At 44.8% G+C, this 144179-nt stretch overlaps 3 protein-coding genes and 1 pseudogene across 3 annotated transcripts; 3 read left to right on the top strand and 1 right to left on the bottom strand.

Annotated features, from left to right (window-relative positions):
* The first annotated feature begins 10092 nt into the window (after positions 1–10092).
* On the top strand, positions 10093–43065 carry LOC120841163 (enteropeptidase-like). Its single transcript, XM_040212021.1, has 7 exons — positions 10093–10141; positions 13965–14190; positions 30186–30396; positions 30473–30602; positions 35713–35718; positions 38897–39144; positions 42799–43065. The coding sequence occupies exons 1-7, from the start codon at positions 10093–10095 to the stop codon at positions 43063–43065; spliced, it is 1137 nt and encodes a 378-aa protein (XP_040067955.1).
* A 1113-nt stretch (positions 43066–44178) lies between these two features.
* On the top strand, positions 44179–44769 carry LOC120841162 (annotated as a pseudogene).
* A 2523-nt stretch (positions 44770–47292) lies between these two features.
* Positions 47293–72808, top strand: LOC115328056. The gene is made up of 2 exons (XM_040212020.1): positions 47293–47396; positions 72221–72808. The coding sequence occupies exons 1-2, from the start codon at positions 47293–47295 to the stop codon at positions 72741–72743; spliced, it is 627 nt and encodes a 208-aa protein (XP_040067954.1). The 3' UTR covers positions 72744–72808.
* A 225-nt stretch (positions 72809–73033) lies between these two features.
* On the bottom strand, positions 73034–107575 carry LOC120841180 (enteropeptidase-like). Its single transcript, XM_040212042.1, has 6 exons — positions 107527–107575; positions 103357–103582; positions 84458–84668; positions 84249–84378; positions 76940–77187; positions 73034–73300 (listed from the first exon to the last, which is right to left on the bottom strand). Exons 1-6 carry the CDS (start codon positions 107573–107575, stop codon positions 73034–73036), a joined length of 1131 nt encoding a protein of 376 aa, XP_040067976.1.
* Between the last annotated feature and the right edge of the window lie 36604 nt (positions 107576–144179).

Consider the following 144179-nt stretch of genomic DNA (forward strand, 5'->3'; position numbering starts at 1 on the left):
ATATGCGTCATTCTGAAGCGCGATGCAATCCTCTAAGGTCGATATTTTTTTGTAAAGTTTTATATCATCAGCGTACTGCATAAATGAAGAATTTAATATAACTCGAGAGACATCATTTAAAAAAATATTAAAAAGGAGGGGGCCCAAGACAGATCTCTGAGGCACTCCAGAGCTTGCCTTGTACAAGAGCGAGGTAGTATTGTTGACGCGGACGTAGGCTTGCCTATCAGACAAATAGCTTTTTAACAAAATTGTATACCGAACCACATACTCCATACGAAGAAAGCTTGTATAAGAGGATGTTGTGGTTGACTACGTTGAATGCCTTACTCAGGTCGAAATAAAAAACTTCAAGCTGACCTCTATTACAAACTACTTCAGAGGTAGCAGACATAAAAGATACGAGGTAGGTGGATGTCGATCTGCCGGACATGAAACCATGCTGATTAGGATTGACTATACTACGAAACTTGAAGGAGAGGAATTGATGGATTACCATTTCAAAGAGTTTGGAAAACGAAGAGAGAAGAGAAATCGGTCTGTAATTAAGAACATCACCATTATTCCAGATTTCAGGACCGGAACAACCACTGCCAGTTTCCAGTCGTCAGGGAATATCCCTGACGTCAAGGAATTATTGAAAATTGTGCACAGTATGGGCGTAAGTAATTCATGATAAGCCTTAAAAATTGCAGCGGGTATCCCTTCATGACCTGCAGGCAATGTGGGTTTCATTTTCTTAATACATAGCCTAACACATTCCTCATCGACAACCACAGAACCTAATGAGTCCCCAAAAACGTCCGTGTGAGGCAAAATAGATGAGGAGCAGTTATTATTATTAATGTAAACCGACGCAAAGTGATCCGCAAACAACTCAGACATGCCCTTCGCACTGTCGCTATGCTGAATCAAGACAATTTCGGACTCAATATTCTTCTCCAAGCGCGATTTAGCGTATCTCCAAAATTTCTTGGGATGTTTAACAAGATCTGATTCTATCGAGTCAGAATGCGCCTGGCGATCACGGTTTAAAAATTTTCTTACATCGCTTTCCGCAAATTTTAAATTCAACTTCCCACTATGGAAGACCACGTTTCTTAAACCTCCTGTGCAAAAAATTTTTCCGTTTTAAAAGCGTTCTGATTTCAAGAGAGAACCAGATAGGGAAGCGAGATTTCTTAGACGTTTTAAGAGGGATATATATGTTTATAGCCTCCTGAACAACAGTTGTGAGGAGATATACTTGGCCGTTGATATCAGACGACTCCAGGACAGAAGCCCAGCCAACACCCGAAAGATGGTGATACATTCCAGTGTAGTCCAATAATATTAGTAATAATAATAATAATAATAATAATAATAATAATAATAATAATACTTTTTTATTTAATGTGTCCAAAAACAACCACGTGGGTCTTCAGATTGGAACCCACAAGACAAAAAGAAGCACACCATACGCAAAGCTTAAAATGTACAAAATAGCATGACTAAAAATAAATCGCACACTTCACCTGGGATCCCTGGTGTCTGCTGGGAGAGCTTTCGCTGTACGCGTTCCGAGCTGAGGTGCGCTGACGCCTCCCTCGTGGGCCTAGAGGTAACCGAACGCGATCCAAATAGAATTCACGCCGTAGCGTGTGCATGCTCATATTTTGGTATACCGCTCCGGCGCTATGATTTTTCAGCCACAAAACAGTCTGCCCATTCATGACCTCGAAGCAGTGCAGCGCTGATGAAATTCATGGCATTTCTTAAATTGTTGTCGCACATCTGTGTCGGTCACAAGAGAAATAAAATTCGAGGTGATTTTACACGGTGTAAATTACATTGTTTTGCTGTCCTAGCTCTTCAGTCAAAGCGTTGGTTTTTATTTAAAAACAAATGAAACGTTGGATTCGCCAGATTCGCCAGATTCGCCAGATTCGCCAATATGCTTGCATACTCGGCGATCGCGACTCAGCAACCTCAACCGCATACTCATATGAAATGAGGAACAGTAGCAACTGCGTGTCAGTCACGCCAAAACCCGAATTGAAACCAAGACCAAGAAAGTCTGCAGTAGTTGGCGAATTACACAAACGTCAGTTCTTCCTGCATCCCCCTGATATCTTTCTCGTCATTTCCACAGAGAGACGTACACGAGTTTAGCCCATCATATTTGTGACGTTTTAGAAGTGAAGAGTTCTCGTGCGCAGCTTCGATCGGCGTTCAAGTTGCTTGAGCAACCGCGTGCTTTAAAGGAAAACAGCTTCGCGGATGCCCCATTTTGCGACCCGGACGACCCCTATCAGCCAGAAATTTCTGTCACCCTTCTAAGCTGTGAAAACCTGGTGAGCGCGACTCCGAACCACTTAATGTGCATTGGGAGTTTGCCGAACGCTTTTGAAAGTTATGACCTATTTGTCTGTTAAGGATCCTTACCCGTTTTGTATTATCTTCCGCTGTTAGAACTAGGAAATACCAGGTCTCGTAGCCCGCTCGGATTGGGCGGCAAACCAATGAAGAAAGCGTGCGTCAAGCAGCTCGCTACGCGGGTCGTTCGACGTTCTTGGACGATTACTTCCGTAGAGGCAACTTCGAAAAGTATTCGTGGCTATGTTCCCAGTCTTCTAAAAAAAAGAGCAGTTGGGTCCAGCGTGAAGGACGGAACAAACATTTCCGTTTTTTTATTGCTTTAATGCCGAAAACAAACATCTTGTTTCAAGACGATCTCTAAAATACGCCGGATTCCGTCCCGTCGTCGTGAAGTGAATGTTGTCGACAATGTATATTGTATATTGTCATAAAGAAACAGGCGATGAAACAAAGATTATGGTGGCGAAATCTACCACCCATGAGATAGGGTAAAGCTAATACAGCCACTATCATCTATCTATGGCAGACAGCGTTCTGGCAGTTGTGGTGGCAGCCAGTCACAAAAATAGCCGTTTGTCATATTTCGTGCTTGATTGAAACATCTCAACGAAACATAATTTTGAAACCCAACGTGCAGGGTAGCCTGATCTTTGAGGACCTGGCAAAAGCTTTACAAAATCACTGCACCGCGGAAAACCTGCACAGCTCGGAACGAAAGTCGCTTTGGGAGGTGGTGGGGAGCACACACGCATTTGCGTATATCCCGCCCCTCTTATGTCTTATGGCAATAATTCTCCTTCGGCAAAGGGGTCCCCCGTCATCAATAGGCCCTGAAGAATTCACTTTGTTTAAATGAATTTTGTTTAGAACGTGGCAGGTGAATATACGGTATAAAAATATAAAAATCACTCATGGGCACATCGGCACACAAGTTTCTGGAGAGACCCCGGTGAATATATACAGTCGCGAGAACTCCGCGAATAATCGCGAGCACATCCACGGTATCTCTTGATCCGTATCCAAGCGTTCGGGAGCATAACACTTCACCACCAACGAAATGACACCACCACCTGCCAACAATGTCGAACCGCGGAGGGCCCTATTCCCGTTAAGGCGTCTGCTTTCGATGCTATCTCCGCTGCTTTCCTCCGGTTCTGCGCTTTCGTAAAACTTTCGCCGGGTCCTCAAAGATAAGGCTACCGTTGACGCTGGGTTTCAATAATCTGCTTCGTCGAACAACTTCAATCAATCACGAAATATCAACCACGGTATTGGGGAGGAGGACAGACCGTGACGCCCCAAGCGTTTAACTTTACAACTACACGGATGGGGGCAACAAATACAATGACTCAGCGCTCGGCCGACATAACCGAACGCGGCGTCAGCGTTCGGCTGGAGTTCGTGTTCTCCGGTGAGGGGGAGGAGGGGCTCTTTTGCTTTCACTGCGACCTGCATAAACAATGCAGCATGCACGGTCTCAGCTCCGCACAAAAGCCGAAGTGGGTCAAGCTGGCACTCTCTGAGGATAGATCCGGCATTTAACGTAGCTTCGGCGATTGTTAGCATTTTTTACATTAAACTGTGCTCCGCGCTCTATTGTAGAATATGACACGGACATGCCCATAAGGCCTGCCGGCATGTGCACAGGCCTTGCGTTGAGTAAACACCGGGCGTGGGGAAAACAAAGGAGTCAGAGCGCCCCCTATAGTTCGATCTCCTGCCCAATAGTCTACAGGAACCGCGGCTATTTGTATGGCACCCTGCTGCCACAACGCTGTCCGCCACATTGCTATAATGTCTACACCGAATATAACTCTACCAAAATGATGACCGACCATGGTCGCATTCTCGTCCATAGGCGGAGCTGGTTAAACGCCATCTAGCAAATAGATATAGAGATCAGTGGGTCGCGGCAGAGCCGTATATGTAGAGAGTTTGGTCAATGGGAGGCACGGGCAGAGCCAGGGCGTGCGGTAGACTCGGAAAGAGGGCTTGGCATGCTCTCTTGACCAACCAGAAGCCGAAAAGAATCCCCTCGCGGTGGTAGCGAGAAACAGTTCTGATCAAAGGTCTATGTTCGTATATGGTTTTAATAGGCGCGTAAGAGTGAAGTGTAGTAACTCTTTGTGGTTGAAAATAAGGTGCACGGGTTGTTTTGATCATGATCATGCAAAAACATGTAAGAAACGAATGGACCGCTCAACTCTGTATTGCGCGGACAGGGTGTGACCGCTCGGACGGCAGATTCCCGGGCCTCGGCGCTTGGCGTACGGATTATGTCGATCGTTCCGCTAGTTGCACTCTTCCACCATAATTTTGGATGAGCGTGATTGAAACATCACGTGTACCATATTTTGAGCCATCGAAAGTTACTTCAATGCAGTTATGTTGCATTGAAGCAATGCAATGTTTCTCGGGACCACCGCCAGGGTTTTATTTCCGGCTTCTGGTTGGTCCAATTCGAATTTCTGAAGACGCCCTGGAACACGCCCAGCCCGCTTTCGGCCAATGGCGCCTCCGCATTTGGCTCCTATACTTCCCAACGAATGGCCAAACTCTCTACATATACGGCTCTGGGTCGCGGCAGAGCCGTGAATAGTGGGAGTTTGGTCAATGGGAGCCGTGGGCAGAGCCAGGGCATTCACCAGACTCGGAAGAGGGCTTGGAATACCCTCTTGACCAACCCGAAGCCGAAAAGAATCCTCTAGTGGTGGTAGCGAGAAACAGTTCTGATCCAAAGGTATATGTTCGTAAATGGTTTTTATAAGCGCGTAAGAGTGAAGTGTACACTCTATAACCGGTCTCTCATAAAAAACGCTGTCCCTCTGATTTTAGAGGGGACAACAATGCTTTCAGAGGGACAGCTCTTTTTAAGAGGGAAATTGAAAAATAAAATAGCAACATCTAGAGGGACACCAACATATTAAGACAGACCAAGGAAACCGTTTCGTTGGTCCCTCTGAACAGGAAAGACCGACAGAAAGATTCACGCGTCCCCCTTCATATTAAGAGGGGACTGGTCCCTCTTACTGGACCAATGTAGTTCGGTCAGGAGGAGAGGGGCAGGCGCACTAATCCACGGCAAAGAGTTCGGACGGTGCTAAGGCTTCGCGGAAATTCACGGAGAGCTGGAAACGGTCGTTGCCGGAGGGTCGCAAGCGTCATGCTGCTCGTTTGACTTCCTTCGGGTGAGTGATCCTGTCATATTGACGCTTTTGTTTTGGCTGCATTGCGGGTGGGAATAACGAGCCATCAATATTTTCACGCTGGCTGTGAGATGTACGAGCTCTGCATGTAGAGTAAGAGTTTTCAGCTGTAGTCCGCGGACGCGGTCGCTTCCTGGATCTGCTCGTTCAGCTAAGGACAAAGCGTCGATAATCGTTTGCCCTGCCGTGAGCCGCAGGGCTGTCTTTCGCACAAAACACTTTTAGCGGGTTTGCCCCAATGTGTGCGCGTCTGTCTTAGGCTGGTGATATCAGACCATTTTCTGCCCGACGCTTTTGTCTACTTTTTAATTTCGGACGCGCGTTCGTTCTTCTCCCAGCTCGAGCTGCTAGCTTTGGCACTGCTACGCCGGCATTTCATTACCGGCAATTTCCTTGTATTTTATCCGTGAGCGTACACTGTCGGCATCGAATACTACAAAGGATGGCATCACCCTCCCTCAGGCAAAGCCAGCGTAAAGGCACCCTAGCTGGAGCAATCAGTGTTTGTAAGCTTGGCTCGCCGATTTCTTTCTCGGTGTGCACTCTAAATGCTTGAGGTTGACCGCCCGAGAGCGTTGATGTTGGCGATTTTGCGTTCGTTTGCTTTCAGAGTTCATTACAGCAATTTACACTGCAACGTTATGTTGTAGACATCGTTAGCGTTACAGTGATTTTGAACTTCTTTCTCAAGTGGGAGGCGAGCAAAAACCCATAATGTGTGTGTATGTATGTGAAAAAGGGGGGGGGGGGTGTAGACAAGCTTCTAATTCAAACCCCACAAAAATTTTTTTTTTTTTTTTTTTTTTTTTTTTTTTGCGCGTTGCGTCGGCGTCGTGGCGTCTGCGGAAAAAGGGGAAGGGTGCCGCGATGGCCCCCGAGTACTTTTTTTTTTTTTTCCGTACTTTTTTGTTTGTTATATTTTGACGGTCGCGCCAGCAAAGCTACCGGCTTTTTCTTTTTTCTTTTTCGGCGCCGATCATGTTTTTGTATTTGGAGATTTTATTTATGAATTTTATTATGCTCTTTGTTTTCTGTAGCTGGTTGAATATCTTTTTTTCTGTGTGGTACATCTGCGAAAAATATATAAACAGAAGTTTGCTTTTTCTTCTTTTTTTTTTTTTTTCTTAGGCGCTTCAGCGCTAGGTTGAGTATGGGCGTTAAATGACTGACCGTTAAAAATATTGTTTTCAGAGTGAGGCAATGGCAACAAACGTCGACATGAAGGGAATCAGACGGGGGTTCTGCTCGGATTTCTCGTGTACAGAGCTTTACCGGGACCCTCTGCACGGTGGAACGCACCACCCTGAGTGATGAGTCTACTGCGGTCCACAGTGAACTCGGTAATTATGAACTTTTTGTATTCTGGTATATAGGTAGGCTTGTATTCTGGTATGTAGGTAGGCTCTATTTACGTTCCGTTGGCATATGCGTTGCTTCTGAAAATAAGAATAAATGAATGACTTCTGCCGAAATGTCAACAGAAATATTTTTTTTATTTGATTATGTTGCTTTTTAAAACATGCATTAGATCTCTTCTGCAGCTTCGAGCCGCAAATGCAATCCCTGCTTTCCAAAGCACGTGCGACTTCTAATGTTCATCTAATTCTAAATGCGCTTTCGTTTTGTCTTGGTAATACAAAAACGATTCGCGTAAATTACTTAAAACAGCAGTCTATTCTCGTACCAAATATTAATAGTAGCAGAAGTTACGTCATAAGCTAATGTCACTCGCTATTTCATCGTATACAGATTGGGCTCCGAATCTTTGAACTGTTTGCACTTTAATTTCGCATTTGTTTCCTACCGCCTGCTTGAAAACAGGTGAAAGCGCTTCATTACCTTCGTTCTAATTCCAACTCTCTGTATATAAAGGAAAACAATGTGGTCTTTCATTCAACTAAAGGTGGATGCACAGCTTCGGTTCCATAACACGATCGTCACCATGCTGAAGAAACTGGAGGAGGTAAAAGGAGCCTTCTGCGGAGACAACCCAACAACATTCTTGAACATAAAGACCATTCTCCGGTCTCGATTGGCCAGAAGTCCTCTCATCGCCTATGGTATGTGAAAAAGCGAATGCAAAAATAGAAATGTAAGTTTGACGATGACGTTTTTTTTTTGTTTTTTTTTCAGCAATTGTTGCTTGCAGGACGATTTTATCCCCGACGAAAAAGTTCTAGGACCCAAGACTTTCTTCGGTTCGGAGAAACGGATCGTTTCTGGGAACTGGTCAGTGAAACTCTCCGCTAGCACGACTATGGAGGGGGCACCAGTCATGTGCTTATGGGTGTATTACATAACGGGACTCTCCTACCCTGTGGCATGTGGACAAACCCTTGGACTCCTCTAAATTCTGCTCGTTGAAAATAAAGTCTTTCGGTTCAGTTTATGTCGGAGAAGCTCAGAAAATTGCTTATGGCCGTTCGAAAACCACAGGAATTCCGAGCTTCTGCTGACGACAGGAGACGCCGAATACTTCGTTTTTAATGCTATGAAGTAGGTAACTACGCTCCAAAAAAAAGCACAGGAATCTACTTTCTCGAACAGCACTTGGAAAGTCAATCACCGTAACTCACGGAAGCAGCTCAGCGAATCGCGATGCCGAAACATAAGATTAGACAAAAAAAAAACCAGTCTGAGTTGTGACATTAAGCAATGCAAAACGTCACGCTTGTTGTGGTTAGTGTCGCAACTCATTTTTTTGGTATGATCTTATGTTTCGGCATCTACATTCGCTGAGCTGCCCCCGAGAGTAATGGTGATTGCCTTTCCAAGTGTTGTGCGGGAAAGTAGACGCACGGGCTTTTTTTAGAATGTACTTATTTTTTGTGTTATCCGCTAAAAAAAAAAAAAAAATTTTTCAGCACGATTGTATTGTTATTGTTTATGATAGGCAAAAGGAATCACTTTGCAGCACGAACTATTTTATGTGATTGTTTCCAAGAAACGCCAATTTCTGGCGTCGTTCTAACGTCGTTGTTATCCGTAAAAGCTACCAGAACATCGTTATAAAATTACTATTTTGATAAAGACATTTCAAAATATTTTCTTGTGTCATGGCAAATAAAACACGTGTTTACTCTTAAAGATTGTTACTGTTTTATGTAACACATTTATTCCGCATATCAAACATAATATACATATCAAATTTGACTTCTGTTACGCAGCACAGAATAACTTTGGTTAAACAATATCAGCGATAGTGCGAGAACTGCATCACTGCAGTTTAGCATGTCAGCTGACAGTCCAAACACGAAGGAGCAGAAATTCTACGATACAATAAAAGAGATAACCTAAAGTCGGGGTCACGCTGCTTATACATCATACGAAATACATTCTGCAGACATGTTCCGGAACGAGTCACCGCGACATCCGTGCTTTGTATGCCACGTGACAAAGCAACCTCTTGATTCGGTTGCCTCGTGGCGTACGAGGCTCGGATGCCGCGGCGACTCGTTCCGGAACATGTCTGCAGAATGTATTTTGTATGATGTATAAGCAGCGTGACCCCAACTTAAGGGGGACTATACCCCTGCATTTTAAGCGGGCCACCGTCCCTCCAAATTTAAGGGGGAAAATATCTAAGAAAATGTCCCTCTTACCAAGAGACTCTGACCTCAAATTTAAGGGAGACGCCGTATCGCCTACTTTAAGAGGGCTGGTGTCTTACTTAATTAAGAGGGAGAATCTCCATGTAATATTAAGAGGTCTGTCGCCCGCCTTAAAGTTAAGTGGGAAAAAATCGAAGAAATGTCCCTCTTACTAAGTGGGACAGGGCTTAGAGTGTAGTAAATGTTCCTGGTTGAAAATTGGGTGCACGTGTTGTTTCGATCATAATCATGCAGAAAGATGTAAGAAACGAATGCGTCGCTCAACTCTGTTTTGCTCGGACAGAGTGTGACCGCTCGGATGGCAGATTCCCGGCCCTCGGCGCTTGGCGTAAGGATTATGTCGATCGTTCCGCTAGTCGCACTCTTCCACCCTCATTTGGGATGAGGGTGATCGAAACATCACGTGTACCATAGTTTCAGTCACCGAAAATTACTCCGATGCACTTCTCAGGTTTGTTTCTCGCGACCACCGCCAGGGTATTATTTCCGGCTACTGGTTGGTCACATTCGAATTTCTGAAGACGCCCAGGAACACGCTCGGCGGCTTTCGGCCAATGGCGCCTCCTCATTTGTGTCGTATACTTCCCAACGAATGGCCAAACACTCTCCATATACGGCTCTCGGACGCGGTGGCTCAGGCACAGATGATAGTGGTAGTTTGCGTTGATTGGCTCTCTGCCATCTGCTCGGGATGGGCGAGTTCTGCCGTCAGCGCTAGTTCGGACGTATGCCAGATGTCAAGAGCTTCTTATAAAAAAACAGAGGCCCACTCGCGAGAGGCTTTTTATTATCTGTATAACTGAACGTAACGGTAGCCAGGGTTTTTTCTCATTCATCTATAGCTTAGATATAATAAATAACCTGGTTTAAGCGCTCAAAAACGAAAGCGGTGTGTTATCGTCTTGTAGGTAGGGAATATGAGCTCACGCCAACTCGGTTTCATGCTTTTGGTCAGCACACCTTTCGGTAAGTAAACATTACCTCTCACGATCAATGACCAAAACAATCTAATTCCTCAAAAATATAAACAGAATTTAGAATTGCGAAAAAATAAGAAATGATTACCCGGGGGCCTTAGTTCGTAAACTTTGAGCAAAATGTACCTAGAATATTTTTTGAGTAATTAAACCTCCCCCAAAGTCAGAAAGATTCAGAATGTTCCACCAATAATTCAAGGGTCTCTTTCGATGAGTCACTTGCTAATATCTACAACATGCAAAGTACAATCGCTATCCGGTAATCCCTAAGTCGCAAGACTGAAAATATTACCTTTTGCTAGATTTTACATTTAGCCCCAACCCAGCCAACGCTACGACCCGATGGAGCCAGGCGTGCTGTGCCAAATGTGCATGGTCATGGCTCTCATCGTTTTCGTGTGTTTGAAATCACCGGCTCAACCAAATCACGCCAAAAAGTAAGCGCAGGACGCGCCCACTTCAGCGTGCGTGAATTTTTTAGACGATGAAGATGGAAGCGATGCGTTACGGAATGAGAAATCTGCTTCGAGCAGAATAGATGTTCTGGAAAACAAGGTTTGCGGCAAATGTGCTGTATTGAAAAGAAAAGAAAAACAAACAAACAAACATTACGTGTAGTTTTAGCACAAAGCTAAGTTCAAAGCGAAAAGGTCTAAGGGTTGTTCCTTTCATATTTGTGCTTGCCCATCGACATTTGAGTTCGCAACCAACTTCCGTGTTGTTCAATAAAATGTGTGCGCTTAAACCTGAAGTTGGCTGCCTAGCAAATGCTTAGCTGCGAAATTACAGGATATACATTTGTGTATCCTGTAATGAGATCCTCCACCTGCTCCACCTGCAGTGCAGAGTAAAAGAAAAGGCGCAGAAAATTAAAAAAAAATATTCTTTCGACATTCGTACACAAACGCAGAAAGACATAATTCTAAACGTATCTTCGTTATGAGTTTCCCCTTCTTCGCTTTAATTGGTATATTCTGCACATTGCTCATTAAGTGAATGTGCAGTTTGAGTATCAGTTGCAAAGCGTAAATAATTGGGTGTTGAAAATTTGACATCAAGTTCTCGGATAACCGTTAGCGTTAATATTAATGCAAAGTTCCTTCTCGTATACGGATACTGCGTTGAACAAAACGACTGAATTGCTAAATACATGTAAAATTAGTGAGGAATGTCAGATATAAAAATTATATTTGTAATGTTTCCCTCATCAATACAGTTAGGCGCTAAAATCCTGGAATGGTATGCAGTGTTGTTTTTGCAATCATTAAGTGATCTTAAATTCAAAGACTTTGGGCAAACATGTTCTATATTTTAAGTGGGACCAGGTATTGACTAAAATTCTATCCCAATTACTCGTTATCATTTTATCATTAATTATATGATTACGCTGTTGCGTTGACGTCTATGTATATTTCCAAAAAAAGTATAAAAACTAATTTCTACGAAATTACTGTGAGAGGGCAGGCGAGCTTTTGTATGTTCACCACTGCCCTAGACTTCTTATAGACGCAAAGCTAGGTGACTTTGTCTCTACTGCGGTGGTTTGTACTAACCGTTTCAACTCGAGCACCGGCTTTCGGTGGTATTTCGTCTACATTCGAACAGTTCATTGAAATTTCAAATAAACGAAAAATAAAAGACGTGCTTAACACCACATGAAAACGAGAGGTGAAATAAAATAACATGAAATAACCAAAGAAATAAGAAACTGCAATGTCAATCACAAACACCGAACAATAGCGCGTAAACACGCTCTGCGTTTATGACTTTATCCGTAATATCAATGTAAATAAAGCATATTTTTTTCTGCCGATAACACGCAGGTCGACTGAGCACGTACACAATTAAAAGGAGGGGCAACCTTGAGAATAATTTCCGCGTTTCTCGGGTTATGGAAGCCACACCTCTGTGCACTCATATCCGAACGGTTTATGAAGCGGACCTGCCCACAGACAATGAGACAGCAGGTGCCATGCCTAAATCAAGTTTTAATTATTCCATAATTATTCCAGGACTTCTTCGCCTACATTCTCTAATTCTGTTTTATAATTGAGATCCGTGGGAAGTGAACTAAACTTATGGCAGCTAGGTTTCCCAGGGGAAGTCGTTTGTGTAGGTGGTGAAGGGCCCCTAGAGGGATCACCGCAGAATTAGATTTTTACTGAGAAAGATCTGAGCGAGAGGACCATATTTTCGTTAATATTAAAAAAAATATAACTTCATCACTTTCTTCTCAGCTTGTCAACGATTTGCAAAAATAGTTAGTTTACATCTCGAAATTGGTTCGTGTTCTATTCAAGACAGCGCATATTGAAAGTAATTTGAGTGCAGCTCAAAATGCGTTTCGAGTTTGCATCCTGTACAACTCAGATTTGTGACGCCCGAGTTTCACCAGAGCAACAAACAGCGACAGGCCTCAATTTAGAGTCTTTCGCGATTTGACAGGCTTTGTAGAATGGATGTGGCTATGCTCAATAACGAGCACCATGCACGCGAGGGTGTCTTTGGCAGGCTTGCAATCACTCGTGCTTACTTCGCGAGCACCGAACGACTAAACACCTGCCAAAGGTACCACCGTGAGCATCCTATCTGTGTTTGAGACTTGTCGCTCTCTTTTGTTTCTGGTTTTCGCTCTAGTGGGGCTCGGGCATAAGTGAGACGTACAACGCTCTTACATTAATTTGAACACAATCACAGCTCTGAAACAGTGTGCTCATTTGTACCACATTTATTTATTGTGGCCTTTGTTATGGGCCCCTAAAAACAAAACGCTGAAAAGAAAAAAAAAATATTGAGAGTGCCTAGATGGGCACGTATTACAAAGTAATGTTTCCACGAAGAAAATAGCGTACTTAGAAAGGTTTCAGGAATAGAATACGCACTTGATAACACAGTGTGACCAAACTCTTTTTGTCCACATCTGCACTTCCTTACAGGGCTTTTGAAAAGAAAAAGAAAATGTTTAACAGTCTGGTTCGGACACGCGTGACGATAAATAAACTTTATGAAAAAAATATTTTAGAGCCATATTGGCGGAGAGAGATTTATTTAGAATTCTGCGCGCGAAGTCCATGACGTCACGAGTAATTCCAGAATGACCATCTCGGTCATGAAGGCGAAGCCGATCCACCTCTCCTCCACGCGCCCCAAATGCCGCGAGAAAAAAAAAGTGGAAAGGAGGTGACTGCCGACACAACCGCACCTAGCGCCGTCAATATTACTCTAAAATATCTTTTTTCGCGTAAAATAATTTTTTGACACGCATGTCCCCTCCAATATGTTAATTTGTTTCTTTCTTTTCAGGGGCTTTTTAAAATAATCTCCTATGAGATATTAATTAATGGTGATACCGCGACCAAAATCTTTCTCTACTGTAAGATGTTCTTCGTTTATTTCAGAAAACTATAACTTGCTTAAGATTTTGCTGAAGAAAATAATCTCATTCATGATTTATCGCTCTTATCTCTGTCTATTTGTTAAATCTCTGCAAGCCGCACCTAGATACGTAAATTTTATAATATAAATATATGTAACAGGAAGGATTTAATCAAAATGTGACTATAGTTCTCAAGAAAGTGATGTCAACCTTTTGGGTGAGTCTCGTGACATTGTTCGGAATTATTTCGTTTAGTCGAAGTTGAATCATTTGATTATTCCTGCACAGCTGAATTTCTTTCCAAACAGTGTAAGTGAAGTGATCCACCTCAGCCCAACAAACTGTCACAAACTATTTTTAAGTAGTTATTAATGATAATCAAAACCGCCTTGATCTCCTCATATAAACACGCTTATCTTCTACTTGCCATTTACAGCAGGTGTATACTCCAGACACACAGACAAAGAGAAAGATGATTTAAAGAAGATATGTGGACGACGAGGAGTGCCCGATACCGTTTCTGAGCGAATTATTAATGGTACCGAAGCGACTCCGGGCTCCTGGCCGTGGATGGTGGGGCTCTATACTGCAGAAGACGAATTCGGTTGTGGTGGCGTTTTAATAAGCAGCCAGTTTGTTTTAACTGCTGCCCATTGCTATTGGTATGCATACATTTACTCCATATTCTTTTTGTCCAAAACAAGAACTAAGTTTCGAGAGCCCCCGTTGAGTTCCGGGATTTGACATTGGTTTACGTGTGTTTATAAAAGTCGAACTGTTCACGAAGTATGGTAATGTCAATAACCGTTAGCGGGAACATAAGTGCGCGTGTTCTCTGGCACTACCAGAACACCCTACCAGTCCATCATACAAACTAAGCATCATTACACCGTTGTTTGTGTAAATGGCTTGTCCTATAACTAACACCCCTAATGGTTTAGCAAAACGCCCTAAGAAAAGGACATTATTCCTAACACCCCTAAAGGACGGCGTTATTCCACTGTACACCTTTTTATTAGGGTGTTACGACTGCGCAGTACGCCCTTTAGGTTAGGTGTACCACCGCCAGAAATCAAAGTAAAAAAGGGGCGCGATGACCAACGCCCATAAAATAGGGTGTAATAACCCAAAAAAGTGCACGAAGAAATGTGCGCAAATGAGTTGAAACATGCTGGTTCACTTTTTATTTTTCAATCAAGGTTCTTTCAGGTTTCACCAAAATCTTTATATACAATTGCAAGCAGGAATTTGGCCGCAGTCATGAATCCGTTTGCGCGGGCAAGTGGGCGCAATTACAAGCTTGTCAAAGGGAAAAGCTAAGTTCACGCGCACGTCATCAAGCTTGGCGAAGGCGAGACTGAAAGAAATAGTTCCCTTTTATCCTCGCAATTTCACCACGACCAAGACGCTTCTGAACCAGTGGCGCGCGTCCGTGCGTGTAAGGTCATGAGCATTCCAACCGAATATCGTTTCATAACCACTTTAAATTGTAAAACCGAAGGCCCCAGTTAAATCTCCAGCTTTACTTTTCGTGTGGCATTTATCCTTTATAACACTGGTGACGTAAGCCAAACTGACAGGCTTACGAACACGGAACAAACAAGAGTTGCTTGGGACGCGGGCGGCAGTTCACGCTTGTAAACAGTAAAATGGTCTATTGAGAGGGAAGCAGGACTACTATCACATGCATGCTTTCAGACTACTTACAAATAAAACTGCGGTCTTATGTAATCCGTGATAGATGGATAATCCGATTCGGCCAGCACAGAACAATCCACAAACCCAATGTCGAGGATGAAGGTTCACATTCAACGGAACTCTCGGAGTCGCCGATGAGCAGCTCTCTGGTGTGATATGTGCGTAATCCGATTCGGGCAGGACAGAACAATCCACAAACACAATGTTGAGGATGAAGGCGGTCGTTCACAATCAACGGAAGCCTCGCGGCCGCCGATGAGCAGCTCTTTGTCGAAACGCGTCGAACAAGCACAGCACAATAATTCCATGGACTCGAACAAAATAAATGACCAATACCGAAAAGTTGGCATGGATGTATTCCGGCCGTTCACGACGAAAACTCACGGCCGCGACTGCAATGCACCAAAAACAGAACACTGACGGACGCTTTTTAGAAACCGGACCTACGTTGCCCCTACAACTCACCATAACTTGGCATACGGCAAAGACTACAGCCCCACTAGTCCATCAGCGCGTTAGAGCGAGTCACGTGACAAATTTTTGTCCAAGCGTTTTTGTCCTACGGAGAGCGGTCACAGGTTTCGCGCCACCCCTCTGATTTGCTATAAGCGGCATTCGCATTTGCTCACAGTCACGCGAAGACTCAAAATAAGGTGTGGAGGCTTATAGGAGGACCAGGTCAAAGGGGGTTGGACAAAGCAGCTAACCTCCCTACGCTTCTTTGTATTGCCACCTGCACTGCCCATGGGGAGGTCGCGAAATCAGACTCGTAAGGACTTGCTTTGCGTAGTACAACCTTGAGCGTCTCAAACTGCCACACATGTAGAAGTGCATGCTCTGGTGCGAACCGCTAGATCACGAAATAAAGACAAAAAACAAATTTAAGCGCCGTCGAAGCACGGGTCGCAGCTAAGACGCTGAGAGCATGAAACAATAAGAGACGCGGTTTCACGCGTACTAGAAAAAGAACTGAAAAAAAAAGAAAAAAAGAAGAATGTTGCGTCATGTTGCAAGCCTCTTTAGAAGAGGGGTTAACAGCTCCGCACAACCTGGACAACTTGTCCGGAGAATAAAACGTCCACTTTGCACCTGCCCGCAATGCATTTTAGGATGTGGGCCAAGCCGTGTATATTGAGAATGAGAACCAACTTTCTTCTTTCATTTGTTGACCTCTTCTTCACTTGTCACTGCCATTGACATCTTTGAGCAGAGACTCGGCGACCGCTGTTAACACGTGGGAGGGGAATCCAGCATCTGAGAGGTGTTCACTTTTCCTGTCAAAGCTATTTTGGATTTGTGATAACAAGACCTCCGCAGCGCATAAGTATAGCAAGTCCTCGCAATTGGCCGCTTAACAATGTTTGAGTGAGCGGACTCGAAGGGCAACAGCGGCTTTCCAGCACGCGGTTCATAGCCCCCACAAACATGGCCTGGACAAATAGTTAAGATCAAATCCAAGAATCGGAAGAATCCTGCCTCATGCACCTCATGAGTCAAAACAAGTGGCGAAAGACAATCACTAAAAATGCCTAAAACTTGAGCCATTGCCGAAAGAAAGGACAAGGCATCAGCATCTAAGAAAACCAGAAAATCGTCTATACATACCGGAAGACATTTGCCACCTAATATATTCTCAGCTGAATTTAGCGCTCGTGCCATCGCTCTTACTAATTCATACAACGACAAGGGTTGCACACAAGTGTTGCTTTGATAAACCTCGATACCTTAAAGCCAATAAACTACTGGAAGTCGTTGCTGACAAGCTCGCATTCATCCCACCCTATTCCATCAACCTAACCCGTGGCCGACCATGGTGAAGTGGTAAATTATGTAGAAGAGAAATTTCAACTGCCCTTTTTGCCCATTTTGGGCAATCTCTATGGAGCACAGGAATCAATGTCACAAAAGCACCCCCACCTCTCCTTCCTCTAAAACAAAGATATGATGCCCCAAACTAAAAACCAAAACTGTGGCTCTTGACGCGACCTAAAAGAACAATGACATGTTATCCTGAATGAACCTTGACGATGTAATCCGAAAGACTGCTGTTTACAATGGTCCGAGATTAGAAAGTTGACTGTGGTGGCCTTTTCCCAGGACCATTGATCATGTGTGCTGATCAAGCCTAATTGTAAGATACGTTTTATTTTGCGTGGGGGCACTGACATATTTATGTTTGGTATTTAACGGAAATAAATCCGAATTGACCTAAAATTTACTGGCGGGAGTTTTTCGTAATTTTTCGGATTTATCCTAAAGCTCAGTACCCTAGTTGATATTGGCGATGTAAACATATCGTTTCGAAGATATTTTGCCGCATTTTATTTTATGACACTTTGAATGTTATGAAAAAAGGCCCAAACGGAGTAAAAGCCGTATTTGCTTACAGAAAGCTTCAAACGAGAGTGTCAAATAAATACTGCTTTAGTAGGTCTATATATTCTACTAAATTATCCAGCGTGTTTTGTCACGCATTTACAAGTGTTCTTAAAGAAGCAGATTCGTTCAAAACGTCCCAAAATGTTTATATTCACCCGTTATATTAAGCAACACGCCAATATATAAAAAAAAAATGATCTCTGCTCGTAGTAAGGGAAGCAAGGCATAATTTAAAAAGTATTTTCATATATTACTTCTGACTGTTTATTTATTTATTTATTTATTTCAACACCTTTAAAGACACACAGAAATACAGAAGGGAGTGGGGGAAAAGCAAAAGTACGAAAAATAGAATTCAACACATATTAGTTAACATAATAGTTTTCAATGGCAGACTTGAATGCAGGAGCGCCTGTGATTGTGGCGATGGAGGTGGGCAGGTGGTTCCAGTCATTAGTAGTTCTTGGGATAAAAAAAATCAAAAAAGAGCTTCGTGTGACTGAAAGGAACGTTGACTTTATGGTGATGATCATTTCGATGGGATACATACGATGGTTCAGAAAAAAGCTCTTCACTTATATGATGGTTGTGATGATAAATTTTGTAAAATAATGCCAAACGAGATAATTTTCTACGCAATGAAAGATTCGGAAGATGTAAAGTTAGTTTCTTGGATGATACACTGGAAAAACGTGAGACATTAGACAAAATAAAACGTACGCCACGATTTTGTACTGATTCAATTTGAATAATTAGATTAATGTAGATTAATTAATTAAATAATTAGTTAATTAATTAAATAATTAAAAAGAATTAAATATTTTTTAATCAAATAATTAATTACGAATTAATTTCTAAAAAAACGGAAAAAGTGAACATAGAGAAAAAAAATCATTTATAAAAAATAGAAATCATAAGGTAGGTCTAAAGATTTATCCTCAGGGGTAACAGACGCTTTATACACGCGCCAGATTACAGTCGCCATTGCTGACCTTTCCTTGTCTTAACGAGATGTCGAGCCGCTGAAACCTTCGTTGACAAGCCTCCGCAAGGGCGCATTCTAGGAGAAGGACACAGTAGAATATAAAATGTCATTTACCTCACCTGCTATTGCAATGATGAAGTGAAGTAAACGGAGAAAGGGGAAAGAAAAAGCGAAAGACGTTTACAAATTTCTGTAATTCGAAATTAAAGCGCAGCTCTTGAGGAGGAGGAAATGAGGGTACGCCCCTCCTTTTCGTGCACGTCCTCTCCTTCTCCTACCCTCCTCTTCTTCATAACTCCCCCTTCCGTCCTCCTGTGCTGCTCGTCCTCTTCTTTTCTCCTCCTTTTCTCCTCCTCTCATCCTCCCCCTCTCCCCTTCTCCTCCACCTCTCCTCTTCCCTCCTTCACCTCCCTACCCTCCCCTCCTCCCTCTGCGTACCTTCCCTTTTCCTCCTCCGTACCCTCCCCTCCACCTACAGTTCCCCGCTAAATCTGTTTGGAAAATAAAAGCCACGAGACATCAACACCAATTCAATTTCCCGCTAAATTTAGTGAGACAGTGAGGCCGACGGCGACGGCGACGCCGACAGCGATGGCACTTAAAGCGGAAACGGGCGCCTATGAGCTGCGTTCTTGAATTGAAGGTAGGTAATGGCGGTGCCCATGAACAGCTGCTGCAAATGGTCTATAAATAGACAAGAATTCACGCAACAAACGAACAAATATAGCAAAAAAATTTTAAAGCGATTTGTTTTAATATAGTGTCTTGCTAGAATTGAATATATTGAAAATCGTCACTTTTCAAAACGAAAACAAAAAAAAATGGTTCGTCTAAAAATTTATTTGAGCCTAATGTAGCTTGAAACTCGGAGAACGAACGAGCAAAGTTTGAATGAAATATTATCTTCTAAACGCGGTAATATATATATATATATATATATATATATATATATATATATATATATATATATATATATATACTTTTTGTAACATTGCCCCAGTGCAATCCCATTGCGCCTAGTCTCTCAAATGCCCTTAGTCATAAGACGCATGACTCAAGATGGTCTTCTTGAACAAAAAATATCTTTAATAAAATAAACTTGGATTGAGCGCGTTGGTAATAAATTCAAAAATATACGAAAGAGTCAGACGAAGAGGACGGACACGACAAACATCTTTCGGACAAACATCGAAAGATGTTTGTCCTATTCGTCCTCTTCGTCTGACTCTTTCGTATATTGTTGAATTTAATAAAATCTTTCTGAAAGCGAAATGCAACTCTAATTCTCGAGAGCTTTTATTTTGCCCAATTTCAGATGAATCGAATATTAATATAAAAATAACTATTTAATTTTGATAAAAGTATAGGAGGATAAGGTAAAAGGTGTCTAGAAAAGCCCCATCCTCTTCAGGGTTGGCTCTGTGATTTTGCCTATTAAACTTACAAAGTTATAAACAAAATGGCCGAAAACATAACTTGAGACTCCTGGGCAAGGCAGTACCCGTTTCCAAGGATGAACGAAAGCTTCCTGAAAACTCCATTCACACAAAATAGCGGAGAGGGTGTTAAATGGTACAAAATAAACGCAAGGGGCATTATTGCTACGTGGTATCGTCATCTAATTTCTACATCTGACTCGATGGTCATGGACAAGCAAAGAACGGCAGGGAGGAGCTTCCGTTGTGCCACCTCCAGCTTCCTAGCCCCGATGCGCGTAGGCGTCACGTGCACCTCGACCACGCGTGCCAAAGCACGGCGGAAGTCGGGTGTTTGAAAGGAAACGCCCCACTGTTTTCATTACGTCAGTTACGATAGGGCTGTCCGCCTCTACAGGGTGTCACAAAAAGAAATTACACTTTCTTTTTTACCGCAAACATAAACTAGGCATCGCCGAACGCTCATTCTCCGCCCAAAGGTAGCGATAGAGGTCGCTACCAGATGCCAAAGTTTCAGTGCGATCCGATATCTTCAAAAGTTATAAGTGATTTTCTGAAAATTTCAGTGGGAAAATGGCGGCCGATGGATTTTTGAATACATGGGGCTCTATGGGCACCAGAAACCGAAAACGGGAGAAATGGGCTCCATTTTCCCATTGAAATTTTTAGAAAATCACTTATAACTTTTGAATAAGGTATCGGATCGGGCTGAAACTTTGGCATCTGGTTGTGACTTCTAGCGCTACCTTTGGGCGGAACATGCGCGTTCGGCGATGCCTAGTTTTTTTTCGAAGAAAAGGAGAATATGTAATTTCTTTCTTGTGGTACCCTGAAGTTTCGCCGTGCATACACAGCGCGACTCCTCCCCCTGGGGAGGCGCGCCGAAACAAGTTAAGGGCACGCTGAGCAGACGACGCTGGAGTCTGGTGCTCTTCTCGTGCTGGACTGGCGCTTCGTAATGTATACCGAAGGCAAAAGGGCAGGGGTGTATTTGGTATTGTTGCGTGCAGTGTTATGCCACAGCGTCGTATTAAACAAAAATATGTGTCCGCCGAAAACTGTTATTCGTTTCCTGGGAAGCGATTCAAGAATGATCGCCAGGAGCATGGATCGCGAGCTGTGTTGCGGAATGGGCACCCCCATTCCATTCCAATTCCATTCCGAAGAATTAGAGTTTTCGATAATTCCATTCTTTTCAACTCCTCGGAATCGGGACACTGGGCCCATTCCCACTCCTGGAATGGCTGAATCGTTCCATTCCATTCCTCTAATTCCTAAACGTTAAAACTGTCAATTGACAGCTGCATTACGTTGCAGGGTTGGGCATAAATATTCAAAAATGTATTTGGAAATGCAAATGCTGGGATAAATGAAAATAGCTGCTAAGATACTGATACTCAAGTCTCAAAATATATATGTAAAAATGTATCACGATACCCATCGGAAATACGTTTTAAAAAAGAGGCAAGAAGTCTTTGGAAATGCAAATACAAGAATACATTTTAGGGAGGGCAGAAATATAAATACTGATAATGCAATACACTTTTGAAATTTTTCAGACACCAACTGAGATGAGACCAGGGATGGGCAAAATACGTGCAAATATGCATCGAAATACAAATACAAAATACTTCGTCAAAAATGTATTTAATTACGAATCTAATTACATTTCCAAAAGAGCATTTAAGTACAAGATACAAATACAACCAAATGTATTTGCACTCCTCCAAATAATTTTCCAAATACATTCCTCAAAATTTGCGTTTGCGGCTTTAGGGCACCTGCAACGGGTGCCCTAAAGCACCCGTTGCAGGTGCCTTTTGCATCGCACACTCGGGAGTTAGTGTGCGAGGCTCTAGTAACGTAATCGAAATATAATCACAAAAAAAATGTAATCAGCTTGAACGTAATAGGTGAAAAAAGTACAGAGCTTCAAGCAGCTTTTTTTGTCGATTACATTTTGGTATACACCAACAAAGAACCTAGACGACCAAGACGCGCAGCACTAGCTAGAGAATTTTTTATTGTTGCAACTCGCACCAGTTACCAAACATCTCGACGACCCGCGCATTTAGAATGTTCCAGGCAAAAATATGGATGGAAATCAGGCTGGAAAGCATCCCAAGTTGTCACAGGCACTTATTTAGCCAGTCGGCCTGTGACTTGCCCTGGACTAGCACCGTAATCACAAAGTCACAAAACGCTTGTGCTTGATTGAGAGACACTGCTTTCGGTGCAGAACGTAGTTTTCTTCCTGCTCTGGACAGTGCCTTTAAAATAAAGATGAGGAGAAAAAGAAAAAAGCCCCATGGCCGAAAACAGGATGGAGACTATATCTTACAACCACGTGCATAGAAACAACAATTGTAACTTTGGCAATAACATTTATTTAACGTAATAGAGGCAAGTGCAACATTAAAGTGGAGATATTCTCAGTACAGTGTAATTTTGGTGCGTGCTAATCTGTGAAGTTTTGACTAGTACGACTTCAGCGGCAGAAGCTCTCGAACAACGTGTTGCTAAGGCGACCCCTGTTGGTGCACAGAATAATGCTGCCAAGGGAAAATACGCTCTCTACGGGGGCAGGCGAACATAAGTTCGCATTGTACCTTAGAAAGACGCGCTTCACAGCAGGGACACGTCTTAGGATGAGCAAAATGAGTCGTGACAATAAATTTGAGGGATGTATTTTCGCCCACAAAGGTGTATTTATTTATAATTGTATTTGAATACCCGCGTTTTAGTATTTAAATACACACGTCAAATACATTACCGAATTTGTAATTAAATACAAATGCAAAATACACGAATTATTTGAAATACGTATTTCAAATACTTGAATTTGGATAAAACTAAGTTTAAAGTGGAACTTTTTTTTTTTTTTTTTTGGTTCCGAAATTATTTTTCCGCATGCTTGGCACTTCGCCTTGAAGGTAGTGGTTCCGGACGAAGAGTCCTCAATGGGTTTCAGAAACGTTCCATCAAGGATTGACCGCGGTCCTTTCCCTGGCATCCTGTCTGACTGACCAGTGATGCGAAAAGACTTCGACCTCTAAATAAATTCCCTCAAAACATCACCACTTCCCTGTCCAATAAGGACATCCCCTGTCAGCACTGATCACATGACGTCACGGTGGGATGAACTATACTCGGCGACAACTTTTCGTGGCAATGCAGTGGAAAGTGCGTCCCGCGTCCCCTCTCCCATTTTGAGTGTACGCAGGCCTTCCTCCTCCCTATTTCCGGGGAGAGGAGGAGAGCCTGCGTAAACTCAAAATGGGAGAGGGAACGCGGGACGTACCTTCCACTGCATTGCCAAGAAAAGTTGTCGCCGAGTATAGTATTCTTGAGTCTGTAGGTGTTGCCTTGAACATGAAACTTTACCCACGCTGCTGTATGAAAGGACAAAACGTACTTTCGTTGTAGGTCACCTCGTTGAAGACCATGCAGGTAGTTGCACTTGGAATTTTTGCGAAAAGCGGACCACCTGAAGCATCCTGAAGCACAAGTCTTATCTTCTGTTACGGTTGAAAAATAGATACGGTGGCATCCCTGTTGTCACGGTCCTCCCTGCCGACTCTCCGCCTCTAACGCATGAATAGCAGTCTTCAAGTTTCGCTTAGCATCATTCAAACAGAGAGCTCGCGGATTTCGACCTGAGATGGCCGGCACAGGTGCGAGCTCTCCGAGAAACAGCGCGCTCGAGACGAGTCGCACGTGTACAAAGTCTGGGTCCGCACAGCGAGGCCACGTCTGGCCTCCTTCCTGGGTATCGGATCACCAGAGCAGCGGGTCACGTTCACGTCGGCTACACCGACGTCGGCGTACCCTTGAGCCGTGCAATATTACAGGCCCAGACGCATTCGGATACGTGTTGAACTTCACTGGTGAAAGGCACCACCGCCACCCCCCCCCCCCTCCCCCCTGCTTTGACGCTTGTTTTTTTGTATTGCATTTGTTTTTGCGCATAAGTCTGTTAGGGCCTTACGCGGGTTCGCAGTTTCCTGCTCGTTTTATTTCTGAACAACCGACTCCCTAACTGGCTCGGTAAAGCTAAACGTAAAAAAAATAATAATAATAAAAAAAAATGTAAAGAACTCGGTTTCATTCCATTCCCATTCCATTCCGGGCAGAAGGCACCTAATTCCATTCCCATTGCATTCCCCTCAACGTTGCCGCCATTCCATTCCCATTCCATTCCGGGGTCCCGAGAATGCGGAATGATTCCGGAATCATTCCAACTCCGGAGTGGTAACTCCGCAGCAATGGCGGACGGCAGGGTGGATTATTGTTTCCCAAGCTTGTCGCCTGCTTCAGTAGTGCCTCTACGATTGTTCACATTGGCTGCCGACAATAGAAATGTGAATGTGCAGTTACCATTTTTCAACAACTTAAACCTTGAGAACCAATCTCTCTTTGCTTACTTGCTAATTTAATTTTGTTGCCCGATGCTTATATGAGAAAGCGAGTAAGTGACAAAAGACGCAACAGGTAAAATGAGTCAGATAATCGTATTCCGTATTGTGCACTAATTTGATCGAATATTTAGGAAAGAAATTCATATTGACGGCTAGCCGTTCTCTATTTTCATATTATTAAAATGACTAAGTTGACCTACAACTGAGATAGTTACTTTCCAAGGAGCTCTAGAAATAGTCACTATACTTATTTCCACCCAAAGGAAAAGGTAATGTTTGCGCATTGATCATATGCCGCGCGAAGTAGTTCTTAAAATAATTTGCTGGTTGTGAAGAAAAGGGTACTTTTGGCTTTTGAAACAAGATAACAGATATATCATTTAAAGTGTACCTGCATATATGTTAATTCTCCACATAAATGGGGACATTAGTAATGCTCTGCGAAGAGTCGGACTTTCTTACTACGGTTCTTGATGTAGAAACGAGTGCAGTTGCGCAATTAGAGCGTGTTGGAAATGTCAGATATGTGAAAGAAAGGCAACAAGAAGGAGACCAGGGACCGGATACGTCAGAAACTAAAATACCCCAAAATAATGGCTTAAATTTAAAGTAATTACATGTTTCTAAGATACAAAGAAGTAAAAGTGACGTGATTTTCCTGAGGCAGGGGTGTAGTATGTTTACTAACGTTGTTGAGACACTTTAGACGGCCAAAAAAAATCGCTCCCTCAACATATCGCGCTCCAATTGATTACAGAGGGGCAAAAAAGGGATAAAAGTTTACAGTTGGCAAAAAATAAAGAACTTATCTGGTTGAAAAGAAGAAAACAAAACAGATACCTTTTTTTGTGCAATCTACGCCGCTACTTCTTAGGCGATGCACGCGTAGGAATAGGTGCTGCCGTCAGATGGCGCACGCTGCTTCAGGGACGGCCGGACGATTGGTGTTATGATAGTAGACCAGCCCGCAAAAGAACCGGAATCGGCCGACGCTCCCTCGACGTGGCGTAAGCCATCTCTTCGCAGCACTTATCCCTAGACCTGCATCGTGTTCGAAGTTTCGGCGTAGATTGCCCAGAACAGGCATCTATCTTTTTTTTCTTCTTTTGAACGAGGTGACTGCATTCCTTTAGTTTGAGAGCGCAGTTCTTAGGCGACCGTTTCCGGCTTGACCGGTGTCACCATCGGCGTCGTCGTCGCCGTCGGCGAAACCCGCGTTACATTATGGGACTTTTCCCGTAATGACATCACACGTGGCGTCACGTGTGACTTCACGAGGGTCATGTGCGACGTCAGTCGTGGCGTCACCGTGCGTTGCATTATGGGTGAATTCCCCCACTAACTTTAGCGGAAATCTTCACGCGCTAAATTTAGCACAAACAATTCCCCACTAAATCTAACGAAACAAACTCCCCCCTAAATTTAGCGGAAAATATTTCCCGCTAAATTTCGCGAACAAAAATTGGCCGCTCAGTTTAGTGGGGAAATGTTTCCCCGCTAAATTAGCGGGACATTCAGCGCGAAAATTTCCCGCTAAACGGGAGGGGAGCAGGCGAGGAGGAGGGAAGGGTGCGGAGGAGGGGCATAACCCCCTCTCCGTACCTTCTCCTCCTCCGCCTCGAGAGCTGAGCCCTTATTCGGGGTAACAGGGGATTGTAAACCTCTTTTATTTTTATTTTTTTTTTACTGTTAACATCCTCCTCCTTTTTGTACCTCGGTATTAAATTGCAGCGTGAGATATTGAGAAGCCTGTTTTGCTGCCAGAGTAAAGGGCCTTTAAATAGTTTACACACAGTACATATGCCAAGTAACTGCGCATACACAGAAACAAAAACAACCACACAAAAGAAAAAAAATCTTATTTGTAGACACCCGCAACAATGTTCAAATTTATCATCCTGGGCCAAGGTCAAATTAAAAAAAAAAAGCTACAGTATTGGCGCAGATGTAAGTCGACCGGCGATCCCTCTTTTTAATAAAAAAAAGTAAAAGAGGGTTGCTGCCGCACGTTAGTGAATCACGATTCAACCGCTTTGACGGCTGCCGTGCATGTGCGAAAACCCAAGGTGTCGCGGCGTCTAGTAAAAGCTAATCATTTTGTTATTCGACCCGTTCAAAATGCCTGCTAGCAGATGAGCGGTGGCCCATTTCGCGACCCGCTTTGGCTTTAGAGCGGTAGGTTTAAAAAGCTCGTGTCGCAGAAAATCCGGTCTCTGTGGGACCCGAAAATCGGGAACGGTCAATTAGCAATTCAATCGCCTCAAAGAAAAAAATAAGATTGAATAATTTCAGGCAGAGCGGGATCAAACCACGACACGTCGGATGTGAGCCAGACACATATCAACTATGCGTTTTTCTTTTTTTACTTTTTGTGAAAGAAGTTTGTTTTTGGTACATACCAGTCAGATGGCCAAGTCATTGGTTGCAGACAATACTTAGGCATGCGCACAAATAAAAGAAACCACGAAATCTTTCGACCACACAAAGAGAAACACATCAAAACACTTTGACCCACCCGTATTCTAACATATCTTGGGCCAGGAAGCTTTTCGTTGAGGGCCACGACGATTTTTTTTAATTGCTGCTTTGTATTGATCCAGGCTTTGTTGACATCATATGGTGCTGTGCTAACTGCGCACAGTGTTCACTCTGCTCTCTCCCGAAACAGCTGCCACGCGGTTTTCCGCACACCCGCTGCCGTCTCATGCAGTGTCCGGCCACAGCGCCGTGGAGAGGCATCGCAACCAACGACCTAAACTCCGCTCTCAATTCCTCAGCAAACTACTAAAACTTGAGAGATTCCCAGCTTGGCTCAACGTTACATTAGAAAATATAGCGAAAATCAGTCCAGGAACAGAAGGCACCGTTCCAGTCCAGAAATACACGAGGGAGGGTCTTTTGCTCACCACAGAAACTGCAGCTGGTTCCGATCGGAAGGTACACGCCCTTGTTTTCCAACCAAGCGTTTACTGGCAGGGTTGCTTTGTGAAACCAGATAAAGAAGATTTTGGTTTTTGAGGAGACAGGGGGGATGCGCAATCGCAGAAGGACATCTTTTCCTCCGGATGATTCGGAACCGTTTCTGTAAAAAAAAGCTGGACATATGCTGCTGATTGTGTCCCTAGAATGTTTTCTTCTTCACTTGCTGGAGATACTCCCACGAGTGCCTTGACTCAAAGCATTCGATCCATATCGAAATTTCATTCTATAATCGTAGGCACTTAACTGCTTTTGGTTGCTCCGATATGCAAACCACCCACTGGCTATGGTGCGCGCCCCCAGGGCTCTGGAATGGCCACCGCGTAATTGTATTATTCCTTTAGTTTAGAGTCCCGAACAAAAAGAAAGGAAAGTGTGCTCCTCGTTTTTTTCCCTTCGTGACTGCCAAACAAACGTTGCGAAGAGCCGATGTTCCTTCAACACTGTGATGGCGTCGATTGGGATACCCTAGGCCGCGTACATCAAACCAGGAAAGGGAACAGCGTTGCACACAAAGCTTCGCTGGATAAGAACAACTCGTCTTGTGCGCCATGGTAGGAGCGACGCTCTCATCTTCTGAAGTTTGACCGACCATGTTTTACGTCTCGGGTGCGTCAACGTGAGCGGTATGCCAAGGTGCTTTCACAGCGAGGGCGACCACTTGATCCCTAACACGCTTGAAGGCGTGCAGGCCCACTTACCCATCCACGTACTTGTAGATTTGTCTAGATTAAGAGGAGCTTTTATACGAAACAAAATGCTTAAATTATGTCCATTGCCCTCAAAAGCTCCTTCTTTTCAGAAAATATAACGAAAACATTATCCGCGAACGCTCTGAGTTTCAGGTGTTTAGTTCGCAGTTGAAGCCCTCTGATTCCTTCATGATTTGGATAGCCTTGCACAGTGGCTGTAAGTAGAGCACAAATTGCAGTTGGTACAACGGGCACCTCTTTCCGACTGACAATTGCTACACATTTTTTTTTTTGTTTTCTCTTACTAATATTTTGGTAAATATACTATTGTAGCACAAGCATACCCAATCAAAAGGAACGTTGCCTACGTTGATGCGTTTTAGGATCTCGAACAAGAATTCATGGTCCACTCAATCGAAAGCACAACAAAGGTCAATTTGAAGGACTACCAGAGGCGTGTTGAACGCTTTGCTGATCTACCTCCAATGTTGTTTGCAAAAGTTTATATATATATATATATATATATATATATATATATATATATATATATATATATATATATATCTAACACATTTTAATGAAGTGCTTCAAATATTGATTTGGATAACATGAAACGCTTCAGCTCCCAAAGTACGGACCTTGAGGAAGGCACATTTGAATAATGGCGACCTGAACATGTGCGTGAAAATCAATACCGGAGTGGATAACATTAACAAATCATACTATATTTTGCACATTTTTTAAAATACATTTGTGGCGACGGTGATCAGGTAAAAATGTAAGATGCGAAAAATTAGATTCAAAGCCAGACGACCATTTCAGACGCAAATGCTAGACGCAAAAGCGTTTTTGGGGGCGCGTTGGGGTGGAAGAAATTTTTACATATTGGTTTAAAGAAAAAAAAAAGAAAACTCAAATTTAGAGTAATTTGTTCGATGTAGGTGAGTTAAGCGACCAGGGGGACATAATGTTCGAGGCTAAGCATCACGAAAAGTTTAGTAATCAACTAAAATATGTCAAATAAATTTGTAAATATTGAAAAGAAACATATAGTTCCAATGAGAAGCTTGCTGAGCGTCATCAAAAACATCAAGTCATTAAATGTGAGCAAGATTGAGAGCACCTGAGAAACGCGGTGGTTCGCTAAAGTTACAGCCCGTGTAACAGGCGCAACGCTATCCGCGACACAAAGCACGTGTTTTCAGTCCTTCACGGAACAGCTTCGTGCTTTCACCACCACGCGACCAACGATCCCGTTGCATAGACTTTAATTGGCGCGAGACCGTCAATGGGTAGACTCGAATATGGAACGCTAGGCGCCGTTTGTTCAGTTGGAGTCGCGAATAGTAGCGCGAAAACGAGGGTATATATAACGACAACGTCGCGCACCTAATTCACACCCGCGCTTTCCACGGACTCCAAATCCTTCTGAAATTTGATGAAGAAATGGTTCTCGATGACGCTCAGCAAGTTTATAATTGAAACCATATGTTTATTTTCACTAATTATTAAGTTCGTTCGCAAATTGTATTTAATTTTTTTTTTTTACATGTCGTAAGGATTGGTCTGATATGTTTGTCTCCCTGGTCGTTCGACTCACGTGGAAAAACTGCGTCAGTGCGGTTTTCACTGCATGCTTTAAGCAAAACTCTGAATAATAAAAGCAATAACAGTTTAAATATGCGATGTGACCGCAACTTTTATTAGCGATAATGATTGCCGTTTTGTTGGAAGTTTCTGTATTAATATCAATTGATTAATGATTCCTCCGAGAGTAACTGACCCCCTAAAAACACAATTTCTACGTGTGAGGAGTTTAGTTGTTATCAACGTACTGCCGCAGTTTTTTCCTCCGTCTCGGTATATTACTATAGTACATGTTTCTTCTATTCTGTAGTTATCAGGAGTGAAATATATGTCGTCGTAAACTCACTAACCGTTTCTTTTTTTTTTTTTTTTTATACGGCATTTGAAATGGTGGAGGCATTTTGTGTTTTGACATTGACTTCAGCAATTCAACATCAAATACATATTTTTGCCATTCTTCTTCCATTTTCCCAATGCTTCAAGGAACAAGGACACTCCAGGCTATCTTTCAGTTCGCCTGGGAAGTACGAAAAGAACCAATTCTACTGTACATTGTCAACGAAACACAGGCAAAGATGTCCATCTGGAAAGAAGTGACGCAACAGTCATCCATGAGGATCTGGAAGATCAGGTCATTTGCATGGAAGTGGAACACGTCTGTGTACCCCTTCAGGACAACTGTACCCTTATTATGGTATGTATTCTTGTTAAAAAAAAAACAAAAAAAAACTGAATTTGTATTTGTTTAAGCTAACTCATTTATTTTACAGAAAGACTTTGCACTATTGAAATTAAAAGAAGCGGTCAATTTTACAAGGTATATTCAGCCCATCTGCCTTCCTGAACACTGCGAAGAACCGCCATCAAATGCCAGTGGTGTGGGCTGGGGCCGAGTTTTTCGTAAGTGATATTTTCGCCTCATACTGTTCTACATGTCAATTATCGTAAACAAATCAGAAAGAAAGACACATATATAAGAAAATATAAAATTCAAGCATCTCAATAAAACAGTTTCCTGCGGCACGCGTCCGATTCCTGTCATTGAGAGGCCGCGGATGCTTAAATGCTAACCAAATGGAACCAAATGCGGGCGATTCCATATGGTTCGTTAAACAATTTCTTTGCAACGGCGTGCAGCACATGCTAGTTTTTGAAATATCTGATACAAAGCCGATGTTTTTTACATGTTAGCGTTTATTGATCGGGAATGTGGATAGAGCCATTTTGAAAAATAGGAACTAGCAATAAAACAAAGAATATCCTTATTGGCACATACACTATATCTATCAGCCCGCTCTCGGCTGATAAGAAAGTCAGTCCGACACTGCTGGCTTCGTGAACGCAACAACAACCAAGGTTTATTTGGCATCGTTTATATAGCCGAAAACAGGGGGGCGGTACCGTCGGCATGACTCAGTGCTATAAATGACATAGCATAAGCAGCATGATCAGATTGGCATGCAGTACGATATCAGCATGATACACTATATTAGTTCTTTCATGGATGTGTGTAATATCGAGTGAATATTTTATATTAGGTATATTCCAAACCAATCAAATGAAATGCCTCTCACACAATATTTCAAGAGACACGGAAGCACAGTCGTGCATATCATGATAAAGGCTATGAATGTCATTGACTAACCTTACTCTTAACACAGACGTCGCCGACAAAGTTTGTAAACAGATAATTGACCAAAATTTAACCTTTTTGTATGAAATTTACGTGAATGATCATATAGTCAGTGCGAAATTCAGCATCAAGAAAGTTAACATTGACGCGATTCTGGGTCCCCGAGTACAGGACGTTTATCGCAGCACAACTCGCAGTTTCAAAGGTGTTCGCCGTGTGTTTGATACGTAACTAAATTATTTCTGCAGCTAGAGCAATCAAATGAATGCAGATTGCCAAAACAACTTAATATCACGTGTTTTTGTTATTTAGTATATTCTTTGGAAAGAATTAGTGATGCACGATTAAGTATGACAATGGACCTTTTTTTCAGCAGTGAGCGCCGTCTGCGGAGTACTCTTCAAACTCCAAATGAAGGGCACCCCAACTTGCCTCTGCCCGTCAAATTACATTGGCATCGTGCCGTTGTATTGATCTTCGTTCGCGTTTGTCCCCCAAACTAGCGTATATTTAAACAAAAATAATAAAAAAAAGACGAAATGAGCGCAAAAATCGCTACTGGATGTGTTGGTCGACCGGAACTTTGCCCTGCAAAAATTGCGACAGCTGGAAGCAAGGCCAGGGAGGGGGTGTACGCATGTGCAGATTACTTTTAAAAAGGTCCACTGTATCAATGTTGTGTTTAAAACCTTGTTTCGTAGCTGAGGTTTTCAATGATTATATTGTATCCGAAGTACGTGCCGGCCGGACATCCGTACAACATAAATTGTTTCAAAGCGGTAGCCTTATAGGCTCAATACCACTTGACGCCTCGTAACGGGTGTCGCTGAAGTGCTCGTGGTTGAGGCGATGGTGGCTGAAGCTTGAGGTCTGGTCGGCTGAGCTCCAGTCATGCTAACTTCGGTCACGTGTTCTCGTAAGCGTCGGTCGCTTAAGCTGAAGTGACTTGATGTCCTCGACGTTATTATAGAGGTTGTCCTTCAGGTCGCCCTTGAGGAAGTTATAGAAGTTGTCTTAGACGTCGTCCTAAACGTCTCCTCTTGACGTCGTGCTCAGTGCATGTACGGGATATCAAAAACCACGATTCCATTACCGTACAACCTATTTTCTTAATTGTTTTCACTAATAATGCTCCTGGAAAGCTGCCACATCTCATCACGTTTGGTAGAATGAAACAAAACTGCATCCGTTTTGCAACAGAGAATGTCTTTATGGGCTGGATGTCATGAAATTGTGTAACACTTTCAACCCTTTCAAACGACAATTCACCATGGAGCTAACCGCAAACCATGCGACCTTTAATACAACGTCTTTTTTTCGGCGCCGCATGTAGGAGATCAAAAAAAGCACAAGCAAGTGAACTGTATGCCTTGCCGCTAACCCGCGTCAGCAGTAGGACGCGATTGTCCGCGGCAAGGGATGCTTAATTAAGCATACTTGGTTAGGCATACTTTGCCTTCAGGCGACATGCGAGACGAGTTTTACCTAGTCAAACATACACAGTCCGCATTCAACCGTCGGCACAGTCACATCTTGTCCAGCATACTTATGCCTCAGTATACAGTCGCTGGCGAATCATCCAGCATACTTGGTTGCCAGGCCGTCGCCGGCGAGTCACATTAAGTACAAAATACGTCGTCCACAGACGACCTTCGGCTGCTTGTCATACTTAACCCAGCATTCTCAGCCCGCATGCGACCTTTGTACCAAATACCGTGGAAGCCAATACTGGCAACTCCCGCGGAAAACGGGCGAAAAGTGATTGCAGCGCCCCTGGCGAGCTCGGAGTCTCCGCTAGCAGACAAATTCTCCGAAATGCATTGGTTTCGCCTATCTCCGTGCGAGGTGACCAACGAAAAAAATTTGTCACGGACATTCGCTGCTTTGAAAGTTAAAAAATAAGTGCCAGCTCATGAGTGAAGGACATTCTCTTCGCGTGGGAAAGATGTTACAGCTTTCTGGGTGCAATTTCGGAGTTCTACCAAAGAAAACATTCTGTCACAACTTATGTAAGCCAAGCAAAACACGAATGTATGCCTTCGCGCTGTTTCGTGAAAAAGGGAAATGTACAAACATTTCAGAACATAGCTTCGTTTCAACTTTATTGTTCTTATCAGTCAATTCCTTTTGTCGTTGCAATTCCCATTTCTCATGAATGTCTTGCTTATAACCGTTTCGTCGAACAGGCGAGCTGGCTAATCCCGTTAAGATCGTCTCCGGATGAAGAAGCAGAAGTCAATTTCGAACCACGTACGTTACGGCGATGTCAGTATGCTCCGAAAGAAGGCGTTGTGCATATGCAAATCTGACGCAATTATAGATTAACAAAGCGGAGTTACGAAAAAAGCAGACTTCTCGCGCTTGCAAAGAAAGAAGGGGAGAGCGTCGTAGCCCCGCGAAAAAAGATGATTTCAGTCACGTTATTTACAGTGCACAAATTCCGATTGTTAGCGCGGGGACGACCAACATCCTCTACTTCGCTGCTTCTTTACGTCTACGATAAAGGCCGACACCCGTTGAACCGTCTCCACTCTTTTTATTTTTGAGGCGACGCCACTCTGCCGCGTTATTTCTTCCTCCTGCTTATATGTTGCTGTGTATATTTTTTGTTTGCTTTTTTTTGCCCGACGTGTAAACAATTGCGTATCCTTGCTTTGTTTGGCTTAGTTTTTACTCCCTTTCCTTCGCTTCGGCGCTTACTACCCCCGGTTCGTCTGCGCTGGGCCCGGGCATTTTGAGGGCCGTCTGCAACTTTGCTGTTGTTGTTGTTGTTTTCTTCCACTGTCGTCTCCGATAACCTCCTATTTTCGACTTCGATTGAGTTTCTAATCCAAAATCGTCATACGTGCTTTTTGATATTTATTAAATATATTAAGAAGTGTAAGCTAGCTCGTTACCCATTTTTATTCGAATTTTATTTGTGTACTCCGGCTGGCACGTCTGCTACGGGTCATCGTTTGTTGATCAACCGGCCGCAATCAAGAACAAGTTTGTGCGATGTGGTGCCTACCATTGCAAGAACAAGTTTGTGCGATGTGGTGTAAAATCTTCCTTCTGCTTCCTACGTCAACCTACGGACACCTACGTCAACAAGTACTTGAATGCACTTTTAAACTGCTTCGTGAAGCGAGCGAACGAACAACCCGCCAAAGTCACTGAAAAAATAAATTTGAAAGCAAAAAAAGGTTACTCACTGCTAGCACATATAGAAGATTGCTGCCTGCGACCAAAACATTTCTGCGACTCTGTTTAACCGGGCAGTGTGAGCTGCACTACGTTATTTATTTCCCCTGTTTTGTTTTTAGTTCGTACCTACGCCGCGAAAGCAAATAAAGAAATGTACAACAAGGAGCTGAAAAAAAAAAGGGTCGCTTTCTTCTTTTCTCATTAGTTTCGTTTGTTACTTCCGCTTTGTTTGTCGTGAACTCAACACCGGTGGCGACCACCAGCTACTCATTTGCTGCTTTCCATTTTTCTTTCTTTTTTTCTATAAGCGCCGCAAGATCGTCGTCGTTGAAATAGTTTTTTGCTAGCTTCTTTCTTTTATTCGCCGTTGTTCGCTTCTCTTTCCCGTTTCTTCTTATTTTCGTCGGGAATGGCGACACCATTTTTTCTGCAAAGTTCGGTAAGTGTTTGCACGTTCATTTTTATCCTTACTTTTTATTTTGTTTTTACGCTCCAGCAGCTCGTGCGCTTGCTCTGGTAATATTAACATGTCGTTTTTGCATGTTCTAACGATTACGACGTAGTTCGAGTAGCTAAACGCCTTTTTTCCGCTTCCCAGACGCGTTTCAAACGCGTGTGATCCCCCGAGAGGCGTTTGAGACCGCTAAATAAACTGCTCTATCTTTGTCTATGCGCGCGTTGTCAATTCGATTGTCATTGCAGTTGCGATCAGTGGATTGCGCTTTGCAAGCGAACTGACCGTAATAAATTGTTTCTGCTGTTAGGGTGACGATACGGGGCTTGTAAAGCTCGAGGACGTCGCGGAGCCTATACTTTTCCATTGCGACGACTGCTTCCGTAGACTCCGAGTCCGCTAGAGGCGCGACTGTCACGTTCGCCGCCGCTCCTATGTGTTTTCGGAGGAGTTTCCAGTATTGGCGAAGCTATACTGTATTTGGTTGTACCGCGGGCGACAGCCGGAGGTGGGTCATACCTAGTCCAGAGTACTTCGTTCACCGGCGACCGTCGGCAGAGAACAATACTAAGTACATAATACTTATTCCACAGGTGACTGTCGGCGGGTAGTCATACCTTGTCCAGCATACTTAGTCTGCAAGCAAGCTTTTTTGGCCACACAAACTTAGTTTAGCGAACGTAGTATGTAAGCAGCCGTCGGAGGCAAGTTAACTTGGTCCAGCATGATAGCCGCAGAAGACTGTTCGTGGCGATTAATTTCTTGTCCATCATACCTAGTCCGTAACCTGAGGTCGCCGGTATGTTATACGTAGTCCGCCGCACTGAGTCTACGGACGATCGTCGGCGGTGACGCATGCGTAGTAAACCAAAATTATTTCGCAGGCAACCGTTGGAGGCAAGTCATGCTTAGTCCGGCATACATAGTCCCTGGGTGACAGGCGGCGCCCGTAGCTGGTTCCTCTATAAAACCTATACCTCCTTATGTGTAATTACGGCACCACGGGTGAAAGATGAAAGGTGAGGGCGAAAGGTAGCTGCTGCAAGGTCATAATTCTAGTATTACCTGAGACCGCGATGATGACACAAAACAACAGGGAGATGGAAACACAGCTCACATTTTATTGCCACAGAATCCCTTTAAAAGGGCCTTGCGACAATTTTCAGACTTTGCCAATTAACTGCGGTAATTATTCTGCGTCACCTATGGAACGAAAAGCAGTAAACCGTATTTTCTTGCGAGCGCTAGTCCTAATTAAAAAAAAATGGAACAAGTCAAAACAAAACAAAACAAGGTCAAAGTGCCGGTCTACTCTGAACTTCGACTTTCGAGTAACGTACTCTGGGGGTTCGCGTAGTTTCCCCTTGGGTCCTCTCTTCAGAGACAAGCCGCTTCCTCCGCGATTGTCGACTTTTAAAGGATTAGCATCGTCGAAGGTCGATGCGAGCGATCGACACAAAGGACGGTTCGTCACGGGGCTGACGGCGAGTGTAGCAGCGGAGGGAGACAGGTTTTGTTGACTTCCGCGTATCACCCAGAGACGGTAGTCATTTTAGTTCCCGTAACCCCGACAGGCGGCTGCAGATCGGAAATAATTCGTTTTTTGCTTTGCCATTATGCAGCAGAATAGCATTTTTTCAAGGGAAGGTGACACGCTTTCGGTCACTTGGGCTTGCATAAACAATATAAAAAATTTCAAACTGCCAATTATTGCAATATTAAAATCATTGCACTACTCGTTTAAATCAGGGTTGAACTAGACAGGACAAAGGGGAAACAGGGGAAAAGGGGAAAAATCGCAAATTATATACTCTCAGGGGTAAAACATACAGTGCGAACACCAAGTATATCTGTCAGTTTGAGGTCAAAGAGATGGTGAAGCTAGGTGCTCGAAACGATAGTTCACTGTTCGAACAAGCACATAAGAAAGAGTCTACTTCAACGCCGTGTATTCGGAAAATACACGCATTTACACAAAAACGTAAAATTTGGAACCAAAAAACAACACACACACTAAAACGACACAATTTTATTACAAAGATTCTCCCCCCCCCCCTCCCCTTACACAGAAGTTAGTGGTCAAGAGATATTTTCTACACGGCCTCCAAACATAGGGACGACTTATCTACTGCGGTTCCATGGTTTCTTTTAACAATTGACTCTTTTAAGACAAGTTTGTGGTCATTTTCGTCTGTTAAAATCACAGAAGACGTCAAATTTCATTCACATTGGTATAGAATTGTTATTTTTTTGGGCGTACTTTGAAACCTCCAAATACGGATCCTTATTGTGGACGGAAATGACGTCTATGTTGGGTCACACGATCATTGCCGCTGCGCTTTGTCTGACTAATATAGCACGAACGACATTCAGATGCGATTTTGTAGACAACCCCGAAGCACGAGAAATTTTTTTTCTTTGTGTTTTCTTCTTTTTTTAAGGCCGCCATATTGGGCCGGAGTGAACGGAGTCAATTTTTTTAAGGTATAGTCTAGGCTAAATTCCGTACGAGGCCCAAATTCAGCGAGATTTGAGGTTATGGGGTACTCAAAGAAAAAAAACCGGGAAGACCTCATGATTTTCTTGCCAGGAATGTTTTTAGCCTTCTTTTTCGGAGAAAACTATGTAGCAGAACTGCTTGGACAGAAGCTTTTGAGGGTATTTTATTTTCTTGAGACGGCTGAACAGATTTTGAATAGATTCCGCTAGAGAGTGAGCACAGGATTTTTGGACTGCGTTACTTATCAGATTGCGAACCAGACCCCACTTGGCAGTTTTTGAATGGCAGCTGGTGTGAAGGAAAGGATTGGTTTTGCCGACGCCTGCACGGTTGTGAGGTGACCTCTTTTGTATGTGTTTGTTCGGACTGTGAACTATGGGTTCGACAATCTAGCTTCACCATCTTTTTTGAGCTCAATATGTTTGATACAGATCGTGTTCGTACCGTGTGTTTTGTGTTTGAGAGTTTGCCATTGGCGAGTTTTTTTCCTTTTCCTGTGGCTTCCCTTTCGCTTTTCTTGTTCAGAGAGTCCATATGTAAATACATTCTATAGCAATAAATTTTAGCTTTGCTTGAGGCATCTTTTCTTCTTCTTGCCGTGTTTTATGCCTTCACCCCAGCCTCGCTTAATTATACAATTATGAAACGTACCGTATCAAGAGATAGCAGAGCGTGAAATCGTGTCAGAATTAAGGGGAAATAGGAATTGATAGAGTATTTGGCGCTATCAACCTTTTCCCTCGTGATTACCTTCAGTTGCCGAAAGCGGATACTTACAATTTAAGAGTACTAAAGATTCATGGCCCTACACCGGCCCATTAAAAAACAGAAGCCAAGAAAAACTTATCATTAACCCGTGCATGTATGGAGCTCTACACATGAAGAAGTTTAAACCTTTCTTAACAATTCTGATCAATCCGAAGATCACAGGTGTATGTTGAGTGCGCAGTGCATCCGAAACCAGCCAAAGCTCCCCGCAACCAGCAGAGAAATTCATGGCGCACGCATGACTCTCGTTAGACACATTCTGTGTTTACCGGGTTTTCTCAGAATAATCAAGGCAATTTTAACTCTGTTTTTGACTAAACTTATTATTCAGAAAACTAAAAGCCTAAACATATTCGTTCTACTATTTTTCTTTAAATGCCCGTTTGTATTTCATACATTTTTTTACGAACCTGTAACTCTTTCGTAAACAATATATTATTTTGAATGGCTAAACCTATATATACCAATCCCATTTTTTTACAAATGTATCGTTTTATTTTTTCATTTTGGGTACACACGTTAAGTTATATGAACCTCCGCGTTATAAATATTAAACGATTGCAAATCGGATATAGGCCACCCAAAGAACGGTGAAAAATTCTCCATCGATGCACATTCCAAATAAGAATCTTACGATTTACAATTTTCTTCAGATTATTATGAAATCGATGAATCATCAAACGAAACAGATGAAGACGTCAACGATTCCGTGGATTATGAAAGCTTAGCGGAAGAAACGAAAGATGCGTCATCATCGGAGCTGGAGCGCGTTTTGGTATATTTTGAACCAGAAACCTTGATGAAAAGAAATATATCCTTAATTACTAACGAACAGTGTGAACAACAACTTGTTACACCTGTTCCAAACTACATCCTATGCTCTAACGGCGGACTATGTGGGGTAAGTATGATTTATTGTATCATTGCAATAAACTGCAAAACAAAATTAAATGACTCCTCGTACCATGAGACGCGCATGCATTTGAAAATAAATTGAACTATGTCTTTTTTGCCTGAATAAATCTAAAAAAAAAACATTTACCTGCATGTTTTACGTAAAATATTCAAGAGCCCGACTCAACTCGGAAACACGACATATTGGTTCAGTTTCCCGCTGAAAGAAAGTTTGTTAATGGGAACTTGGGATTAAAAAAGAGGCATCGCAACTTGTGTTAAAACTCTTTGAAATTGTATTGAACTGATCCCTTCTAAAACAAGCTGAAAACGCTATGGTTGTTTTCGTACTTTTATTCAGTAGATGTTCTCCAAAATGTCAACATTGTGACATTCCTGGCACCAGACTTCGAGAATGTATCAAGTGTAAAGAAATCTAAATAATTGCTCAGAGCTCATCTTGCGTTACAGCTGCAGGCCAAAACGGTTGCAGTCCTTATTGCAGACTATTATTAAAGCATAGAATAAAAACGTCCCATAAAAAAAAAAAACACACGCAAAAAGAAAAACATGGGTTATCGGCCCAGATAAATGAAGTCTGCATCGCAGAAAGCTGGAACTCAGTGAGAACATGACGCAAGTTGTGCGATAATGCATGATCATAAAGCAGGACGTTACTTGCATAAAATACTTGCCGGAAATGAACAACAAATAGGGGCTGACGTCCACCTAAGCTTAATAATTATAAAAACGCAAAAATTAACATCTGAGATGCCTGTATTATTAGTTTTAGTATTAAATAAATAAACTTGTCAGCAAAAAAAAGTAAAAAAAACAGCAAATATTGCTTTATTTGATGGGGAAAACAGCTCAGAAAACACAGACTACGAAGAGGAACATACACGAAACGACCCTGCTGTATGTTGTGTATGTTTCTCTTCGTAGTCTGTGTTTTCTGAGTTGTGTTCCCCATCATGGTATAACTTCAACAGACTGACCCAATTTACCGCCTTATTATTGTTTTACTTGTTGACGATTCTTAAATAAATTCAACAAACGCCCGCCGTGCCATTTGCTTGAATTTACAAATATTTGGCTTTGGTTAGCGTCGGCTCACAAACAAATTTAATTTTTCTCTCGTTTTTTTTGATGAAGGTAATGCTATCTCAAATTTTCGCTTTCACTCATTAGCACTCACGTTGCATTGTAATAAAGTTTCAACTTTCGTCGATGCGTAGTTTATTTGCACAACCCCAAAAACCGGGAGCCGCTTTTGTCAATTAAACCCGGTAGAATAGCGATACAAGTCCTATAGAGCGAGGGTGAGCGCCCTTAGCTGTCGATTGTTTCCTATACATATTGGCAAGAAGAAACCAAGCAGAAACTTACAACATGTTTGACGCGAACGTAAATGATAAATGTAAGCAAGGCTGTGCCTCTGAATTCAGCCTTCGACAACGTTTGAGTGAAGTATTCCCGATCGGGTGTTGCAACCACTAGAGCTGGCCAAAGCGTACATTTTTGAACGTCGAAACAAAAAAACGAATATATTTTTTTTTAAAACTCCTCAAATATAAAGCGTTATCAATGGAGACCCTTTCGTGTGCCTTTATCAAGGCGAACGAAAATTTACTGTACATTAGCAGATGGGGCAGAAGTCGAGAGAGCATTATATATGTTGTTTGATTTCGATAAAAATATACTTGTCTTAAAAATAGAACGAGAGTCGAACGAGTGCTGTCTTCCCCATATGATTGTCAGGCTTGGCGTGCATCAGATAAGGGAGAAACCGTGACGGCAAATTAGCTAATTCACTAAAATCTAATATTTCACTTATAATCATTTGTTTTATGGATGTTGCAATCGCAGTATCGGCGGCAAGTAATATAGGAGGCCACACAAATTTAAAGGATATTGCGAAAAGACTTTCTTTTCGCAATTTTTTAGGCGTCGATCAATCTTGCATTTCGCTGCGTGTTTATTTTTTTTTTTTTAGTGGGGGGGGGGGGGAAGGGGGGATGAAAGGGCAGTTTTGAATCTGCGTGAAAAAAAAAAAACGCCGCAAACGTCCACAATGACGCTTCGGAGAATTTACGTGTTCATCTCAGTCACGTCGTTACTAGTTCAGCAGCACATCCACGATGAATGCGCCGTCGACACAGTGCCGTAAGACTGACATTACTGAAGAGACAAGAGACAGCGTCACTCTTCTAGGCGGCATTGCGAGAAGGGCTTCGGCGCTCTATAAAAGCTCAAAAAAAGCAAACTGAAAAAACGATCAGTAGACTACTCACAAACCCTTTCTTTTTTTTAAATGCTTAAATTGGTAATGACTCTAAGAGGTATTCCAGTAAAGATTGCAATCGTTACATGCTTTGTAAAACCGCTTCTTAAAAGTTCGACCTATACTGGTTAATTAGCCGCCTTATTGCGACGTTTATTTCATCCTATGTCCACTGAGCTTGACAAGTTAAAGCCCAAGACAACAGCCGTGTAACTCTCGCCTTTTTAAGAAAATCTGTTCAAGTAAAATTTTAGCACCCCGTGGAAGAAAACAGGAATTCTCCAGAGTTCAGTCAGAGAAGCCACTGCGCGCATTCTCACGTGCTTCCCCCTGCTCTGAGAGGTTGTCGGATAGCACTCGCGAAAAAGGATTCTGTTGTCTTTTTGAACCATTGGTAAAAACAGCAATGACTCGCACTCAGGAGTAGAATTGTGGTCCTTTTAAGCCTCTCCTGAAGGGTTCGAGAAACTGAAAGTCAGATGGTGACATGTCCGGAATGTAATCTGGATAGAGGAAATCTCTCACCCTATCTCAGCAAATGCATCCAGTACAATGGTCGCAACATGATCAACAGCGTTATCGTGTAGCAAAACCATACCAGAAGAGAGCGTGAAGCGTCTCTTATTCCCAATGTCTCTATGCAGCGTACGCAACGGGCTCCTAAATATGCATGATTTTCAAGTAAGGCACTTTCAAATTTCCCAGAAAAAGCCCTTCATGATCAGGCTCACCTTAAACGGACACCACATTGCACCTACCATGTTGTCAATGGCGTCCACTATAAACCAGAAGGGCTTGAGAAGTTGAATGATATCTCTCTTGTGCTTCTGTCTGTACTCATCGCGATAAGTTCAACCTCATCGGTCTCCTCGTTCGCCTGTGTACGTGACGCGACATAAACAGGTTTTATTTATTCACGTCTTAGAAATAATTTATTATACTTCTATTTGAATTTTATAAAAGGGTAGAGAGTACGTTGGAACTGTTTTATAGTGGTAATGCCGTATACCCCAGAAAGCATGCTATTCGGTATCACCACTCTTTTTAAAAAATATACATTTGATGTACAATCTTTTTCGCATACAGAATACAAATTGTTGTCCCCGAGCGAAAATGTTGACGTAGGGTGACAACCGTTTTTACTTTAGCAACTGTTTTTTTTTTTTTTTCACCACAACGTATTGGCCAAAAACGTATACATATATTGCAAAAAAACAAATGTTACGAAAAAGTGAAGGCAGTTAGTATGGCGTGAGACACCAACTTGCTGCCCTGAATCAGCTGTAGGAATTTGTTCCGATGATATCCCCGCTTTATTTGTATAAGTTTTCTGAAAATTGTTCAATAATACACCGTTTTTTTTTTTTTTTTTTTCAGGGAGACAGTGGAGGACCTTTGATGTACGAAAAAGATGGGCAATGGTTTCTTGCTGCTATTAATGCTGTAGGTGATGAGTGCTTTCACCCTCTTGGGCCATCACATCATATTAGGGTGTCACACCTTATTGACAGGTTTATTTTACCCCTCATGCAGCAATATCAGGATTCGGAATCACCGAAACATAACTTATGTATGAAGGACGAGGCTCGAAAGAAATGTGTAACTGCATTCTTTCACTCTTACAACGTGTCAATGATTCCGTAGTAGACGACAAATGTAGTGAAATAAATCGTTAACAGGTTATCATATACTCTTGTCATGTATCTTCAATTCACTTCTAAAAATGAACCTTTTAAGCAAGCGTTTGGGAACAAATTGACACTAGTCCTGATTACAACACTAAACGTCAAAGTTTACTCAAGGGTTGTTGTTGATATTGTTGGAACGTTCTTTATTGCCCTGTTATATATAATATATGGATATGTATACCATACACACATATAATGCACCATTGTCGTCTGCATCGGTGTGGGCCTAAGGATCCGCCATTGCCGTCACGGCGGTTTGGGTCCCAGCGCCTTTGGCTGCTGCAAAGTCATCCGCCGGGGCCGTCGTCGTCGTCAACGAACTCCGCCAGCTTTGTCCACACCAGGGAGACGATCGCCTTGTCACGACTGGTGGGCAGAATCCAATCGACGTACGTCGCCGGACGGATCTCGTCTGGGAGTTCCTTCAGTTTTGTTTTCCGAAGGCGAGCGTGGCGCTTGCACTTCCAGACAACAAGGGCAGCCGTCGCGGTCCTGCGGCACCGGCGACACGCCCCCCCCGTGGGAGTCGTCGCTGAAGAACTTATGGCGCAGTGCCGGGGAGAGGACAGTGTTGGTCGCGAGGCGACGGACGAGGGTCTTAGTGCTCCTCGGTAGGTCATTCGGCATCGGAAGAACGGGACGCAACCGCTCGTCCGGGCGTTCCTCCCGTTCCTCACGTAGGTGCCGCAGGGTTCTCCGCCTTCGCTGTTTAGCGCTTTCCTTGACGGCAAACGGGTCGGCCGGACCGGCTGCCTCGTCGGCTGAGTTGTGGAATGCATTCGGCGCGGAAGGCATCTGGCGAGCTGCTGCTCGCGCCTCGCTTTGGGCCCACTCGTTGCCGTCGCTGCCCGCAAGGGCAGCACAGAGGAAATAGTAGCTTGGATGTTGAGGTTGTTTCGAAGTTCTAGGAACGCGGCGAGAGACTCGCCGACTATTCCCGTATAGGTTGAGGGGTTCCCGCACGCTCGTCTGCAAGTTTCGTACGCGCGGGTCGAGTCGGTGAACAGTAGGAGCGATGTCTGCTGGTGCGAAAATTTGAAGAACCCACTGAGATGCTCGGGGGAGTGCCATGAGTTGCGCTTGCAAAGTTTCGAAATCTTCAGTGGTCCAAAGTGGAGCCGCGTTCGGAATGCCATGGGCGGTGTCGACACACGCGACAGCCTGGACGTGCTTGGGGGTTCTGTCCTCTCCTTCGCCGTCGTCGCCGGCAGTCGACAGCAAAGTTTCCGCCATGTCAGTGTAGATTATGGCGTGCGTAGGTGGTGATTTGTGCGCGACGCTACGTGTGTGGGCCTTGGCAAAGCGTTTGCGTCGCTCCGTTCTGCTCGGTGGAGGTCCCACGTTTCGGGGGAGGGGTTTTCCTTCGGTAAGCGTGACCGGGGCGACCCCCGGAGGATGCGAGCGCGCGTCTGCCGGGCGGGCGTCCAGACTGGGAGACACGCGGAGCTTTTCCAATATAGAAACCCCAGCTGTCGAGCTGCTGAGGCGGTCTCTCTAAGCGAGGTGCGCCTGTTCGGCGAGTTCCAGCAGGAGGTTCATGCCGCAGTGTGCGTGCAGCTCCCAGAGGGGCGTGTGCTTAGGCAGTCCGGTGACGATGCGGATGGCTTCGCGAATGAGTCTTTCGAGTTGCTCCGCCTGCCTTGGCGTGAGGACGTGGTAGGTATAGCCGTAGAGGATACGGGATTCAAGCAGCGCCGTGACGAGCTGGCGCGTTACTGTCTCCCGCGTGCCCCACTGGAGGTGTGTGATTCTAGGGATGAGGCGGAGGAGGGATCTGCACTGCAAGGCGACTTTCGTCACCCACGAGGTGTCTTTCCCATCTTGATCTATGTAGGCTCCCAGGATCCGAATGGAGGGTTTTTGCCGTATCCTTTCGCCGGCCATGCTGTGGGCGATTTGGTTGCGGACCCTTTCGGTCTTTCTGTGGAGCCCGTTGAGAACCAAGGCGTATTCGGTCTTCTCGACCGACGCAGTCATGCCCAGATTCCGAAGAAAGGCCTGTATGTCGTCGAGGACAAGCTGAATCGTGTGCTCGTGTTCGCCTGCCGATACCGTTGTTACCCAGATGGTGACATCATCGGCGTATACGGCGAAGCGCAGCGACGGAGCCGCTTCAAGGAGTGGGGGAAGTCTTGCCATGACCAGGTTGAAGAGGTTGGGTGAGAGGACCGCGCCCTGGGGTACCCCGGTCCTGTTCGGTTGAGAGGGTCCGATGAAGTCACCGGCTTTGTTCTTGTGCCTACGGTCGTTCAGGAAACTCTTAACGAAATTGAGGAGGTGGCCGCACACTCCGGCAAGCACTGAGCTCTGGATGACCGCCTCGTGAGGGGCGGTGTCGAAGGCCTTGCGAACGTCCACCGCCACCACCGTTCTCGTCTGCAGTTTCGAATAAGCGTTAAGGACTTGGTGGCGCAACGTAAGGAGAATGTCTTGCGTGCTAATCCCGTGGCGGAATACGAGTTGATGTGGGTGGAGTGGGATTTCGTCTCAAGGTGCCACAAGAGTCGCTCGAGGTCTATACATTCAGTGAGTTTACGCTGAAATCGACCGGAGGTTACTGGGGCCATTCGGTGGCTTGCCCGGTTTTGGGAACGGTATCACCAGGGATTCGCGCCAGGAGCTCGGGAAGTCGCCCGTCGTTCAAATCTCGTTGATCGCGTCAAGGAGGAGCTGGAGGTGGAGTTCATGGAGGTTGCGCAGTTCCGAATTGGTTATCAGGTCTGGGCCAGGTGCACTGCGGGCGTTCACCCTTGCTAAAGCTGCGTGAAGGTCGGCCATTTGAAATGGTTGGTCTAGGTCCATCTGCTCCGGTGCTTGGAGATCCAATGCCTGAAAATCTCCGATCATCTGGGTTGGTGTCGCTGAGTCTCGGGAGTATATAGTGGGATTCGGTGAATCCACAGGCTGCGGGAAGAACACTGCTCCTCCAGCCTGGAGCGCCAGCTTCTCTCCGAGATTCGCATGCGTAGAGCCGTGGTCTGGGCCGCACGGTGCGTACTTGGCTTAGACCTGCCAAATCGAAATATGTGTCATATCAGCGCTCCGTTCATGTTACCGTTGAAGCTGGAGCAAAGGTGCCACCATCGGTCTGTAGAGAATGTATGTGCGTAATCGCGCGCCTCAGCCGTTGTAAGGTTCCGACGACATCGTAGTCCGGGCGTTCGTCCTCTCTTGCTGTACGCACGTAGCGCGTCGAGGCGTTGTTGCCAGAAGTTAGCGAGGTGCAAGTGCAGCGACGGCTTGTCCTCCGCTCCATGAAATTGCTGGGTACACGACGGTTTGGCTTCGTGTATTGTCTGTAGGAGGTGGGCCAGCTCTTGCGTTTCCGGGTCACCGCCCGATGTGGGGTCCGGTGTTTGCTCCAGCTCTCCGCGGAAGGCGTCCCAGCAGACGACGCCGTCGTTCACTTCGGCTCCTGTCTTCATATCAGCCAGCACTAGACCCTCGCCGAGGGAGTATTGTAACGCAAAGGCGACTGCAAAAAAGCTTGAGATACGCTGTTCGTCGTGGCATGGTATAGCAACAGACAAAAGACAGCACTGGTGCTTGGTACATACGTCAGTGGGGCCCTTCATGCACTCGCGTAGTTGTTACACTAGCCCAATCCATACAAGGGCGAACGCGCCAACAGGTGTCTCTCGGCATTTCCTACGTTTTAGAGCTTCATCATTCAAGAACGGAGTCCATAATGGGCTTATGTCTCAGCATGGGCCTAAGCTAGTCTGCTAAATTTGCAAGTTGCAGTTTTAAGACGCTGGCGTGCAGTGCCGACCAGCTGTATCTGGCGTGCTTACTCTCATGTTGAAAACGATTGTAGATACGTAAAAGCTGCGAAAATGTAAAGATCATTGTGCTCTTTCACATCATATTTAACTTCCACCGGCGTGTAGTATATGAATATTAGGGCGCAAGCGAGCTGGTTTAAATTAAACAACATAAACCCCGAGGCTGCAGGTAAAAGCGCCTGCAATCTCGAGGTTTATGTAATGAGTGATATATTATGGAACAACAAATGGTATTTTACATGACCTTACTCATTTCAGAAGGAATTTAACGTTACTTCCTTTCAATAAAGTCAAGTCAGTACTGAAGCAGTCCTTGCGGCCTACTTTCCATGACACTGTGACGGTCACGAACCTTCTACGCATCTTGTTTCGAGAGGAGAAACAGAAAAATTAGTACGATGTATTTGGGGTACAAAATTTATAAAAGTGGTTATTTACTGTTCTTAGAGTCACACGCTTTGAAAGACATAACCTTGTCCGACCTTTGTGGTCAACCTTTGTGGTAAACAAGAAAGCATCTCAAAGGGATGTATTCATTTTATACGTAACAAATTTATGTCTGTTCTTTAATTCGTTTTGGGTAGTTTTGTTTATTTCTGCAAAAAGTTAGAGTAATTACTGCTTATGCGCTACAACCTGAAAACCATGAAAACGTTGTCACTTTAGCAGTAGTGTTCCTAATAAGTCTCGTTGAGAAATATGTTATGTTTCATGAACACACGTTACGAATATTTCTCTTTAATATAAACACGCCATTGAGGCCAACAATTTCTGATGCTTTATTTTGAGGGGGGCAACGGAGGGCCTTGAGGTACGAAGATAACGGTCGGTGGACTCTTATTGGTGTGATTTCTGACGGGCCGGAAGACTGCCAGCTATCACCCGGAGAGACCCTCTGTGAAGGTCTCGCGCTTCGTGGACTCTCTTATTTCGAAATTCTTGCAACCTGGAAATCACATTGACAAATATGCCACGTGTGCTACGGAGGATGCTCATAAAAATTGTGTAACAAAGTTATTTTCAGTTCTACAACATGTCTGTAGAACTATAAGGCATCCTGAGGGAATTTACCTTCGGGTTTATAAAAATATAAAAATAAACAAAAAGTTGCGCCTGTGTAAACTTTTATTTACCTGCATATGTGATCTTACTTGCTTCGTGCAAATATGTGTGATTGCGCTCGATGAAGACTGCCAATAAAAATACAGTGAGTGAGCAGGAGAGCTAATGAATGTGGCATAACCTGTTACATTTTAGCCACTGTCAACATGATTTCCTTCTTCTGGCACACTCACCGGCTCTATTAGTAATGAAAAATGCCTTCCTCCTGCTATATTCGGGCTCAAAATTAAATGAAATAAACTTTTTTTTTTGGCAAGGATCTTTCTTTCGTAGTTTCGGGATGACATCTCTGGTCAGTAAAGTGACATTTCCTTTCTTAGCACGATCATTCCGAATGTTCCTTCGAAATACTATGCGAAAATTGATTAAAGGAAAATGGTCAGAAACGCTTCTCTTGAAAATCATAATTCACGGGATCCTACAGTTAACGAAGCGATCGATTAAATTTGTTTAGAAGGAATTGAACGTCACGCAACATTTTGTTGTCAGGTCGGCCTGTCACGTGATACCATAAAGTCAAATGCGTTCACGTCACAAGCCTTGGTAACGAGACACCGTGACGTCACGTGACTTCACGCCACGCGACGTGCACATGCGACCTGACATCACTCAACGCTGTCACGTTTCATGAAGGTCGGGCATCAAGTCGTGGTATTATGTAATACCGTAACATCACGTGGCCTTATTGAAGTAACAAAGTACGTGCAGGCGAGCTGGTGAACTTTCAACATCTTCAAATCCTTGCGCCTAGGAACGAAAAAGAGGACGACACACAAAGTGACTCAATCAGAGCTGTTATGCTTATTCGCGCTTCCTTGTTCTTATGTACGTATCCCAGCTGACCTTTCATCACAGGAATTTATATAGCAGCCGACAACAACCTTTCCTGTTCAGAACCTTCAACGGTAGGGGAACTTGGCGACCGACACGCTTAATCTAATCCCGACTTCACGGTCATTCCTTCGTTCCCGGTCCAAACAAATCAGTCAAGCGACATTGGGAACTTCTTCGGCCGTTACTGGTGATTGGCAGGATACTAACGTCAAAATTTGACCTCGACTTCTCGCGCGTAATCGAAAAACCAATTGTTCTGACATGTCTTGCCATGATGTATGAACGAATGACCAAACAGACGGAGGTAGGAGCAATTTTCTGTGGGTATGAGATCTCGTTACAAAGCGTTTCCGTGCCTTTAAAACTTCTACTCACTGCGCTCAAACGGCGATTTTTGTAGTTCAAAGCAGCCGCTAAACTGGAGTTTTTAATATGCCTTCGGAGCTAGGGATCGCTGACAGATAAAAAAGAGAAAAGGCTGAATTTGAGCTCCTTGCACTCCAGTATGCAGCATATGCTCCACGCGACGTGAGGACAGCCTGCCTTTTGTTCGCTCAGGTGATGAGCGTTTTCTGGCCTCCCAAGGGAAACAAACTACCCAGGTAGCACAATAGGTGGCGCCCATGTGGGGCCCAAGTGGGCAATGGGGGCTCAGGCAGCCGCTGCGAAACCCACGTTGGTCCCACGTGGCCGCAGCGCGGGCATGCCCAATATGGGCTTCCCACGCAGTGCCGCGCGGTGGGACCTATATCGGATATACGACGGCGAATTTTGGCACAGCGTAGGCACGCCCAACTTGGACTGCACATAGGCCCCCTGCGTTGCCCAGGAGCCACTGCGAGAAGTGGTTTATGAGAACCTGTTTTAGGTGTACAAGCTTGAGTTTCAAACTGTCACAGAGGTAGAAGCGTGCCTGCTCAGGTGCGGGACCAGATAACGAGGAAAGCACAAATGGAACCAAAACATTCTAACGCCGCCGAAGCGCAGGTGGGTCATTCCACGTGAAACGTCCCAGACGTTGCGCTCGACCACCTCCGATTTCTAAAACAAAATTCATGGGCTTCGGCCACAATGTCCGTAGCCATACTTTAAAATAGTTTTGACGAAAAAAAATTTGTGATGCCGTGAGCGCGATTTTAATTTTTGAAAACAGCGTGAAGCTTGGCATCATTCAATAATTTACGAAAAATCTGCTTTTTTATGAAACACCCAACAATATTTTTTTCTTAAATTTGCACGGTTGCCGGCTTATAATGTGGTTGAGTTTGTGCAGTTTTGTTTAATTTAAATATTTTTTACAAATACATAATTTTATTCAAAAATAATCATTTGTGATGACGTGAGCGCGATTTTAATTGTTGAAAACAGCGTGAAACTAGGCATCATTCAATAATTTACGAAAAATATGCTTTTTTATGAAACAGCCAACCATATATTTTTCTTAAATTTGCACCCAAATTTGCACCCAAATTTGGAAACGTCCCAGACGTTGCGCTCGACCACCTCCGATTTCTAAAAAAAAATTCATGGGCTTCGGCCACAATGTCCGTAGCCATACTTTAAAATAGTTTTGACGAAAAAAAAATTTGTGATGACGTGAGCACGATTTTAATTTTTGAAAACAGCGTGAAACTGTTTTCGGTGAAACTAAATCGGTGAAACTAAATCTTTTCCCGAACGGATGCGCCAGCACCAGAACGATGTGCGCAACTTCGATCGCGAGCGTAGCGCCGTCGCGGAACATTGTGAGGTGTTTGATCATCGGATCGACTGCGGAAAAGCACATCTGATAGACACGGAGCCACATATTCGAAGACGCCTGTTCTTGGAGTCGTGGCAGATCCAGAATACACCGGGGAACATTAACAGGTCCCTCGGGGCCTTAACATCTATTTACGTCTATGGCCTGCGTCACGTTCAGAAAACATCACCTCGGTAGAAGAAGAAGGAGAGGTCGAAGCTCGCGCTGTTCCATTCCATTTTTAGTCACCCCTGAAGAAGGAGTCAAGTCGACCCCGAAACGCTGGGAACTGTTGTTTCTAAACTTTTGGTTTGAGTTTTCTTTTTTTCGAATTGTTCCACAAACCAGACAGATTTCTGTCGAAGATGTTTACTTTCAAGTCATTATCCATTGACTTTGGACCGGAGACAGCCCAGCTAGCGAAGCGGTTTGTTAACATCACCCGCAGCATCGCTACCTACAAGACGCATATTGACTTCACGATGGCCTGCCAGGACTTGCACGTGATTCCCAAAAGCCTCCGTCTCAAGCGCCTCGTACACACCCAGGAGGGAAACAAGATCTTGGCACAGGCGGAGCACCGGTTGGTAAGCGCCAGGATTCACGAGTGCCACTCCATCCTAAGGAGAAAAGAACTGGACCTGTACTTCACGCGTCGGCAGCTCGAACATCGCATCCCCGGTGTGCTTCCGTCGTTGCAGTCGTTCGCTTCCAGCATCGCCTCCGCTGCTAGAGAAAAACGACAGGCATCTCAAGAAGAGAAGAAATTTCTATGCTAAGGAAAAAAGACCCGGAAAGGGAAGGCGCTGACACCGCCAGTTTTGTAACGAACCTGTCTTCAAGACAGCTCTCCCCCTGCGAGATTAAAGTCTTGGCAAAAGGCCACGGCTTCAACATGACCACGACCCGGCCCCCTCTACCAAAAATGATTGCCACTGTGGAAGACGGCATTGGGCGTCTAGACCCCAGCGTCCGAGAAGGTGTACGACTTAAAGCGATAGACATCCTTTCAAAACCTCCGCCGAGGCAACGCCACAATCTATCTCGCGATGAAACTGCTGCGCTTCGGAAGCTCCGGATTCAGAGATTGTGCTACTGCCGACAGATAAAGGGAAATCTACCGTCGTCCTGGACCGGGAGGAGTACGAACAGAAGGCACGGGATCTTCTGGAAAGTCCGGCCTATAAAAAGCTTAAGAAAGATCCAACGTCCCAAATTCAGCGGAACATGAACAAGATGTTGTCTGACATTTTCAAGCAATATCCAGAGTCGAAAGTCCTTTACTTGCATCTCATCTGCAGGAATGGCTCTGCGCCAAGCTTCTACGGACTACCCAAGACCCACAAACCTAACGTCCCCTTGAGACCTATCGTGGACTTTACGACCTCACCGCTCCGAGCGCTGTCAAATTACCTACACCGGACTATAGCTCCCCTTGTTGGAAATACGCCGACACATGTGCTGGACACCGGCCACTTCGTGGAACGTGCCTCGCAAGTGAGACTCAGCGATGATGACACGATTGTGTCTTTCGACGTTGTTTCGCTCTTTACCAGCGTGCCAGTTCGCTTAGCAGTTGCTGCAGCCAGAGAGGTTCTCGAGAAAGACGAAACATTGGGCTCAAGAACCAGCCTCAGTGTTGATGAGCTATGCCGCCTTCTCGAGTTCTGCCTTGGCAGTACGTACTTCAGCTTCAAGGGTGAGCTTTTCAAACAAGTTAGCGGAACGGCAATGGGCGCCTCTATTTCGGTCACGACGGCAAACCTCACAATGGAAGTGGTTGAACAGAAAGCGCTTAGCACTTTCTCCAACAGGCCAAACGAGTTCATGCGCTATGTAGATGACTGCTTTTGCATCGTGAAGAAATCAGAGGTGAACCACTTCCTCGCACACCTGAATTCCATAGAACCGGCCATCCAGTTCACTGTAGAATACGAGAGACATGGAGTCTTGCCGTTCCTCGATGCTCCGGTGAAAAGGCAAGGAGACAAGCTGGGGTTCACAGTCTACAGGAAGCCTACACACACCAGACGCTACCTTGATTATGACTTGAACCACGCAACGAGTCACAAGACGTCGGTGGTCTCTACTCTCTTGTCTAGAGCAACGACCATCTGCTCGTCGGAAAGAGACAGAAGAAAGGAGAATCAGACCATACTTGCTGACTTCCAAAAAAAACGGCTATTCAAGGAGATTTGTCCAACGCGTCGCCCGTCGACAGTGCTGCACGCGCAATAACCATGGATCGTCGGGTGACACACAGTCCCGCCCCATCGCGCGCATCAGCGTCCCCTATGTAAAAGGGACGAGCGTGAGACTGGCGCGCGTGCTCCGAAAAGAAGGGATCCAAGTGGCGCACAAGCCAGTGTCAACATTAGGACGGCTCATGCCAAGGCCGAAAGATCGCCTCCCAAAAGAGAAAGCACAGGGCGTGGTCTATAAGATACCGTGTGCGGAGTGCCCCGCCGCCTACATCGGTGAAACTAAATCTTTTCCCGAACGCATGCGCCAGCACCAGAACGATGTGCGCAATTTCGATCGCGAGCGTAGCGCCGTCGCGGAACATTGTGAGGTGTTTGATCATCGGATCGACTTCGGAAAAGCACATGTGATAGACACGGAGCCACATATTCGAAGACGCCTGTTCTTGGAGTCGTGGCACATCCAGAATACACCGGGGAACATTAACAGGTCCCTCGGGGCCTTACCATCTATTTACGTCCATGGCCTGCGTCACGTTCAGAAAACATCACCTCGGTAGAAGAAAAAGGAGAGGTCGAAGCTCGCGTTGTCCCATTCCATTTTTAGTCACCCCTGAAAAAGGAGTCAAGTCGACCCCGAAACGTTGGGAACTGTTGTTTCTAAACTTTTGGTTTGAGTTTTCTTTTTTTCGAATTGTACCCCAAACCAGACAGATTTCTATCGAAGATGTTTACTTTCAAAAATAATCATTTTTGTCATTTCATTAAAAAATATATATAATTGCTCCCGGGACCTAATATAACTTTTTACTGGTTGCCCTCTAGGTGTATAACATATAAAAATATTTTAAACCGCTCAATTAAACATCTTCCAGTAAAAGAAAAATCCTGAATTTGCCGAAAAGTGCGTTTTGACGCATAAACAGCCGTTTATTCCACCCTGAGGTGGTCCAAGTAAAAATACAAAATAAAGTGGCTTTGGAAGAACGATTGCTCGTCTTTTGATTCTAAAAGTTTAATCAGAGTAATTTTTGTTTAAAGCGAGAAAACAATTTTTGAAGTTGAACTCTCGCACCACAACCCGGCGTCGCTTCTTAACGCCTCTTCGCCGCACAGCACGCCACCTGTGAGAATAGCCGACGCGATTAGGTCCAAAGAAACAACGGAGTTTGCTGCCCGCTTCCCCTCGTCCCTCTTTTCTGGCTGTAAGGGAAGAAACGGCGGGTATCGTGTACTAATCGGGGGTGCCGCCAGCGCGTCGCCATAGCAGGCCCGTTGTGCCCATTGTACCCGAGGGCGGCTCCTCATACTCCTAAACGCGATGCCTATTCGACGGGCGGCATCAGCTGACTTGGACTTCTTCATGCCATGCCAAAGGTCCCACGGCGACCTCCGATTCCTAAAATAAAATCAATGGTTCTTCATCACAATGTTTGTGGTGCTTCTCTAAAATATTTTTGACGAGAAACAAATTTCATAGGGTGATGGCGGTTTGAACTCGTAAAAAAGGAGTGAAACTATGAGTCATTCATTAATTGATGAAAATGAAGATATTTTTATAGAACAGTGGACTATTTTTTCCTAAAAACCACATGGTATTTTGATTGTTGTGTAATAAGGATCATAAATATTCGCTTGAAGCAATTTAAAAAAAAAAAGTAATATATGAGAATTTTAGCCTTTTTGATAGTTTGGTTACAAACTATCTCATTGCTGCAGGTGATTCAAAATTCTTATTGTAAACCCTGTGAATATACTCCACAAAAAAAGTTTCGAGCCGTTCAACTAAATATCTTGCAGAAAAAACAAGTTAATTTGTGAAAAATTTCGTGCTGCCGTTTAAAGAGCCGTCAATTCTGCCTTGAGGTGGTCGAAAGAAAAATCCGAAACATGGTGACTTTTACAGAACAGTTTATTGCCTTTTGTTCTTGAAAGTTTAATTAAAATAATTTTGTTCTAAATACAAAAAAAAAACATTTTGAAGGTGAGCTTTTATGTCGCAACCTGGTGTCGTCTGGTGTCGTTTCTTGTGCCTCTTCTCTGCACAGCACGGCACCGTCGAGCAGTGTTGTACACGTTCCTCAAAAAAAGGAACGAAAGCTCGTTCCTCGTTCCTTCTGATTTTTGGAACGCGTTCCCGTTACAAGTTCCATATGTGAAAAAGGAACTCGTTCCCGTTACAGTTTCAAAAATGGAACGTATCGTTACATATACGTTACATTTGTATTTTTGCTAATTACCATGTTTAGTTAAATCAATCAGAGTTTTTTTATCTATCCCATTAATAGTCAACATACGAGTTTGCATGTCGGGATGGAAGGGCACCAGGAGTAGAAAACACGCGGAAGTAGGGTTTTATTTGTTGATATATGCATGTTAAAAATCCCAGCTATTAACCATGTCCATGTTTGTAGTGGACAATTCAGACGAGCCAAATTTAATGTACTTTTACCCAAGGTTGCACTAGCATTTTACAACAACCTCACACGCTTCAATTTAACAGAGTCCCGTGTTAGAACTTGACAACAGTTGCTTCTCCTTGTTGCTGTCCGCAAGACAAGCAAGTGAAGGAGAGGTTAAAGCTTCTGGAAAGTCAGTATTGAAAGCTACAAATACTTGGTTGGGAAGGTTAAATTTGTTGTTCAGTTTGAAGCTGGGGGACTAGAGAAGGAATAAAGGCTATTTTTTGTGTATCTTTTAAGTGAAAAATGTTCGGGATACAAGGGTGAGTCCGATATTTCGCAATCTGTGATCTTGTTGTAATTGTAGGTCTCGTTATGGAAGTTCAAAAATGGCTGTAGTTGCAATAAAATTTCTGGGTGTATGAGGATTCGTGGAACCAAAGAAAGTAGCTGAGTTAGAAACAACCCTCTTTCTTTGTCTTTTCCTAGGACTAAAAGTTTTGCTTTTTGTGCCGCAGTTTTGGGCACTCAAAAATATATCGACTCCCACCAGCTCTCCTGCACCCGAAACTGTTAGCAAGCGAGGACCACACAAACAAATCCCTAAGATTAATAGCCAAAAAGTTAACGAGATCCTGCACTTCGTAAAGATATTGTGTTTGTACTTTCATACTTTCCCTGTTAGAAATAAAATAAAAATCAGCCCACTGGACGAAAAAAAGGAACGCCGTTACTCTTTCCGTTCCAGCAAAAATGTAACGCGTTCCCGTTCCAGTTCCAGTGAGGAACAATGGAACGGCGGCGTTCCTTCGTTCCTCCTAAAAGGAACGCGTTCCAGGAACGCCGTTCCTTGGAACGCCGTTCCGTACAACACTGCCGTCGAGCCCGGCGAAGCGTGCGACTGTGTAACGGTGGGCCCACGCAGGTAGGGAGCAGGACCTTTAGTTGTCGGGTACATCTCGCTGAAAAGGGACTGTTTTTCACACTTGTTGCTTTATGGCTTTTCCCATTTCGACCGTTTTACGCGGCGATGTCCTCCTGTGATCTTCCAGCGTCTTGATGTCAGGAGATGCTTAGCGCTGCCGGTTCAGCGCATCCATTAGCAAGCTAGCTGTTTCCTACATACAGAACCCGATCACTCTCTCTTGTTAACGTCAGGACAGATGTAAACAGCAGCACAAAAGACCCGTGAAAGGGCAATCTCGAACGACGAGGTGATGTGGTGTTGACGAATGCGCGCCGTTGAAGGCTCACGCGTCGTTTGTGTTCAAATCGGCTTTGAAATGACAAATTATTGCGTTGCTGAATAGGACGTAAGTCCAGCACGTAGCGTGGATGGTGACGCAGGCTTAAAGTGATGGTAGCTTCTTGTCCCTTTGACGGGGACCGCTGAGCTAAATCTTGGAGTGAGTTGAGCTCGTTTTTCTTCAACCATTTCTTTCGGCACCCAAAGTATTGTTATGCCCCCGATGTTATTTTTGGCCCAGGTAAACAGCTGCTAGGGGGTCATGATTTGGTTCTCGAAGGGACTTCGAAGACTGGCCCTTGCTGCCAGACGCTTCACTGTACCCCCGACTCCGTCACAAGCACTCTTCCCGTGGGACGCTGCGAAAAAATTCCATTCAGCGGAAATGCCGAAATCATTTTCGTGCTGACAGAGGTTTGCAAAGTTTTTTTTTATTCTTGTACTGAGAGGACGCACCATCTGAAAAGTAGTGAATGTTTCTAATTTGCGGAAGGTCTCGCTTCAATATCTTAATTACTTCACTCTGAAATACAGAAACAGCCACCGTGTCGTGTTCTAGGCAGTCAGAAATAAAACTGAATGATTTTATAGAAATCTCTTGGGTGGTGGCTTCTTGTTTGCGAAAGTAAATAACAACGGGGTGTACTGATGCCTGAGTATTCACCCAGTGATAGGATTGCGGGGCGTCCTGCACGATGAAACTATAATTTTCAGCGAAGTCCATGAGTACTATTGCCTCGTGTTTGCCTATGTTTGCTTTGCGCTCCCGCAAGTATCGTGCCTGTTGTTTGCTCACAAAGTGGTGAGCCTTCAGTGCCTTCAGCATATCTAAGAATTTTTCGCGGAACTCGTCTGGTGTCAGAACAATGGTTTCCAGTTGGCAACGCACCCCGCTAACCCACTGTTGCACATGGACGCAATCCGTTTCTTCCGGGTCAAGAAGTGGAGTGCTGCGGAGCAAAGTATCAGCAAAATCGGTACTTGGGCATTTGGCACACCTGTCAAGCATGCACTCTTCATTGTGTAGATCACATACTGTAGTGGATAGAAGTTCTTCGGTGCTTTCGTCTAATCCTGTAGCGTGAAGCATGAGCTTAAAATGTTGGTGTTGCATGCACACGCAAACTGTGTGAGTGCCGCTCCCCCCTGCTAGGACACAATGCGAAGGCCGCAGACTTGCGAATGTTGAAAAACTGCACCTGAAATCGCAGCTTTTTTTCCATTCCTCGTGCATTTCTTTCAAGTTGAGCAACAACAGACGCTTTTGGCGACCACGTAGCACGTCCTTTTTTCCCGGTAGGCAGTTCGAGACAGCGTCATCCTGATAGAACTCCATGATGGAGGCCTTAACTTCTTCGCTGACCGGGCGGCCTCTTCTTTTTGGCACGGTGCCCAATATTCCTGATTCTGACCTGACCTTTACGGCTTGACGCGCTTGTCGTCCGAGGCTCCAAAGAAGTTCATAATCTTTTCGCGAGACCAGGAGGTTGGGGCCAATGTTAGAAGTTGTAATTTTTTCTCTCTATTTTTCTCCAGGTCAAACTTGTTTTTTACATCTTGCATGAGTGACACGTAGTCACTCAAGACAAAATCTTCATCCTGGTTCGGCTGAGAAGTTCGTTTCTGCTGTACACCCAAATATGTATAAATTCTTCTTTCGGCAGAGATTTTAAGTAGTCTAACCTTCTTTTGGGCGTATGTCTCGCGGCTTATTCGCCGTCGTTTTCGTTGGAGAGGGCTCTCTCCAACGGCCGCGAGGGCCTCGTTCACGCTCTCAAGTGGTACCTCGGGGTCATCATGCTCAGAAGGGGCATCACGAGCCAGAGGTGGCGCTGGTGCTTGAAAAGTAGGTCTCTTCTTCAATTTGAAACAATTTCGCCGGCATGCTTGACAAAGTCGGTTTCCAGGAATAAGGTTTAAATTGGGGTGCGCATCTGCCAAGGCTATTGTAATTACAGCTGATCCACGGCGGTTTTTGACGTGTTCATAGAAAGGGTTAGAACACCACTTGGATGCAACCAGTGATGTGTACTTTTTAAGGTATACTTGATAATGATGTGAACACACTGTACGGATGTCACCTTGTGGGCGCCCGGAACGGAGCGAAAGGAGCCGCCGATCTGTGTGCGTCAGGTCTTGAGCGTAGATGAGGGACCGCGTCTTGGTCTGTGTGGTCACATGGCAACCCCTTGCACCCAGGGAGCACGGAGGAAGTTCGGCTTCTGCAATGAAAAAGAAATTTAAATGCAACATGACTGCTCCTTCATTCATGTGAGCCATATCTGCGTGCTGCGCATAAATGACATGTCGGGCACATATGCGCCTTACGTGCAGAAGCTAGCCTTGTACGCAAAACGCCATTCGGCTTTGAACTTTTATACCGCTAATTGGTTTGTGACAGGTATAAGGCGAACCATGTGTATTTAATATAAGTCAACACATCCTTCCCTAAAGCTTGGGCTTATACATGTCTAACGTAACACATACTACATGTACGACAAACGGCCAGCTTTAAAAAAAATAGCTAGTCCATCTGGTTTGAAAAAGTCATGAATTGAGCGGCCGCAACTATACAGATACTGTGACAGGGTAGGCACGAGTAAACACGAAACAACTATCATTGTATTGTGGAAAATAAAGCCGACTTTCCTACGTACCCTGATCAGCATCCACAGGAACCGTAGATTGACTTCTTTCTCCAGAGGGACCAGCTTGATCCATCGTTACACCACCGTACAACGTACTTGACAAAAAAATGAAGTTCTTTCTTCGACAGATTTCCGATCTCAAATGCTCGTTCAAAAGCCAACTTCTCGCTTATCAGCCCTTTCTTAGCTTACTAGCGCAGAAGCGGGCTCCTCAAAAGGCAAGGAATGAGACTCGATACCCAGTGTCAATAGTCCGGGCACGTGCCTTTGTTTATTCAATATTTCCAATGTGTCACGTAAAGATTCCCGCACTGACAATATGGACCGAAAATAATGCTAGAAGCGAACTCTTGGCGTGTGACGATGCTTCAAGTGTCCGAGTTAACATACTGAATCAGCGCGTTTCAGACTTTGATCACGCGCCTGTAGCCTTCACTGCGCTCCAACTAAGCGCGAACCGGATCATAGTTCCGCTTTTCACCGCAGAGTGCGTGACGGCTAGATTTCGCAGCGATATTATCGTGTTTCAGACGTCCAAGTCAGCTGATGCCGCCCGTCGATTAGGCATAGGGTTTCGGAGTGTGAGGAGCCGCCTTCGGGTACAAAGGGCAAAGCCGGCCTGCTATGGCGACGCACTGGCGGCACCCCCGATTAGTACACAATACCCGCCGTTTCTTCCCTTACAGCCAGAAAAGAGGTACCAGGGGAACCGGGCAGCAAACTCCGTTGTTTCTTTGGACCTAATCGCGTCGGCTATCGTCGCAGGTGGCGTGCTGTGCGGCGAAGAGGCGTTTAAGAAGCGACGCCGGGTAGTGATGCGAGAGTTCAACTTCAAAAATTGTTTTCTCGCTTTAAACAAAAATTACTCTGATTAAACTTTCAGAATCAAAAGACGATCAATCGTTCTTCCAAACCCACCATATTTTGTATTTTTACTTGGACCACCTCAGGGTGGAATGAACGGCTCTTTGTGCGTCAAAACGCACTTTTTGGCAACTTCAGGATTTTTTTTTACTGCAAGATGTTTAATTGAGTGGTTTAAAATATTTTTTATAGGTTATATACCCAAAGGGCAGCCAGCAAAAAGTTATTTTTGGTCCCGGGAGCAATTATATATTTTTTAATAACATGACAAATATGTTTATTTTTGGAATAAAATTATGTATTTGTAAAAAAATATTTAAATTAAACAAAACTGCACAAACTCAACCACATTATAAGCCGACAACCGTACAAATTTAAGAAAAAAATATTGTTGGGTGTTTCATAAAAAAGCTGATTTTTCGTAAATTATTGAGTGATGCCTAGTTTCACGCTGTTTTCAAAAACTAAAATCGCGCTCACGTCATCAAAAAATGTTTTTTCGGCAAAACTGTTTTAGGGTATGGCTACGGACATTGTGGCCGAAGCCCATGAATTTTTTTTTTAGAAATCGGAGGTGGTCGAGCGCAACGTCTGGGACGTTTCACATGGAATGACCCAGGTCTAAGCTAAGGCAAAAAGAGCGTCAACCCAGAAACGACCGTATCGCACTTCCAAAAAAAGGGTGAAAAATTGGAAGCCGTTTACAACTCCCTGTAAAGCCGCATTAGAGCGCAGCTCTTGAGGAGGAGGAGGGAAGGGTACTGAGGGTCACGTGTTCTCCGGGGGGGGGTCACGTGAACCCCGGGGGTGGTCACGGGACCTGGGGCAGGAGTTATGTGACTAGAGAGAGGGGTCACGTGACCTCGGGGGTCACGTGACATCGGAAGGGGGGGGAGTCACGTGATTTCGAGGGGGGGGTCAAGTGACCTCGGGGGGGGGGGGGGGGTCACATTACCTCACGATTACCCCGACGGCGACGCCGCTCGAGCCGGAAACGGGCGCCTAAGAGCTGCGCTCTAAAAAGTCGGGACGACAGGTGTTTTTACGTCACCGCCCAGAGATCAGAGCCGCGAACCTTGCCGGTTCTGGCATGAATCTAAAACTTTCGATTGCCTTGTGGCACTGAATCTAGCCGATGTTGGACGTCGAAACGTTTTCTTTGCTCAGCTCTACAGAGAAATTAAAACAAAACTCAGCGAAGATGCCAAAGGTAGTGCGAGGCCTAATCAGGTGTCTCGTGCTACCCCAAATGACGGTGTCACAGTTTGCTTCATACCTAAGCGCACGAGGCCTATGCAATACTCTCGAGGGTCCCATCTCGGCTGCGCGAGAGTATGCTCAATTGCGCCTGCCCTAGACTACCACCCTTGATCCCACTTTGGCTATGCGGGGGCAGAGTTATCGCAGATGCAGGCTTGAGGGGGGCAAAGTGTGGGCATTCCCAAATAAGGCTTCCCATGTAAAATCCCGTGGGATCCACCTCTGCTCTAAGGAGGCCAAAACGTCATAATATGGGATCCACGGCGGCTAAGCGTGGGCGTGCCCGAGTGGGGATGCCTATGTAAACCCCCCTGAGGCCACTCTCGGTTTTGCAGGAGCTAAGCGCGGGAGGTCTCTCATCGTCTTTGGGGAGGCCATATCGCGGGCATGCCCAACTTGGACAGTGCATGTAAGACCCCCTGGATCCCACCTCAGCTGTGCGGGGCTAAGTTACGGTAATGTGGGCCCAATGGTGGTGAAGCGTGGGCATGCCCGACTTGGGCTACCTATGTGAAACCCCTATGGTATCCGCCTTGACCCTACAGGGTGCCAAATGCGAATTGAGGCCTCTACAGCGGCGATGAGCGTGCGTACCCGAGTTGGGCTGCCCATGTAAAACCACCGTGTGTCGCACCTAGGCTATGCGTGTACCATGTTAGCAATGGTGCGGGCTCCACGGTGGCAAAGTTTTCCCGACGAGATAGGGAAGACAGGCTGTCCCGAAGAGAGTGGCGGAAGGGCGAGAAAACCTCATCGTGGCGAAGGCGAACGGGAACCACAAAAGTTGACTAGGCACCGGGGAGAGGGGTCGTCGGAGGTGCTCTTCGATGTCTCTTGAGCGCGAGACACATGCGCGGAAAACTCCTCCGATCCGACGTCCGATCTGACGTCCAATCCGGCAGTACGACCGCCTGATCTGAATAATTTGGTCGCTTGTCGGATCGGCGATCCGACATGCGTCCAACGCGCCAGATAGTTTCGCACGGCGGACGGATTGTCGGATGCGTCCAGCGAATGACAGCACAGCTAGCGCGAACGTCATGATGACGTACAGGGTCTGTCGGGACGAACAAGAAAACGGGACGGGCGACGGAAAGCCGGACGCGTGCATCCCGCTGACCCATTTGAGAAAGATGGCCCCCGCAAAGAATTCACGCGCTAACGATAACGAGCTCTTAACGTGACTCGTGTGAGCTAAACCGTCAATCTGGGATCAGAAATCTGTGAACGCGGACCTCCGCTGGAGTACTTGGATCTCCTGGGCGGAGCCGAACGGATCGTCGTGTCGCATGCAAGGTCGGAAGCGTGTGTCTCAAACTGTCGCGTGCGGCGATTCGGAGCGGCGTTCAGACTGTCGGATCGGACGTCGGATCGGACGATACTGCAGTCCATGTGTCTCGCGCTGAAGTCTCTCCCCAAGGCGGCGTCGCAGGTCGCTCTACGAAAAACCTCGCAAGCCCATTTGTCGGTACGGGCACCTCCGGTAGACGTTGTCTGCCTCGCCGCAGTGATAACAAAGCGGTCGTCGATGGGCCGTGCGCAACACCCGCGTCTTCCTAGGCGCCGGTTGTTCAGAACGGACGAGCTGCGGTTGCCCTTCCCGAAGTCAGAAGGTCTGCGGCTCTGGCTCACGTAGCGGCGGCGTGGAATACTACCGGCCAGCTGGCGCCGGTCGCCGAGCCACTGCGGCGTAGGTCAAGGAAGGCTCCTCGGGTGTTACCACGCTGGCAGGAACCTCCGGATGGAATGCCCGTTCAACGTCCTCGCGGAAACTTCGACAATTGACAGCGAAGCCGGTTTGCTGTGAGCAGGCAGGAGCTTCCTCAGCTCTTTCCGGACGGCGTTGCGAATAATCTAGTGGATGTCCGGGATGTCGCAGCTGGAAGGCAAGAGGGCACCGATGCTGGAAAGTCGCTGGTAGTGGGAGGCCCGTACTTGAAGGGCACGTTCTATGTTTGTGGCCTGAGTGACGAATCCTTCAACGGTTGTAGGCAGGGTTTGAACTAGTCCTCCGAATATGTTTCCCTTTACTTCCCGCATCATGACTCACAGCTTTTTCTCTTCGGAAGTGTTTGGGTCAGCGCGGTTTATCAGGCGGAGAACGTCTTCGACGAAGCTCGTAACGCTCTCGTTCGGCTTTTGGCTCCTTGCTCGCAGAGGTTCTTCGGCCCGGTATCGTCGCTGCTGGCCTCCAAAAGTTCGTCGTAGATTGGCCTGGAATTCTTCCCACGACGAAAACCACGCTTTGTGGTTCTCGTACATGGTTGGGGTCGTGCATTTCAAAGCGAAGTAGACGTTCCGCAGGCTCTGCTCAGCTCCCCATTTGTTGAACCGGGCGACGCGCTCGTACTGGCTTAAGCAGTGTTCCACACCTTCGTAAATGTCGCCAATGAAAGTCGCCAACGTCCGTGGCGGGGTCCGCACCTAAACGATAGACGTCGCTGGCGTTACGTCGTGCTGCGATGTGGTGTTCAGCGTCGGCGTCTTCTTCTTCCTCGGCTGCTCTGGTAGTTGACCCAACTCCGGAGTCTGGTCTTGGTGGCGGCGGCTGGCTCGGGTCTCCGCTTTGTCGACGGGGATTAGTTTTCCGGGACTGGAAAATTGATCGGGCCTACAGATGTTGCAAATGGTACGTTTTACGGGCATGGAATATGGTGCCCCGCACCTCCACCAGAATGTCACGAGTGACAAATGAAGAGGTGGCGCATAACTGAAGACCGTTCAATGGGGTGAACTTGTGCCCAAAACAAAATAGAGATAGGGTTGCGGCGCAAGCGTCGATGTCGACGAAACAGCAGGACCGGGCGCTGGGGCGAGACTGACTCCGCTCGCCCTGTGGAGTTCTTTTTGTACCCACGTGGGTTTCTGGAACATTCGGCGTCGAACTTTTGACGCGTAGAACATTCGGAACTCGATCAGACGAGAATGTTCTCGAACTTACGAGAACGCCAGCTTGAAATAATAAATAAAACGACATTCCACTGACTTTAATCGAACCGATAAATCCCAATTGCTTTGATCGTTAAGCGATTTTTCTTTCGAAGCTAGACAGTTTGCGGCTTCAGCGAAAAGGAGTTTAAAGGTGGAACACGTACGTCCGTCGTTCGCCGCCATCTTGTTGTCAGCTTCGCTCAGCCGTCAAGCCCGTGACTCCAGCGATACGACGCCATGTTAAATGCACGGAGTGCTTCCGGTTCTTTGTGCAACTTTTTTAAGTGCGCAGCTCTTAGAAGCCCGTTTCCAGGTTGAGTGGCGTCGCCGTCGGCGTAACTGTGTGCGTTGCATTACAGGAATAATGCAACCGGCAATAAACCTTGCGGTGCATTATGGGAAAATTTCCCCGTCTAAATTTAGCGGCGAATCTTCGAATATGGACAAAATAATGCATAATAAATGCAAAATTAATATTCATATTCAATATATTTCAACTTTGTTTCAAGTACGGCCTCTTTTTCCAAGGGATCTTAACCTTTAAACATAACCATGCGGCATTACTCTCAAATATTTTCTAACATGTTGTCTCGTTTGTGCAGCTTATAAAAAATAAACTAATTACCTGTCCCAAGTTCAAAAGAACGTCGGATTCACATAAAACGTTTCGTCTAATTTCCAAATAGTTCACGCCTGGCGGAATTTAAAATATGAATTGCATTCCACATTCCCGTTACGATGCTGGCTTTCCCTGTTTTTCTTTTACAGTCGGAGATTTGTATTCAAAATTGCTAGAGTGCGGAACTTTTCCTTACAGTTAAAACTTAAATCGTACCTTTTGTTTCGCCACCAAAATATCTGAGCACAACGCGACGATGCGCCGAACTCCTCTTCGGGCTAACAGTGTCTCTCAGTGTACATGCCAGTGAATAAAGGAGAGGCAGTTAAGACAATACTTACGTATAGATGAAAGGTAAGGAGCGAGTGATTAAAAGGTAAAGTAATATTATGTTATTAAAGAAACAAATTTACATCTTTATTTTGTATTAATTCTTGTTACAATACTGCCAGCCCTGGTGAGGCGAAAGCAAGACTAAAAAAGGCAAGCGAGACAACTTAAAAAAATAAATAAACAGAAACTAAATGCTATATCCAGTGTAAAATAATATTGAAAACTCACCCACTAACCCAAGCTATCAGTGGCGTAAAATAGAAATCATGTTCTGGAAACTTTATTTCACAAGCGAAGTACATAAAACATAAAATAGTGGATCGACGGGCTAGTATGTCGTTAACATACATGATAAAAGAGTAGCGCAATGAAGACGGGACACGGAAGCAGTAGAACACATGACATTCTCAAAATCAGAAATCGAGTGCAGAGAGCCAACTGAACCTGAACGCTCGTTCCGGAGATCTATCGCCTGTGCATAGCAGGTGTCAAGTAATATTTTATAGTCAATTCGAGCGAATTTCAAATGCGTGAAACAATATTTTACTCCGTAATGGTGCGCGCCTACTAAAACGCTTTCCGTACGAAAGCACCGAACTTGTTGTTACGCTGGTTATATTAAACGGTTTGAAATCACTTCCCAGGCAGCACACGACGTCGGGCCAACATTGGTATTTAATTGGCGACCAATGGTCCAATGTTGGGCCAATCTGCCATCGTGGTACCGATGTTGGTACCACAATGGCACATTGCCAACTACTTCCCAACGTTGGTAATCGATTGGCTTAGGCTGGCCTATCTCAATCAATGGTTTGCCAACGTTGGCGATCGATTGGCTTAGGCTGGACAACATTGGACAATCTCAGCCAATGACTTACCAACGTTGGCAATCATTTGGCTTAGGCTGGCCAACATTGGCCTGTCTTCGCCAATTGGTTACAAACATTGGTAGTCAATTGGCTTAGGCTGGCCAACATTGGCCTGTGTTAGCCAATGAGTGCCAGCATTGGTAATCGATTGGCTTAGGCTGGCCAACATTGGCCTGTCTTAGCCAGTGGCTTACCAGCGTTATAATTATTTGATTTAGTTTTTTTAATGTGCCGATCGCGCACGCTGAGAACAGTCTGTAGATGTGGCTCCCGGGGGGGGGGGGGGGGGGACGATTCTTCTGTTTTCACACGCACAGCAAGTTAGCACCTGAATTAGAACACTATGCATTGCGAGCTGTAGCAATTTCGAACGTCCACGAAGAAAAACGCCGTAGTCGGTGACAGGTTAAAAGTATCGCTGGGGAGGAGATCGCCTCCTCCAGATCCTTCGCTCTTGCAAAAGTGAAAAGAGATGGGAGGAGCTTTTACCACCTGTCACCGAGTATAACTAACACGCGTCATCCCAAAACTGATAGTTACGCTAGTAAATTCCACGCGAAATACAAAATGCACGCTTCCTTCCATTTGTGTGTATGTCTATACGGCAAAAAGTTTAGTATTTCTTCTCTTTTACCCATTTAGTGAAGCAGCCAGGAAGCGTTTCCAAGGGGGGTAGGGGGGGACGCAGGGTTCAACCCCAAAAGCTCCACGCGCCTCCCCAGTATCTACGACACGGGTGCTTTGTCAGCCGTATGTGATCTTGAAAATCTCAAAGCAACCCGCTTTGCAAAGCCGTAAAACACGGCCCATAATTCAGACCAAACCGGACAAGATTAAAAATAAATAAAAAGCACTAATATTTTTTAGCAAAAAATAAACCCTTAAACCAAATATCCAGCGATTGATTAAGCAATTACACGTCTTCACAAATAAAGATCTCGAACACCCTATGTTTGACGTAGGAGGTGACATAAGTTGATGCGCATTTCAATCTGCAGACAAAGGTTATCACGAAACATATAACAGAAGAAGCTGGAGCATTATATTTCTGCTTGCCCAAAAATGACTTCAAAGTGCGTACAAAATATGACGACTGCAGTAATGACCACGGTAGTGACAACGCCCGCAGAAATCTAGACTGTAATAAAGCCAATGGGTTACCAAAGTTGGCAGTCGATTGGTTTAAGCTGGCTACCATTTGCCTGTCTTAGCCAGTGGCCTACCAACGTTGGTAATTGATTAGCTTAGTCTGGCCAACAGTTTGCTGTCTTAGCCGATGGCTCACCATCATTGGTAATCGATTGGCTTAGGCTGACCAACTTGGGCCCCTCTTAGCCAATGGGTTACCAACATTGAAAATATGTTGGCGCAAGATATTAGGGTGCTTCGTTTTCTGGAACCGAGCCTTAAAAACGAGTGAAATGCTCTAGGCAACGAAAGTCACTGTTGTAAGAAGGCGTCTTGATAAAAAGGCTGCTAGGAAGACGCTGTAATTTAAAAAAAGTTATTCATTAATTAAATGTAACTGGCAATTATTTTTAAATACTTATTTGAGGGCAAAGGTGTCACTTGGGAAGTCGTATTTTTAATTGATTTTTTGATGAACGAGTTTACATGGTACGCACCAGGCAGCACACTTGATTAGACTAGCTATGGGGCCAAGATTGGGCCTTGGCCGTAGTAGATCTGGACCGGGACTGCCCAGTGAAATCGGAGAACAGCCAGCATGGCGTCTCACTGTATATTCCGGGCACCGGAATTACTCGGAACTGCCAGAGAAGGGATTCTCTTGGCGCCTTTTGTCTCTTTTCGGTCCGAGCCGACCAGAGTAGACAGGCGAGCGGCCACCAACATTTCAGACTTTTGTGGCGCTCACTGTATTCACTGGCCCCAGAATTCCACGGAACTACATTTTAGTGGTTTTGGGTGTAGTTTATTGGCTTTGCAGGATTCAGTGCGCCAAGGAACGACTGGAGTTGTCACGAAGCTCTCTAGAAAAGCGCAAGTCTCAAAAATCAAAAGATGAGTTCAATATAAGAGCGAGCCGAATGAGCGCAATATTAGTGTCATCAAATTGATCCCTCCATGACATTTACAGCATTCATGTCTCAAATCGCCACATCTGAAACTGGAAAACCCTGCGGGATAATTTTTCTACGCTTATTTTTCAACATCACGCATCCTCGCACCGCTTCATGTACTTCGCGGCATCTCTCCTTCAACTTGGAATGAACCGCAGCACATGCTATGGGCTCTCTTGGCCTATCAGGCGCCAAAAAGGTTGCGATGCTGCGCGTGAGAAGCGCCAAGCACTGGAACGGCTCCGGTCCGCAGGCGTTTGCAAGGTCTCAATGACAAAGCAGCCTCTTGCAACCAGTGAGCTAACGGTGCTCGGAATTTCCACGCTCACATTGCAGCAGAGTGAGCGCGGTCGGTCAGATCGAGGCGCAGTCGGTTCTCATGTCGCGATTGCTACGCCGTTGCCCTGTCTTGCACCGACATTCGAAACAGCTCGCTCGAGGCTGCATGCGGGCCAAATGGACGAGTCAATAGCGCGATATAGCGCCGTTACAACGTGTAAAAAAGAGTGCTCACCTCGACAGGGGCGCAAGCAGCGGCGCTATGTCCGTCGACGCCCACGTTGAGAACGACGAAATATACGTTAAAAACACTTTTTAACACCCGAAACAAATATTCAATTACTTAATCGTGAATATTTTGCCACCTTAGGGACGTCCTATTACCTCACTGTACAGCAGATTCCTCAAATATGCAGACACTATTCCTGATATTTTTCTTTTTTTACTATTCTACGATACGATAAGTCGTTAGCACTTTCGGGCCCAGAACCCCTCCTTGTGTTGCCATCGTTTTGTTAGATTCGTGTTTTTTTTTTTTTTTTTTTTAACTTCAACTTTGGGGATGTTTGCATCTGTGTTGAATTTATGATTACATGGTTTAAGAAATGGTTGAGTTTTTGTTACATTTACACAACCCTTGCGAAACAAAAAATCTGTTATTAGCGTGCTGCGAAATATACGGCACAGCTTATTTCTGAGTAATATTTTTTTTCTTTGTGGTTTCAGTTTATTTGGGGACATCGTGCGCAGAAAGAAGACGCAGTTATTTTTGCATTTTAGTTTATAGTGTTGGTTTTACGGCGTAAAACATAGCCTCTTCATACCTCCCGTTCTTGGTTAACATTTGGAAAGGGCAGTTCCTTTAGGAACTCCAAAAACTACCTCGGCGAGAACTTTTCTTGGCAATGCAGTGGAAAGGAGGAGAGCCCGCGCACAGCTTTATTCAGCGCTCAAAATGGGAGTGGGCGCGCGGGCCTGTATCTTCCAATCCACTGCCAAGAAACGTTTTCGCCGAGTAGCCGTCGTGCTGCTGTCCTGTTCACTCGGTATTGACAGCCGAGTAGACGCTATACGTATTTTAGGCTAAGCGTGTCTCCGGTTGCGGTCACGTGACTATAGTCTCCAAGCGGGTCACAAGGCAGAGCACGGCACCTGCCTGAAGGACACTGCTTGGTAGACCACTCACATAGCATCCATTGCACCAAATACCGTGGAAGCCAATACTGGCAACTCCCGCGAAAAACGGGCGAAAAGTGATTGCAGCGCCCCTGGCGAGCTCGGAGTCTCCGCTAGCAGCCAAAATTTCCAAAATGCATGGGTTTTGCCTATGTCCGTGTGAGGTGACCAACGAAAAAAAAAATGTCACGGACATTTGCTGCTTTGAAAGTTAGAAAATGGTTGCCAGCTCATGAGTGAAGGACATTCTCTTCGCGTGGAAATGATGTTACAGCTTTCTGGGTGCAATTTCGGAGTTCTCCCGAAGAAAACATTCTGTCACAACTTATCTAAGCCAAGCAAAACACGAATGTATGCCTTCGCGCTGTTTCGTGAAAAAGGGAAATGTACAAACATTTCAGAACATAGCTTCGTTTCAACTTTATTCTTCTTATCTATCAATTCGTTTTGTCGTTGCAATTCCCATTTCTCATGAATGTCTTGCTTATAGCCGTTTCGTCGAACAAGCGAGCTGGCTAATCCCGTTAAGATCGTCTCCGGATGAAGAAGCAGAAGTCAATTTCGAACCACGTACGTTACGGCGATGTCAGTATGCTCCGAAACAAGTCGTTGTGCATATGCAAATCTGACGCGATTATAGATTAACAAAAGCGGAGTTACGAAAAAAGCAGACTTCTCGCGCTTGCAAAGAAAGAAGGGGAGAGCGTCGTAGCCACGCGAGAAAAGGTGATTTCAGTCACGTTATGCAGTGCACAAATTCCGATTGCTAGCGCGGGGACGACCAACATCTTCTGCTTCGCTGCTTCTTTGTTTCTACGATAAAGGCCGACACCCGTTGAACCGACTCCACTCTTTCCATTTTTGAGTCTTCTTTCTTTTATATTTTTGATTCGACGCCACTCTGCCGCGTTATTTCGTCCTCCTGCTTATATGTTGCTGTGTATATTTCTTGTTCTCTTTTTGCTTTTTTCTTTCGCCCGACGCGTAAACTATCGCGTATCCTTGCTTTGTTTGGCTTAGTTTTTGCTCCCTTTTCTTCGCTTCGGCGCTTACTACCCCCGGTTTGTCTGCGCTAGGCCCGGGCATTTTGAGGGCCGTCTGCAACTTTGCTGTTGTTGTTTTCTTCCACTGTCGTCTGCGATAACCTCCTATCTTCGCCTTCGTTTGAGTTTCTAATCCAAAATCGGGATACGTGCTTTTTGATATTTATTAAATATATTAAGAAGTGTAAGCTCCTTACCCATTTTTATTCGAATTTTATTTGTGTACTCCGGCCGGCACGTCTGCTACGGGTCATCGTTTGTTGATCAACCGGCCGCATTCAAGAACAAGTTTGTGCGATGTGGTGCCTGCCATTGCAAGGACAAGTTTGTGCGATGTGGTGGAAAATCTTTCTTCTGCTTCCTACGTCAACCTACGGACACCTACTTCAACAAGTACTTGAATGCACTTTTAAACTGCTTCGTCAAGCGAGCGAACGAACAACCCGCCAAAGTCACTGGAAAAAGAAATTCGAAAGCAAAAAAAGGTTACTCACTGCTAGCACATATAGGAGATTGCTGCCTGCGACCAAAACATTTCTGCGACCCTTTTTTACCGGGCAGTGTGAGCTGCACTACGTTATTTATATCCCCTGTTTTGTTTTTAGTTCGTACCTACGCCGCGAAAGCAAATAAAGAAATGTACAACAAGCAGCTGGAAAAAAAAGGGTCGCTTTCTTCTTTTTTCATTAGTTTCGTCTGTTGCTTCCGCTTTGTTTGTCGTGAACTCAACACCGGTGGCGAACACCAGCTATTCATTTGCTGCTTTCCATTTTTCTTTCTTTTTTTCTATAAGCGCCGCAACGATCGTCCTCGTTGAAATAGTTGAAACGCGTGTGATCCCCTGAGAGGCGTTTGAGACCGCTAAATAAACTGCTCTATCTTTGTTTATGCGCGCGTTGTTATTCGATTGTCGTTGCAGTTGCGATCAGTGGATTCCGCTTTGCAAGCGGACTGACCGTAATAAATTGTTTCTGCTGTTAGGGTGACGATACGGGGCTCGTAAAGCTCGAGGACGTCGCGGAGCCTAAACTTTTCCATTGCGACGTCTGCTTCCGTAGGCTCCGAGTCCGCTAGAGGCGCCACTGTCACGTTCGCCGCCGCTGCTATGTGTTTTCGTAGGAGTTTCCAGTATTGGCGAAGCTATATCGCATTTGCCTGGATTGAGCGCTCCAGGCCTCGGTCCGCCTACGCACGACATAATCTACACTGACATGGCGGAAACCTTGCTCTCGACTGCCGGCGACGACAGAACCCCCAATCACGTCTAGGCGGTCGCGTGGGTCGACACCTCCCATGGCATTCCGAACGCGGCTGCACTTTCGACCACTGAAGAAGTCGACACTTCGCAAGCGGAACTCGTGGCACTCCTCCGAGCATCCCACTGGGTTCTTCAAACGTTTGCACCAACAGACACCAAGCACACGCTCCTACTGTTCACCGACTCGACCCGCGCGTACAAAACTTGCAGACGAGCGTACGGGAGCCCCTCAACGTACACGGCAATAGTCGGCGAGTCGCTCGCCACGTTCCTAGAACTTCGAAACAAGCTCAACATCCAAGCTACTATTTCCTGGGTGCCTGCCCATGCGGGCATCGGCGGCAACTAGTGGGCCCAAAGCAAGGCGCGAGCAGCAGTTCGCCAGATGACATCCGCGCCGAACGCATTCCACAACTCAGCCGGCGAGGCAGCCGGCGGGCCGACCCGTCTGCCGTCAAGGAAAGTGCTAAACACCAAAGGCGGAGAACCCTGCGGCACCTACGTGAGGAACGGGAGGAACGCCCAGATGAGCAGTTCCGTCCCGTTCCTCCGATGCCGAATGACCTACCGAGGAGCACTCAGACCCTCGTCCGTCGCCTCGCGACCAACACTGCCCTCTCCCCGGCGCTGCGCCATAAGTTCTTGAGCGACGACCCCCACGAGGGGGCGTGTCGCCGGTGCCGCAGGACCGCGACGGCTGCCTTTGTTGTCTGGGAGTGCAAGCGTCATGCTCGCCTTCGGAAAACGAAACTGGAGGAACTCCCAGACGAGATCCGTCCGGCGACGTACGTCGATTGGATTTTGCCCACCAGTCGTGACAGGACGATCGTCTTCCTGCTGTGGACAAAGCTGGCGGAGTTCGTCTACGACGACGGCGGCCCCGGCGGACGATTTTGCAGCAGCAAAAGGCGCTGGGACCAACACCCACCCACACCGCCGTGACGGCAATGGCGGATCCTTAGGCCCGCACCGATGCAGGCGACAATGGTGCATTATATGTGTGTATGGTATACATATCCATATATTATATATAACAGGGCAATAAAGAACGTTCCAACTATAGCAACAGCAACCCTTGAGTAAACTTTGGCGTTTAGTGTTGTACTTGGCACTAGTGTCAATTTGTTCCCAAACGCTTGCTGAAAAGGTTCATTATTAGAAGTGAAGTGAAGATACGTGACAAGAGTATATGATAACCTGTTACCGTTTTAATTCATGAGTTTCGTCGTCTACTACGAAATCATTGACACGTTGTACGAGTTAAAAAATGTAGTTACACATTTCTCTCGAGCCTCGTCCTTCATACATAAATTTTGTCTCGTTGATTCCGAGTCCTGATATTTTTGCATGAGGGGTAAAATAAACCCTCCAACAAAATGTGACACCCTAACATGCAGTGATGGTCCAAGAGGGTCGTAGCAATCATCGACTACAGAATTAATAGCAGCAAGAAACCATTGTCCTTCTTTTTCGTACATCAAAGGTCCCCCGCTGTCTCCCTGAAAAAAAACAAAAAAACAACAAAGAATGTTTTGATATTGAACTTTTTTCGGAAAACTTACATAAATAAAGCGGAGATACCATTGAAACAAATTCCTCCAGCTGATTCAGGGCAGCAAATTGGTGAATCACGGCATACTAACTGCCTTCACTTTTTCGGAACATTTTTTTTTGTTGCAATATTTTTATACGTTTTTGGCCCCTACGTTCTGGTGAGAAAAAAAACAAAAAAAAACCAGTAGCTGAAGTAAAAACGCTCGGGACACCAATTAGTAATCTGCATGCGAAGAAGATTGTACAGCAATTGTATCTTTTTTTTAGATGAATGATGATACCGAGACAGCATGCATTCTGGGGTATACGGCAATACCACCATGAAACAGTCCGAACGTACTCTCTACCATTTTATAAAATTCAAAACGAAGTGTATTAAATTATTTCTGAGACGTGGATAAACGAAACCCGTTTATGTCGCGTCAAGTACACAGGCGAACGAGGAGACCGATGAGGTTGAACTTATCGCGATGAGTACGGACAGAAGTACAAGAGAGACATCATTCAACTTCTCCGCAATTCTGGTTTATAGTGAACTCCATTGATAATATGGTAGGTGCGATTTGGTGTCCGTTAAAGGTGGGCCTGGTCATGAAGTGCTTCTTCTGACAAAATTCAAAGTGCCCGCCTTAAAATTCATGTGCTAAACGCTGCGTTTAGGGGCCCGTTGAGCACGCTGCATAGAGCCATTGGGAATAAGAGACGCTTCAGGCTCTCTTCTGATATGGTTTTGTTACTCGATAACGCTGGTCATCATGTTGCAACCATTGTACTGGATGGATTAGCTCAGATAGGGTGGGAGGTTTCCTCTATCCAGATTATATTCCGGACATGTCACCATGTGACTTTCACTTTCTCGAACCCTAAGGAGAGGCTAAAAGGACCACAATTCTACTCGAAAGGGCACGTCATTGCTGTTTTTACCAATGGTTCAAAAATACAACAGAATCCTTTTTCGTGAGTGCTATCCGACAACCTCTCCAAGCAGGGAGAAGCACGCGAGAATGCGTGCAGTGGCTTCTCTGACACAACACTGGTGAATTCCTGTTTTCTTCCACAGGGTGTTTACATTTGACTTGAACACGTTTCTTTTTTTAAAAAGGCGAGAGTTACACGGGTGTTGTCTTGAGCTTGAACTTGTCAAGCTGTGTGGACATAGGATGAAATAAACGTCACAATAATGCGGCTAATTAGCCATTATAGGTCAAATTGTAAGAAGATGTTTTACACAGTATGTAACGATATAATCTGTACTGGAATAATTCTATTTTAATTTAATGCATTTAAAAAAATGAAAGGGATTTCGAGAAATCAACGGATAATTTTTTTTTTCAGTTTCCTTTTTTTGCCAGATTTTAAAACTGAACTTTTATAGAGCGCCGAAGCCCTGCTCACAATGCCGCTAGAAAAGTGACGTTGGCTTTTCAGTCGTTACTCTTACGGCACTGTGTCGACGGCGCAGTCATCGTGGATGTGCTGCTGAACTAGTAATGACGTGACTGAAATGAACACGTGCATTCTCCTAAGCGTCATTGTGGACGTTTGCGGCGTCATTTTATCGCGTACATTCAAAACTGCCCCTCCATTACCCCTCCCCCTCCCCCCCCCAAAAAAAAAATATACAGGAACCGAAATCGAAGAGTGATCGACGCCTAAAAGGCCATTATCCTGTCGCAATTTCTTTTAAATGTGTGTGGCCTCCTATATTACTTACCGCCGATACTGCGATTCCAACATCCATAAAACAAATATTTAAAAGTGAAGTATTAGTTTTTAGTGAATTAGCTAACTTGCCGTGACGGTTTCTTCCTTATCTGATGCCCGCCAAGCCTGATAATTAAATGGGGAAGACAGCACTCGTTCGACTGTCGTTCTGTTTTTAAGACAAGTATATTTGTATCAAAATCAAATTAACAACATGTATAATGCTCTATCTACTTCTACCCCATCTGCTGATGTACAGTAAATTATTGTTCGTTTTAATAAAGGCACACGAAGGTGTCTCTATTGATAACGCTTTATATTTGACGAGTTTTAAAACAAATATATTCATTTCTTTGTTTCGACGATCACAAATGTACGCTTTGTGCAGCTCTAGCGGTTGCAACAACGGATCGTGAATACTTCACTGAAACGTTCACGAAAGCTGAATTCAGAGGCACAGCCTTGCTTACATTTATCATTTCCGTTCGCATCGATCATCCTGTGAGTTTCTGCTCGGTTTCTTCTTGCCAAAATGTATAGGAAGCAATTGGCAGCTAAGGGCGCTCACCCTCGCTCTATAAGACTCGTATCACTATCCTACCGGGTTCAATTGAGAAAAGCGGCACACGGTTTTAGGGTTTGTGCAAATAAACTAGGCATCGCCGAAAGTTTAAACTTCATGACAATGCAACGCTAGTGCTAATGACAAAACGTGAAATTTTGAGATCGCATTACCTTCATCAAAAGAAACGAGAGAAAAAATAAATTTGTTTGTGAGCCGACGCTCACCTAAGCCAAATATTCGTAAATTCAAGAAAATGGCACTGTGGGTGTTTGTTGAATTTATTTAAGAATTGTGAACAAGTAAAACAATAATAAGGTGGTAAATTGGGCCATTTGGTTGGCGTCATTCATGATGGGGAATACAGTTCAGAAAACACAGACTACGAAGAGGAACATACACAACATACAGCATTGTCCTTTACTGTATGTTCCTCTTCGTAGTATGTGTTTCCTGAGTTGATTTCTCCATAAAATAAAGCAATGTTTGCTGTTTTTTGTTTGCTTTCTTTGCTGACAATCTTATTTTTTTAATACTAAAACTAATGCTACAGGTATTTAAGATGTTAATTTTTGCTTTTATAAATATTAAGCTTAGGTGGACGTCAGCCCATATTTGTTGTTCATTTCTTGGAAGTATTTTATGAAAGTAACGTCCTGCTTTTAACATTATGCATTATCGCACAACTAGCGTCATGTTCTCACTGAGTTCCAGCTTTCTACGATGAAGAGTCCATTGATCTGGGCCGATAGCCCATTTTTTTTCTTGTTTTTCTATGGGACGTTTTTATTCTATGGTTTAATACTAGTCTTCAATAAAGACTTCAACTGTTTTGGCCAGCAGCTGTAACACAAGGTGAGCCCTGTGCAATTCTTTAGATTTCTTTACACTTGATCCATTCTCAAAGTCTGGTGCCAGGTATGTCGCAATGTTAACTTGCCAATTGCAGAACATCTACTGGATAAAAGTACGAAAACAACCATAGCGTTTTCAGCTTGTTTTAGAAGGGATCAGTCCAATACAGTTTCAAAGAATTTTAACAGAATTTGCGATGCCTCTTTTTTAATACCCAGTTCCCATTACCAAACTTTCTTTTAGCGGGAAACTGAACCAATATGTAGGTTTTCCGAGCTTTGTCGGGTTCTTAATTTTTTTACATGCAAAAATACGGGTGAAAGTTCAATCGGAAAAGTTATAGTTCAATTTAGTTTCAAATGCATGCGCGCGTCTCATGGTACGAGGAGTCATTTAATATTCCGTGGAGTTGACGACCAAATAAATTTTATCCTCAGAGAATAATACAATAATTCATACTTACATAACATGTTCCCCCATTGGAGCATAGAATGTAATTTGGAACAGTTGTGGCAAGTTGTCGTTCGCACTGTTCGTTAGTAATTAAGGATATATTCCTTTCCATCAAGGTTTCTGGGTGAGAACGTACTAAAAAGCGCTCCAGTTCCGATGATGACGCATCTTTCGTTTCTTCTGCTGAACTCTCATAATCTACGGTATCTTTGACGTCTTCGTTAGGTTCGTTTAATGATTCATTCATATCATAATAATCTGAAAAGAAAGTGTAAAACCGAAGATTCTTATTAGGAATGTGCACCGATGAACAATGTTTCACCGTTCTTTGGGTGGCCTACATCCGATTTGTAATCGTTTAATATTTATAACGCGGAGGTTCATATAAGTGAACGTATGTACCCAAAGTAAAAATATAAAACTATACATTTAAAAAAAAATTTGAGATTGGTATATAGGTTTAGCCATGCAAAAAGAATACATCGTTTAGGAAAGAGTTACAGGTTCGTAAAAAAATGTATGAAATACAAACGGGCTTTTAAAGAAAATAGTAAAAAGAATACGTTTAGGCTTTTAGTTTTCAGAATAATATGTTTGGTCAAAAACAGCGTTAAACTTGCTTTGATCATTCTGAGAAAACCCGGTAAACACAGAATCCGTCTAACGAGAGTCATGCGTGCGCCATGAATGTCTCTGCTGGTTGCGGGGAGCTTTGGGTGGTTTCGGATGCACTGCGCACTCAACATACACCTGTGATCTTCGGATTGATCAGAATAATCACAAGTTTAAACTTCTTCAAGAGTAGAGCTCTTTACATGCACGGTTTAATGATAAGTTTTCCTGGGCATCCGTTTTTTAATGGGCCGGTGTAGGGTCTTAAAATAAAAACAACCAATTAAATTGCAGACCCCTTCCTGTTCTGAAAGTGTTTTCAAAATTTCTACAGAAAAATATACACGCTAAATGATACACATTTGATGAAAATTACTCTGTCCTAACATCTTGCCATTTGGTTTTAAAAAAGAGAATTCGGCGGAAATCGCGATGTGAAAACAAAAACAACTAATTCTAAACAATGTCGACAAGTAATTGATTACTTTTTGGTCTTTATTGATTTTGAAAGTCTTTCAACAACCTAAACCATTGAATCTGCTTCAAAAATTAATGCATGCGGGATGCAAGGAGTAGCCCCAACGATGACTGAGAGTATTTTTCTTAAAGTATCGGCATCAGTATGTCGTGATAGATAGTCATCAATCTAGCTTAAGAAAACTCGGGTCAGTGGTGCCGCAGGTGAGCTTCCTAAGACTCCTTCAGTTTAAGTTGTACATAAATAGCTCAGTAAATATTGACGACAGTCTAGGCTTTATAATTTACGCAGACGACACCAGTTTATTTTTTTCGTGTGAATATGCCCACCAGGTTTAATGTTCGGCAAATAGCTTTCTGCAGAAGATAAGTTGCTGGAAAATCTCAAGCTGTCTAGTCATTAATACAAATGAGACGATTGAAACACTTTTTCTATTCATAAGTGGTGTGTTCATTTACTCAACGGCTTTCCCTCTCACGAGGAAATATTTACTTTGTACAAATGTGAACGTTCTCGGTGTAATATATAATGAGTACATGAGCAGGGTCGCCAAAGTGCAATCTATAGATCGCAGACTTCCAAAACGTGTTCCCATTATTCATAAATGGCGACTTATATATTACCCCTTTCGGTCTTAGCTCTCCTTTATAACGTGCTGTTTTACTCTTGCTATAATTACTGCTTTATTGTTTAGGGTAGCACAACTACAAATATGCATCACTGCATATGCTCCAGAAGTAACGCTTCCACATTACAACATTTCAAAAACCTTCATATAGTTCCAATCAAAGAGCATTACCATTATAAACTTCTTCAAATATCACAAACGTCTGTAGCGCAAAATAAACTTTTTTTTTATCAATTACCAATATCAAGCGGAGGACGCGTGCAAATGCAAGCCGTTGCGTTGATACATGGTCAACGCCTCGCTCAAGAGGAGACTACGGCCTCCAGATGCTGCAGTTCTCGTTGCCTAATGTCATGATTATGTACGCACACATTTGGAACGAATTTCATGATGTTGAGCACAAGGGATATTCGTTTTTTTTTTATTCTCTAATGTAGTGGCCCGCGCTGGCATGACTAAAAAGTTTCTTATACATTTAGTTTTACTTTTTGTTTTGAGCGCGATCACCGCGTCACATGCTCAGGCACTAGTGAGCGCGTAATTAAAGAGTTCAATTGCGGACGCCGCAGTACTCTGCAGTTCCTACATCTACCTTTTACTGTGCCTATTATGACTGGACCTTTGACCTTTAAGAGATGCTTGTAAGGCATCTCATGTCTTTTTTGGTTTAATGTTGTGTTTTGCTTCTATGTAAACTTTGTTCTACGGATCCCACGAGTCTGTAAAATAGTTCATCTTCTTGCTGGTGGGGATGAGAAACTCTGTCAAGCAACAACAGTCATTTTTTTCCCCTCTCCCCTCTCTCTCTCAGAGAGACACAGGAAATTTGTGAGGTGAAAGTTGAAATTAAATTTGTGGTATTTTCTTGAAAACTTTTCATTCCACGGAATGTAACGGAATGTTGGACGCGGGATTAGCTTAGCCATATGAAAGCAACCTTGCTAAGAAAACGATCGCCGTGATTTCGCACTGTTTATACTGCTTGACTGGCTTCACTGGATCTTAGTGTCAGCTACTCTCTAATTTAAGTATAATTAAATTGGAATAAGTTTGACTGCCTGCCGACGACCATCTGCGGAGTAAGGTAAGCATAATGAACTAAGCATGACACCACAACCTCTCACAATCTCAGTATGCTGGACTAAGCACGACTCCCCTCCGACGGTTGCCTGCGAACAAATTTTGCTTTACTAAGCATGCCTCACCGTTAACGATCGTCCGTAGGCTCAGTATGCTGGACTACGTATAACATACCGGCGACTTTGCGTTACTGGCTAAGTATGCTGAATAAGATATGAATCGGGAACAACGGTCGTCTTCGGCTATCATGCTGGACCAAGTTAACTCGCCTCCGACGGCTGCTTACATACTTACTTCGCTAAACTAAGTTTGAGTGGCCACAAAACGTTGCCTACAGAATAAATATGCTGGACAAAGTATGACTTTCCGCCGACAGTCACCTGTGGAATAGGTATTATGGACTTAGTGTTGTTCGCTGCCGACGGTCGCCGGTGAACGAAGTACTCTGGACGAGGTATAACCCACCTCCGCCTGTCGCCCGCGGACTAAGTACAACGGTCGCTAGCGGGCTAAGAATGCTGGGTTGAAGGGGCTGTGCAACGTTTTTAATTTTGAAAGAATTGGCAGTTTGCACTTTTCATATCGTTGATACAAGCCCAAGTGACCAACAACGCGTCACCTCTCCCCGAAAAACTGCTATTCTGCTGCGTAAACGCAAGGCAAAAAAGGAATTATTTGCGGATCTGCAGCCGCCTGTGGCGGCTACGGGAACTAAAATTACGGCGTCTCTGGGGGTACGTGGAAGTCAACAAACCCTGTCCCCCTCCGCTGCTACACTCGACGTCAGCCCTGTGGAGAACCGTCCTTTGTGTCCATCACTCGCTGCGAATTCGACGAGGCTAGTCCTTTCAAAGTCGATAATCGCGGAGGAAGCGGCTGGAGTCTCTGAAGAGAGGGCCCAAGGGGAAACCACGTAAACCCCCAGAGTAAGTCGGCGTGGAGAGTTGAGAGGCACTTCGACGTTCGATTTCTTTCATTTTTTTTTTAAATAAGAACCAGCGCTCGGCAATAAAATGCGGTTTACGGTTTTTCGTTCCATAGGTGACGCAGATTCATTTCAGCAGTTAAATGGCCAAAGTCTGAAAATCGTTGCACTGTCCGTTTAAGTATGACCTGCAGCCGAAGGTCGTATGCGGACGAAATATTTTTTACTTAATGTGACACACGGGCGACGGCCTGGGAACCAAGTATGCTAGATCAAGTATAATTCGGCAGCGTCTCCATACTGCGGCATAAGTATGCTGGACCAAATGTGACTGTGCCGGCGGTTGAATGCGGAGTGTGAATGTTTGACAAGATAAAACTCGCCTCGCATATCACCTGAAGGCAAAGTATGCATAACCAAGTAAGCTTAACTAAGCATCCCTCGCCGCGGACAATCGCGTGCTACCGCTGACGAGGGTTAGCGGCAAGTCATACAGTTCCCTTGCTTGTGCTTTTTTTCATCTCCTACATGCGGCGCCGAAAAAAAGACGTTGGATTAAAGGTCGCATGGTTTGAGGTTATTTCCATTGTGAATCTTCGTTTGAAAGCGTTGAAAGAGTTACACAATTTCATACAATCCAGCCCATAAAAACCTTCAGTGTTACAAAATTGATGCAGCTTTTTTCATTCTACCAAACGCGATGAAATATGGCAGCTTTCCAGGAACATTATTAGTGAAAACAATAAAGAAAATAAGTTGTGCGGTAATGAAGTCGTGGTTTTAATATCCCGTACATGCATTGAGCACGACGTCAAGAGAGGACGTTTAGGACGACCTTCTTGTAGACGACGTTAAGAACGACGTCTAAGACAACTTCTATGACTGCCTCAAGGCGACCGCAATGACAACCTCTAGCATTACGTCGACGACATCAGGTCACGTTAGCTTAGGCGACCGGCGCTTACGAGAACACGCGACCGAAATTAGCATAACCGGAGCTTAGCCGACAAGAGCTGAAGCTTCAGCCACCATCGCCTCAGCCACGAGCAGTTCAGCGTCACACGTTGCGAGGCATCAAGAGGTATTGGGCCTATAGACCAACACGCGGCCCTGACGTCACACAGCTGCGGTGGCGCTCTCGACGGCACTGCGCATGCGCAGACGCTTCACATTTCGCGAATTCCGTTTCTGCGCACGCGCAGTGCCCACACCCGGTGTGGGCAAACGCGGGCTTGTTTGTAAACAGCGCGTCTGTCTATAAGGCTGCTGCAATACAATTTATGTTTTACGGATGTCCGGCTGCCACCTACTTCGGATGCAATAAAATCATAGAAAAATTCAGCTACAGAACAAGGTTTTAAACACAACATTGATACCACTGGACCTTTTTAAAATTAATCTGCGCATGCGTACACCTTCTCCCCTGGCCTTGCTTCCAGCTGTCGCAATTTTTGCAGGGCAAAGTTCCGTTCGACCAACACATCCAGCAGCGATTTTTGCACTCATTTCGTCTTTTTTTAATTATTTTTGTTTATATATACGCCAGTTTGGGGGACAAACGCTAACGAAGATCAATACAACGGAACGATGCCAATGTAATTTGACGGGCAGAGGCAAGTTGGGCTGCCCTTCCTTTGGAGTTTGAAGACTACTCCGCAGAACGGCGCTCATTACTGAAAAAATGGTCCATTGTCATACTTAATCGTGCATCACTAATTCTTTCCAAAGATTATACTAAATAACAAAAACACGTGATATTAAGTTGTTTTGGCAATCTGCATTCATTTGATTGCTCTAGCTGCACAAATAACTTAGTCACGTATCAAACATGCGGTGAACACCTTTGAAACTGCGAGTTGTGCTGCGATAAACGTCCTGTACTCGGGGACCCAGAATCGCGTCAATGTTAACTTTCTTGATGCTGAATTTCGCACTGACTATATGATCATTCACGAAAATTTCATACAAAAAGGTTAAATTTTGGTCAATTATCAGTTTAAAAAAAAAGTGAAAGCCGTTTACAACTCCCTGTAACACCGAATTAGAGCGCAGCTCTTGAGGAGGAGGAGGGAAGGGTACTGGGGGGGGGGGGGTAAAATGACCTGGGGGGTCACGTGATCTTGGGGGGTCACGTGACGATGCCGATGATGTCACCAGTGACATCACTGATGACGTCATCAGTGACGATGACGATGCGGACTTCGATGACGTTATCAGCGATGATGACGATGACGATGCGGATGTCGATGACGTCCTCAGTGACGTCACTGTTGACGTCATCCGTGATGATGACGATGACAATGCGGATGCCTGTGACGTCATCAGTGACGTCACTGATGACGTTATCAATGATGATGACGATGACGATGCGGATGCCGGTAAAGTCATCAGTGATGATGACGATGACGATGCGGATGCCGGTGACGTCATCAGTGACGATGACGTCATCGGGGAGGTCACGTGACCTCGACGGGGGGAGGGGGGTCACGTGACCTCGGAGTGGTCACGTGACCTTGGGGTGGTCACGTGACCTCGATGGGGGTCACTTGACCTCGGGGGTCACGTGACTTGGGGAGTCACGTGACTTTTGGTGTCACGTGACCTTGTGGGCCACGTGACGCTAGGGGAGGGGTCACGTGACCTTGGGGGTCACGTGACCTTGTGCTGATCTTGGGGGTCACGTGACCTTGGGATGACCTTGGGGTGACCTTAGTTACGCCGACGCGAACGGCGACGGCAACGGCGACGGCGACGGCGACGCCGCTCAAGCCGGGAACGGGCCCCTAAGAGCTGCGCTCTAAAACTTTGTCGGCGACGTCTGTGTTAAGAGTTAGGTCAGTCGATAACATTCATAGCCTTTATTATGATATGCACGAGTGTGCTGCCGTGTCTCTTGAGATATTTTGTGTGTATAGAGGCATTTCATTTGATTGGTTTGGAATATACATAATATAAAATATTCACTCGATATTACATATATCCATGTAAGAACTAATATAGTGTATCATGCTGATATCGTACCGCATGCCAATCTGATCATGCTGCTTATGCTATGTCATTTATAGCACTGAGTCATGCCGACGGTACCGCCCCCCCCCCCCCCCCCCCCCCCTGTTTTCGGCTATATAAACGATGCCAATAAACCTTGGTTGTTGTTGCGTTCACGAAGCCAGCAGTGTCGGACTGACTTTCTTATCAGCCGAGCGCCGGCTGATAGATATAGTGTATGTGCCAATAAGGATATTCGTTTTATAGCTAGTTCCTATTTAAAGTGGGCCTACTCACATTCCCGATCAATAAACGCTAACATGTAAAAAAACATCGACTTTGTATCAGATATTTCAAAAACTAGCGTGTGCCTGCACGCCGTTCTAAAGAAATAGTTTAACGAACCATATGGAATCGCCCGCATTTGGTTCCATTTTGTTAGTATTTAAGCATCCGCGGCCTCTCAATGACAGGAATCTGACGCGTACTACAGGAAACTGTTTTATTGACAGGCTTGAATTTTATATTTTCTTATATATGTGTCTTTCTTTCTGATTTGTTTACGATAATTGACATGTAGAACAGAATGAGGCGAAAATATCACTTACCATAAACTCGGCCCCAGCCCACACCACTGGCATTTGATGGCGGTTCTTCGCAGTGTTCAGGAAGGCAGATGGGCTGAATATACCTTGTAAAATTGACCGGTTCTTTTAATTTCGATAGTGCAAAGTCTTTCTGTAAAATAAATGAGTTATCTTAAACAAATACAAATTCAGTTTTTTTTTTGTTTCTTTTTTTTAACAAGAATACATACCATAATAAGGGTACAGTTGTCTTGAAGGGGTACACAGACGTAATCCACTTCCATGCAAATGACCTGATCTTCCAGATCCTCATGGATGACTGTTGCGTCACATCTTTCCAGATGGACATCTTTTCTTGTGTTTCGTTGACAATGTACGGTAGAATTGGTTCTTTTCGTACTTCCCAGGCGAACTGAAAGATAGCCTGGAGTGTTCTTGTCCCTTGAAGCATTAGGGAAATGGAAGAAGAATGGCAAAAATATGTATTTGATGTTGAATTGCTAAAGTCATTGACAAAGCACAAAATGCGTCCACCATTTCAAATGATGTATAAAAAAAAGAAACGGTTGGTGAGTTCACGACGACATATATTTCAGTCCTGATGACTACAGAATAGAAGAAACATGTACTATAGTAATATACCAAGCGTTCCTTCTAAGACGAAGGAAAAAACTGCGGCAGTACGTGGATAACAACTAAACTCCTCACACGTAGAAATTGTGTTTTTAGGGGGTCAGTTACTCTCGGAGGAATCATTAATCAATTGATATTAATACAGAAACTTCCAACAAAACGGCAATCATTATCGATAATAAAGGTCGCGGTCACATCGCATATTTAAGCTGTTCTTGTTTTTAGTATTCAGAGTTTTGCTTAAAGCATGCAGTGAAAACCGCACTGACGCAGTTTTTCCACGTCATCGAGAACCATTTCTTCATCAAATTTCAGAAGGATTTGGAGTCCGTGGAAAGCGCGGGTGTGAATTAGGTGCGCGATGTTGTCGTTACATATTCCCTCGTTTCCGCGCTACTATTCGCGACTCCAACTGAACAAACGGCGCCTAGCGTTCCATATTCGAGCCTACCCATTGACGGTCTCGCGCCAATTAAAGTCTATGCAACGGGATTGTTGGTCGCGTGGTGGTGAAAGCACGAAGCTGTTCCGTGAAGGACTGAAAACACGTGCTTTGAGCCGCGGATAGCGTTGCGCCTGTTACACGGGCTGTAACTTTAGCGAACCACCGCGTTTCTCAGCTGGTCTAAATCTTGCTCACATTTAATGACTTGATGTTTTTGATGACGCTCAGCAAGCTTCTCATTGGAACTATATGTTTCTTTTCACTATTTACAAATTTATTTGACATATTTTAGTTGATTACTAAACTTTTCGTGATGCTTAGCGTCACGAAAACTTTTCGATGTAGGTGAGTCAAGCGCCCTGGTCGCTTGACTCACCTACATCGAACAAATTACTCTAAATATGAGTTTTCTCTTTTTTTCTTTAAACTAATATGTAAAAATTTCTTCCACCCCAACCCTCCCCCCAAAACGCTTTTGCGTCTAGCATTTGCGTCCGAAATAGGCGTCTGGCTTTGAGGGTAATTTTTGCGTCTTACATTTTTACCTGATCACCGTCGCCACAAATGTATTCTAGAAAATGTGCAAAATATAGTATGATTTGTTAATGTTATCCACTCCGGTATTGATTTTCACGCATATGTTCAGGTCGCTATTATTCAAATGTGCCTTCCTCAAGGTCCGTGCTTTGGGAGCTGAAGCGTTTCATGTTATCCAAATCAATATTCGAAGCACTTTATTAAAATGTGTTTTACATAAAAAAAATCACTTTGGCAAACAACATTGGAGGCAGATCAGCAAAGCGTTCAACACGCCTCTGGCGGTCCTTCAAATCGACTTGTGTCGTGCTTTCCGTCGAGTGCGCCATGAATTCTTGTTCGAGTTCCTTAAACGCATCAACGTAGGCAACGTTCTTTTTCGATTGGGTATGCTTGTGGTACAATAACATATCTACCAAAATATTAGTAAAAAAAACTAAAAAAAAATGTGTAGCAATTGTCAGTCGGAAAGGGGTGCCCGTTGTACCAACTGCAATTTGCGCTCTACTTAGAGCCACTGTGCAAGGCTATCCAAATGGATAAAGGAATCAGAGGGCTTCAACTGCTAATTAAACACCTGAAACTCGGAGCGTTCGCGGATAATGTTTTCGTTATATTTTGTGAAAAGAAGGAGCTTTTGAGGGCAATGGGCATAATTTAAGCATTTTCCGAATCGAAGCTCCTCTTAATCCAGACAAATTTACAAGTACGTGGATGGGTAACTGGGCCCGCACGCCTTCAAGTGTGTGAGGGATGAAGTGGTCGCCTTCGGTGTAAAAGCACGTTGGCATAGCGCTCACGTAGACGCACCCGAGACGTAAAACATGGTCGGTCAAACTTCAGACGATGAGAGCGTCGCTCCTACCATGGCGCACAAGACGAATTCTTCTTATCCAGCGAAGCTTTGTGTCTAAGGCTGTTCTCTCTCCTCGTTTGATGTACGCGGCCTAGGGTGTCCCAATCGACGCCATCACAGTGTTGAAGGAACATCGACTCTTTGCAACGTTTGTTTGGCAGTCACCAAGTGAAAAAAACGAGGACCACAATTTCCTTTCTGTTTGTTCAGGACTCTGAACTAAAGGAATAATGAAATTACGCGGTGGCCATGTGACTGGTATGTACCAAAAACAAACTTCTTTCACAAAAGGTAAAAAACAAAAGAAAAACGCATAGTTGATATGTGTCTGGCTCACAACTACGGGTCGTGGTTTGATCCCACTCCGCCTGAAATTATTCAATCTTTTTTTTTTTTTCTATGAGGCGATTGAATTACTAATTGACCGTTCCCGATTTTCTGGTCCCACCTAGACCGGATTTTCTGCGACACGAGCTTCTTAAACCTATCGCTCTAAAGCCAAAGCGGGTCGCGAAATCGGTCACCGCTCATCTGCTAGCAGGTATTCTGAACGGGTCGAATAACACAATTATTAGCTTTTACTAGACGCCGCGACACCTTGGGTTTTCGCACATGTAAGGCGGTTGAATCGTGATTCACTCACGTGCGGCAGTAACCCTCTTTTGCTGTTTTGATTAAAAAGAGTGATCGCCGGTCGACTTACATCTGCGCCAATACTGTAGCTTTTTTTTTTCTTAATCTGACCCTGGCCCAGGATGATAAATTTGAACTTTGTTGCGGGTTTCTACAAATAAGATTTTTTTTCTTTTGCGTGGATGTTTTTGTTTCTGTTTATGCGCAGTTACTTGGCATATCTACTGTGTGTAAACTATTTAAAGGCCCTTTACTCTGCCCGCAAAACAGGCTTCTCAATATCTCACGCTACAATTTAATACAGAGGTACCAGCAGGAGGAGGATGTTAACAGTAAAAAAAAAAAAAATGAAAGAGGTTTACAATCCCCTGTAACCCCGAATAAGGGCGCAGCTCTCGAGGCGGAAGAGGAGAAGGTGCGGAGAGGGGGTTATGCCCCTCCTCCGCATCCGTACCCATCCCTCCTCCTCGCCTGCTCCCCTCCCGTTTAGCCGGAAATTTTCGCGCTGAATGTCCCGCTAATTTACCGGGGGAACATTTCCCCGCTAAACTGAGCGGGCAATTTTTGTTCGCTAAATTTAGCAGGAAATAGTTTCCGCTAAATTTAGAGGGGAGTTTGTTTCGTTAAATTTAGTGGGGAATTGTTTCTGCTAAATTTAGCGCGTAAAGATTTCCGCTAAAGTTAGTGGGGGAATTTACCCATAATGCAACGCACGGTGACGCCACGACTGACGTCACACATGACCCTCGTGAAGTCACACGTGACGCCACGTGTGATGTCATTACGGAAAAGTCCCATAATGTAACGCGGGTTTCGCCGACGGCGACGACGCCGATGGTGACACCGCTCAAGCCGGAAACGGTCGCCTAAGAACTGCGCTCTAAAACTAAAGGAATGCAGTCACCTAGTTCAAAAGAAGAAAAAAAGATAGATGCCTGTTCAGGGCAATCTACGCCGAAACTTCGACGACGATGCAGGTCTAGGGATAAGTGCTGCCAAGAGATGGCTTACGCCACGTCGAGGGACCGTCGGCCGATTCCGGTTTTTTTGCGGGCTGGTCTACTATCATAACACCAATCGTCCGGCCGTCCCTGAAGCAGCGCGCGCCATCTGACGGCACCACCTATTCCTACGCGCGCATCGCCTCCGAAGTAGCGGCGTAGATTGCACAAAAAAAAAAAGAAGGTATCTGTTTTGTTTTCTTTTCTTCAACCAGATAAGTTCTTTATTTTTTTCCCAACTGTAAACTTTTATCTCTTTTTTGCCCCTCTGTAATCAATTGGAGCGCGATATGTTGAGGGACCGATTTTTTTCTGTCCGTCTAAAGTGTCTCAAAAACGTTAGTTAACATACTACACTCCTGCCTCAGGAAAATCACGTCACTTTTACTTCTTTGTATCTTGGAAACATGTAATTACTTTAAATTTAAGCCATTATTTTGGGGTATTTTAGTTTCTGACGTATCCGGTCCCTGGTCTTCTTCTTGTTTCCTTTCTTTCATATATCTAACATTTCCAACACGCTCTAATTGCCCAACTGCACTCGTTTCGACTTCAAGAACCGTAGTAAAAGTCCGACTCTTCGCACAGCATTACTAATGTCCCCATTTATGTGGACAAGTAACATATATGCAGGTGCACTTTAGATGATATATCTGTTATCTTGTTTCAAACGCCAAAAGCATCGCCTCTTCCTCAAACAGCAAGATATTGTAAGAACTACTTCGCGCGACATATGATCAATGCGCAAACATTACCTTTTCCTTTGGGTGGAAACAAGTATAGTGACTATTTCTAGAGTTCCTTGGAAAGTAACTATCTCAGTTGTAGGTCAACTTAGTCATTTTAATAATATGAAAATAGAGAACGGCTACCCGTCAACATGAATTTCTTTCCCAAATATTCGATCCAATTAGAGCACAATACGGAATACGATTATCTGACTCATTTTACCTGTTGCGTCTTTTGTCACTTACTCGCTTTCTCATATAAGCATCTTGCAACAAAATTAAATTCGCAAGTAGGCAGAGAGAGATTGGTTCTCAAGGTTTAAGTTGCTGAAAAATGGTAACTACACATTCACATTTCTATTGTCGGCAGCCAAGGTGAACAATCGTAGAGGCACTACTGAAGCAGGCGACAAGCGAGGGAAACAATAATCCACCCTGCCGTCCGCCAGTGTTGCGGAGTTGCCACTCCGGAGTTGGAATGATTCCGGAATCATTCCGCATTCTCGCGACCCCGGAATGGAATGGGAATGGAATGGCGGTAACGATGAGGGGAATGGGATGGGAATGGGATTAGATGCCTTCTGCCCGGAATGGAATGGGAATGGAATGGGGCCGGGTTCTTTACATTTTTTTTCTTTCGTTCAGCTATACCGAGCCAGTCAGGGAGTCGGTTGTTCAGAAATAAAACGAGCAGGAAGCTGCGTACCCGCGTAAGGCCCTAACAGACTTATACTCAAAAACAAACGCAATACAAAAAACAAGCGTAAAAGCAGGGGGGAGGGGGGGGGGGGCGGCGGTGGTGCCTTTCACCAGTGAACTTCAACACGTATCCGAATGCGTCTGCGCATGTTATATTTCACGGCTCAAGGGCACGCCGACGTGAACGTGACCCGCTGCTCTGGTGATCCGATACCCAGGAAGGAGGCCAGACGTGGCCTCGCTGTGCGGACCCAGACTTTGTACACCTGCGACTCGTCTCGAGCGCGCTGTTTCTCGAAGAGCTCGCACCTGTGCCGGCCATCTCAGGTCGCAATCCGCGAGCTCTCTGTTTGAATGATGCTAAGCAAAACTTGAAGACTTCTATTCATGCGTTGGAGGCGGAGAGTCGGCAGGAAGGACCGTGACAACAGGGATGCCACCGTATCAATTTTTCAACCGTAACAGAAGATAAGACATGTGCTTCAAGATGCTTCAGGTGGTCCACTTTTCTCGAAAATTCCAAGTGCAACTACCTTCATGGTCTTCAACGAGGTCACGTACAACGAAAGTACGTTTTGTCCTTTCATACCGCAGCGTGGGTAAAGTTTCATGTTCAAGGCAACACCTACAGACTCAAGAATACTAGTTCATCCCACCGTGACGTCATGTGATCAGTTCTGACAGGGGATGTCCTTATTGGACAGGGAAGTGGTGATGTTTTGATGGAATTTATTTAGAGGTCGAAGTCTTTTCGAATCAATGGTCAGTCAGACAGGATGCCAGGCAGTGTTGTACGGAACGGCGTTCCAAGGAACGGCGTTCCTGGAACGCGTTCCTTTTAGGAGGAACGAAGGAACGCCGCCGTTCCATTTTGCATCGCTGGAACTGGAACGGGAACGCGTTACATTTTTACTGGAACGGAAGAAGTAACGGCGTTCCTTTTTTCGTCCAGTGGGGTAATTTTTTATTTTATTTCTCACAGGGAAAGTATGAAAGTACAAAAACAATATCTTTATGACGTGCAGGATCTCTTTAACTTTTTAGCTACTAATATTATGGATTATTTTGTGTGGTCCTCGCTTGCTAACAGTTTCGGGTGCAGGAGAGCTGGTGGGCAATGATACTTTTTTAAGTGCCCGAAACTGCGGTACAAAAAGCAAACTTTTTAGTCGTAGGAAAAGACACAGAAAGACGGTTGTTTTAAACTCAGCTACTTTCTTTGGTTCCACAAATTCTCATACACCTAGAAATCTTCTTCCGACTACAGCCATTTTCGAACTTCAATAACGAGACCTACAATTACAACAAGATCCCAGATTGCCAGATATCGGACTCATCCTTGTATCCCGAACATTATTCACTTAAAAGATATACACAAAAAAAAAAAAAACCTTTATTCCTTCTCTTGTTCCCTACCTTCAAACTGAACAGCAAATCCAACCTTGACAACGAAGTATTTGTAGCTTTCAAGACCGACTTTCCAAAAGCCCTACCCTCTCCTTCACTTGCTCGTTTTCCGGACAGCAACATCGAGAAGCAACTGTTTTTAAGTTCTAACACAGGACTCTGTTAAATTGAAGCGTGTGAGGTTGTTGAAAAACGCTCGTGCAATCTTGGGTAAAAGTACATTTGGCTCGTCTGAATTGTCCACTACAAACATGGACATGTTTAATAGCTGAGATTTTTAACATTAATATATCAACAAATGAAACCCTACTTCCGCGTGTTTTCTACTCCTGGTGCCCTTCCATCACGACATAAAAACTCGTATGTTGACTATTAATGGGATAGATAAAAGAAACTCTGCTTGATTTAACTAAATATGGTAATTAAAAAAAATAGCAATGTAACGTATATGTAACGATACGTTCCATTTTTTTAACTGTAACGGGAACGAGTTCCTTTTTCACAAATGGAACTTGTAACGGGAACGCGTTCCAAAAATCAGAAGGAACGAGGAACGAGCTTCCGTTCCTTTTTTTTAGGAAAATGTACAACACTGATTCCAGGGAAGGGACCGCGGTCAATCCTTGATGGAACGTTTCTTAAACCCATTGAGGACTCTTCGTCCGGAACCACTACCTTCAAGGCGAAGTGCCAAGCCTGCGGCAAAGTAATTTCGGGACCGAAAAAGAAAAAAGTTGCACTTTAAACTTAGTTTCATCCAGGGATGGGCAGTATTTCAAATTGAAGTATTTGAAATACGTATTTCAAATATATCGTGTATTTTGCATTTGTATTAAAATACAAATTGGGTAATGTATTTGACGTGTGTATTTATATACTAAAACGTGGGTATTCAAATACAATTATAATTAAATGCAATTTTGTGGGCGAAAATACATCCCTCAAATTTATTGTCACGACTGATTTTGCTCATCCTAAGGCGTGTCCCTGCTGTGAAGCGCGTCTTTCTAAAGTACAATACGAACTTATGTTCGCCTGCCGCCGTAGAGAGCGTATTTTCCCTTGGCAGCATTATTCTGCGCACCAACAGGGGTCGTCTTAGCGACATGTTGTTCGAATAGCTTCTGCCGCTGAAGTCGTACTAGTCGAAACTTCACAGATTAGCACCCACCAAAATTACACTGTACTGAGAAGATCTCCTCTTTAATGTTGCACTTTCCTCTATTACGTTAAATAAATGTTATTGCCAAAGTTACAATTCTTGTTTTTATGCACGTAGTTGTAAGATACAGTCTCCATCCTTTATTCGGCCATGGGGCTTTTTTTTTTCTCCTCATCTTTATTTTAATGGCACTGTCCAGAGCAGGAAGAAAACTACGTTCTGCACCGAAAGCAGTGTCTCTCAATCAAGCACAAGCGTTTTGTGACTTTGTGATTACGGTGCTAGTCCAGGGCAACAATAGTGAAGAAATCGACGTTCACACGCAGACTGGCTAAATAAGTGCCTGTGAAAACTTGTGATGCTTTCCAGCCTGATTTCCATCCATATTTTTGCCTGGAACATTCTAAATGCGCGGGTCGTCGAGATGTTTGGTAACTGGTGCGAGTTGCAACAATAAAAAATTCTCTAGCTAGTGCTGCGCGTCTTGGTTGTCTCGGTTCCTTGTTGGTCTATACCAAAATGTAATCGACAAAAAAGCTGCTTGAAGCTCTGTAATTTTTTCACCTATTATGTTCAAACTGATTACATTTTTTTGTGATTATATTTCTCTTACGTTGCTAGAGCCTCGCACACTAACTCCCGAGTGTGCGATGCAAAATTAAAATGAGATACCCAGAAACCCGTTGCAGGTGCCCTGAAGTCGCTGACGCAAACTTGAGGAATGTATTTGGAAAATTATTTGGAGGAGTGCAACTACATATGGTTGTATTTGTATCTTGTACTCGAATGCTCTTTTGGAAATGTAATTAGATTCGTAATTAAATACATTTTTGACGAAGTATTTTGTATTTTTATTTCGATACATATTTGCATGTATTTTGCCCATCCCTGGTTTCATCTCAGTTTTTGTCTGAAAAATTTGAAAAGTGTATTGCATTATCAGTATTTATATTTCTGCCCTCCCTAAAATGTATTCTTGTATTTGTATTTCCAAAGACTTTTTGCCTCTTTTTTAAAACGTATTTCCGATGGGTATCGTGATACATTTTTACATATATATTTTGAGACTTGAGTATCAGTATCTTAGCAGCTATTTTCATCTATCCCAGTATTTGCATTTCCAAATACATTTTTGAATATTTCTGCCCAACCCTGCAACGTAATGCAGCTGTCAAGTGACACTTTTAACGTTTAGGAATTAGAGAAATGGAATGGAACGATTCAGCCATTCCAGGAGTGGAAATGGGCCCAGTGTCCCGATTCCGAGGAGTTGAAAGGAATGGAATTATCGAAAACTCTAATTCCCCGGAATGGAATTGGAATGGAATGGGGGTGCCCATTCCGCAACACAGCTCGCGATCTATGCTCCAGGCGATCACTCTTGAATCGCTTCCCAGGAAACGAATAACAGTTTTCGGCGGACACATATTTTTGTTTAATACGACGCTGTGGAATAACACTGCACGCAACAATACCCAATACACCCCTGCCCTTTTGCCTTCGGTATAGATTACGAAGCGCCAGGCCAGCACGAGAAGAGCACCAGACTCCCGCGTCGTCTGCTCAGCGTGCCCTTAATTCACTTGTTTCGGCGCGCCTCGCCAGGGGGAGGAGTCGCGCTGTGTATGCGTGGCGAAACTACAGGGTACCACAAAAGAGAAATTACATATTCTTCTTTTCTTCGAAAAGAAACTAGGCATCGCCGAACGCACATGTTCCGCCCAAAGGTAGCGCTAGAGGTCACAACCAGATGCCAAAGTTTCAGCTTGATCCGATGCCTTATTCAAAAGTTATAAGTGATTTTCTGAAACATTCGATGGGAAAATGGAGCCCATTTCTCCCGTTTTCGGTTTCTGCTGCCCATAGAGCCCCATGTATTCAAAAACTCCGTCGGCCCCCTTTTTCCCACTGAAATTTTCAGAAAATCACTTATAATTTTTTATTAAGTTATCGGATCGCACTGAAACTTCTCTGGTAGCGACCTCTATCGCCACCTTTGGGCGGAGAATGAGCGTTCGGCGATGCCTAGTTTATGTTTGCTGTAAAAAAGAAAGTGTAATTTTTTTTGTGACACCCTGTAGAGGCGGACAGCCCTATCGAAACTGACGTAAAGAAAACAGTGGGGCGTTTTGTTTCAAACACCCGAACTCCGCCGTGCTTTGGCTTTGGCACGCGTGATCGAGGTGCACGTGACGCCTACGCGCATCGGGGCTAGGAAGCTGGAGTTGGCACAACTGAAGCTTCTCCCTGCCGTTCTTAGCTTGTCCATGACCATCGAGTCAGATGTAGAAAGGAGATGGCGATATCAGGTAGCAATGCAGCCGTCTGCGTTTCTTATGTACCATTTCACACCCTCTCCGTTATTTTCTGTTAATGGGGTTTTCAGGAAGCTTTCGTTCATCCTTGGAAACGGGTACTGTCTTGCCCAGGAGTCTCAAGTTATGTTTTCGGCCATTTTGGTTATATCTTTGTACGTTTAATAAGCAAAATCACAGAGCCAACCCTGAAGGGGATGGGGCTTTTCTAGACGCCTTTTACCTTATCCTTCTATACTTTTATCAAAATTAAATAGTTATTTTTATATTAATATTTGATTCATCTGAAATTGGGCAAAAGAAAAGCTCTCGAGCATTAGTGTTGCATTTCGTTTTCAGAGATTTTATTAAATTCAAAAATATACGAAAGAGTCAGACGAAGAGGACGAATAGGACAAACATCTTTCGATGTTTGTCCGAAAGATGTTTCTCCTGTCCGTCCTCTTCGTCTGACTCTTTCGTATATTTTTTGAATTTATTACCGACGCGCTCAATCCAAGTTTATTTTATTAAACATATTTTTTGTTCAAGAAGACCCTCTTGAGTAATGCTTCTTATGACTAAAGGCCTTTGAGAGACTAGGCGCAATGGGGTTGTACTGGGGCAATGTTAAAAAAAGTATATATATATATATATATATATATATATATATATATATATATATATATACCACGGGCATGGTGGCGGGAGGCCGAAGGCGTAGGTATATAACTGAGTAGAAAACAAGCCTTAGTGAAAACAGCAACAACGGACGATTTAATCTTCGACGTTTCGGCCGGAGTCCGGCCTTCGTCAGGAACGAAGGCCGCACTCCGGCCGAAACGTCGAAGATTAAATCGTCCGTTGTTGCTGTTTTCACTAAGGGTTTTTTCTTCTCAGTTATACATATATATATATATATATATATATATATATATATATATATATATATATGTATATATATATATTACCGCTTTTAGAAGATAATATTTCATTCAAACTTTGCTCGTTCTTTCTCCGAGTTTCAGTCTACACTAGGCTCAAATAAACTTTTAGACGAACCATTTTTTTTGTTTTCGTTTTGAAAAATGACGATTTTCAATATATTCAATTCTAGCAAGACAATATATTAAAAAAATCGCTTTTAAATTTGTTTGCTATATTTGTTCGTTTGTTGCGTGAATTCTTGGCTATTTATAGACAATTTCCAGCAGCTGTTCATGTGCACCGCCGTAACCTACCGTCAATTCAAGAACGCAGCTCATAGGCGCCCGTTTCCGCTTTAAGTGCCATCGCTGTCGGCGTCGCCGTCGCCGTCGGCCTCACTGTCTCACTAAATTTAGTGGCAAATTGAATTGGTGTTAACGTCTTTGGTTTTTATTTTCCAAACAGATTTAGCGGGGAACTGTAGGAGGGGGGGAGGGTACGGAGGAGGAAAAGGGAAGGTACGCAGAGGGAGGAGGGGAGGGTAAGGAGGTGAAGGAGGGAAGAGGAGAGGAGGAGGAGAAGGGGAGAGGAGGAGGATGAGAAAAGAAGGAGGAGAAATGAAGGGGAGGAGGAGCAGCAGAGGAGGATGGAAGGGGGAGTTATGAAGGAGAGGAGGGTAGGAGAAGGAGAGGGCGTGTACGAAAAGGAGGGGCGTACCCTCACTTCCTCCTCCTCAAGAGCTGCGCTTTAATTCCGAATTACAAAAATTTGTAAACGTCTTTCACTTTTTCTTTCCCTTTTCTCCGTTTACTTCACTTCATCACTGCCATAGCAGGTGAGGTAATTGTCATTTTATATTCTACTCTGTCCTTCTCCCCAGCATTCGCCCTTGTGGAGACTTGTCAACGACGCTTTCAGTGACACGGAATCTCGTTAAGACAAGGAAAGGTCAGCAATGGCGGCTGTAATCTGGCGCGTATATAAAGTGTCTGTTACCCTTGATGATAAATCTTTAGACCCACCTTATGATTTCTATTTTTATAAATGAGTTTTTTTCTATATGTTCACTTTTTTGCGTTTATTTAGAAATTAATTATTAATTAAATATTTAATATGAAATAATTATTAATTAATTAATTAACCTAATTATTTGTAATTCACCAAATTAAATCCGTACAAAATCGTGGCGCACGTTTTATTTTGCCTAATTTCTCGCGTTTTTCCAGTGTATCATCCATGAAACTAACTTTACATCTTCCAAATCTTTCATTGCGTAAAATATAATCTCGTTTGTCATTATTTCCCAAAATGTATCATCACAACCATCATCTAAGTGAAGAGCTTTTTTCTGAACCATCGTATGTATCCCATCGAAATGATCATCACCATAAAGTCAACGTTCCTTTCAGTCGCATGAAGCTCTTTTTTTATTTTTTTATCCCAAGAACTACTAATGACTGGAACCACCTGCCCACTTCCATCGCCACAATCACAGGCGCTCCTGCATTCAAGTCTGCCATTGAAAACTATTATGTTAACTAATATGTCTTGAATTCTATTTTTTGTGCTTTTGTTTTTCCCCCACTCCCATCTGTAATGCCATGTGTCTTTGAAGGTATTGAAATAAATAAATAAATAAATAAATAAACAGTAAGAAGTAATATATCAACACACTTTTTTTAAATTATGCCTTGCTTTCCTTACTACGAGCACAGATCAGTTTTTTTTTATATATTGGCGTGTTGTTTAATATAACAGGTGAATATCAACATTTTGGGCCGTTTTGAACGAATCTGCTTCCGTAAGAACACTTGAAAATGCGTGACAAAACACGCTGGATAATTTAGTAGAATATATAAACTTACTAACGCGGTATTTATTTTGCACTCTCGTTTGAAGCTTTCTGTAAAGAAATAGGGCTTTTACTCCGTTTGGGCCTCTTTTTCATAACATTCAAAGTGTCATAAAATGAAATGTGGCAAAATATCTTGGAAACGGTATGTTTACATCGCCAATATCAACTAGGGTTCTGAGCTTTAGGATAAATCCGAAAAATTACGAAAACCTCCCGCCAGTAAATTTTAGGTCAGTTCGGATGTCTTTACGGTAAACACCAAACATAAATATGCCAGTGCCCCCACGCAAAATAAAAACGTATTTTACAATTAGGGTTGATCAGCACATATGGTCAATGGTCCTGGGAAAAGGCCACCGCAGTCAACTTTCTAATCTCGGACCATTGTAAAGAGCAGTCTTTCGGATTACATCGTCAAGGTTCATTCAGGATAACATGTCATTGTACTTTTAGGTCGCGTCAAAAGCCACTGTTTTGGTTTTTAGTTTGGGGCATCATATCTTTGTTTTAGAGGAAGGAGAGGTGGGGGAGGGGAGGTGCTTTTGTAACATTGATTCCCGTGCACAATAGTGATTGCCCAAAATGGGCAAAAAGGGCAGTTGAAATTTCTCTTTTACATACTTTATCACTTCACCATGGTCGGCCACGAGGTAGGTTGATGGAATATAGGGTGGGATGAATGCGAGCTTGTCAGCAACGACTTCCAGTAGTTTATTGCCTTTAAGGCATCGAGGTTTATCAAAGCAACACTTGTGTGCAACTCTTGTCGTTCTACTAATTAGTAAGAGCCATGGCACGAGCGCTAAATTCAGCTGAGAATATATTAGGTGGCAAATGTCTTCCGGTATGTATAGACGATTTTCTCGTTTTGTTAGATGCCGATGCCTTGTCCTTTCTTTCGGCAATGGCTCAAGTTTAAGGCATTTTTAGTGATTGTCTTTCGCCACTTGTTTTGACTCATGAGGTGCATGAGGCAGGATGCTTCCGATTCTTGGATTTGATTTTAACTATTTGTCCAGGACATGTTTGTGGGGGCTATGAACCGCGTGCTGGAAAGCCGCTGTTGCCCTTCGAGTCCGCTCACTCAAACATTGTTAAGCGGCCAATTGCGAGGACTTGCTATACTTATGCGCTGCGGAGGTATTGTTATCCCAAAATCCAACATAGCTGTGACAGGAAAACAACACCTCGCAGTTCCTGGATTCCCCTCCCACGTGTTAACAGCGGTCGCCGAGTCTCTGCTCAAAGATATCAATGGCAGTGACAAGTGAAGAAGAGGTCAACAGATGAAAGGGAAAGAAGGAAGTTCGTTCTCATTTCCTTTATTCACGGCTTGGCCCACAACCTAAAACGCATTGCGGGCAGGTGCGAAGTCGACGTTTTATTCTCCGGACAAGTTGTCCAGGTTGTGCGGAGCTGTTAACCCCTCTTCGAAAGAGGCTTGCAACATGAGGCATCGGGATCGCTTCGTCGCGTGTTCTGAGGGGGTGGTTTATTCTCTCCCTCTAACGTGTGGCAAGCACCAGACGCTGTCTCAATCACAGGTTATGAGAGCGCGCTTACAGTGTCTCCCCAACCATGTCTGGTCATGTGGCCCTTCATTGCCGCGACTGTGGTTGCGTACCCGACTTTGAACGGTGTGAGGTTGTTAAGCGCAACAGGGACCAGCTTACTCGTGAAAATCTGGAGGCTGTTGAGATAGCGAGGTTGGACGCTGCACGTGTAAGTGATCCATCTGTGGCCCTATCTGGCAAAGAATTTTCTAGTTCTCTGGCTTGTTTTTTTAACACGTGCTCTGTACAGCTGTGAAATAGCGTCTTCTTATTTTTTTTTTTGTTGGTGATGCATCCGGTGGGCGGAACTCGTCCTTAAGTTTCTTTTCTTTTGTTCGTGAAAACGCAAATATATATTGCAGTATTGCGTTCAATAAACTCATGTGTAAGTCAGCACTGCGTTCGTGTTACTTCTTCGTCTAGTCCTCGTGTATTCGCGCTGTTTTTAACTCTTAGGTATTATTTCATACTAGAGTGTTTTGTTTATTTTTTATTTTTTTTACCTAGCATACCCTTGCACCCAAATATTACTTGGGTATTTATTTATGTTTAATGGGAATCACCGCGAAATTAAATTGTGACTTTTAGAGAAATGGAAATAAATCAAAAATAAACTTCGGTAAACTCCGAATTTTTGGCTACAAATAAACGACAAAAAACACCCTCCGAAGTTCAGGAAAAATAAACTCTGAAAATACAAAATCCTACCGGAAGCACATACAAGTCTATTTTCTTATTTTAAACCGATCGGTGAGGTTCAAATTAAGGCCTGGACCGTCTGGCGTGGAGTGACCCTATAGGCCAACGAGCCCCTTGCAAACAAGCCCCGACCAAGTGTGGGCACAGCCGCAGTTGCCGCACGAGGTGTTGGCACCACGCCAGCGCAGAAACCGGATTCGCGCGAAGTAGAGCTCTGCGCATGCGCCGTGTCATTACCTGGGGCGAGACGCCAAGGTCGCGAGTTAGGGTACACAAATTAAAGTGCAACTTAGATATGCACCAACTTTTTTAGTAAAACAATCCGTTTATGGAGGGGGGGGGGGGGAAGTGGAGTGCGATTTATATTTTATATTTTCTCTCAAAACGACCGTTTAAAGGGGGTGCTACTACTATGAAGTTGCGACATATACACGGAAACAATTGCCACTTCATTTTAAAAGAAAGAGTGACCACTTATCCAATTATATGTTGGCTTAAGAGCGCAGTTACGAAAACTGGTTATTTTTTAGTTTTTACAGGTATTAAAATTGAGAAGTGTTCCGTAAAGGATTAGGTAATCGCAGCCCGAAATCTTGTCTGCCTCGTCTGCGTACGGTCTTAATCGAAGTTACCGGGAACGGCGTACACTTGTCATCAGACGCTATCAGAGCATTCGGCATGGCAAGGCTGGAATGTAGTTATTCGGATAGCCTGCAGTTCCACACACTAAACATCGTAGAACCCATAATCATCTAAGAATGGTGTAAGCAAGGTGTACGTTAAGAAAATCACCCTTTTTACACCATTTTTACATGATTTCTGAATATCGGGGCGTGTAAAAAGGGTGTGCTGATGTTTTACTTCCCTTACACGCCCTTTTTACGCCCCACTTATAGCGATAGTGTCTGAAATCGTGTAAAAAGGCTGTATGGGCGAATTTGACGCCCTTCATCTACACGGTGGGAAAGGGGCGTAATGGCGATGCTCTCAAATACACCCATGATTTCACAGCCGTTCACGTTTATTGCTTTGATGAAACTATTGCTGATGTACGGTGGTACAAACATCGAGTGTAATTAATCACCACACGAAGTCGCGTATAATTCGGAAGTGCTAGAGAATAGTTTTTGCAACTCCGATTGAAATCTCCGTCCGACAAGAGCCGCAAATTACGTCTCGAGTGTGCATCAATTTCATCAGTTCAACTTTGATTTTAAAAATAAAAGCATCTTCGCTCGCAAAAAACTGAAATACGACATTTAAATATAGAATCCAGGCAGTAGATAGCAGAAAGTATAAAACAGAGAGAGGACGAAACACAGAAGAGTTCATCCTCTCTCTGTTTTATACTTTCTGTTATCTAGTACATCTTAGCAACACGCTCGTTAGGAATATTATAATCCAGGCAGTACGCAGTATTGCGCCGATATGGAATCAAATCGGAAGGATTGTTTCGATACCATTTTGGTCCAGCCAATATCTGCGAAAGATGGCATGGGCCCCGCAGGCGCCATCCTGACGCATGAGTGTCAAGAATGTCCTGCGTGAATCGGCTCTGCCGGCGAAGTATTTTTATTTAGTGACTGCCTTAAATCCGAAGTTAAAAAAAAAAAAAAAAAACAGAACAAGATCAAGCAAACCGAAATATGTTTAGTTTTAACTTGATAAATACCTTCTGCGCTGAAGCCTTGAACAAACTGTGGCGCCCTAATTTCGGGCATTACAAACTCACCTGACTGGGCCTCGCACTACATTTGGCACCTTCACTGAGATATTATTATTGTGTGTAGCTATGAAGAAACGAGGTCGCAAGACAATCGAATTTTCCGGATTCATGAGACCCCCGCTAGGGTACGCAACTCTTATCTCTGGGAGGCGACACCAAAATATCTAGCCTCCCGACGTTTTTCTTTTTTTTTTTCCTCGGTTCTTCTTTTGGTACGCGTGAAACCGCGTCTCTTATTGTTCATGCTGTCAGCATCTTCGTTGCGACCCGTACTTCGACGGCGCTTAAATTTGTTTTTTTGTATTTATTTTGTGATCTCGCGGTTCGCACCAGAGCACGCACTTCTACATGTGTGGCAGTTTGAGACGCTCAAGGTTGTACTATAAGCCTCCACAGCTTATTTTGAGTCTTCGTGTGACTGTGAGCGAGTGCGAATGCCGCTTGTAGCAAATCAGAGGGGTGGCGCGAAACCCGTGACCGCTCTCCGTAGGACAAAAACGCTTGGACAAAAATTTGTCACGTGACTCGCTCTAACGCGCTGATGGGCTAATGGGGCTGTAGTCTTTGCCGTATGCCAAGTTATGGTAAGTTGTAGGGGCAACGTAGGTCCGGTTTCTAAAAAGCGTCCGTCAGTGTTCTCCTGTTTTTCGTGCGTTGCAGTCGCGGCCGTGAGTTTTCGTCGTGAACGGCCGGAATACATCCATGCCAACTTTTCGGTATTGGTCGTTTATTTTGTTCGAGTCCATGGAATTATTGTGCTGTGCTTGTTCGACGCGTTTCGACAAAGAGCTGCTCATCGGCGGCCGCGAGACTTCCGTTGATTGTGAACGACCGCCTACATCCTCGACAATGCGTTTGTGGATTGTTGTGTGCCGCCCGAATCGGATTATTCATCTACCACGGATTACATGAGACCGCAGTTTTATTTGTAAGTACTCTGCAAGCATGCTTGCGATAGTAGTCCTGCTTCCGTCTCAATAGACCATTTTACTGTTTACAGGCGTGAACTGCCGCTTGCGTCCCAAGCAACTCTCGTTTGTTCCGTGTTTGCAAGCCTGTCAGTTTGGCTTACGTCACCAGTGTTAGAAAGGAGATATGCCACAAGAAAAGTAAAGTTGGAGATTTAACTAGGGCCTTCGGTTGTAGAATTTAAAGGGGTTATGAACCGATATCCGGTTGGAATGCTCATCACTTTACACGCACGGACGCACGCCACTCGTTCAGAAGTGTCTTGGTCGTGGTGAAGTTGCGAGGATAAAAGGGAACTATTTCTTTCAGTCTCGCCTTCGCCAAGTGTGATGACGTGCGCGTGAACTTAGGTTTTCCCTTTGACAAGCTTGTAATTGCACGCACTTGGCCGCACAAACAAATTCATGACTGCGGCCAAATTACCTGCTTGCAATCGTATATAAAGATTTTAGTAAAACCTGAAAGAACCTTGATTGAAAAATAAAAAGTGAACCAGCATGTTTCAACTCATTTGCGCACATTTCTTCGTGCACCCTTTTGGGTTATTACACCCTATTTTATGGGCGTCGGTCATCGCGCCTCTTTTTTACTTTCATTTCTGGCGGTGGTACACCTAACCTAAAGGGCGTACTGCGCAGTCGTAACACCCTAATAAAAAGGTGTACAGTGGAATAACGCCGTCCTTTAGGGCTGTTAGGAATAATGCCCTTTTCTTAAGGTGTTTTGCTAAACCATTAAGGGTGTTAGTTATAGGACAAGCCATTTACACCAACAACGGTGTAATGATGCTTAGTGTGCATGATGGACTGGTAGGGTGTTCTGGTAGTGCCCGAGAACTCGCGTACTTATGTTCCCGCTAACGGTTATTGACATTAACATACCTCGTGTACAGTTCGACTTTTATAAACACACGTAATTCAATGTCAAATCCCGGAACTCAACGGGGGCACTCGAAACTTAATCCTTGTTTTGGAGAAAAAGGATATGGAGTAAATGTATACATACCAGTAGCAATGAGCAGCAGTTAAAACAAACTGGCGGCTTATTAGAACGCCACCACAAACGAATTTGTCGTCTGCAGTATACAGCGCAACCATCCACGGCCAGGAGCCCGGAGTCGCCTCGGTACCATTAATAATTCGCTCAGAAACGGTATCGGGCACTCCTCGTCGTCCACATATCTTCTTTAAATCATCTTTCTCGTTGTCTGTGTGTCTGGAGTATACACCTGCTGTACATGGCAAGTAGAAGATGAGCGTGTTTATATGAGGAGATCAAGGCGGTTTTAATTATTATTAATATTACTTAAAAATAGTTTGTAAAAGTTTGTTGGGCTGAGGTGGATCACTTCACTTACACTGCTTGCAAAGAAATTCAGCTGTACAGGAATAATCAAATGATTCAACGTCGACTAAACGAAAGAATTCCGAACAATATCACGAGACTCACCCAAAAAGGTTGACATCCCTTTCTTGAGAACTATAGTCACATTTTGATTAAATGCTTCCTGTCACATATATTTATATTATAAAATTTACGTATCTAGGTGCGGTTTGCAGAGATTTAACAAATAAACAAAGATAAAAGCGATAAATCATGAATCAGATTATTTTCTTCAGAAAAATCTTAAGCAAGTTATAGGTTTCTGAAATAAACGGAGAACAAATTACAGTAGAGAAAGATTTTGGTCGCGGTGTCACCATTAATTAATATCTCATAGCAGAACATTTTAAAAAGCCCCTGAAAAGAAAGAAACAAATGAACAGATTGGAGGAGACACGCGAGTCAAAAAATTATTTTACGCGAAAAAAGATATTTTAGAGTAATATTGACGGCGCTAGGTGCGGTTGTGTCGGCAGTCACCTCCTTTCCACTTTTTTTTTTTCTCGCGGCATTTCGGGCGAGTGGAGGAGAGGTGGATCGGCTTCGCCTTCATGACCGAGATGGTCATTCCGGAATTACTCGTGACGTCATGGACTTCGAGCGCAGAATTTCAAATAAATCTCTCTCCGTCAATATGGCTCTAAAATATTTTTTTCATAAAGTTTATTTGTTGTCACGCGTGTACGAACCAGACTGTTAAACATTTTCTTTTTCTTTTCAAAGGCCGTGTAGCCCTGTAAGGAAGTGTAGATGTGGACAAAAATAGGTTGGTCACACTGTGCTATCAAGTGCGTATTCTATTCCTGAGACCTTTCTAAGTACGCTATTTTCTTCGTGGAAACATTACTTTCTAATACGTGCCCATCTAGGCACTCTAAATATATTTTCTTTTCATTTCAGCCTTTTGTTTTTAGAAGCCCCATTACAAAGGCCACAATAAATAAATGTGGTACAAATGAGCACACTGTTTCAGAGCTGTGATTCTGTTCAAATTAACGTAAGAGCGTTGTACGACTCACTTATGCCCGAGTCCCACTAGAGCGAAAAACAGAAACAAAAGAGAGCGACAAGTCTCAAACACAGATAGTATGCTCACGGTGGTACCTTTGGCAGGCGTTTAGTCGTTCGGTGCTCGCGAAGTAAGCACGAGTGAATGCAAGCCTTCCAAAGACACCCTCGCGTGCATGGTGCTCGTGTTTGAGCATAGCCACATCCATTCTACAAAGCCTGTCAAATAGCGAAATACTCTAAATTGAGGCCTGTCGTTGTTTGTTGCTCTGGTGAAACTCGGGCGTCACAAATCCGAGTTGGACAGGATACAAACTCGCAACGCATTTTGAGGTGCACTCAAATTACTTTCAATAGGCATTGTCTTGAATAGAACACGAACCAATTTCGAGATGTAAACTAACTATCATTGAAAATCGTTGACAAGCTGAGAAGCAAGTGATGAAGTTATATTTTTTTTTTAATATTAACGAATAATATGGTCCCCTCGCTTAGATCTTGCTGAGTAAAAATCTAATTCTGCGGTGATCCCTCTAGGAGCCCTTCACCACCTACACAAACGACTTCCCCTGGGAAACCTAGCTGCCATAAGTTTAGTTCACTTCCCACGGATCTCGATTATAAAACAGAATTAGAGAATGTAGGCGAAGAAGTCCTGGAATAATTATGGAATAATTAAAACTTGATTTAGGCATGACACCTGCTGTCTCATTGTCTGTGGGCAGGCCCGCTTCATAAACCGTTCGCATATGACTGCACAGAGGTGTGGCTTCTATAACCCAAGAAACGCGCAAATCATTCTCAAGGTTGCCCCTCCTTTTAATTGTCTTCGTGCTCAGTCGACCTCCGTGTTATCGCCAGAAAAAAATGCTTTATTTATATTGATACTACGGATAAAGTCATAAACGCAGAGCGTGTTTACGCGCAATTCTTCGGTGTTTGTGATTGACATTGCAGTTTCTTATTTCTTTGGTTATTTCATGTTATTTTATTTCACCTCTCGTTTTCATGTGGTTGTGGGCACGTCTTTTATTTTTCGCTTTTTAAAAATTTCAATGAACTGTTCGAATGTAGACAAAATACCACCGAAAGCCGGTGCTCGCGTTGAAACAGTTAGTACACACCACCGTAGTAGAGACAAAGTCGCCTAGCTTTGCGTCTATGGGAAGTCTAGGGCAGTGGTGAATACAGAAGCTCGCCTGCCCTCTCACAGTTATTTCGTAGAGATTAGTTTTTATACTTTTTTTAGAAATATGCATGGTCGTCAACGCAACAGCGTAATCATATAATTAACGACAAAATGGTAACGAGTAATTGGGTTAATATTTAAATGAAGACCTGGTCCCACTTAAAATATAAAACAGGTTATCCCAATGTCTTTGAATTTAAGATCACTTAATGATTAAAATAAGAACACTGCATACCATTCCGTGATTTTCGCGCCTAACGGTATTGATGAGGGAAACATTACAAATATTATTTTTATATCTGACATTCCTCACTAATTTTACATGTATGTAGCAATTCAGTCGTTTTGTTCATCGCAGTATCTGTATACGAGAAGGAACTTTGCATTAAAATTAATGCTAACGGTTATCCGAGAACTTGATGTCAGATTTTCGACTGATACTCAAACTGCACATTCACTTAATGAGCAACGTGCAGAATATACGAAATAAAGCGAAGAAGGGGAAACTCATAACAAATATACGTTTAAAATTATGTCTTTCTGCGTTTGTATATGAATGTCGAAAGAATTTTTTTTTTTTTTTTAATTTTCTCCGTTTTTTTCTTTACTCTGTACTGCAGGTGGAGCAGGTGGAGGATCTTAGTACAGGATACACAAATGTGTATCCTGTAATTTTGCAGCTAAGCATTTGCTAGGCAGCCAACTTCAGGTCTGAGCGTACACATTTTATTGAACAACACGGAAGTTTGTTGCGAACTCAAATGTCGAAGGGCAAGCACAAGTATGAAAGGATCAACCCTTAGACCTTTTCGCTTTAATCTTAGTTCTGTGCTAAAACTACGCGTAATGTTTGTTTGTTTGTTTTTCTTTTCTTTTCAATACCGCACATTTGCCGCAAACCTTGTCTTCCAGAACATCCGTCGTGCTCGAAGCAGATTTCTCATTCCGTAACGCCATCGCTTCCATCTTCAGCGTCTAAATAAATCACGTACGGTGAATGGGGCGCGTCCTGCGCTTACTTTTTTGCGCGATTTGTTTGCGCCGGTGATTTCAAACAGACAAAAACAACGAGAGCCATGACAATGCACATTTGGCGCTGCACGCCTCGATCCATCGGGTCGTAGTGTTGGCTGGGTTGGGGCTAAATGTAAAATCTAGCAAAAGGTAATATTTTCAGTCTGGTGAGTTAGGGATTACCGGATAGCGATTGTACTTTGCATGTTGTAGATATTAGCAAGTGACTCATCGAAAGAGACCCTTGAATTATCGGCGGAACATTCTGAATCTTTCTGACTTTGGGGGAGGTTTAATTACTCAAAAAAATATTCTAGGTACTGTCGTGAGCAAAAGTCTGGATAACACGGGAGCGCCGACCGAATTGCATCGCCGCGCCGTCAGGGAGCGCAGCGATGCAATTCGGTCGGCGCTCCCGTGTTATCCAGACTTTTGCTCACGACAGTACATTTTGCTCAGAGTTTATGAACTAAGGCCCCCGGGCAATCATTTCTTACTTTTTCGCAATTCTAGATTGCGTTTATATTTTTGAGGAATTAGAGTGTTTTGGTCATTGATCGTGAGAGGTAATGTTTACTTACCGAAAAATGTGCTGAGAAGAAGCATGAAACCGAGTTGGCGTGAGCTCATATTCCCTACCCAAAAGACGATAACACGCCGTTTTCGTTTTTGGGTGTTTAAAGAAGGTTATTTATTATATCTAAGCTATCGATGAATGAGAAAAACCTCTGGCTACAGTTACGTACAGTTATGCAGATACTAAAAGCCTCTCGCGAGTGGGCCTTTGTTTTTTTATAAGCTCTTGACATTTGGCACACGTCCGAGCGAGCGCTGACGTCAGGACTCGCCCATCCCGAGCAGATGGCAGGGAGCCTATCAACGCAAACTAGCGCTGACGTCTTCGACTATTGGCCGAAAGCGGGCTGGGCGTGTTCCAGGGTGTCTTCAGAAATTCGAATGTGACCAACCAGTAGCCGGAAATAATACACTGGCGGTGGTCGCGAGAAAGAAACCTGATAAGTCCATCAGAGTAATTCTCGGTGACTGAAAGTATGGTACACGTGATGTTTCAATCACCCTCATCCCAAATGATGGTGGAAGAGTGCGACTAGCGTTACGATCGACATAATCCTTACGCCAAGCGCCGAGGGCCGGGAATCTGCCGTCCGAGCGGTCACACTCTGTCCGAGCAAAACAGAGTTGTGCGGCGCATACGTTTCTTACATCTTTCTGCATGATTATGATCGAAACAACGCGTGCACCCAATTTTCAACCAGGAACATTTACTACACTTCACTCTTACGCGCTTATAAAAACCATTTACGAACATATACCTTCGGATCAGAACTGTTTCTCGCTACCACCGCTAGAGGATTCTTTTCGGCTTCGGGTTGGTCATGAAAGCATGCCAAGCCCCCTTCGGTGTCAGGAGCATGCCCTGGCTCTGCCCACGCCTCCCATTGACCAAACTCAATTCTATACACGGCTCTGTCGCGACCCAGAGCCGTGTATTGAGAGAGTTTGGTCAATGGGAGGCGCTGGCAGAGTCAGGGCGTGCGGCAGAGTCGGAAAGAGGGCTTGGCATCCTCTCTTGACCAACCAGAAGCCGAAAAGAATCCCCTAGCGGTGGTAGCGGCAAACAGTTCTGATCAAAAGTCTATGTTCGTATATGGTTTTAATAAACGCGTAAGAGTGAAGTATAGTAACTCTTCGTGGTTGAAATTAGGGTGCACGTTTTGTTTTGATCATAATCATGCAGAAAGATGTAAGAAACGAATGCACCGCGCAACTCTGTTTTGCACGGACGTTCGGACGGCAGATTCCCGGCCCCGGGCGCTTGGCGTACGGATCATGTCGATCATTCCGCTAGTCGCACTCTTCCACCATCATTTTGGATTAACGTGATTGAAACACCACGTGTACCATATTTTCAGCCATTGAGAGTTACTCCAATGCAGTTATCAGGTTTGTTTCTCGCGACCACCGCCAGTGTATTATTTCCGGCTTCTGGTTGGTCACATTCGAATTTCTGAAGACGCCCTGGAAGACGCCCAGCCCGCTTTCGGCCAATGGCGCCTCCTCATTTGCCTCCTATACTTCTCAACGAATGGCCAAACTCTCAACATTTACGGCTCTGCCGCGACCCACTGATCTCTATGTCTATTTGCTAGATGTCGTTTAACTAGCTCCGCCTATGGACGAGAATGCCACCATGGTCGGTCATCTTTTTGGTAGAGTTATATTCTGTCTAGACATTATAGTAGTTTGGCGGACAGCGTTGTGGCAGCAGGGCGCCATACAAATAGCCGTGGTTCTTGTACACTATACGGCAGGAGATCGAACTATAGGGGGCGCTCTGACCCGTTTGTTTTCCCCACGCCCGGTGTTTACTCAACGCAAGGCCTGTGCACATGCCGACAGGCCTTATGGGCATGTCCGTGTCATCTTCTACAATAGAGCGAGGGGCACAGTTTAATATAAAAAACGCTAACAATCGCCCAAGCGACGTTAAGTGCCGGATCTATCAGAGAATGCCAGCTTGACCCACTTCGGCTTTTGTGCGGAGCTGAGACCGTGCATGCTGCATTGTTTATGCAGGTCGCAGTGAAAACAAAAGAGCCCCTCCTCCCCCTCACCGGAGAACACGAACTCCAGCCGAACGCTGACGCCACGTTCAGTTATGTCGGCCGAGCGCTGAGTCATTGTATTTGTTGTCCCCATCCGTGTAGTTGTAAAGCTAAACGCTTGGTGCGTCACAGTCTGTCCTCCTTCCCAATACCGTGGTTGATATTTTGTGATTGATTAAAGTTGTTCGACGAAGCAGATTATTGAAACCCAGCGTCAACGGTAGCCTTATCTTTGAGGACCCGGCGAAAGTTTTACGAAAGCGCAGAACTGGAGGAAAGCAGCGGAGATAGCATCGAAAGCAGACGCCTTAACGGGAATAGGGCCCTCCGCGGTTCGACATTGTTGGCAGGTGGTGGTGTAATGTCGTTGGTGCTGAAGTGTTATGCTCCAGAACCCTAGAATACGGATCAAGAGACACCGTGGATGTGCTCGCGATCATTTGGGGATTTCTCGCGACTGTATATATTCACCGGGGTCTCTCCGGAAACTTGTGTGCCGATGTGCACGTGAGTTATTTTTATATTTTTATACTATATATTCACCTGCGACGTTCTAAACAAAATTCATTTAAACAAAGAGAATTCTTCACGGCCTATTGATGACGGGGAACCCCTTTGCCGAAAAAGAACTATTGCCATAAGACATAAGAGGGGCCGGATATACCCAAAAGCGTGTGTGTTCCCCACCACCTCCCAAAGCGACTTTCGTTCCGAGCTGTGCAGGTTTTCCGCGGTGCAGTGATTTTGTGAAGCTTTCGCCAGGTCCTCAAAGATCAGGCTACCGTTCACGTTGGGTTTGAACATTATGTTTCGTTGAGCAATTTCCATCAAGCACGAAATATGACAAACGGCTATTTTTGTGGCTGGCTGCCACCACAACTGCCAGAACGCTGTCTGCCATAGATAGATGATAGTGGCTGTACCAGCTGTACCCTATCTAACGGGCGGTAGATTGCGCCACCCTAATCTTTGTTTCATCGCCTGTTCCTTTGTGACAATATACATTCTCGACGACATTCACTTCACGACGATGGGACGGAATCCGGCGTATTTTAGAGATTGTTTTGAAAAAAGATGTTCTTTTTTTTCGGCATTAAACCAATAAAGAAACGGAAATGTTTGTTCCATTCTTCACGCTGGACCCAACAGCTATTTTTTTAGAAGACCGGGAACATAGCCACGAATACTTTTTGAACTTCCCCCTTCGGAAGTAATTGCCCAAGTACGTCGAACGACCCGCGTAGCGAGCTGCTTGACGCACGCTTTCTTCATTGGTTTGCCGCCCAATCCGAGCGGGCTACGAGACCTGATATTTCCTGGTTCTCACAGCGGAAGATAATACAAAACGGGTAAGGATCCTTAACAGACAAATCGATGAAATCTTTCAAAAACGTTCGGCAAACTCCCAATGCACAATAAGTGGTTGGGAGTCGGGCTCACCAGGTTTCCACAGCTTAGAAGGGAGACATAAATTTCTGGCTGATAGGGGTCGTCCGGGTCGCAAAATGGGGCAGCCGCAAAGCTGTTTTTCTTTGAAGCACGTCGTGGCTCGAGCAACTTTAACGCCGATTGAAGCCGCGCACGAGAATTCTTTACTTCTAAAACGTCACAAATATGATGGGCTATACTCGTGTACGTCTCTGTGGGGCAATGACGACAAAGATATCAGGGGGGCGTGGGAAGAACTGACGTTTGTGCGATTCGCCAACTAGTGAAGACTCTTTGGTTTTGGTTTCAATTTGGGTTTTGGCGTGACTGGCACGCATTTGCTACTGTTCCTCCCTCCGTATGAGGATGCGGTTGAGGTTGCTGAGTCGCGATCGCCGAGTATGAAAGCATATTGGCGAATCTTTTCCAACGTTTCATTTGATTTTAAATAAAAACCAACGCTTTGACTGAAGCGCTAGGACAGCAAAACAATGTAATTTACATCGTGTAAAAATACCTCGAATTTTATTTCTCTTGTGACCGACACAGATATGCGACAACAATTTAAGAAATGCCGTGAATTTCATCAGCGCTGTACTGCATTGAGGTCATGAATGGGCAAACTCTTCTGTTGCTGAAAAATCAAACCGCCGGAGAGGTATACCAAAATATGAGCATGCACAGGCTACGGCGTGAATTCTATTTGGATCGCGTTCGGTTACCTCTAGGCCCACGAGGGAGGCGTCGGCGCACCTCAGCTCGGAACGCGTACAGCGAGAGCTCTCCCAGCAGACACCAGGGATCCCAACTGAAGTGTGGGACCTATTTGTAGTCATGCTAATTTGTACCTTTTAAGCTTTGCGTGTGGTGTGGTTCTTCTTTTTGTCTTGTGGGTTCATACGTGAAGACCGGTGTGGTTGTTTTTTTGACACATTAAATAAAAAAATTATTATTATTATTATTATTATTATTATTATTATTATTATTATTATTCTCACTCATCTACGTCGGTGACCTTGCTGCTGGTACATGGACATAGTGAAGGGTCCCGGTGCCCTCTGAATCACTTATGCGTGTTGCACATCACTTTCTTGGTTTGTTGGGACGACATTTGGCTGCCAAACATTGTGAAAATCCTATGGGGTGAAAAAAGGGCGAGCTTACAGGAGGTATTGACGATACGCAATACCGATGGTACCCGACTCACACGAAAAAGACACCATGTTTGTTTTGCACGGAACTAGAAGACCTCCGATGAACTTAAACCAAGAAAGCCCGAAAGGACTACAGCCCAGATGCTACACGTTTGGCTGAAACTGTCTAATATTGTGGTTAGATTTTAGAACTAGGGCTAAAATGACAATATTATATATACATTTTTTTATGCGTTAGGTTACGCCCAACACATTATTTTCGCTGAACTACATTCAGCGGCGTAGTAAACTGGCGTCATGCAGCTCTGTATCTTTGGTTTCAATGCAACATAAAATTGTCCGCGAGAATATGTACAGAGAGGCTGTGACATGCGCTGTGAAGCACAGAGCAGCAGGCAGTTATATCCGCCGTCGCAAATAATTACAGCGGGAATGTTATGTTTACTAATATATTCAACCCTTGAACCATTTAAAGCCCATGTCAAAAAACTAAATTAATAAAAAAAATCAAAAGTTTATGCAAAAAGAAAAAAAACAACGTTTTGCTGGGAATAACTAAGGTAAATCGTGCTTTCAGAAAGGCCGGTATAAAAGTAAGAAGAGCAATCGAGGGAGCCAGTGATTTGTATAGCCTGCATTCATGTACGTGGTTGCTTGCGCTACGTTTGTGCATGTTATCCCTGCATATAAATATGTACGTATTGCGTTGCATGTAACGAAATTACTTTTAATGTATTACTTTTATCAGTAATCGTTTAAGGTATTATTTACACATTTTATAAAAAATTGTAAAGTAATCGCATTAGTTATTTAGGTAAAGGAATGATTGTAATTCTTCGCGTTTTCATTTTTTTTACGTAAGAAAAAAGCGGAATATGAACACGAATAAAATTTGTTCAGTTTTGTTTTGCAAGATGAACATTCCCGGAATGACGTAATCACTAGCACTTATAAAGCGCAAAGCATGACAGTCTTCAGAAGATCGAACCCTTTCTTCAGTTCGCCTAACACCTAGATTCATTTTGTTTTGGCTGTTTTGTTTGCAAACTGCGGCTTGATCGCACGTAAGAAAGGGGGAATGTGCAGTGGTATAAAATTGCTGGGCTCTCGGTTCCAACAGTACTAGATAATCTCCCAATATCAAAACGTTCACTTCTAGAAACAAAAACTGTCTAAGCTCACGCGAGTTTGTAGAGAAAGTCTGTGTGGCGTCTATTATTTCTGTGGCTTCACTATTGCTCTGCTTTCGAACACATAGAGAGGATAATATCGAACGATTCCGCGCCTTCCAAAAGCTCGAGGCAATTAACAATGACCTCTTCGGGTAAAGTAACTACGAGAGTTAGTATAATGTCACAACAAGAGCGGAAGTGCCGTATTTCGCTGAAATACAGTTCAACGCCGAAATTTACTGAAAACGAGAGTAACTGGCAGGCTGCTCAAAATATGTTTGAACAACTCGATATTTTGGAAATACGAATGTTTAATTAATTTTGCACTATTTTTTTTACCTTTTTTTTAGAAGCTCAAAGTTGACCGCGTTCCTGTCAACCTTGCCGTGCGTCCGCCTTCTTGGGCCCTAATTATGGTAATATTTTTGTTGCGGCTTTCTTTTAATATTAGGGCACAACACCGGTAGAATAGGTATTTTGACGATTAATCTTTCGCGTTGTTTTTAGTCTCCTTAATCCAACTAATAAGAAAGAGAAATAAAAGTTGACGTCAACTTTTTTTTTAATTTTTATAGGAATCTTAAATAGTACATTCCCCACTTGGCTGTCATTGGTTGACTCAGTGAAGAGACGCTGCGGTGCCGTTTCCTAACCTGATATCTAGCTAAAGAACCCTGCAGAGTGGTACGGCCGACCCGTGCTACATTCGTTTTGGACTTCGTATTGATATTCTATTTGCTTACCCTAGGATCTAAAGTTCAAGTAACTGTGAGACAAACAGATTCCTCCTTGAAGTGAAGGTCACTTGTTTTTATGGAAGAGTAGTTGTAGGAGCGAATAGTTAAAAATTTGCGTTGAGTTATTTTTTATATAATTCCTTGCATGTTTTTAGTAACGTCTACAACCCTGCATGCTTGTGATGCGCTCAGCCGATTGATTGCGTGTGTAATAGTTGAGCAATATATAAAGTGAAGGAGATAAGACGCTAACTGCGCGAGCAAGGAAAATATTTTTGAGTCCTCTGAATTGGGTAATACCTTGCACGACCAAGCGTCTTGAGCTAAGTGGCAACTATACATTCTACAGCATTTCCTATTCGATTCTAAGCCAATGTAGTGGTTTCTACGTGGTCTCGTGGATGAGACTATTTCCAGTTTACTAACGTCCTTGGTTAGTGAATGTTAAGTGCACAACTTTCACTCGCTGCAGTTTGTAAGAGGTTACTACCTTATCTGACAACCAGTCACGAATCTAAAGTCTTAAAAGGGGCCCTGCAACAACTTTTCGACTGGTTTTTAATTTGCGTTGAACCTGAGCGCACTGAACGTAGTAACTTAAAGAAACTTTTCTTTTCTCAAATTGCGCTTTATTTAAAAGGTATATGCAAATTAGAATTACAAAAGCAAGCAAAAAATAACCTCTTTCATGACGTCGTAGGTCCTGGCTTGAGTGGCCGGGAACTAGGGGAGGAGTAGTGAGATCATCGAGCACTCACGGCTGCCACACTCCGTGTGGACGGCTCGAGAGGGCGCCACTAAGGCACGTGCTGGATAGGCTGTATGAAGCAGACGGCCAGGGCGGCTCGCATTGCATTTGCTGCGCGATTGAAGAGTAATTTTGCATAATACTTCATGGCCACAAAGGACCGCAAACACGGTGTAAGGATTAGTTCAGAATGGGAGCCAATTCGCGCTGCCGTACCGCCAAATGGCCTAATCGCCAGCCAAGCCCGCGCCGAAAGCCTTCGGAACGCTCGGAACCGGTCGGATCCTCGAGCCGGTATACGACCTCAGCGCCGCCGCGTACATCCGGACGTTTCTACGCTCTCTGTTTGTCACAGCCTCATCCCTCTAGCCTTTTCTAGTATGCGCCGTTTTTTCCGCCGCTTGGTGGCGAGTTTGTCGACGGGTCTTTTCTTGTCTCCGTACTTTAGAAACTGCATTTGTTTCTTTTCTGATCTAAAATACCGAACAAAGACTACTTTCATACATAATTGAAACGGTTCGCGACACTTATATTTTTTTATTTCGACTAAAAAAAAGCTTTTAGCGGCTCTCACCAGTAGTAAGCCCAGGACCAAAGACGTCACATATTGCGCGCTTTCGGCAACGCGGGTCGCCCTCGTAGGTGGAGGAGGTTTCCGCGTCGTCCGGTTAAAATATGACTCACTGATACTTAGTCATTCTCTCCTTGCCGGCTGGCTTGCCCGCTGGCTTGCCCGAACCCCAAGAGACGTGGAAACCGCAAAGAAGGTAGACGTTTAAATACGATTGTAGGGCCGATTTAAGTACTACGACCTTATTTCTAATAATATATTTTAATTACGCTGGCCAAAAGGATAACGCAAACATAGTCAGCGTTTTTCGCTGGCTCAGCGCATTAAGTTGCACGAATATTCAACCCTGAAGTTGGTACCCCGAGTAAAACCATTGACCAAGTAAATATTTCAGATGAGAACATCGCAATTTTACAATCAACAAAAAGAAAATAATTAGTGCCGTGACGTGTTTTATACTCTTTACAGATGCAAGGGATGAGGTCCTAATATACTGACGTTGGTATAAAGGTATTTTTTTTTATAACGTTCAATGGCCAAACGTTAAGAGCGACTCTGACGCCTGGGTCACACTGCCCATATATCATACAAAAGTAAGCCTGCGAATGCCGCGTGACAAGTTTTTCCTCGAACGCATTTCCATGCGGCATTCGAAGCACGAATTTCTCGATGACTCGCGTTAGAAAATGAATATAGGCTCCATTTGTTATCATGTATAAGAAGTGTGTCTCCGGCTTAACGGTACAAACTACGCGGACAGTCGAATTTAATGATTATCACGTCTCCTTCAATGTGCGTTCACCACGCTCGCTGCAGATGTTTACGGAGAGAGATGAGGCAAGGGAAACCCATGCACTTTACTAATTAGCAAACCATATCCTCAGCGGTAGCGCGGAAAGTGGTACTCCTAAAACTACCAAACGGCCTTTTAGACCTGGACGTGAACGAAAGAAGAAACCAAGAATCTTAAGGTTTAATAAGATGTCCGTCACTAGTTATCACATGTACCAAGCTTATAAAGCCAGAATATTGAAGCATGACGTAGGACACTGCAAAAATGAGTGTTACTGCGCATTCGAGCTGTTGAAAGTTAAAAAAAAAAAAAAACCTCGAGACCAGAAGCAAGAAAAGAGACAACCACCAGACCGTCCATAAAATAGAGACGGTGCTGTGTTTGTCCCCTTTTTTTCGCTCCTTGTCTCGAGGTTTATTCACCATGATCAGTCTGCTATTTCGAGCGAAACCTGACTTCAGGCTTAACAACAAAAATTACGTTTTTAAATTGGTATTAAAAATTCTTGGGTTCTACATACCATAAAAAGAGCAAAAAAAGTCTGTCACACCGAAGTAAATGTATATGCTAATTAGACTTAATTGAAAACAAATATGGATACCGTTTTCCACGTTCTGTTCAAACAAATAATCCTTTCAAGTCTAAGTAATTTCGGAGTGTGGCAAAACGCAACTGGATATTTATAGGAACGTTAATTTGTATTAGATGCTCTGGGGGATTGTATATTAGTAAATAGACAGGGAAGTTTATAATGATTTTCAATCACTGACTGTCCTTTTCAAGATGCAGTTGTCTTGCGGAAGTTGTCTCTCAAAGGTTTATTATCTTGTAGTGCTTTATTTTTATACGACCGTTTTCTCAACATACAATGTTGCCAAGATCAATATAACTCTCAAATGAGAAAGACAAGTTCTAAAGGATCAGTCGATAAAAGCAGAAATATATATTTGATTGGACTTGAGTCACGACTCGCTTTTTGACCCAGTTAAACTCAGTTCGCATCTCTCGACAAGCAACGAATGAGCCATCGTGAGAAATACTACTGTTAGTTGTGACTGAGTAACTGCGTATTAGATTATATAATCAAATAATAACAGACATATCCGCAATTTCTACACACGTGTTGCGTGAGACTAAGCGCAAAGGTAAGCATAGAATTGAAAATTCATGTGTTGGTTAATATTTCTGTCTAAATTTGTAAATTATTATCCCTTCGCTCATTACATATGGTTTTCTCACTTAACAAGTTGTATATATAAAGTCGTATAGAAGATGATAAAGGGTTAATTTATTGTTCTTGGTATCGACAGGTACCTTCCACCCAGGTAGCACACCATGTCGGCCGATACTGGGATTACGTCGGCCAGTACTGGGAGCTGTACGGCGGATCCCGGCCAGGGACGCCGGTGAGAAACCGACCCCGGCCGACATCGGGGACTCGTTGTCTAAACTGGCCAGCACCAGCCGGAAAGTTCCCGATACCGGCCGATGCATCGTTTTCTTGCTGTAGTCACTGGCCAGTCTAGCCATGCAGTTTCCGGTGACTGGCCGACATCGTTTTCTTGCTGTAGTCACCGGCCAGTCTGGCCATGGAGTTTCCGGTGACTGGCCGATATCGTTTTCTTGCTGTACTCACTGGCCAGTCTAGCCATGGAGTTTCCGGTGACTGGCCGACATCGTTTTCTTGCTGTAGTCAGCGGCCAGTTTAGCCGTGGAGTCTCCGCTGACTGGCCGACATCGTTTTCTTTCTGTTATCACCGGCCAGTTCAGCCACTGAGTTTTCGGTGACTGACCGACATCGTTTTTTCGCTGCTTTCACAGGCCATTCGAGCCGTGCAAGTTTTGATATGTAACCGACATGGCTTTTTCGCTGATATGGAAACTATATGATGGTTACAAATGACCGTTAGGTTGGGCATATCTTCAATATGCTAAAAGGTGACACCTAATATTACCCTTGGCCTAGTATTAACGCCGCGTCATCCTTAAACCAGTTAACAAAGGCTTATTTCAGTTTTGTTAAAAAAGACGGGATCAAACATGGCTGTGGAATGAAAATTTAATTTGGTTTACATCTATTAATTTTTTAGAGAGCAGCTCTTAGACGCCCGTTTCCGGCTTGAGCGGCATCGCCGTCGCAGTCGCCGTCGGCGTAACCGCGCGTTGCATTATGGGAAACGTCCCATAATGCAACGCGCGGGTCTCACTCGTGACCCGCGCATTGCATTATGGGACGTTTCCCATAATGACGGCGTGTGTGACGTCACGAGGGTCCCGCGCGTTGCATTATGGGAAGCGTCCGATGATGCAACGCGCGGTCGGCGACGGCGACGCCAACATCGCCGTCGGCGTAACCGCGCGTTGCGTTATGGGAAACGTCCCATAATGCAACGCGCCGTCTCATTTGTGACCCGCGCATTGCATTATGGGAAGCGTCTCATAATGCAACGCGCGGGCCGGCGACGCCAACGTCGCCGTCGGCGTAACTACGCGTTGAGTCATGGGAAACGTCCTATAATGCAATGTGCAGTCGCATTCGTGACCCGCGCATTGCATTATGGGACGTTTCCTATAATGACGTCACAATTGACGTAACGTGTGACGTCACAAGGGTCCCGCACGTTGCATTATGAAAAAAGTGCAATGATGCAACGCGCGGGTCACTCGTGACCTGCGCGTTGCATCGTGGAGGCGAAACTTGCTTTCGACGAGTTGGGCATTTTTACTGCGGCACTGCGCTTCCGTAAAAATTTCCACATGTTCTCAACGACAAGTCTCAGGGCTTACACAGGGTTTCAAAGAGCGTCTTCGACGATTGACTGCGAACGAGTAGAAAACGTGTCTTCAGCATGTTGCCGCCAGCCTCCGCAACGCTCCAAAAACGCGATTTTTCAACATGCAAAATCGCCGATCGGTGGCTTCACTCTCTCGCTGCACCTGCAGCGACCAAGCGGGGATGCGCGATCCAGCCCTTCGCCCAGGCAGATGCCGAGCGCTCCGCGCAAGCGGTCGTTGAGCGGTCGGCCTCAGTAAGCGATCCTCCCAGTTGCACGCGCTGCCACCGCTTTCATAGCGTCTGCCCTCGCTTTTAACAGTTTCGATTCCCATTGCTATCTTGCTGAAAGCATGAAGTTTTGATCGGAACTTCATGCTTTGACAAAAATGTTGATTGTTACTACTTTATTAACAGTGACCCCGACGTTGAGGCAGTATTTATTTTACCTTACAGTTATATAAACCCGATGAAGACAACAACAAGTATTTTTGTACGAGCCGCAGGATGCATTAGACCCTTTGCCAAAATCCCAAAAGCCCGCGCGCGCCACGCTTCAAATAATGGGAGTCCTCGGTACGCCCCTCCTCCGGCTACCACGTGGCATACACGAGCAGGCACAGGTTACCACGGCAACAAAGCAGCCGAGTTGGGCCGCTGGTTGGGCGAGCGACGATCCGACGGCTGCCCCTTTCGTATCTCTCTCCTTTGTACCGGTTCTGTCGTCTGCTGCACCAACGCTTTGTCGAACTTGGTCGAAACCTGCCATGGTTGCGGTGCAAACTAAATGGATTTGGTGGCACTTCAATACGTGAAGGTAAGTTCCGACGAATAACGTATTGGAATAAGTTCTTTTGCGATGCCTTTACGTTGCCACAGATACGGTACGCCGGCAACGACGTACGACTCGGCGGGATGGCTGCAACGGCTGCTGGCGGTAGCTGCCGGGACGCGTGCGCAGTCGCGGAGGCGCAACGAGAAAGCGCGTGCGCGTGATCTGTACCGAGGGTTCCCAAAATTTCCTGCCGTCGTGGCGCTGTACGTCTTGCGAAAAGTCTATTAAGCAATACCAAACACGTATACCGTAAAGCGACCGTCATCTCCGAAGGCGAGTTCCATCTGAGGGGAATTTGTCGTATTGTCTTCTAGCAAACGACATACCTAGCTCTCCATCCGAATAGGTGCGCACAACGTCTTCGACGTAACGCCATATCTTGGGCCTCTTCGCCTGCAAGGCGAATGAGTCGGCAAAGACTTCGCCGAGAACGGCTGCCTCGTCGTCACTCGAGCTGGAGCTAAGCTTGTATCTCCGTCGCTGTCGCTGATTTCGCTGCTACTGCGCTTTATTAGACCTCCTGAAATTAACTGCAGCGATGTCAGCGCCGCAGTATGCTCGAGCCAGTCGGTCATGACAAGAGGAACGAAAGCAAGCACAGCAATCGAAACAAAAAAACAGCGAAACTCCTTCATTCCCCCGCGACAACGTTGATAACGAAACTGAAATGTTGCGAGTGACTACAGATCGTACTCCCCCGAAAAAGGCTGCGCGGAGAACTACTCCGGGTCCGGGCGGTCTGTCCGAGGAAGACACAGTTTAGGCGGCACATTCGTTTCTTACATCTTTCTGCATGATCACAATCGAAACATCACGTGCACCCTATATTCAACCAGAAAGGGTCACTACATTTAACACTTACGCGCTTATTAAAACCAGATCTGCTTCTCGCTACCACTCTATGGACTACTTCCATAAACCCCTGCGTGCAACACGGCGCACGTTGCTCTTTGGAAACTAGTTGGCCAGGGAGGAGAGTGGCATGGTTTCGGTTTCGATCGGCAGCGTGGACTATTAACGGCCGTGATCTCACGTTTTTTGGTCACGAGAGCATCATTTTTGCTCTCTAAACTAACCTAAATGGCCAGACCTCGAATCTATAGCACAAGCCCGAGACGTATAGCTTTTCTTCACACATGCTTGTTGCATTTTTGTACACTATCGAGCCTTTCTGTTTGCATTTCGAGATATATGTGAACGAGCCAGTGCTGGAAATCTCGACGCTGCGTAGCTCGGGGTTGCTTGTGTACGAGTCAACAAGCTGTAACGACCAATAAGTTTGCATACATCAAACTAGCACCTTTACAGCTGGTCAGGAAGTTTGTTTGTTTTGTGCGTCCATAGACGAAATATTATTTTTTGCAACTACTCTTTTTCTTAATACGCCTAAGTACGTGAGGTAAAACTTGGAGGCGCCATTGAAAAGCTCAATTTGAATACACATCTTATCTCTTATCTGTACTGACCCGCAGCACTGCACGAAGCTAAGTCCCCACCCGCTTGCATTCCGCTAATATTCAACATCGCGTATGCACATAAAATTTTTCTGCAATCATATAGGCGCATTCCCACACACAAACCGTTTTAAGAAAGCAAAAGTCGAGCAATTGTGTGAAAAATGTCGCACCGTTCGCCGGAAGTGCGTCGGACGGGCGTGAACCTCTATGCGGTGTACCAAAGGAACGAAATTATTCAAAGCGCATTCGACGGTTGCTAATGGCCGTAATATTTATGTGTTTGCTTTCTTCCTGACTGAGTATGCCGAGATAATTTCAAACACACCGTTCAGACACAGATCTTGGGCGTCAGTAAAAGCTCGTCCAAAAAGGCTTAGCGAAGAGTAGGAGACGCTTTTTAGAGCCTCCGTCGTAGCTAGCCGACCTCAGCGTTTGCGAAAACCTAATTTCCTATCAGCGTAAAATTTGAGTCGGCGATATATGATGACACGAGGAAGACATCATAGTAATTTGTGTGCAGTAATTTGTGTGCAAGGAAATTGCCCCAGTTTTCGTTTTGTATCGTTCGAGAATGAATCAGATAATCGAAAACTCAAGCGGCGCATTCGGTCACGGCGTGATAGCATGAAAGGAAGCAGCTCAATCGAAACCGAAACTGAGTGGCCAACTAGTTCCCAGAGGGCACTTCGTCGAAGCGTCGTGTATTTCTTCGTGCCCCCGTTTTTTTTTTCTTTATAAAGTAGCACAGTAGCACAATTATATATTTGCGACTTCGTGTCGCAATATATAATTGTCGCAATAAATAATACTTCGACTAGAACAGACCTCATCCAGCATCCAGCCAGCTGTTGATAGACTTTGCTAGAAAGCCGATCCAGCATCCAATCCAAAGCCGGACAAGGTGAGCAAACGGAGCAAACACAAATGGCGAGCAGGACGTTGGCGTGGTTCGCGGCATGGTTCAGGTACGGTGGCTCCAGGGTTGAAGAATTGTATGTGACCGTGGTGGCGAGTGAAAGCGCTGCATGTAAATCTATGCGGGGCAGAAGTCGCTCGAAGTTACCGCCTGTGCTTTGATTTTGATGTTCGTGTTTTGTCGGTTTCGTCGTATGTAGGCCTAGTGAACCAACTTCCGCTCAACAACGCTTGCTGGTGGTTGACTCGACGGTGTTGACGGCCCTTCGCCGTATCCCGACGATCGTTTCGTCGGCATGTCCCGCAAGACGGAGTAGCCGTCAAGTAAGAGAAAGTACGAGCAGCAGGAAAGGGATGCGGCCGCGTATTATTTCGTAGTGGCGAGCGGCGGCACTTTTCTGTTTACGTTCGCGCACGTTTTTGCAGCGGCTTCTGCCCGTTCGTAGTGTAGATGCCCTTTGCCTTTCGTTGCATCGCGCTGTTTCCACGCTTCGAGCGCACCTTCGGGGCTCCCGGCCGAGTATGGACGAGTGTCGCGCCGCTAGCCCGGCGATACGGCGATCGGTCGGCCGCGGCCTACGTGTGTTGAAAGCGTTGAAGTAAAATTAAGGGGGGGGGGGGGGGGGGGGGGGGAATAGAGTCAATCGTGTACGCGCGCTAGGCGCATTTGTCACCGACTTGGGGTAGGGTGAGAGGGGAGAAAAGTGGGGGAGCAGTAGGAGTCGGGCGTCAGCAGCGTCGTCTCACCGTCCCGCTAGCTCGTCATCCCATCGTCGCGCTTAATCCGTGAGTGAGTGTGTGTGTGTGTGCTTGGGGGGAGGCACTCGCTTGATCGAATGACGTTTTAGCGAACGCCCACGTTTCATCGAACGACACTTTAGCGAATAGTCGGACGCCGCGAAGCGGCGTTTTCGGGTGGGCCAAGTGAGTTCATATTTTTGTAATGAGTTGCCGCAGACTGTCGCCGCGAAGCGGCGTAAAGCGCAGCGCGACGGATGGGTTAACGCGCGCCCCCGTTATTCGCTAAAACGACCATTCGCTCAAATGTCGCCGTTCGCTAAAATGTCATTCGCTCTTGTGATATGGACCCGTCAAATTTTGCAGCACGCAATGCAACTTTTTTTTTTTTTTTTGACAAAATATTTTTTTTTTTTTGCATTATAACTTAGCGGTATATCGAAACTTTCTGCTCGTAGCGCAATCGCACCAATGCTGAAAAATTCCGCACGTACTGGCTAACCGTCATCATCGTAAGCTCGGCTCGTTTTTCCGAGTTCACATCAAACAATACTAGGTTCCTTCTATGAAAATACGGTGTACCGTTAAATACCGGGCAAGCGCGCACTCAAACTTTGAAAATAATTGCAAAAAAATGGGGGATGGGTGCTTGTCCGGTCGTCAATTTTACATATAAATGTACTGTGCGTATTTCCTCAGATCTCACAAATTTGGTAATGGGCGCTTAATGCGGAATGGGTGGATGCACGGTATTCTACGGTATGTCCAGGCAGTTAGCGGCATCCTACGCCTTGGTAAGCACAACCGCGCGTTGTGAAGTCCACCACCGGCATGGCACAGGGCCCCGTCCTTACCTAGCGTGTCGTCTTATGCAAGGAATTTATACTTCGTTCGCCCCTAAGCTGAGACTAGAATCTCCGCCTTAAGTGCGAGCTCGCTGGCTTCTGCAGTGCTTTGGTTGCGTGTGCCTGCGTGATCGCACTTGAGTTAGGAAAGGCAGAAAGTTTGCGTTGAAGGCAGAGCTTCTAGTCTCCGCGTAAAAATGAACGGAGTATAGTCGAAACGCCATTGCCATTGCTTGAAAAACTGGATGTAAATAAGCTTTTTGCACGAAACCTCGGCATCACGAAACTGTTGCAAGTAAAAAGCTACAAAGCATGGTGTAAACAGACCTTTACGCGAAATGAGCACCGTTTTTCTCTTTTACTGCTACTTTTATTACTTGGCGTATATCGGAATGCGACGCCGTCGTGTTTCATTGTGGCCGTGCATGGGGATATAGCCATGGAGTTATTATAATATATGCTAAAGGTTGCGAAGACCTGACAGTGTGAAGTAACTTGAATGAACATCATGTCTGACCACGCCTTTTATTCTAGTGAGGAGGAGTACTGTTCATCGAAGAGAATGACGAAATAACAGCGGCACCCGTCCCTCTGTTGTGGTTCGATGTGAGTATGAAACAACGGCGTGAGGCCAAGCAAAATGTTTGGGGCGGACATCTTGTCTCGTGTGCGAGCGGGCCGAGCACCAGACCCTGACTGGCCTTCGTTCAGAGCATCAAGTTTGCAGAAATGCAGTAAGTATTATTTTGTACTGTTCCTTTTCACCTAAAGTCCTGATAACGTGCTAGCACACGTTTTTGATCTGCCCTCTGTTAGTATGCTTGACCAGGTTAGCTTGCATGCAGTTGCTCAATTTAGTTAGCTCCATAATCTTCGTAGTGACACATGCACAATTACGGTAGTGACCGAGTCCTTCAATACGCTACTGGTCACAAAACTTTGTCGTAATGCTGTGGGAAAGCATTGCATGCTGACAAGAACGGCCGTGGTGCTGTCCTACTTTAGAGAGGTTCGACGGACAGCTTAGAGGCTTGTTTTTAGGTGCAGCAAGTTTGCTTCGGCGCGTGCTGTGCAGCTTCTGTTTGTACCTTGAAATGTTGTACCAATGGCCCGATTTTGGTGTTTTATGAGATTGAGATCTCGGCAGGCTTGTACTGAGGGAGCTGACCTTTCTTCAACAGACACGTCGCCTGCTAACGTGAGTAAAGAGGGAGGATTTGTCTGCCCTAGAGTGTCATTTGCTGCGGGAAACAAGACGCCGTTGCGTCGTCTGCTACCAGAACCGAAGAAAGGTGGATCATCTGTTACACGCTGTATGCTGCAAGTGAACGATAGAAAACAAACTTGCATTTGGAACTTCTGCTATTTAACAAGGGGCGCAATTGATGACCTGTGCTTTACTTGAAAGTGCCAATTCACTCTAAAGCGTCATATGCCTAGGCGCGAGGTATCATGTGACCACAGAGCAGCCACTTGCAGCCAATTTTGTTTTCTATACCAGGGAAAGTGTTCTTAACGGGATTCTCTCCCATTCTTAGACGGTTGATAGTTTAAAAAAAAAGGCCGTCCTGAAAGCCTAGAAAATGGCAGTTCCAACAAGGGTACAGGCACCAAGCTAGGCCTAATAGGCACGGACCTAGATATCAGATTTTTAAACTGGTGCTTATCGCAGCCAAGCGCAGCGCGTCTCGCGTTTGTCGCCGACGAATCAGTATTGTTATTTCCTTTGATTGTCAAAACACATCATAAAACTTTGTGGGAGCATTCATTTTGACCGTACAAGCCAAAACTGTGAAGTTCTGAAAATTGGGGCCGTGTCTCCTTTTCAAAAAGTTTATTTGATTAACACATTTTTTTAAATTAAATTTATGAATATTGCATACAAATTATAACGTCTCTTAAATTTTTACAAAAACTTGAAACACTCACTGTGTCTGGCAACCGTTTCAAAGCTACCCAAACCATCCGAAACACCTGAAGGTTCAAGCGTTCTTCTGAAACTTCCCGAAACCCAAGTTTCTGAAAAAGTTTCTTCGCATCATCAGTGCATAATGTTGATCAGCAAAATGGATAATATGCTTTCTTATGCCTTGGTTATCTTGCAGCCTTCGACGCTCAGCTGCTTAGGCCGTGATAGACCTGCACATCCAGAATGGGCACCTACAGCAGCAGAACAGGGAACTGCAAGTCTGTTGGGCAGGTGCTCGGGCACGTGGTGTCTTTCAAGCACCAGGGAGAGCAGGCGAGGCCCGGGGAACAGGTGACGCCCCAGGAACTGGCCAGGCCTGAACCACCCGAGCTGTTCCTGATGCCTCTCCGCAACATGGAACAGCTTAGTGCTGCAGAAGCGCAGCTGAAGAACTTCACCAACAGTATACTGCCGGTATTTATGTGTCCTCTTTTTCACAATATTGACGGGCATAAGGCTGCGATTCTTACTTTGTGGTTTAACTTGGGTTATCTGAAGATTTATGCAAATGGGGTTGGAATGTGGACTGAAGCCTTTTACCGTAATATTTCAAATGGATGCCCACCCAAATTATGTTTTAAGCACAGTCGGTGGCAAATTAAAAATGAGTAAGTTGGCCCTACTTTCAATACGGGCCTTCTGTTATTTATAACAGCAGAGTGCATGCACAGCCAATGCACAATGGAAGGCTATTTATTGTAAGGGGTACCCTTAAACTGAACCCTGCGATAGAATTGTGTCAAGGTGACTCAACGCCAGTTGCACGTTTTGCAAGTCAGCTTTAGTAGCCTGCGTAAAGTTTTTGCAATTGTTAAACTGCGTTTTATAGAGGCTACTGAAGGGAGAAATGATGGACAGTGGCCACCAAAAATGAAATATTTGTGCATCATTACATTTTTGAGCAGTTCTTTCCACCCGAAGGTCGTGTAGACAAGAGGCCTTCATGTGCGTCCTCCTTGAACGGCATTTTATGTCTTTTTCAACTGCCGCTTCTTGAAATATTTTTAAGTAAAACATTTCACAACGGGGGAAGTAAAATCGCCCAACACATTTGCCTTTGGGTGCCTACAATATGTCGGCCTGCAAATAATCATAAATCATGCTGATTTGCTACGACACTTCTGCCCGTTTTATCCTTAGAAGTTAAATTCCGCACCTGCAACAACTCTCGCCGTGAGTATGTGTGCGGAGCACGCACAAACCTGCCTGCATGCTTTTTGTGTTTAATGCTTGCTTGACAGAAGGATCGAGATGCTGTAGTATATATTGGGCTTCTTTTGGTTTTGTTCCTGTTCTCACTTGAGGCTATAGTCAAGAGATCTAAATATTTAGGGCAATAAATTCATTTGTGCTTTCGGCATCTGCTACAGAAGTAAAGGTATATGCTTGAAAATAACTTTTAGCCTGGTCTAAAATCGCTTTTGAGCGTGCCCACCATATGCGTATGCCCAAACAAATTTGTAAGGGGTTGCCAGGTAAATCTTAATTAATTCCATCTTTACTTTACATTAGTAGTGCATTTCCAAAATGAGATGTTAACCAGTCCTAACCGAAGGTCACCCTATGAGAGGAAATCAAATTTTCCAAGGTGAAAGAGTAACTGTCATTGCATCCGCCACTTTATTCAGGGGTTGTGAGTGCATGCGTAGCTGTGTCTCCAGGCATAGCATACGGTAGTCGCACAAGCGATTATTACACGAGGCGGGCTTGAGCTGAGTAAGTTGGTTCATTGGCCTACAGGGCCACAACCGAGTCAGCACTAAACAAAAATATGGAAAGGTAACTACTCATACTGTGCTGCTGTTGCCATTTTTTGCAACTATGATGACGGTTTTGGTCAATTCCTGCCTTTTTATGCCTTTTTCAATTCCAGTCTTCGTAAAGTCGCAAAATAGGTGATAAATTTGTAGGGTGACTAGCCGGCAGCTAGACTAAGTTTTAACAGTCAAGATGTGCAGGGTCTTGAATGCACTGTTTTGAGAACCACATACATTATTAAAATTACTGAGTGGATGCTGATGGGCAAAGAGGATCCATCGAAACGTTTGCACAATTTGAACGTTGCAACAAATTGGACTGACTAATGAGATTTAGCGGAGTATGGAGGGAAATATTTTAATCTTTGTGGTTTCGTCTAAGACAGGTAGAGTTGCCATATATTCTTATATTTTTTATTCTCTCTCTAGTAAATATTGTAACATTTTGATGCATGTATAGCGTGGCTTGCTGCATTTACCTGGGCATTCACATTCTCTTACTTGAGACATGTTCATACCATTGTATCTGCATATAAATAACTTTATTGACATATTGAGAACACATTTTGTCTTTCTAGGAGGAGCAGCTCGTGTCTCTAGGAGACAGCAAGAACCTGCAGAAGGTGGTGCGAGAGATGGTGGGACGCCTGTTCTCAAAGCAAGTCCAGGAGCAGTTCTTCGGCCCTTCTGGGCTACCAAGGAAAGTCAAGGTTCAAGGACGCCATGATGTGTAAGGTGGTCATCGGTAATGCATATTCTTTACTAGCTATTAAATTGATGGTATCTCTATTGGAGCTCAACAGACAAGCACAGTCTTTTTAAATATGTTGACAATTAAAGGGAAACTGAAACGCTTCTTGACAAAAAAAACGAGTTATAGGTGACTTCTGGCATATTTTTGTCCTGTGAATCTGAATATCGCTTTCGCTTTCGTTTTCCCCGAAGGTGTAACTAAAGGCGAGAAAACACGAAAAACCTTAGAGCAGTCATAACGTCGTACTAGGATCTTTGAGGCGCCAAGCACGTGTCGCCCGTGTGGGCGGCGCGTGCAATTGCAAGCTTGCCAGTTGTATTTTTCCACACTGACGCCAGTTGTGGCGTCTATTTCTGACCTTTTTACAAATACGAGAGTTCACGTGCATAGGTTTGACAGGAGCTGAAGATGAGCGAAAGCAGAAATTCCGAAAACTCTCAGCATGACGTCACGCCCCGGAAAGGAGGGGCTTCAGCTGTACTTTAGAAATTAATTTCTGCAGCCTCCGTGCACCAGATTGAAAAAATAAACTCGATATTCGTGATCCTGGAGGCCATATCAAGACGATTTTGGTGTTCTTCCTCAAATACAGAACAGCTTCAGTTTCCCGTTAAGTCTTGCAATATGCAAAATTTAAGTCGTCAATTCCTGTCGTTTTTTTTTTTTTTTTTTTAAATTTGACTTGCATTATTTATTATGAATATCTCCTGTGTTAGCATTCTCGGAACCTTCATACTGAAAAGCAGCGTTTTGAAGGAACTGTAAAAAAAGGTTTTTGTTGGTCTTGTCTTGTTATCCTGTTATTTTCCAGGTTGAAAATCTAATGACGACCATTTAGAGGCCTTGGTCTGTAGAGTGTCAGTTGGGGAAGTTTTGCTCTTTTTTTTTAACCACTCATCTCTGCACTCCACCCCTTCTCGCCCCCCGCCCCGTCTCGCCCCCCATTTCAGATTAATAGGATGTTGTGTGAAATAACCATATGCCTCCATAGAATCTGCACCTTAGCATGGTAGCCAAACCCACAATCTCCACCTCTGTGGTGCTCTCTTTCTGTTACCTTTGAATTGCAGGCTAGGTGAGGGACGTATATTTACACGAAGGAAACGCTCACAAACTGCAGTGTGTGAGCAGCACCCTGTGTGTAGCTAATATGTAAGATATTGGCTTCCCCTATCCCTCAACTAATCTGTGTGATCTGACAATTCTCTTTACAGGTGCCATACAAAGTCGCACTCGTGCAGCGTGGACGCGGTGCAGAAGTGGCTGACGGGCAGGGAGGCGGGCAATGGCAATAGAGTTAAAAAGACGGATACTCCACTGGTGGTTCCAACCGCCTTTGACGATGAGGGACACTCTGGCTGAGGAGCTAGCTGCTATGGATGCACGAGTCACAATAAAGAATGTCACGGTAAAAAAACTTTTGTATGTTCCCTTCTTGTACTACCCACAATATGCATCTGTGCGACAGATGAATGGGACATGTCGTCTCAACGACTATACAATAATTGCCATGAGTATACTGTATACATGGAGAAAGTCAATTGTTCACACAGAATTGTTTCTTAAAATTGCACAAATACTAGACCGGCTTTTTTCAGTTCAAGTCCGAAAAACATGTTAAAAACGGTCAGCACCTATAAAAGATATGAAAACCAATAAAATAGTTTGGACTGAGAAATTTAGCATTTCCACGTTTAAGTCAATTTGATCTACTGACAAGCTAGCTGTTCAAAAATGCAGTAGGATGTCATTCCTGGGCTTTAAAGCCCAACAAAGCTAGCATTCTGCTGGTTCTATGCTGGGTACACTGAATGACGCATACGCTGGTGCTGATCCGCAATTTCGCAGGCACTGACCCGCAATTACGCTGGCACTGATCTGTTTTTACGCTGGGACTAATCCGCAATTGGACTGGCTCTGACCCGGAAACACGCTGGCACACTGATGGTTTCCTACCGTACCACCGGTTCCATGCCGGGGATCTGTGTCGGGAGCTCACTGGGAACATCCCGTATTCCCGGCATCCCGGCTTCCCCATAAGGTCCCGGTACCGGCCGGATTCCGGCATTGGGCCCGGCCGATGTCGCCCCTTGGGGCGTTTCCGGTACTGGCCGGTATCGCTATCCCGGCAGGCCAATACCGCCCCATCCCCAACCCGGCGTGTTGTGCTACTTGGGCAGGCTGCTCTACTATCTCACGTTGGGGAGAAAAAGTCAAGTGCTACATAAACATTTCTAAAACTCAAGACGTAAGCTACAAAGATTGGACAAACACAAGACGTCTAAAGTTGAACCGTGTTGAGAAAAGACGCCTCAATGGAGACATCTTCTGTTTGTCTCCTCCTTGTAGCCTCCGTCTTGGGTTTTAGAAATGTTAAAATTTAATCAGCTCGCCTGCTTTATTACATTATTTTCATGTGGTACGTGTCAGCGTTAAATGAGCTCATATTGATGTGGGCAGCGTAGGATCTGCCTTTCCTTCGCAGATACGAACCGCACGTATATTGACATTTGAACTATTAAGTGGTTTTCCCGCTACGCAGACGTGTTCATAGCGTCGGGTATTATCGCTCACTTCCGAACAACTGGAAGATACTCTTTGAAAATGTCTCGTGATAATTTGACATTATATTAAAGGTTTCGGTATTGAGATGTCAGAGGGTTTGAGTAATTTTTCTGTTATTCTATTGAACGTATAGCTGAGGTAAACTCATGACTTTAACGGATAACTGCTTAAGTCGGAGTTCTCCAAAACACAGTACGCGTGCCGGATCCGGCTCGCAGAGGGCGTCCCACGTGGCGGCGACTAGCCGCGGTCCTTTCAGTGACCCCCGGGCCACCGTTCCGTTTCTAGGAGGCCCGCTCCTACTGTCGCTAAAATAAGCGCGGGTAAATAAACCGCAACGCGACGTTCACCAAACGCTAGGTATTATTTCCTCGCTTATTTTCTGGCCCTCGAGGCTGCGACAAACATACAACCCGGTCCCTTAGCCATAAAGTTGGGAGACCTCTGGTATAATCCGAAAGACTCGTCCTGAGTTGTTCAGCAACTTTACTGGGGTTTCGACGTTTCCATGTCTACCTTAATTCTACATTACTAAGATTAACCGCAATAATTAACAAAAAAGTTCTTATAAAAAAAAAAGATATTTGTATAATCAAAAGAGCAGTCCAGTGTAACTCGGCTCTCGTGATTGTGAACGACGACATTTTTCAGGCTACACACTAAACATCGTAACACCCTTGTGGGTGTAAATGGCTTGTCCTATAACTAACGCCCATTTGGGTGTAGCGAAACGCCCTAAACAAAGGGCGTTATTCCTAACGCCCCTAAAATAGGGCGTTTTTCCCTAACACCCTTAAAGGACGGCGTTATTCCGAACACCTTTCAATTAGGGTGTGATTCCTCTGTACACCTTTTCATTAGGGCGTTATGTCTGCGCAGTACGCCCTCTAAATTGTGTGTATCACCGCCAGAAAGGGAAATAAAACAGGCGCGATTACCAACACCGATAAAGTAGGCGTAAAAACCCAAAAGAGTGCACGAAAAAATGACTGCAAATGCCTGGTTCACTTTTTTTTATTTTTAATCAAGGTTCTAACAAGTTCTACAAAATTCTCTATAGACAATTGCGAGCAGGTCATATGGCCGCAGCCATGTCTCTGCTTATGCGGGCAAGTGCGTGCAATTACAAGCGTGCCAAAGGGCAAAGCTACGTTCACGCGCACGTCATCAAACTTGGCGAAGGCAAGACTGAAAGAAATAGTTCTCTTTTACCCTCGCAATTCCACCACGACCGAGACGCTTCTAAACCAGTGGCGGTCCGTGCGTGTAAGGTCATAAATATTTCAACCTGATACGTACAACCGAAGGCCCTAGTTGAATCTCCAACTGTACTTTTCTTGTGACGTTTATGCTTTCTTGCACTGGTGACGTGGACAAAACTGACAAGCTTGCAAAGACGGTACGACCAGGAGTTGCTTGGGACGCAAGCGGCAGTTCATGTTTGTAAACCGTAAAATGGTCTATTGAAACGGAAGCAGGCAGGCTATGTTGGACAAATGTTTCGTTACTCCTAAAATTAAACGGAAGTGGCGGAAGTGACGATATCGCGTTTGATTGGTTAGGGATTCAAATGACGAAAGTTACTTATTTTCGCCATTTGACCTTCCAACCAATCAAACGCGATCGTGGCTTCCGTCACTTCAGTTTCTTTTTAGGAGAAATGAAACATTTGTCGAACATAGCCCCCTTGGAATACTATCAGAAGCATGCTTTAAGAGTACTTACAAATAAAACAGCAATCTCATGTAATCCGTGATAGATGCATAATCCGATTCGGGCAGCACAGAACTATCCACAAACACAATGTCGAGGATGAAGCGGTCGCTCACATTCAGCGGAAGTTTCGCGGTCGCCGATGAGCACCTCTCTGTCGTGATAGATGCGTAATCCGATTCGGGCAGCACAAAACAACGCAAACACAATGCCGAGGTTGAAGGCGGTCGATCACATTCAACGGAAGTCTCGCGGCCGCCGATGAGAAGCTCCTTGTCGAAATGCGTCCACCAAATACAGCACAATTTTTCCATGGAATCCGACGAAATAAACGACCATTTCCGAAAAGTTGTCATGGATGTATTCCGGCCGTTCACGACGAAACATCACGGCCGCGAGCTGAACCACACGAAAAACAGGAATACACTGACGGGCGCCCCCCGTTTTGTAAACCGGGCCTACGTGGCCCCTACAACTCACCATAACTTGGCATACGGCAAAGACTACGGCCCCAGTAGCCCATCAGCGCGTCAGAGCGAATCACGTGCAAATTTCCGTCCAAGCGTCCTTGTCCTACGGAGAGCGATCACGTGTTTTGCGCCACCCCTCTGATTTGCTAGAAGTGACCTTCGCACTCGCTCACAGCAACACGAAGACACAAAAGAAGGTTTGGAGGCTTATCAGAAGACGAGGTCAAAGGGGGTTGGACAAAGCCGCTAATCTCCCTCTGCTGCTTTGTATTGCCACCTGCCCTGCCCAGGGAAGGTCGCGAAATCGGACTCGCCAGGGCTTGCTTTGCGTAGTACAACCTTGAGCGTCTCAAACTGCCACTCCTGTAGACGCGCATGATCTGGTACGGACCGCGAGATCACAAGATAAATACGAAAAAACATTTTTAACGCCGCCGAAGACGCGGTTTCACGTGTTCCAAAGAAAAACCAAAAAAAAAAAAAAAACGTCGGAAAGCTAGCTATTTCAGTGTCATTGCGTAGAGATATGAGTCGCGTCCCTGGGGGTGTCATTAATCCGGCACTTTCGATTGTCTTGCGACATTGTTTCTTCAGAGCTACACTCCAAAATAAAGTATCAGTGAAGGTGCTATAAGTAGTGCGAAACCCAGTAAGGTAAGTTTGTAATATCCGAAATGAGGGCGCCACAGTTTGTTCAAGTCTTCAGCTTAAAAAGTCTTTCTCAGGTTAAAAGTAAGCAGATTCTATTTCACTTAATCTTGCTTTGTATTGTTTTTTAACGTCGGATTTTAGACAGTCAAGAAATAGAAATACCTCGCCGGCATAGCCGATTCACGCAGGACACTCTTGACAGTCGACCAAAAACGGCGCCACGTACGGTATCTCAGGATAGCGTCGGCGCGACCCATCCCATTTTTCAGATATTGGCTAGACCAAAATAATATCGGCACAATCTTTCCGATTTAATTCCATAACAGCGCAATAGTGTGTGCTGCCTAGGCTGTATATTTACACGTCTTCATTCTTTTTTCTTTTTTTTGCGAGCGGAGATGAGTTTTTCTATAATCAAGGTTGAACCGATAAAACTGGTGCACGCGCGAAACGTAATTTTAGGCTCGTGTCGAACGAAGAATTCAATAGGAGTTGCAAAAACTATTCTCTAGCACTTCCTAATCATACACGACTCCGTGTGGCGATTAATTACACTCGATGTTTCTACCGCCGTACATCAGCAACAGTTTCACCAAACCAATAAATATGAACGGCTATAAAATCGTGGGTGTATTTGACAGCATCATCATTACGCCCCTTTCACACCGTGTGGATGAAGGGCGTAAAATTCGCCCATACACCCTTTTTACACGATTTCAGACACCATCGCTGCAAGTGGGGCGTGTAAAGGGTGTAAAACCTCAGCACACCCTTTTTACACCAACCGATATTCAGAAATCGTGTAAAAAGCGTGTAAAAAGGGTGTTTTTCCTAACCTACACCCTTCCTACACCCTTTTTACACGATTATGGGTGTTACAATGTTTAGTGTGTACTATTTATATAACAGCTTAATAAAGACCATCTCCGTTGAAAATGCCTGGACATCTTTCCTGTTCTACTTCACCTGGAGGCGTGGGTGAAAAGAGAAACTCGCTTTTCATACTCGAAGTCTGAGGTATGACGTCCTCCACTCTGATGGCAGATTCACACTTTAGGTTGAGCTGCGCTTGCGAAGCGGCGACGGATGCGGTTCGCGAGCGAATTTCCTCTTTTGTTATCGCGCCAAATCGGTCTGGACTTTTATTGCTTCGGTTTATGTTTGGGTTTTGGCGTGATACACACGCCTATGCTACGGTTAATCTTTTCGTATGAGGATCGCGGTTGATGCTGCTGAGTTGCGACCGCCGACCATGCAAGCATATTGGCGTCTCTTTTGCAATGTTTAATTAGCTTTTAAGCACCAGCCGATGCTTTCACTGAAGCACACGGACAGTATTACAATGTAAATTAAGCCGTGGTAGGTCACTTCCATTCTTGTTTTCTTGCGACAGAGGCAGATATGCGACAAAGATTTAAGCAATGCTGTGAATTTTATCAGCGCTGCAGTGCTTTGAGGTCATTGATGGGTAAACTCTTTTGTTGCTGAAATATCATACCGCAGGCGCGATATACCAAAATGGAAGCACGCACACGCTAGGGCACTAAGTCAAGTTCTATTTGTATCGGCCGCAGTTACCCTCGGCCATACAACGATTGCTCAACTCAGGTCGGAACACGTATAGCGAAAGCTCGATCTGCAGAACCCAAGGATCATGAGCTCAATACCAACCCCTGCTAACTTACGCCGGTGTACATCAACAAAGGAGAGTCCCGGTTCCCTCTCTCTCGCTTGTGCGTTCACGTTGCGCATCACTAACTTGGTTTGTTTAAACAACTTTGTGTTGCCAAACTTCGGAAGATCCTACGGGGCGAACAAAGGGCCAGACACTCAGAAAATACAGATGATAAACCATACCGGTGGTGCCCAATGACGCCCACAAAAAATGCTCCTCATTGTTTTGCAGGGATCGAGGAATCCTACAGCAAATTTAAATCAAGAAAACGCGAACGATCTAAAGAAAAGAAGCGCAATAAGTTTGGCTCATTCTGACTAATTTAATGATTACGTTATAAAAATGAGACTAAAAATATATATATGTTTAATTGTGTGAGTTAGGTTTAACACGTTATTTTGGTTGGACTATATCAAGCTGCGCATTGAAACGGCTTACTGCGTCGGTGTAGCTTTGGTTCCACCGCTATATATGGTTGTGCTTGCGTATTCGAAACTTCTGCGAAACGTACCTCACCTAGCGGGAACACGCTGAACTAGACAGGGCAGATCTTTTCGCGATTTCTGCTCGTCTCTTGTGGCTTCGGTAATTACATGTCGGTGGTGTGCAGGATGAAACCGTTGTCGCGGTGACTCTGTCGCAACTGTGGTATCAGGTTGTTACCATGGTTGTTTATAACATAACCTACGCAGCCGCGTGAACCAGACATTCCGCGTTTACAATCGTTCATCAGCGCCATGGGAGGACAGTACGTTGTTCTTTCCAGAGATGGCAGTAATTAAATTATTTCAATAAAATTACAGTAATTCAATTAAATTCTTGTGCTAATAAGTAATCCAATGGATTACTTTTCTAGGCTGTCAATTCAGTAATGCAATGAATCACTTTTAGTCAATAATTAAAAAAAAACAAATTACTCACGACTTCTGAAATTACTTTTATCTCAAACGAGAAAACTCGTTGGCCAGCTGTAAAAAAAGATCAGAAATATTTTTTTTTATGGTTAAATTTTGTGAAAGAGACATCGGAGCAAACAAACGACGGCCATCTGAGCGCAAAACCCGGTATGATGAACTCGACAGACGCACAAGGTTGGCTGGAAAGGCGAATTAGAAAAGCTTACGTGTAAAGACATCACCGGAAGGCTACTGCTCAAGAACCCCACGCAAACAGATTCACGGTGGTCACGTCATCGCGACGATACTATACTTCGGCTATCCACAATCTGACAGTGTGGTGGAAGCTATTCGAGCTCACCAGAACCGATAGACCACCTTGCTTTGATCGCCTGACCCGTCCCTGTCTTTGCACGTAGGTATGAACAAGATCCCGGTTATGTGGCGCGAAAGATAGACGTTCGACTGTTCCAACGAGAACGTACCTTCCACCCCAGTGTGAGCTTAGGAATGAACGGCTTATAGGCTAAAAGGCAAAGGAAACATCACTACACTCTAAGAAAAAAGGGAGCGCGGCTTAGTCCCTCGGGGAACCAAATGCGCTGCCACCACCATTAGTCCCCTAGGGGAGCAACTGTAACGGGAACAACTGTTGCGCCCCGCCAGTTAGTCCCTCGCACTAGCACCGTTGAGACTAACTGTTGCACCCTTTCAGTTGCACCTCGAGGACTAGCTGTTAGGCCTTTACACTTAGTCCTTTGGGACCAACTGTTACACCGTTTCAATTGATCCTCCAAGACGAACTGTTAGACCCTTGCGCTTGGACCCCTGGGACTAACTGTTACACCGTTTCAAATGAACCCCGAGGACTAACTGTTAGGCCCTTGCACTTGGACCCCTGGGTCTAAACGTTGCGCCCTTGGATTTAGGGTTCTGGGACTAAAGGTTTATCCTTTACATTTGGTCCCGAGCCACAAATCTCAGAAACGAAATTGTGGAGTTCAGGTTAAACGTAGCTTTATTGCCTCGTAGATACACATCGCATTCAAGGATGACCGAAATCGAAGTTCCTGGGCGGTAGAATCCACGATAAGGCCGAATTCCGAACAGTGCACTTGCGTCGACGATGGCTTGGACACTGGGACGTCTGTCCAAGCCGGTCGTGGTCCCGGCACCGTTTATTGGGGCGCCGGCAGCTTCTTGCCTGTTTGCGAGGAATTCGGATTATTAGTAACAGGGCAGCGTATATCCCCCATCGCTTGACAAATATATGAGATATAAGTTATAACACACGCATAATAAATTAACAAATAGGCTGCATAAGTGCTACAATGGTTCACATCCAACATGCGATCTGTTGACAGCAGAACAGCGCAATATTAGATTTTAGTAGACCATTCGCTGCGAATTACAGACCCAGCGCGTGCGTGCTCAAACTATGCTTCAAAGTGACGGCACGAACTCCCGCCATCAACGCGAAAGTCTAGTGTACAATCGAATAAATGTCTCCATTAATGCCGGTTCTCACACGCAGCGAAGCGCTGATGTATCGCTGCTCATGTGTCATGAGCTACTCTTCGTCTGCCATGAGCAAGAGTTTTGTCGGTGCGATACAAAGCTGGTGACCGATTCCGTCAGCACGCGCTTAGCGCAAGGTCAGCGCTATGCATGTAGCGCTCCGCTGCATGTGTGGACAGGCGTTTATGGTCAAGCGATCCTGCCAGGGTCGGCGAAACACACACACACAAAAAAATGAGCCATCGGTAGAACTGGCGTTTCGCTCGATACGATTGAATATGAGGTCTCTGTGCTGCATAACAAAATCAGCAACCATGGCGCCAAAAAGAATAGAGCATGGCCATGGCGCGCGCTTTGCAAGCTAGAGAACGCGCTCAAAATAAAACACTTTCTGAAGCCGCAGTTAATAAATACACCATAAACAGAAGCATTTCGACATACCTTAATCGAGTTCCCTTGACTTGTGACTTCAGAACGGATAAAGCGCAGTGCTTCAGCAACGCGAATCCCAATCGGATCCCGCCATGATCGGAGACGACACAAGGCGACCAGCCTCCGACGAAGGCTGTATTTCGCCTTTCAACTTACTAAAAACAGGTTCTTTTCAAACAAAGACACTTCCCATTTTCCCGACGGACCGCATCTGCCCAACCCCCCGCGAGAGCAAGGAGCAAAGATGCGGGGTAGGGGATTGGGGGGAGGGGGCAGTGCGCGCAGAAGATAATCTCTTTTCCCGCTCCCACTACACACGACACAAGGACACCGAAGAGCTCCAAGGACGGGAGAAGATCACCACTTTCAACACGCCGGTCGAGTGACGTACAAGCACACACTTTTTTTTCTTTTTTTCTCTCTCTCTTAAGCATTTTCAGCTTTCTCGAGTGGCTTTTTTTTAGTTTGCATTTGTTTTGTATTAGTAGGGTGCTGCCAGGTGTGACGTTCCGGGCGTGGTTCATTCTTCGTTGTTCATCCGGATTGTTTTGGAAACAGCGACGACGATGGCATGAAGGCGTCTGGATACTGCCCCTGAATGTGCTTTTTAAGTGGAACGTGCCGTGCATCAAGTGTGTCGTTGAGGATTTTGAGTTCGACATTGGACTACCCAGAAAGGTTTGTCACGCAGAGACGGAGGCGCGTTCCCACCGGCGATCCGATCGTCGCGCGATAACTTTCATCGCAAAAGCGACCATCGCGGGCAAGAAGCGACGCGATTTGAGCAGTTCCTTTTCGACCCGACCTTTTTGTGATGCGATCTAGTCGCGGAGCGGCTGAGGCAATCGACGGCTTTCGGAGCGAGAGTTTTCGAGAAACGACTCGCCAACGAAGGCGTTGGACTCGCTTATCGCACACGCCGGTGTGGCCATCTAATTTGCTTCTGCGATGCGATCTAGTCGCATCGCGCGACTGCTTATATCGTTGGTGGGAATGCTCAGTTTTAGCGATTGAAGTGACCATTTATTCTGACTGCGAGACTCCGGTGTTAAAAGCGTGGCTTCTTCAGACAGTTAAGTTTAATTTAAAAAAAAAGTGTTAGTATTTGGAGGTGTTGCGTTTGGATAAATGCACATTTTTTGCGCGAAGGCAAATTACGTAAATGGGACTTGTGGAATGTCAACAGATCATTTTTGACGAGATAGTTGGGTGAAGTCGAGTCAACACATTCGTTCACTCGCATTCACACAACGCGTGAAGCTCTACCATGTAATGTCTTAATGTTCGTGGCACATTAAACAAATTCGCCAGTTTCGTCCGTGTTTTGTCAACACTTTCAGCCGTGCTGGGTTGAGTCTCGCCGATCCCCAAGAGGAGCGAAATAGCATCCGCCCTTCTGGCAAAAATTCCGTTTGCCTTCGGGGACTAAATCATACAGATGCACCCTGTGTGAGGGGGACTAATGGATGCTTTTGCCCGCGCACACCTATCGGTTAAGGTCCCAGTCGAGCGCAGTTAGTCCCCATCTTTTGCGCACGGTACCTAGCTTGAGCCAGATGGTCCTTTCGGGGAGCAACTGGGAGTTCAGAGGACCAAATGCTGCCGTTAGTCCCTTGAGGCCAACTTTTTTCTTAGAGCGTAGTGGGGTCAGCCCATTTTAAACCCTGAGCGAAAAAAGACAAATAGATCCCCAGCCTTCTGGCTCGTTCGTCAAGCGAGGTCGGACCGTAAGCTTCGACCATTGTGAAAAACAAACGACCGGAATAAATAGTTAACATCAAATCTCTTGTCAAGGCCCAAGACAGTTTCGTGCATATCCTTGGCCTTGTTAAGTAAAGGCGCTTTTCGCAATCGGAAAAGACGAGAATCGAGCAAAACAGCTACCACTTCTCGTAGCTTTTTTGCTCGACTCCCGTCTTTCTGCCAGAAGTTTATTCGGGAATAAGCCTACGAGCAGATATCGGCACCCGTTTTATGGAAACTTCACGTTTTCAGCAAGCTCGCGGCAACTATTTCTTTAAGTAGCGACGCTTCCGCGCAGAAATATTCAGCCCCCTTGTTTCACCCGCGCAATAACTTAGGCTCTTCGGGTGTTAGGGAACAATGGTCCGTGTGAGGTGTGACCCCAAATACCTCAACTTGTGCTTATGTTAGAATAGGATCAGATTGCGTGAAGTAAACGTTTCAGGTGACGACTCCCTGTAAAATCGGATTCCGATGAACCGTCTTAACATACTGACTCGGGGTTTAAGTCATTCTAAATCAGGAAGCGGGAAACATAGGACATTCCCCGTTGAACGGCAAAGCGGCGGCTTGTATCTTAGTCAACTAAGCGGCACTCGAAGGCATACGCTACAGTGCGAGTCAAAGGAGTGGCCAAATCACAGCGCACTTGGCTCTCGCGTCGCGATTGTTGATTCAGAGCTCTGCGTATACCCCTATGAAATGTGCCCGGGTGTTCATAAACGGTCCTTCTCGACCGCACGCGGGTCAAATGAACCAAAATGAACAGCTAAAAGCGCTATAAGAATTGTTACCAACGGTACTACTCACCCGGGGGACGACGCGTGAAGCGGCGTGTTGTTCGTCGGCACTCCCGTCGAAAAAGGCAAAATAAAGATACAAATATTATATACATACAATAAATATTGCGCGCAGAAGGAAATACAAACACTTAGAAGCAATAAAAATACACTGAAATAGATAAAATAGGTAATAGAAAAGAAAAACTGAGGATTAAGAGGAGACAAGCGACAAGACAATGAAATCTCAAGGCAGAGCGGCCAGGCCGAGGGACAGCCTCTCCCACAATTCTTCGCGCGCGGGCCGGGGCACTTGGGAAAATAGCAAATCGTCTATTTGAGCACCTTACAATCGAGTCAGTAGCATGTGCTCTACGCGACGTGCTCATAGGCTACCTTTTGTTCGCTCAGGCAATGAGGGTTTTCTGGCCTCCAAAATGAAACTACCCAAGTAGCGCAAGGGGGGCCCACGTGGGCAATGGTCAATGAGACTACCCAGGTAGCACATGTGGGGCCTACGTGGGAAATGGGGGCTCGGGCAGCCATTGCGAAACCCACGTTAGTGCCACGTGGGCGCAGCGTGGGCATGCACAATATAGGCTGCCAACGCAATGCCGCGGTGGGACCCATATCGGATATACCAGGGCAAATTTTGGCACAGCGTGGGCATGCCCGATATGGGGTGCACATGCTTAATATGGGCTGCACATAGGCCGACTGCGTTGCCTAGGAGCCACAGTGAAAAGTTTTTTTTTAGAACTTCTTTTGGGTTCTACAATCTTGAGTATGTCAAACTGTCACACATGTAGAAGCCTGCCTGCCACGGTGCGGGACGCAATAACAAGGAAAACACAAGGAAAAGAAAACTTTCTAACGCCGTCGGCGCACAGGTCTAAGCCAAGACGATAACAGCGTGAACCTAGAAACATCCGTATTGCACTTCCAAAAGAAAATCCGGGAAAAAATGTCGGAACGCTGGATGTTTTGACGTAACCACCGAGACATAAAAGACGCGTAACTTGCCAATAGTGGCATGATCCTGTAACTTTCGATTGCCTTGCGGAGTTGAATCTAGCCGATGTCGGAAATCGAAAGGAGTTTTTTTTTTTTTTTTGTTCAGCGCTACACAGAAAACAAAAACACTACGAAAGTGCCAAGGGTAGTGTAAGGCCAAATCAGGTGGCCTATACTATCCAAAATGAGGTGAGGGCCTCACAGTCTGCTCCATACATAAGCGCACGAGGCCCATTCAATACTCTCGAAGGTCCCATCTCGGCTGCGCGAGAGTATGCTCAAGTGCGGCTGCCCTAAAATACCACCATGAACCCCACTACGGCTCTGCGGGGGCAGAGTTATCGCAGGTGTAGGCTTCGGGGGGCAAAGTGTGGGCATTCCCTAATTGGGCTGCCCATGTAAAACCATTGTGAGATCCACCTCGGCTCTAAGGGGGCCAAAGTTGTGATGTGGGATCCACGGCGGCTAAGCGTGGGCGTGCTCGGTTTGGGATGCCTATGTAAAACCCCCCTTAGTCCCACCTCAGTTATGCAGGAACTAAGCGGGGGCATATCTATCCTCGGCTTTACGGACGCGAAACAGCATGGCATGCCCAACTTGGACAGGACCTGTAAAATCCCCCGAATCCCGCCTCAGCTGTGCGGAGGCTAAGTTACGATAATGTGGGCTCAACGGTAGTGAAGCGTGGGTATGCCCGACTCGGGGGGTTACCAATGTAAAACCCCAGTGGGACCCGCCTCGACCCAACGGGGTGCCAAATGCGATGTGACGACTCCACAGCAGCGAAGCGCGTGCGTGCCCGAGTTGGGCTACTCATGTAAAACGAAGAAGAGTAAGCTCCACAGTGGCAAAGCGAGGGGCATGAAAAACTTCGGCTGACCATTTTAAACCTCCATGGGTCCCATCTCGCCCATGTGGGGGCGAAGTTGCGGTAATGTGGGCTCAACGGCGGCAAAGCGTGGGCGTTCCCGAGTTTGGCTCCCGATCTAAAAATCCTGCGGGTCCATCCTCGGCTTTCCGGCTCCTAAGTCAGCAATGTTGTGGGCTTTACTGCGGCGAAGCGAGGGCGTGCCGAACTTGGACTGCCCTTATAAATACTTCATGGTACGCAACTTAGCTCAAGGGCGTCAAGATGCAATGATGTTGGCTCAGGGCTGCTACGCGTGGGCATGCCCGAGTTGGGCTGGCCTGTTAAACCCCCATGGTTCCCACCTCGGCACTGCGGGGGACAAGATAGCGACGATGTGGGCTCCAGGGTGGCAAAGCGTTGGCATGCCCGACCTAAACTGCCCATTTAAAACATGCGTGTGTCCCACATAGGCTGTGCGTGGGCCATGTTAGCAATGGTGCGGAATACACAGTGGTAAAGCATGGGCATTGCCGAGTGCGTCTGCATATATAAAAATCACCGTGGGTTCCACCTCAGTTCTGCGAGGGCCAAGCTATCAATGGTGTGGTCTCCCCGTGGGCAAATCTTTGGCATGTCCGACTTGGGCCGTCTAGCTAAAACCTCCTTGGATTACCACCTCAGCTGCACGCGGGTGATGTTATCAATGGTGTGGTCTGCACAGTGGCAAAGCGTGTGTATGCCCGACTTGGGCTGCCCATTTAGAAACCACGTCGGTCCCACCTCGGCTCTGCAGGAGCCAAGTTGGCAACGACATGGTCTCCACGGTGGCAAAGCTTGGTCACGTCCTACTTCGGCTGTCTAACTAAAACCTCCTTGGATTCCCACCTCAGCTGCACGCGGGTGATGTTATCAATGGTGTGGTCCGCACAGTGGCAAAGCGTGGCTATGTCCGACATGGGCTGCCCATTTAGAGACCCCGTGGGTCCCACATCTGCTCTGCAGAAACCAAGTTAGCAACGATCTGGTCTCCACGTTGGCAAAGGTGGCCAAGTAGGGCATGTCCTACTTGGGGTGTCTACCTTGTGGTCTAAAGACCACAAGTTAGATCACAAGTTTTTTTCTAAAAGACCACAAGCTAGACTTTTCTCTCCGGGTATTGGTCAACGAAAATGGCACCTGGCGAAAATTGGTCTCTTCCATCCTTCAGAGTGCTTTGTCGGCCTTGGAAGTTAGAAGTCCATTGTCACTAAGTTCTTCATATGATATGGTCACGGAGGTGCAGCCCCTTCTTGGGGAGACCTTGTTCGGTGTTTTCGATAAATATAAAGGACCTTTAATATTTCCTACATCCCAAAACTCTTCTCAACCAAGTTAGTATTTTTTTTTTGGAAAACAACCGCGTAAGGTTTCATTCACAGTCTGGAATCTCGGTACCGGAGTGCCTTAGAATTTTAGAATTGTACCTCCAGGCAACTGTGGTAAAGTACGATGATCAAGATTTCATTGAAGAACGAGGAATATGTATTGTTTCCGCCGTGGCCCGGTCCTCTCGGAGATTTACCTTAGGTTTTTGGGGTATGCGTCTAATTGATCTCATTCAAAGCCGTTCTCCAGGTGTTACCCTCTCGGCGTTATGTAGACGATTACCTGGTATG

The sequence above is a fragment of the Ixodes scapularis genome, unplaced genomic scaffold (assembly GCF_016920785.2).
Source record: "Ixodes scapularis isolate PalLabHiFi unplaced genomic scaffold, ASM1692078v2 PGA_scaffold1__304_contigs__length_218370807, whole genome shotgun sequence".
NCBI classification, from domain to species: domain Eukaryota; kingdom Metazoa; phylum Arthropoda; class Arachnida; order Ixodida; family Ixodidae; genus Ixodes; species Ixodes scapularis.

Excerpts from the sequence above, each read along its gene's own strand:
- LOC120841163 (XM_040212021.1), top strand. The coding sequence starts at position 10,093 with ATGAGCTCACGCCAACTCGGTTTCATGCTTTTGGTCAGCACACCTTTC. Across the intron at positions 14,191-30,185 it reads ACTGCTGCCCATTGCTATTG|GAACAAGGACACTCCAGGCT; the intron begins GTATGCATACAT and ends CAATGCTTCAAG. Across the intron at positions 30,397-30,472 it reads ACAACTGTACCCTTATTATG|AAAGACTTTGCACTATTGAA; the intron begins GTATGTATTCTT and ends TTTATTTTACAG.
- LOC115328056 (XM_040212020.1), top strand. The coding sequence starts at position 47,293 with ATGTATTTGGGGTACAAAATTTATAAAAGTGGTTATTTACTGTTCTTA. Across the intron at positions 47,397-72,220 it reads CTTTGTGGTCAACCTTTGTG|CCGGCGAGGCAGCCGGCGGG; the intron begins GTAAACAAGAAA and ends TCCACAACTCAG.
- LOC120841180 (XM_040212042.1), bottom strand. The coding sequence starts at position 107,575 with ATGAGCTCACGCCAACTCGGTTTCATGCTTCTTCTCAGCACATTTTTC. Across the intron at positions 103,583-107,526 it reads TCTTCTCAGCACATTTTTCG|CAGGTGTATACTCCAGACAC; the intron begins GTAAGTAAACAT and ends TGCCATGTACAG. Across the intron at positions 77,188-84,248 it reads GGGCTGGGGCCGAGTTTATG|ATTATTATGATATGAATGAA; the intron begins GTAAGTGATATT and ends CTTTCTTTTCAG.